At 36.4% G+C, this 144179-nt stretch overlaps 2 protein-coding genes and 2 non-coding genes across 6 annotated transcripts; 2 read left to right on the top strand and 2 right to left on the bottom strand.

Annotated features, from left to right (window-relative positions):
* Window positions 1–14414: 14414 nt before the first annotated feature.
* On the top strand, window positions 14415–25832 carry LOC124186809 (esterase FE4-like). 2 transcript variants are annotated; one of them, XM_046578833.1, is made up of 9 exons: window positions 14415–14615; window positions 15915–16197; window positions 16424–16609; window positions 16696–16895; window positions 17121–17277; window positions 18221–18535; window positions 19444–19582; window positions 19682–19842; window positions 25757–25832. In XM_046578833.1, the coding sequence occupies exons 1-9, from the start codon at window positions 14481–14483 to the stop codon at window positions 25786–25788; spliced, it is 1608 nt and encodes a 535-aa protein (XP_046434789.1). In that variant the 5' UTR covers window positions 14415–14480; the 3' UTR covers window positions 25789–25832. The 2 variants fall into 2 exon arrangements, with proteins under 2 accessions (XP_046434789.1, XP_046434790.1); XM_046578834.1 differs by lacking the exon at window positions 25757–25832 and having other exon boundaries at window positions 18221–18372; window positions 19682–19827.
* A 30528-nt stretch (window positions 25833–56360) lies between these two features.
* On the top strand, window positions 56361–113885 carry LOC124186447 (locomotion-related protein Hikaru genki). 2 transcript variants are annotated; one of them, XM_046578181.1, is made up of 9 exons: window positions 56361–56706; window positions 65451–65533; window positions 78617–78779; window positions 88345–88515; window positions 91807–91941; window positions 93138–93281; window positions 97752–97961; window positions 108316–108510; window positions 112857–113885. In XM_046578181.1, exons 1-9 carry the CDS (start codon window positions 56595–56597, stop codon window positions 113060–113062), a joined length of 1419 nt encoding a protein of 472 aa, XP_046434137.1. In that variant the 5' UTR covers window positions 56361–56594; the 3' UTR covers window positions 113063–113885. The 2 variants fall into 2 exon arrangements, with proteins under 2 accessions (XP_046434137.1, XP_046434138.1); XM_046578182.1 differs by lacking the exon at window positions 78617–78779.
* A 28267-nt stretch (window positions 113886–142152) lies between these two features.
* Window positions 142153–142271, bottom strand: LOC124187248. Its single transcript, XR_006871807.1, has one exon. It is a non-coding gene; the product is annotated as a 5S ribosomal RNA (ribosomal RNA).
* A 335-nt stretch (window positions 142272–142606) lies between these two features.
* On the bottom strand, window positions 142607–142725 carry LOC124187256. Its single transcript, XR_006871815.1, has one exon. It is a non-coding gene; the product is annotated as a 5S ribosomal RNA (ribosomal RNA).
* Window positions 142726–144179: the final 1454 nt, after the last annotated feature.

Raw genomic sequence — 144179 nt, 5'->3', positions numbered from 1 at the left:
GATCCGTGCGCCTGAATGAGGCAACCGGAGTTACAGCTTATGTGGGTATTTATGAATCAAATTCAGAAATTCGAGTCCGAGTCATTAGCGCTGAGTCACATGAATTTATTATCTTTGCAACATTTTTATTTGCATTTAAGCTATTGACACTAAGATTGTTAAAAAGTGAAACGGAAATATCGATGTAGAAAAAAAAACTTAGTCAATTTATTTCTCTAAAAGTCATTCCTTCACCTTGTGTCTTAGTCTGAGACCAATAATAAAAAAGCTGTTCATCTCAAATACAACAATATACTTATTGATTAAATATTGGAAAAATATTCGAAAATGAGTGTGAATTGTACGTCAAAGCTTTTATTGCATTACGACAAATACGTAAAACGTATAATCAATTTTAAATATATGTTCCACAAAATAAAATCATTCCCTCACCCTGTTACGAATATTCGATTTCTGATCGTATGGAACGAGGATTGTGAACGCAGCCTTAGATTTTTGTAACTTGGTAACACTCCTAAATACACATATATATATATATGTGACGGTGTTTTTTTAAACCTGAAATGAATTTGTGCAAAAAAGCATTTGGTTGAAGTAATTTACAAGCTACATTTTTCTTTATTATTACCTCAATGTACATATATAAAGGTAAATCAGTATATATGTTTTAACCTTTTTTTTATTGTGTTTTGGGGAGTAAAATGGATGACGATTGTATGAGGGAATGATCTATGCAATAACATATCTCAATAACTTTCGGTTCTGATGTGTCGTGAATAAATTGGCAATAAAAAAAAGTTTTCCCTCATTTTATAATTATTTTAAATTTATTTTTCAAAACAATATGGAGGACCATTACTTTTCAATAAACCTTATATAGTAAAACTTCGGATGTATGCCATAAAAAATGTTTTGCTCGGTACAAAAAATTTTGATAAAACCCTAACTGAAATTTTGGAATTTGATGAGACATACTCATGTTAAAAGCGTTGTCGAAACAATTAGTCGTAACTTTGGTTGCCTGACCAGGCGCACGGATCGTTCCGTGTTTAGGAAAACTTAGGGTATAATACGAGTAGGCGGAGAGGTGAAAAATAGGTGAATAAGAGGAAAGTTGTAAATCGACAATCAATTATTCAAAACTATGTGGATCGAGCTTCATTAGCAAATTTTTTCATTCGCATCAATTAATAGCAAGTATTGTTATTGACAATAACGTCACCTATTTTGATCTGAAACATGTTTTAACTTTCTTATGCTAACTCAAAAACGGCTACAAAAATTTACTTCAAATTAAAAGACAGCATTCTCCGATAAGTTTCGTCGGGGCCGTACAAACTGACTGATTGTGAGCTAACTCGTAACTGATTATTTATGTTCCCCCTGCCGAAAATGTTCATGTGATAAATTATAAGATGTTATGACCGAAATCAATATGTAATTTATTACACGATTTATCTTGAAAATCCGAGAAAAATTTATAAAAAATCACGTGATAAATTACAAAAAGCACGAATCATCAAATTTGCTAGATCAAGTTGACTACGTGATTTTTGACCTAGTATATTTAATGATCCGCATTTTTTAGATTCATTACGTGATTCTTGTATATATTTCTCTCGTATCTACAAGATAAATAATGTAATGAATTACATGTTGATTTCGGCTACAACATTATATGATTTAAGGCATAGTCATTTTCAGGAGGGACAGACTATACGGTGAGAATTGCCACTTTTTATATTTTGTCAATTTTTTACACCGAGAGTCTTGGAGTATGATAAGATTAGGATTTGATATTCATGTATACCTTTGAAACTTCTTATCGAAGATTATGAACTATTATCATACATATTTCAAGATCGATTTCAAATAATGAATTCTTATTAAACAAATGAATAACAATTAATAATATTCAATTACTAAAGAGTTTTATAAATAAAATTGCCAAATAAATAGCCAAACACATTATATCCAAAATCTAATAATTTTTATTTAAACGATCAAATATTCTTTTATATTTCTTTCATCTATAAGACATTGCATTTTGATCGTAAAAGTAAATTCCTAAAATTTTGTAACCCACGATTTATTGTTTAAGAAGGATTTGCTAAGACGCAGATTTTAAGAACAACGGGGCAAAAAACAATCTTTGTCTTAAAACCTCCTGAAAAATACTTATACATAAGTATGAGTAGAATTTGCCCGGGTATTCTGGTGAGAAAAGGAAGGAGCGCTCCATCAGTGGGCACTGAAGCGGAAAGTAAGCATCCCTAAAGCCTCTTATACGTTAGCCTCCGTCTGTGAGACTGACCTAACGACAAGTACCCGAGCTAGTAAAGTCAATTCACCTTTTCATGATCCCCTAAATTCCAGGTAGCCATTCGGCTATTTCCATGGGGCGAATTATGGGGGGATGGATGTGGTTAAGCTCCTAGATCCAAGTCAACCACTCTTTTACATCATTAACCCTGCAGGCAGTTCAGAATTTCTAATTACCGTCAAACTTTATATTGCCAGTTTGAAAAGCAAAGTGATTTCGGATATTTCCTCTACGATTACAATATCCTTCGAATTTACGATTTCATTGGTTTCGAAAGTTTCGATGCTAATTTTCACTTCGATTTCACTTTGCAAACTGATTTTATAGTCATCTTGAACCGTTGAACATGACGTATCTAATTTTCTCCAACGAATCTCTAAACGTTTCAGAGTTTCAAGTGACTTGAAATGATTTCAGAAATCTTCCCAATAATTCGATCCTCTCTAAACGGATTCGAGTGATTTTGAACAACTTTTTGTGACTTCAAGTAAATAGATTTCTGATCGAGTGTGTAGATCAGATTAAAAAATTGGTAAATCGTAAAATTGTAAGTATTAAACGGGCTACTTAACGATACTTTAAGGCATGTTGGAAAAGGTGAAGAGACAATCCATTCTTTGGGTACTCAACAAGCAATTGTACAGTTTCTCGTATTGCAGGTTGAAGAATGTAACATCGTATGGGGTTTGTAAGGAATTAGTAGAAAACTTAGTTGAGTATCTGTAGTGAGACGATGTGAATTTGACGAACCGAATTCCCTCTCAAATTTCCAAGTAGTCGCCACTGCTTTGAACCTCGACAGTTTTCTGTCTCTCTCGTTATCTGCCATCTCCATCAACTACGGACCGCGCAAAGCCGGCGACTCATTCCACGAGCGATTCCCTTCAAAGGACGACGTCATAGTACCGGTACCGGTGCAAATTGCGGGTATATACCTTCGATATCCGCTGTGCCTCTGTCCAACCCGTAAAGCGCTTAAGGTGATCCTATACTTGAGTAAATTACCACGGTTTTAGATTGCCGGATGAGGCCTTAACCCTTTCGTGCATACATTTTTCCTTACATGCGATTCACTTGAAATTTTGCATGCATGGGCTTTTGGGGACGCTTATTACGAATCTGGACTCAAAATTCGAAAATACAAAATGGCGGATCCAATATGGAAGACGTAAATTCAAAAAATTATTTGATTTTTTATAAAACTTAATGTTACGTGGTTTTTGGGGTCACTGATTACGAATCTGAACTCCAAATTCTACAATTCAATATGGTGGATCCAATATGGCGGACAAACAAAAACAACAAGAAGGAAAATTTGGAACAAATTCTGTAAAATATTTGGTGTGTCTTAAGTTTGTGTAAAAATTGGTATTCGGATTTTCATGGTAGATTAACAGAAAATGCTTTTTTCGTGAAAAAGTATCAGTTTTCGACCATTTGTTTATATGTGCTATTTTTGTATTAAAAATATATGAATAAATTTTCACATTTACGCTTTCAAAACACTGTACAAGCTATTGAAAAGGGGCAACGTAAGCTCCAAAACACTCCTCATAAAATCGACTATGTAAAGTAGGCCGGATATTCTAGTTTAAAATTGTTTTCAACAGTGGAAAAAAGGCAAAAGATTAATTCGTACACGTGATTTATTGGTTAGGATTTGCAAAATATAATTTTTTGAACCCCTTTACCGACAGAGCGTGAAAGTTTCTCAAATTTTGATCGATTTCTACCGCAAACGCCATTTCATCGATTGTGAATTCTTAACCCTTCGTACCAGGTGTCTTTCGTATGACAGTCGTGATCCTTGTGATGAGAGAAAATCTCACGCTATTGCGCAAGCGCCAAGAGCGAAATTTTGAATTTGCGCAGGCGCAAAGAGCGAAATTTTAAATTTGATAAACTAATGTGAAGTTATAATTCTAGTATATTTCATTGTAGTGTTTTATTTTTCTTAAAGAAGATATTGTCACTCAAAATCAATTTATAACAATACTTAGTTATCACATTTTTTTAATTTTAAAATAATAAAACAATAACTACAACAGCATAGAAAACACGGAGTGACATGGAATACTTATATTCCTATATATAATTTCAAATATGGCGACTGGAAACTACGGAAATAACCGAAGTATAACGAAGCCATCCGAATTGAGGTTTTTCTTATCAACGACTTGACTGAAGTGATGAGAGAAATTCTCACAGCTGTCAATAAATATTTTTTTTTGCTTTATACTTTTGAGTTTTTAAAAAAGTTTTATTGACTATCATGTAAAGCATAAAATTCAGTGAAGGTAAAAAAATTTTCAATGGTCATTCCATTTGAAATTATAAAGAAAAAAAAGTTTTAAAATGAGCGTGAGAGATTCTCTCTACGCGACGGGTACGAAGGGTTAAGCCACTGAAAGAAAATTGAATTTTTTCATCACTCCGTTCAAGTATTATAATAAAACTTGCATCACGCCATTCGTGCAGACGGAATAACAGAGTATCACTAGACGGGAGCCTTTCGCAACTTGGTACAGCCTCGTCGCGTGACGCGTGTCACGTGCAATTGAAGTAAGCTCTGCCGGTACGGGAATATCCGAGCCCGAGATCGGATCACGTGACCGCGTCGCGAATCATAAGAAGGATTCGGAGGATCATCCCCACCTCGTTGTGCTCGGCTGCATGTAGCATCTAGTGATTATACCGCGGCGCTGTCAGCCGAATAGACCCTTCAGCACGCTTCACACTCGAGTCTTCGAGCTCTTGCGAGGGCTATAAAAGAGGCGCGGGACCTATTCTTGACCGTCTTTTCGCCGTGCCTTATCAGGTTCGGTTGAGATTTGAAAAAAATTACAAGCTTTTGAAGAGCCCTTCAAGCTGCCGTTAATAATTTTGCTCTTTTTTTTCAAGTCTTAGAACTGGTGAGAATTCACTTTTCATATTCTTAACTTCAGTAATATCTCTTGGCGATTTTCTGCATGCTCAAATATCCCTGTGAATTAGAGACGAACGTTTTTTATATTTCATTTAGCTTGACGAGGATAATTGTATCAGGGTGACGTTGTGGGAAGGTTTTGGGAAAAACAAAACCACTTTTAAATTGCTCTCCGGATACCATAATTTGCATTTGATGGTATTAGCCTGCATATAAAGTTGAAAATCGATATCCAGTTTAGTATATAACAAGTAAAGAGATTGATGCAATTCATTGAGAACTCAAATACTTCATAATCTTTCAGTAACTTGTTTTTTCATACAGGGACGTGTCTTCTGAATATAATTGAAATTAAGTTGGAAGAATTAAGTTATTCAGCTGACAATTTTACGAAGTGAATGTTAAAAAGTAACTAATCTTATAAGAAACAACTGAAAGTGAAAAACATGCCAACTTTACGTTAGTCTGTATCCTGGATATTCAAATGAAGCTTCCAAACATATTGGAATATTCACATATTCACTGTTCGATCAATTGCAGAAATAATCTAGAAACATTTCATTGCATCAAGTTCTGTATCTTCTTCAATACATAGGTATATGTATGTATAGTGCAACGCAATGATCTATGGCTGTGTGACGTAAAAGCACCGTAGACGAGGACACATTGTTTCTGATTCTAAAATTAACCCTGGTGGATTTTGTCTGACTGACGTTGACCTAAAGTTATATTTTGATTTCGTTTCAATTACACTTAGATTTCACGCACTAGCGAAACAAAATTTACCCTGTATTTCCACTTTAAGTGCATTGGAAGCATATCAAAGTTATACCAAAATATCGCTGAAATAAAAATTCTCGATAATTGATAATAAAATTTCGTTTATAAATTTTAAGGAAAAAGAAATTATTCTTACAAAATATCCAAAAGTGCGTAATTTGTTGAATAATTGTAATTTATAAAAGTAGGAGCAACTTATTTTATATAGAAAGTGTTGAACATTGAAAATTCAACATCCGCATCCATACCCAGTCGTGATGTTATTACGGCCTATTTCGGGATCGTAATCCGTCGACTACGCGTCCGTGCGAAGTATCAGAGGAAATGAGAGGAACTTGTATTGAGTACTTGAATGTTTGAGCATGTAATTTATTCGTTGTCAAAGATATGGATAGTACAGTGAGGCGATGTGGAGGAGAAACAAAGGGAAGAGAGGTGAATTTAGATTATGGCCGAAAGGAAGATGACTTGAGAGAGTGAATATATGGGGAAAAGAATGCAAAGGACTGGATAGTTGCAGTGCAGGAGTAGAGGGAGCATTTTGCTGATGCGGTATGGGAACCGATGCAGTGAGGTGATTACAAGCAAACGATGCAGGGTAAAAGCTATAGGAGTGTGAGAAAAGAATCTAAGCTCTGAAGAACGTAACAAGTCTATGAATAAGATCCTAAAAACTTGAATCTGAAAAATTTATACAATTTTTAGAAATATCTTTTTCTCGTGAGAAATTATTTGACGGGACTTATTGTTAGTCAAATCCGTCAGTATAGGACTTATGATTTGTCCAGTGGATGAGAATAGTGAAACCGCAGTTGTGAGAGTCGAATAGTACCATGTCAAGCCGGACTCGGCGTTTAAGACAAGGATACTCATATATGTTTTGAAAAAAGAATGAACTTTGAAACGTAACAGCTTGCCGAATAATATAACTAATTTACGAAAACAAACAACTCACGTGAAGAACGGTCTGACGAGACGCATATCAAAAAACTATTATTGGAATTTACGTCGATAACGGAACCTGTTGGGTCAAACTACAAAGATATGTTGAAAAACTGTTTATGACGACTAGAATTTGACAACCAAATTAAATGTAAAAAAAAAAAAAAAACTGATACAAAGGAAGTAATTAACTAAAAGGGAGTATTTTACTTGATACAAGAATCTTAAATGTATGAATGAGTTGAATGAATGGACATTTTAAATAATCTTGACTTTTCATTAAATGATGGCTATAAGACAACATGTTTATGAGAATATAATAAGATGAACTGATAGAATTAACTCCAATATAAAGTGAAGAATATTCCAACATGTTTTATTTGTTTTTCCCTTGTTTAGATTAATTTCATATAAGTGAGCAATTAATAGCAAAAATAATCTCGTCACACAGTGAAAAAATTTCAAAACTACACCGAAATTGAGTGGAATTGGAGTATTACCTGAAAAATCACTTTGATGTCACTGATCCAAGATTCACTGGAAAAACACTTTAATAATACGGTGGAACCGAATCTGGCAGATATTAGACCCCAGGAACGCAGGAAAAACATAAAAGAAGCGTGGGACCAACAGCAGGAAGTACGAAGAATATCTTTCGTTTTTTAGCCGTAACTCTCGGCCCGTTGCTCGCAGCGTATTCGGACTGCGCGCAATCGATTCCTCTCGTAAAATTACGTCGATACAGTGCACCAAGAAACTGATTCCAACGGTATATTCGAAATCGTCCAAATTTTCACCAAAAATGCAAAGGGCTTACTTTTTTTGTGATATTAGAAGCAAAAAATTTTTCGTTTCAGAATCGATTTGTATGACCGTTTCTAGACTAATTGGACCCCGAGGAACGCAAAAAAGTCAACAAAGAGAACGTAGGACCAGCAGCAAAGAAATTACCAAGGATTGCAAAAAAGGCATTTGAAATGGTGTAAAATCCAACAGCCAAGCAAACACGAAGAGTAGGTATACGAGGAAGTTAAGGAATAAGTTGATTTCAATACAATGCGTGAAATAGTAACTATATAATATCACACACATCGTATCCTGCAGAGATAAATTGCATCCGTGTGCGGGACTGAACTTGAACTATACTTACAAACTACAAAAATAACTATCTTATATAACATTTTTCATCTTCTTCTTGAATTAATACACATTGCACTTCTCTTTTCTTAAATTTTTTGATCTACGACTTTATTACTATTTGGCGACTTGTTACAGCATAGTACAACACACTGACAGACCAGAACACTTGTACTAGAAATAAGGCTGACATTTATTTTAGGCTTTACTAACCTTCTGACTTCTAGTTAGACATAACTAAATCTGAAGATTCCAGCATAAAACTGCTCCTGGTATCCGGAGAACACCTGAGCGAAGGAAGTCGATCAGAGACAGAGGTTGATTGATACATTGATGCTACGTGCCTGAATGCATGCCTGCTTGCTTGAAAAGGCATACGACCCCTTGCTTATAGGCTACTCGTATTCAGAATTGGGAGAATGGGAGAAGTTTTAGCGTAAAACTGCTCCTGGTATCCGGAGAACATTTGAAACGAGGAGATCGCTCAAAAACAGAGATTGATTGATACATAGATACTGCGAGCCTAAATGCATGCCTGCTTGCTTGAGAGGACATACGATCCCTTGTTTATGTGCTACTCCTATTCAGAATTGGGCCAATGGGATAAATTTTAGTGGAAAACTGCTCTTGGTATCCGGGAAGCATTTGGACTGAGGAGGTCGCTCGAAAACAGGGATTAATGGATCGAATCATTGCGTTGTTGATGTTGGTGATGGTGTGTGTCCAAATGCATGGCCGTTTGTTTCAGACTCGTCACTATCTATAGGTACTGAGCTTTTCCTGATTCACAGGTTTGTACTTCTTTGGTCCCGTTGTGTTTTTATACATTCTACGCATGTGTAGTGAAAACTTCATAAAAATACTTTATCCTGTGGAATTCTTTTTTCGCATAAACTGATGAATATTGTAGAATACGAAATTTTTATAATTTCAAATTGACATAGACCACAGGTGACGGTCGTGTTTAAACCTATTTCCTTTTTGAGCAAAAAATCTTCCGTCTTTTGTCAGATTCTATTTGTATAACCCTCTCTTTACCAATTGGATCACCAGGAACGCAGAAAACGCACGAAGAAGGGCTTAGGACTAGCAGCACAGAAAATACGAAAAAAGTCTTTCGTTTTGCGACTGTAACTCTAGACCCGTTGCTCGCAGCATATTGTGACTACGCGCAATAAAGTTTTCTTGCACAACTACCTAAGGTTGGAGTACCTATAAACTTGTTCCAGGATGTTTTAAAAGCGTTCAAAAACAGACCGAAAAATTCACTGGGGTTAGCTCAATATTTCTGTTATTCTTGAAGTTACAACTTTGCCTCGTAGGTTCGAACCAAATGATCTTCTCTGGCATCATGCCGCATTACAAACCGTCACTAGCTCGACGCTGTCTTATACTTTAAGATTTGCGGAAAGCTGACTAGATAATCGGAGTCTGAAACTAACGTTTTGTAATTAGTATATTAGAACTTGAGGTAAATCTTGGGTCGTATTGTAACGAGCCTGCGGGATACCGGAAGTCGAGGGGCAAGTATGCTACCAATATTGTTATTCATTTTTATTCTGTACAGTTTCGTACTCTATTCAATCGATCATTGCTAGAACTTTGCACACGTGAAAGAGTAGTCTTGACTGCAAAAATTGATCAATTGATTGAAGGGTAAAAAAAATTATAAAAATTACGTCAACTAAACTTAATTTGCCACAAATAACTGCAAGTATGAAAAATCATCTCAACTGGTACATGGGCACATACTTTCCGGCACCGTAATTTTTTTCGAAATATGTAAGGTCTTGTTGAATAAAGTTATATTTAAATCCAGGGTCATAAACGACTTGTCAATAAAGTAATAGAATTGTTTATGGTAAACGTAACAAGACATCACAGAGTTCAAGAAGCATTCATAGAATGTTAAAAAATTATGAATCCATGCGTGAAATATTAACATCTTTTTCTGCAAGATGCAACTAACCCTTGACTATTTCACTGATTCTCTTGAACAACAACTCGACGTCTTCATCTGGATTCACTCCAACGCTGAGCTCCGTATCAATTTCTAGATAATTTTTCGCCACTGGCGTTACTGGTTCCCACTTAACGGTTATCAAATCATTGATCTCGGGTGTCGGGCTTCTGTTGGAAAGGTGATAATAAGAATACCTATTTATTAGACGAGTGTTCCTGCAATGTTGAAAGTCGTATACTATCGGAATGCCTACCCAGTATTCGCAAAGTCTGTCCACATTTTGACCATTCTTTGGGATACGGTTTGCCTGGTTGAATTTGGTGCGATTTTAAGTAGATCGGCATACCGCGCATGATAAAATATGTACGGGATTTCATCCTCGTGAGATGCACCTGCGGAGGATACGTTTGTTTAAACAGACGCCGTGGTGTGACGCAAGGGTGTAAACAATATTTACGTGGTGCAATAAATTAATTGATTCACTGAGAAATATTTAATTTGTTACAGTAACTAGAAAAATTCAGTAAAACAGGTATCGTTAGAAAAAACTGTTCGAATATTGTTGGAATTACGAAAAACGAGGTACGTGTAACCATTTTGCGCTATTGTCGATCCTTTTTTGGTAATTGCGACTACTACTTTTTTAGTTAAATAAGGCTTTGACACCAATTTATCATTGCACAAGCATTTAATTTTCGCAACAGTTACAAGAAAATATAGTAACTGTGATCGTGATCAGAAGAATAGTAGCAGATACTAGATTTTCCGGTTACAGCCACAAAACTAATTTTCATTTTGCACTTAGAACTATATTTTTCGATTGTGGTAAAACATGACCATAGTTAAGGAGTGAGCGGTAACTGGAACTACAAATTTCTCTCACTGTACCTGCAACTGAAGCTTATTGTTAGTTAAATAAACTTTTTTGAGTATTCACATTAGGTTCGTTGGTGAAACCTAGCCTATAATTAAATTAACACGATTGATCGAGTTATTATAGAATTCAACATCTTAGATTTATTTCTCAATGCTTCTGGAAAATGAATTTTTTGATGGGTATGTGATTTGCCGCTAGGTGGTGCTTTCCTAGCGTTCACCCTTGTCGGTAAAGGAGGCCATAGAAAGGTTTATTTCGACAGACTCGTGCGCATGCGTAACTTACACAAAAGTATACAGATCTCCCGAAGCTCAAAGTTTACCGCAAAAACTGACTGTTAGGCCCATTTTTGGTGATAAGCGGTTCTCATTGTCAGTTACGATCAGAACTTGGTGTACATACATGTTACGTTAAAGGTGCTCAGTTAGAAAGTCGATAATGTTTAGGAGAACCGCGTCGTAAAAATTTTACTAAAAATCATGAAAGCGCACTTAATAGTAAAATTAGAGTAAATTCTTTTTTTGTGATGGGAAGCCTGGTGCATGCGAAAAGAAACTGTACTCAAGGCATCGACATAGATGTAAATATTCTATTTGTTCAACAAGACATGACTTTCTCTGACGACGACGAACAGCGAACTAATTGTAGAGAAGAGAGGGTTGTACTACCTTATTCGAAATAAAAAGCGACATGATTAGAGTAGTATCATACTCAGAGTTTGAGGTTTTCGATAACATTTTTTCTATTAGGGTCGTTAGGGATATAGATTCTCCAAGATATTATTGTGGCCAATATAGGTGAGAAGAAGATATCTTCAACTATACGTGCTCAATTGTATTTCACGCGCGTTTTATATCCTGGGATGTTTCTGTACTGACGTACTAAACACGAGTGTAACCTACTAGAAAAGTACAATTGTTTTGGAAACGGTTACACTGACACTCGTTCGCCGGAGAGGTCGCGTAACCATGAGCTATGGTGACTTGGTTAGTCGACGACAGTGGAGAAGAGTGCCTCTGTTGTGCACATTACCCGAAATGCCAGCGATTTGTTTTCTTCTCCCTCCTCCAGCTCGCTCCCGGATGGTCGAAGATTTGTCACATTTCCTCGGAGCCCTGCGGTTCTTTCTTCTCTCTCTCTCCTTTTCTCTCCACTCCCTTACTCTTCGATGCCGGTGTCGAAGAAAAAGAAAGAATTGAGATACCGGTACATTTCGTGGGCTGGCAGACTTACGCCCCATGAATTACTCGTCAAACAAAAGTGTTTAATAATACTTCAAAAGCCATATTGTGTAACAAATGCTGACGAAGCTTCGAAGATAACCTTTGTTTTGATACGGTTATGTATCGTAATATTATGAAGTTGTGTGTCTCGGCGGATTGTACAGTACCTTGGCGATTGGATACCAACCAATTACCCACACTTTTAATTATAATTATAATTGCATTTCATCTTTACTTTTATTTTACATTGATTATATTCTTATCCACTTGTATTCGCAATGCTGTTTACGAAATGTTACACTGTTTGCCAACTGTTTTCACGATATATGTATGTTCTTTGTAGCCGGGTAGGGTTATACCCTGTGGCATAAGTAAGTGATGTACCTATCTATACCTAATTAGGATCTAAACTTGTCTTCGACGTAATTGGATGCTTAATTAAGGGCTGTGAATACGTATAACGATCGGATATCATCAAATATGATGAGATACAGGCAGTTAATTACGGGTCTAATTATTTTTAATTCTATAGACTGAATGGAATCAAATACGATATGATCGGAGTGCACAAGGATCAAATGTTGCGTAATTCTGAAACGGTATCAGAATGAAAACTGAGTCTAGAACCGGTCTTGCTCCGATAACGAATTGTTCACTGTACGTTGCAGCTCATTGTAGTCTTCGTGAAGGCAAGTAGATTCTAAAAATCATTCTCTCCGACTGCTATAAAGCAGTTTAGGTGTCAGCTGATACATTGAAAATTAGCTATTATACACAGAGGTTTGTCAAGGTTGTCAAGGCAATTAACAAATCCACCTAGATGCGTTTGAGCCTGATATGGAACAAGCTGAACAGTCGATTTGGCGAATCTCTGGAACACTACTGTTGAAAATGATGAACGAGCTTGTCCGTCGTAATTTGTCAAGTGAGATACAAATTTTCTCTGTATTCCAGTATCCGCAACGATTATTATTGCCCTCGAGTTAGAGCCCAGCCACATTTCACGTGCTTGCCCTCATCTGCCATCAGCCAGTAACCTAGTGACCTTTGCAGTGTGCGTGGGATTTGGATACCGTGGGTGCCACGTTCATTATCAATGAGTCGACAGGCAGACCAGAATGCACATCATTGAGCCGTTAACCCAGTCGTAACCTCCCATCACCCTCCAGGCTTCAGTGTAACATTTTTCGACCTTGATCGTAGCTTCCGGCTGATTGGTCAGAGAGAACGAATAACACCGTTCACATAGAAGTGGTAGCTTGTCGGTAAGAAATTAGAATGTCGAACATTGTTAAGTCAAAGTTTACGGCGTATTGCTTCACGAACTTTACAATTTTTCACCGACCTCGATTATCACCTTGAGTTGAACTTGATATCACATAATTGCTTATTTATCATGCACGGCCTTCTTTGATTACCCTGAAGTGTTTACTTTGGTTTTAGTTTACAACAGTGCATGGTGACGTAGAATAGTGGCTCATGATATCGTTGATGTCTACTTTTGACCGACTTCAAAAGAAGGAGGTTATCAATTCGTCTCGTATCTTTTTTCTTTTATGTCTGTTTGCGTATCATCTTCAAAGGATGATTATTTTTTTATCTGAAACTGCTCGCTCGAGTTGTGTTCCAATGAAATTTTTAAAATGATACTGGTGCACTGACGCGCGGATCAGAAAATCCAAATTTCCATCCGATCATAACTTGTCAGCGTTTATCGCTGTTTACGATCATTCATCGATTTGGATGATTAGCTTTGACGGGTCTCATTTTTCATCGGTTTGCCTGTATTGAAATACATATCTACAGATCTATAGACAAAAAAAAAAGTAACAAAAACTCATTGAATAAAAAGAAATTTCATAATAAAGTCGTTATCCTATATCGCAGTGCTAATGTCAAGCGGGCGTATAATTTTTTTTTCAACATCTATCTTGAAAATAAGTCTGCAAAACGATTGGCGATGAAAAATAGAATTCAGAAAATTATACGCGCTCTTGGTTTTAGATAGTTCTCTCTAAAAGAAATAAATGATTTCGTTGTTCGTAGAGCAAAGGTATATTGAGTAATTTTTTGGAAGTCGGTCATATCTTTTTATTAACGTTATTATGACATGATTTAAAAATGATAATCATGACATAGAAATAAACTGTGTGTGTAAGATTAATCTGAGATAACACAATCGTGCCAGGGAATTTCGATGCCTTGTTGATAAAGCATTGACGAAACTCGTTGTAGACTAGCTGTATGCAATGCCAGATGAACATAGACGGCGGTAGAATTGGGTGGTCTAATTGCTTTAATAGTCAAGCATGGGTGGGCCTATGGTGAATGTGAAACAAGGTTGGCTTCGCGGTACGATTGTGAAAAGTGTCGTTGGAGGATCCTACATCTCTTTTAAGGGAATTCCATTTGCAGCGCCTCCTCTAGGGGATCTGAGGTTTTCGGTACGTCTGCGTTTCGTGCAATGAGTAAACTACAAAACGTCGTTTTCGTTTTTATTATTATTATTATTATCATTAGGTATGAGCAGTGAGGTAGTTAAAATGGAACTAATCCTTCTTTATCGAATATCCTACAAAAAGAAACGGCATACTCGTGCACTACTAGTTAAGTGTGGCAGTGTCGATAGAGATTGCTTGAACGTTGACCCTTTGAGTCACACATTATTGTGCTGAGTCAAATTTTATAGTATTCTCAAATCCGGTCAAAATCTATATTCAGTGATTTTCGGGCTCGCTGATTGGATTCGTGATAATGAATTTTCGAAATCTGATTTCAGATTCGTAATCAGCGACCTCAAAAACCCTTGGACAGGGTTTTTTCTCCGAACTCGGTCGAATTTGAAATTTTTGTCCGCCATATTGGAAACTCCATTTTTAATTTCTAAAATCCGATTGCAGATTCGTAATCAGCAGCCCCAAAAACATCTAATTACTGTAAAACATGTATACGTGCAGGGGAGTAACTGCATCGTAAATGAGTCATAACTTCAATTTTCACCATTTTCTTCGATCAATCTGTTGCTTACAATGATAATTTACATTGTATCGCAATATTTATTCCTATGTATTGAAAATCTATTAGTACATGTACCATTAGAAACAGCAAAAAACCGCAAAGTAATATGTCGAAAATTTTTCTAGATATACAAAAAATGCATGTAAAATAGGTGGTTAGAATACTTACCACTATGATTCAAAGGGTTAACGGAAGTACCGGCTCACTCAATGTTGATACTGAGGTTCGCGTCACGTTGCTGGTGTAGTGAGGTCCAGTTCAATGACGGTGACCGATAAAATATTTCAGAAAGTCTAAAAACATGTCTGTTAATCTCTAACCACTAAATCACTACGCAACACTGATCGTATTGATGCAAGAAAAATTACAGGTGAAAAGTACTTGAATTCCCGGTACTTACTTGTCGTTTTTCACTTCACGCATATAAAATAATAGTAAAAAAATATGGCTGATATTTCAATAAACCGCCATCCGGATTGCTGGTGTCCTGGTAAAGTTTTTGCACAATGCCAAACTGATTGATCTATAATGCATACACAATTAAACACAAGGTAGCCTAGAATCTTCCTGAAAAACAACACAATTACCAGTAATTCCAAAGTTCGTTTGACATAATAAACGAAAATTTAGAAATTTCTTCATTTCCGTAATATCTTTGATTTCAACACAAACCATCAACAATGAAAACAGTTTTCATTGCCATTTGTCACAAATTTCTTTACCAGGATCCTCAACCCCCACGACCTTGGACTGGCGTCCGAGATGCTTCTAAAGAGGGGCCAAAGTGTATTCAAATAGACTACATAACATCGAACATGGTCGGCGATGAAGACTGTCTGTACCTCAATGTAGCAACCACATCTTTAAAAGGATCGCGGCCAGTGATGGTTTGGATTCACGGAGGAGCTTTTATAATGGGCGATGGAGGTGATGACATGTTTGGTCCAGATTACCTGATGAAGCAGGACATTTTAGTCGTCTCGATACAATACAGACTTGGTGTCTTCGGTGAGTCCATTCGATGTTCGTCTTACCATTTAAATCGCCCCTTGACATACCCAACTTTGGAGGTTGGTTTCACCTCCTTAAACTATCCAATGGTAGATAAAAAACACACGTGTCGCTTAGTTTTTAGTCCACTACAACATATTACGAAAGAAATCAAATCGATGACATCAACCTGGAACACCTTTCTCCTAAGGATTTGTAACACTAAAGTACAATAAAATTCAAGGTTTCCTGAAACTCGATCACGAGGTGGTGCCTGGTAATATGGGTCTGAAAGATCAAGTGGCAGCTCTGAAATGGGTTAAGGAAAACATCGCCCAGTTTGGTGGCGATCCAAACAATGTTACTCTCTTCGGAGAAAGTGCGGGCAGTTCCTCGGTGCATTATCAACTCGTATCGCCGATTTCTAAAGGTATACAAGATGCGTTTCGTCATCGATGTATTATCTCATCGTGCATTATTATGAGCAACTTTCTGAACAGTACCATTGACGTCTAGGTCTTTTCCACAAGGCCATTATGCAGAGCGGAACAATGCTGTTTCCTTGGATAGGGACTCCACTGTCAGTCGAAACTGCTCGACGCTATGTCGCTGTTCTTGGAAAAGAAATCACTGATCCTCACGAGATTGTTGAGTATCTGCGCACTGTTCCGGCTGCCAAGCTTATAGAAGCTCAAGAACAATTTCAGACTGATGAGGTAAGTATGTCGGTAGAATATTATTGAAAAAAAAACGTAAAAAATATATTCCGTGAGTTTGAATACATGCTCCGATGGTCTTGTAGTATTATTAACGTTATTATTACAAAAAGACTTATTTACACGATGACATCGCCGTGAAATCCTGTTTTCATTTTCTACAACACGTTATCAGTCCGAATGCTTGCGAATATAAGAGCTGTCATTTGTCTGTCTTTTCGTTAGGACAGGTTTAAATTCTTAACTCCATTTCGACCGAGCGTCGATGACAAAAGCAAAGAGCCGTTCATGCCGAAACCCCCTGAAGAACTTGCAGTGGAAGGTTTTGACGTGCCTGTGATCATTGGTTACAACAGTCATGAGGGAATTTTGTTCTTGTTGAGTAAGTTTAAAAAAATACAGTTTTTTGCACGTGTACATGACAACTATCTCGCTGTATCTGTATCGGTGGTATTATTATGGAGGAGAAAGAAAATATTTAGTAAGATAATCATTGAATAACACTGGCCTGCAAAATATAACTTTTAATTTCTCCCTCGAGAGAAAACTGTTTTTTTTTTTTGTTGTTTGTTTTTTTTTTTTTTTTTTGTTGAGATGTTTAGGTATTTTTAATTAAAATATAGCGCTAGTTTTTTTACAGCACATCGAGATTGTTATCTAGTCTCTTAAATCCTGTTTGGACCTAATGCTGTTCAATGCATATTTGAACACTCAGTTTTATATTCGTTTTATTTTTTTTTCCATAAAAATAAATTTCGATGTGCTGTAACAAAACTAACGCTATATTTCAATTCAACAAACCTAAAATACCGAAAAAAAGCATTGTTACTTGAGGGGGAAATTAAAAGTTATATTTCGTAGGCCTGTGTTATTACCGAAAAGGGTTACATGTCTAAATAAAAAATTAAACACGTCAATTATTTAGACACATTCAACATAATTTATCTGAACACACGTTGAATCAACACAATATATACCGTTTCTACAAATGGCGTTCCTTCAAGTTCGTTTCTCATGCATACATTTAACTCTCAATTCCGTAAATTTTGATTTAATTAAATTGCCGCTTGTACAAACGAACTTGTAGGAACGCCATTTGTCAAATGATGTGTGTTGAAATTTATAATGTAGACATTTTGTATTGATTTTGCGAATGTTATCATTCACTTGTGATATTTAGAGTTGATGCCATCGAAAACGGTCTTTTCGTTTGCACGTATTTGTCGTCTCTCAAGCATTGTCTTAACCTGAAAAATCGTTCAATTCTTTAGGTAAGAAATTGCTTCTCCTTCCGTGCAAACATTTTGTGTTTCAATTGTCCGTAGCACCTCATGATTGGATGTTTGAAGAACTCGATAAGAATTTCGAGCGTACGGTGCCTGCAGATTTGATTATGGAAAATCCATCAAAAGTATCTCAGGTTGCGGATGAGTTGAGAAAGTTTTACTTCAAGGATAAACCAATAACCACAGATGCAGTAAGTGACTTAGTCCGGTATTACGGAGATACGTATTTCCTCAACGGGACCCAAAAAGTGGTTGAATATCAGCAGAAGAAGAGGACGCCGACGTACTTTTACAAGTTTTCTTACGACAGTCCCAAGTCCTTGACAAAATTAGTTTACAAAAGCTCGATGAAAGGTATTTACGTACACTCATAAATATGATTGTTTGTATTGAATATATGGTGCATTCCGCGTCAGATTGCCAGTCCATATACCAACCTCATCCTCTTCGATTTTAATAATTTTTTAGTATGATATTCGTATCGACTCAAAAAGATCACGGAATTTTTATTCAGGTTTCTTTAACCGCCGGTGAAATTTAAAATAATCGAGAAACCAATTCCGACAACGCTATTTTTATAAATCTGAGTAAATTCACACAGATTCTATGATTTGAAATGTGATTCCAATATTTACTATTTCTTTCGCAATTATTAGTTTTTCCATGTGAGAATTGGAGTTTTTATTTTTATTTTTATTTTTTTTTTTTCTTCTATTCCACGATCTAAATAGATCACGGAATCATGAAAATAATGTGATTCTGTGATATATTTAGATCGAGGCATGTAAAAAATAAAAAAGTAAATACAATGCCGACATAGAAAAACTAAATATTTGTGAAAGAAATAATAAATATTGAAATTCCATTATCATGTGCTGCTCAAATCTCACATTTTGAATCAAAGAATCCGTGTGAATTTTTTAAGATTTTTAAAAATCGCGTTTTCGTAATTGGTTTCGCAATTTTGTTTAAATTTCAACAGTGGGTGAAGAAAATCTGAAAAAATTCCGGACACGCTTTAGGGTTGACATCATACCAAAGATTGATCTGAATCGAAGAGGATGAGATACATGGACAACTAATTTGACGTGGAATGTCTCATGTGTATCCATCGTGCATTGATTCCTGTCATCCGAGAATATGAATTTTTGGTAATCATTCGTGAGATGAAATATTTCGCTAAACTTACACACGAACTCATTGTGTGAGAAAAGTTTTGCTGAAGGTAGCACTGTCTCTGTGTAATCTACTATGTTTCGCAGGTACATCTCACGAGGATGAAGTCCCGTATCTATTTCATCCTTTGCGCTTTGCCGATCAACTTAAAATTGAACCAAACTCAATCGAGCAAACAGTGTCCGATAGGTTTGTCAAGATGTGGACAAACTTTGCAAAAACCGGGTGAGTGTCTTATTAATGAACAGCTTCGATCGTCGAAGTTGTATTTACACATTGTGAAGCCAACGTTCGAAAGCAGATAACAACGATATTTTTCAACAGAAATCCGACACCCCAGATCGATGATTTAATTACTGTGAAATGGGATCCAGTAACACGGACAACGAAAAATTACTTGGAAATTGGTTCGGAGCTTTCCGCTGGTGTAAATCCGGATGAAGAGGTCGAGTTGCTGTTCAAGAGAATCTCTGATATCGTTAAGAGTTAGTAACGTATCGCTTAACCAAGGTGTCTTGAATTTCACGCGAAGATTAATCAGTTTGTGAAACTTACACGAATCGCTGTCGCGTTCGCGTCAAGGATTATATTGTTTTTTTTTTCTGGTGAATAACTTCCAACAAACCTCAACCAAAATCTGAGTCTGACGGGAAACTCTGAAAGTTAATCATCGTATGAATCATATTCAACAAAGTTGAACGGCATTAACCGTTCGAACTTTTCTAGTTGACACTTGCAACTCCTGATTCCATTTTCATGATTTTAATCCTTCATCGAACCTAGTGCTTTATTTTTTAAGAAATTTCGAAGAAGTGGTTTCATTGTCGATTTTGGAAATATTTGTAGAGAAACTTTTTTCTACCTCGGTTAGGATGTGTGGAATGCGATGATTTCTAGATTGATTTTCAAGCCCTTGGCGAAATTGTTTTCTCGTCGTTGGAGTTGTCATATTTGCAATCGGAAGAAATGTGCTTGAAAATATTGCACCGGTTTTATGGTCGAGTGATCATAGCCTGAATATCTTTCATCTCAAATGGCGTGCAATCGCGATTATTTGATTTATCCTGGAGTCAGGATCGCGTCTCGAGTATTTGAATTTCTTATTCTCGTCGTTAATCATTTCTCGAAAAAGGTGAAAAATTGCCGGTATTTTTAGTGCCGTGAATGGCTTCGAAATTATTTCAAACCTTTCACTAGACTTGGGATTAAGATCATCGGCGTCTTACGGCCGAGATTGAAAAATTCGTTTACACAGCGATTATAAAGTAATCTTAATCTCTTTAAAATACTTTTGAAGAGTAAAAAAAAAGGACGTCAAGTAATTTGAACAGTGTCCTTTTGAAAAAAAACCTTCTCAGTATTATTGTAAGATGATATGTTGAAAAAAAAAAATCAATTCGATATGGATGTCTTCTTTTCTCTAATTCAAAGAGAAATTACGGCCCATGATATGTTAAATGTTTTTGGAAAGGAGAAAAACCGAATATTATAATTGCTGTAATCAAGCTTTGTCATTTAATGAACAATTACTGGCCCCGGTATATACTTGTCTTCTTTTTCTCAGAAGAAAAAATAAAAATATTTTATCCCTGACTCGACCATAAAGTTAGCTTTTTTGACCTCAATAACGGGACGGAAATGAGGTATTTTTCTTTAAAACGCATTTGCGGGAAATATGAGCCCGATTTAAAAGTCCCAATTTTCAAATAAAAATTGCGGCCAGAATAGAGTCGGAAATAAAGTCCCCTCCGAGAACAGTCCTAGTTACGCTTGATGATTATTTTTTTCCTGTTCAGTTTTGGATTTTTAATACTTTTTACTCGCGGTTGAAAAAGTTGCGAAGTCAGTGCAATATTTGAAGTTTCCGTTGTTTATCTTTTCATTTTTCTAAATAACACCGTGAACGTGTAGAATTCGCGTGTAGAATTCAAGAAATCTTCTTTTGTGTTCAATACATCGTTGAACGGATTTTTTTACTTGCTATCAACATTGTTATTTTGTGTTCGTGCATTTTTCATGAATTATACGGTCTATTGAAGAGAAAAACAGAGTAACTGAGTTTCCAAACAAATAATTGAAATTAACTTGAGTTTCTGTTAAAATTGCAGTGTTGATTGTGAAAATTTATAATTTATAACTAATAATAATCTAAGTTTTGCCGGTGAGCGACAGCCTGACTTTTCTGGCATTCTGCGACATAAATACTGCTTTCAAAAATATTTGTATATTTCTACAAAAGACAAGAAAAAGTAAGAAAGTTCTTCTTACATTCTTGAAATAAATGTCTGAGTGTGCCAGTCAGGCGGTGAACAGTCCGCGTTAGAATTCCTAGACTCAATCTTTTTCCATCTTGAAGAGAGATTACGTAAGTAATATTAAACTTGACTCGATTAGATTATTTCGATTTAATAATGTTAGCTATAACTCGACTTTACGCTTGGTGAATTTTTAAACACTGTATCTAGGTATATAAAAGTTTCAAAATATCACCGCACATAATACGTAGGTATTACACTCTAGCTGTGCGCTATGAAAATGCACTATCTTTTACCCCGTATAAATACGTGCAAATGCACAGGTAGTGTATTTATATAGAGCATTCCAGTTCAATTCATACGGGGTCTAACTCTCACCATCTTGGATTTGGTCCGTGATTTTTTATGTTTTTGTTTAACTTTAACAAGCGTTTCAATTTTTTTCTCACATGTTTATAATCACCCTCAACGTCTCTAGAGCTCCTTAATCGAATAGTGAATTCAACGAATTTTGAAAATTATCAAAAAAATCATGCAAGTCCTTCGTCTAAAACTAAAAATATACCAATCAAACTGAAGTGCGCAGCAGTGAATAAAAGAGATACGGTTATTTTTATTCATTTTTGAACCAACTAATTGTTTTTATTAATTATTTTTTGAATTTCCAGAATAGTTAAACTCGCATTTACTTGCTTTTCTCTTCGACGAATCGTGATGAAATTCGTATTGTTTATTGTTTTTTAATTTTTGATCCAGTCAAATCTCTCCTTAGTGAACTATACTGAAGTTTGTATTTTTTTTCATTTTGTATGCTTTTTGATACATTTTCCTTCACCAGTCTAACATTGATGTGCGAAAAGAGGCATAATTCTCAAACGGCGGTCGGGCCCCTTTTTGCGTGGTACGTAAAAAAAATTTTTTTTTCGATCAAAGAAAACGCAGAAATAGTTTCAAACTTATTGAGAACGTAGCTTCTGAAAAAAAATCGTTTTTTTGTCAGTTTTTCGTTGAAAACAATGACTTCAAATTTCCATAAAATTTCGAAAAAATAATTTTCCACCAACTCCAGTAAAAAAAAAAAAAAAAACACCATATTTTCCCCGGTACAATTTTTTTCCAACTGCACAATCTTCGAGTTGTAGAACATGAATTTTTCTAGTTATTATAACAAATGAAATTTTTCTCAGTGCGATGGGAGTTGGAGTGAAACGTTGTTCACCTTCCTTTGGACTGCCCCATATACACGTGGACCCGAGCTCGTGTATCATGTATGCAAATTGTAGATACATATACTGAGATTCCCATGCAGGCTATTAAACGAAGTACCGAGCGTCGGGACGCCGAGAGAGTAGGTATTATGAAATGGCCGAGAGTCGGTGCAGTGCGTCGTTAAATATCGCATCCAGAAGAACGTACGGTGCCGGTGGAAATTGAGCTTTCGTTGTGAAATCAGATTATTCAAACCAGTCGCACCTCGATAAGCTCGGAGATAGCACGCCGGTAAATTGGTTAAAACACAATGGGCACGTAGATTGAAGCGTGCACGAATATATAATACACACAATGCTCGGGTGCTAAAGAGCACGTATCGTCCCGGAATCCCATGAATTTTCAACAGGGAATTTCCCATTTTCATCAACTATGTATCAAACGAACAGATTTTTCGCCGTTCTATTTCGTTTTCCACGCCGTCGCTCCGCGCTTTGCGAAGCACTAAAGAACGGATCTTTACTCACTTCCTCCACCGTGGATACAAGCTTCGTGAATGTGTCAAAAGCACTCAATGCCGGAGCGAAGGAATTTTAATTGATTTGAAAAAATCTCTGCTTTTTCTTCGTAAATGATACCGAAAACTGGGAATAAGAAAATGTTGAAGAGATCGAATTTTTCAACAACAACATTTATGTTTGCACGAATCGAAAACCAAACAATTTTCACGTGTGATAAAGCCGAGGAACGCAAAACTAGCGTCGGTTTCGTCAAATTGTCGCAGTTTTTAATCTGTTGTATTTGCTTCAAGTTTTAGTTAATCGGAAAACGACAAAATATTTCCTAATTATTTTCGATTCCTTTACTTTGTGCTCATATGAATATTTTCCAGGCGCAAACCCGATCGGTCAAATTCTTGATTACTGAAAAACCGGAGCACAATTAAGCGTCAAAGCGATCTTAACAGCTAAGAGTGAATGTATCGAAAAAATACAATTTTAAACTGACGAAAAATTTGTTGACGATAAAAAAAAATTGACCAATCATCTTCTAGTGGCTTAATGAGCAAAATTCAGTGTCCGTCTTCTGTGCCTGATGTTATTACCGGTAACGATCACAGCGCTCGGAACGGTGAAAAAAATTTCTTTGAAATGTAACGCCGTCTGGCAACTTCGTTAGAAGAAAAGAGCCGGCGAATTTCAGGTGGCGAAATTATTATTTTTTTTTTTTTTTGCCCGGAAGTGCTTGCGGGTAAAAAAGTAAAGAAGGGAGGAGAAGGAGGAACGAAAGAAAGTGTGCACGTAAAAAGTAAAATGAATGAAAGAAGAAGAAGGGAAAAAAAAGAAACGAATCCTGAATGGCTCGTTGTGAAAGTTGGAATTATTTTTCCACTCCTGTTCCCTCACTTGCGGACATACGTGCGATATTGCGAAGTGCCGCTCTCTACGTGACTGCAGACCATTCTCGAATAAAAGGGGTTGCGAAAAATTTACTAATTTGTTTCCGTGACGGGGAAAGTATGAGTTGTGTGTCGAAAAATCGTTTCGTCCGTTCGCAAACTGATCTTTATTCGTTTGATAATTCGGATTCTTCATTCCTCACGCTGTAAGCTTCCTGTGTGTGATGCTGGTATCGCATCGGGGTCCTTGTGGACCCCACATCAAAAATCGTTGCGTAGAAACTGAGATATCGATTCAAATGAGTTGAAAAAATTCCGGGATACTTTTCAATCATTAAATATCAAGGTAAAATTAGTTATCCTCAGCAAAATGAAACTTTTAATGTGGAATAAAAATTCATAAATCTCAGATTATTATACTTGAAAAATTACAAGTCACTCAATTTTCAATATTTTGAGCTGAAAACTGACTGAGTAACTCTCAAGATACAGATATTTAAGAAAAAAAATATCTGGGCACTGCGTGATGGAAAAAAACCTTTATTCAAGAGTATGAATTTCAATTTTTGAAAAAAGTATTACTTAACGATTTTTATGGTATTTCATTTTTTATCTTGGATCAAATTAGATTATTTCCGATGTTTTCCGTATGGAATTTATGGCGATGATGCCGCGGTGTCATTTTGACCCCGGTGTGGAGTGTGAGGGTTAATAATTTAGATCCACATAATATCTTAAAAATAGTTAAAATTCTAGTAGATTTGTTATATTTCACGCTACGATTTCTTATTCTATTGACAAAACTATTTTCTACAAATTAACCGCAATACTTTTCTTCATTACGTTGTTTTCGTTAAACATTCAATTCTACAAAATTGCACCGATATTGATTGCGATCAATAAATTGTAACGTCGCATTGACGATAGAAAAAAATGAAATTTGTTTTGGGGACATTCGAGACATAATCCTCTGAATAAAATGAATAATCGTATAATGAATTCTAACAGATCTACTGGATTATTTTAACCAACAAATTTCTTGTCCCTGGAATTCACCAACTATGATAAATGGCTGAGATATGTGTGACGTGCGTACAAAAACGCGGTGAATAATGTATTTACAAACTGCTTTCGAGAAAGATGAAACGGTCGAAACTGACGGGCGTGTTAAAGACGCTGACCTGAAATCGAATGGCGGCTACCAGTTTCTTGGGAAACTTCAAAGTTCGGTACTCGTTGTAGAATCCTGAATAACTTTGCGAAGGTTCGAGTTTTCACTCAAAGGACAAGAGCGAGAGAAGCTTTTTTCGCAGTAAAGTTTTTTTCCCCAGAGTATCCAGATACTCCGTTCTCTCCTCATATTGTCTGGAAAAGAATTATTTATTAACCGCAATATCGGATATTGCGCATTAAAACTTTTTTAGTTTCCCACTGCGGTTCGGTGTTCCAGTACTTCGATCGTTGAATTATAGGACTACAAACTTTGTTTTTGTATAATCATCAGCGTTCTCACAAATGTGGTTTCTTTTTTTCTAGGTAACCTTTCACAAGGCGAAACAAATGATTGATCAAACAATTTGTTCCACGATAATTGTGAGAACGACGTTACGCAGGAATTCATTATTTTGGAGTGGATTCATCGATATAATCGTCGCGCACGTATGGAAATATTCAATGTTTGAATTAATTCTAAAAGCTGGGACTCGTGATTGGATGTCGATGAGTTTCAAAGGTTTCATCGATAACAATTGACGATTAACGTGGATTGCGAGTAACATCGATTAAAATGCTTTCGACAATAAGTGTACACTTTATAAATTCCTTTCTAGAATTTATCACATCTGTTGTTCCTCATGTGTTCAGAGATTGAACTCATACTCTGAAAGTGATAAAGGTAGGGGAAAATGGGATGCAGTTACTCTTTTTAGAGTAAGTATCGTTATTCGTTGGAAATCGTCGGAACTTTTCCAGTAAATGGTAATCATTATTCCGAATGTAAAACTGAAGGAATTCCATTACGCCCATCGAAAAAAGCAAGCATAAAGCCTCTCTAATAGGAGGGTGAAAACATTCTAATCACAATACCATGAATTTCAAATTACTTGATACGAATTGGACGCATCTGAAAATTATGCATCCCTTTTAGCCGTACAAAAAAGGGTGCAAGACCTGCTTTTGAGCTCAGTAAAAACATTATCATTGCGAAACTCTGAAGTCATCATCATTTGATGTGAGATAAATAAATTTGAAATTTCGATATCCCACTTTGTCTCGCCTTTCACTGCTCCGTGCTAGCGGCGGGGTTGAAATTTCGAATTTGAAAAGTTTCGAAAACGCCAAATCCCGAATTTTTTGTTGGTGAAACTTGAAGTGAAGAAATAAAACTTTGACAAAACGTGAAGGTTTCGAATTGTCCAAAACCCGACTCTCAAACTTCCGAGAGTGCAAAGTTCAGAGTGGGTAAAATTCCGTAATAAAAAAATACCGAAAGGGTGTAACTCCGACAAGTCAAAGTTCCGAAATTTGAAATATTGAAAATTTTCAGTTCTGTGAATTTCGAGCTGGGTGATTTTTCACGATTTCAATCTTTTTTCGTTTTTGGTTTTTGAAATTTTCAAGTCCGAAATCCTGGTAATTCTGATTTTAGATTTTTCTGAATTATTACATCCACTCGTTGAGTAAACTACGCTGCGTGAGTGTATTTTAATTTTCGAAATTTTACTCCACCGAAACTTATTTTTCAGAAACTTGCTCTATCGTGACTTGAATTTCGGAACTTTGAGCCGACGACGGGTTTCCGACCATTCGAAACCATGTTGTTTCGTAGAAATTTGATTTCCTTACTTCGAGTTTCGCCAAACCAAATAATTCGGAATTAAGCGTCTTCGGAACTTTCCGAATTCGGAATTTCGAACCCGCCCCGTATCGGTTCCTACAGAACCTTGAGAGGCTTGAGAAAAGCGACCCCCGTTGCATTTCCCTTTGATGACTGAAAGTTATTTCCAGCGGTTGGGTGTCATTATTTATGTACGGTGGATGGAAGCGGTTGTCTAGACGCCCAGTCAACACCGCCTCGAGCTTTATCTTGGCTTTTGGACGTCCAGTGGAGACAAGTGGGGTTCAAGAAAGGCCCAGCATGACCCGCGCGAAACAGAATCGCGCTCAGATTCCAGATAGAACGTTATCTTCATCGCCCATGCCGCAACTTCTTTGCGGTCACGGATCTGTATCGCTTTTTTTTTGGCTTTATAGCAACACGTTTGCTACACGCGGTGTAGAGAACATTTTCAGACGAATTTCGTACCAGTCAAATCTTTAGTGAAAACGTGAATCATATGAAAGCTTAGGATATTTATTTGACAAATTGTGGATGTAAAATATTACGATGCCAATCATTGACCGGAAAGTATCATGTTATACGTTCATTTCATTCGTGAGAATGAGTTTTTAAAAACTTCTCTTTTTTTTCCACAGCAAAAAACATTTCAGTCTGTTCTAGGTTTTTATGATGAATTTCATTGTCATTTTTCACAATCTATCAACATTTTTTTTTTTTATTCTACTTCTGTTTTGGTTAGTAAGATTCACTTTCAATTATCTTAAGGCACTTAATATAATTACATATAATTTTTAATTTGTATCTGTATTTTTCAGTCTATATTTATCTACGAACGATTTTTTTTCCATGCGATTGTTTACAGGAGTTTTACGATTCATTGAAGAACGAGGGGATTATCCTCGAAACTAAGGAATCGGACAATTATTGCAGAAGAATCGAAAATGAAGATCATCGTCAGAAAAAGTACGATAAAAATCCGCGAATATTAAAGACTCTTTTAAAATTTCTTGAAGTATATATGTAGAATTTTTTTTGAAGGATTTGAACTCAAATATTCTTTGACTCTGCAGTTCCTAATTTTGGGAATTCTAATGTTAGTTTGAAAAAAACGAAACTTCTCGTTGAAAATATTGACATTCAAAATGATGCTGAATTCATAAGACCCAAAAAATATATGATCCAAAGCATAAGTTGAGAGAAATTTTGTTGACTTGGTTCAATCGATAATGAAATTCCATTTTTTCTACGAAATACCGCGTTTGAGTTCGAGTAACGGTTCAAAGACTTAGCATTTCAGACGGTTAAAATCCATATCAAACAATATCCAAACTTGGAATCAGATTCGAAGGTAACCAAAGAACCATCGGAGAGTGGATGAGTAGAATAAAAAAGAAAATCTGAAGTTCCAAAACTCATTCTGTCTGTCGTTAGGAGAAGAAAGCGTAGTTCGTAGGAGGTAAATTCAGTAAGATCTCCTTCCACCTGGTAGAATATCCTCTGGGGGTTCACAAGCCCGGTGTATAATTAAACCGTAATTCTGTTTACCCCGTGTAAATTAATCCGTTGATGTAACTCGGATAACCGCGATAAAGCAGACATTGGTCGTCAAGTTTAGATCCGTTAAATTTTCATCAAAGAATTATGAAGATCAAAATACCTAGACAAAAGACAAAAAAGCACTTCCAAGAGCGCGCGCTTCTTCCAATCTGTTCAAGATCGACACACTTCAAAGGTCAGTTTTTAATTAAATCCGTACATTGAATGGAGCGGCGAATCAATACCAAGTACAGCTCTTAGTTTTGGACTTGGTTTTGAAGACTTTGATCGTCGAACGTAACGAAGCAAATTAGCGGTTGCACAAATCGAAGCTTCGGGAGAAGCGACTGATGCCTGAAAGAGTATCCAGTGATAAATCTTCGGAAATCCAACGGCTTATAGATTTTCGGAGTGGCTTTAAGGCCGTGTCTGAAGCGGTCGGGGATAGTTTCATATTAGCCGTGAACTAGCTTTCCAGTTTACGTTGCATCCTGCTGGTTGTTCGCTAACGCAACTCCGTTTGGAACTACGGTAAATTTCCCGCTTGGGACATCCTGTGGGCGACCAACTTACTACCGCCTACCATACCCACAGACTCCCTCCACTCGATGTTGTCAGTCCACGGTCACCGCAACACCGACTCTTGCAGGTACTGTGTTTTGGTCACGGAACCTCGTGCTTTCCACAGGTTGCAAGCTGAAGCTGTGATTCCATCACTGTGAGAAGTTTGGAATGCTCTATGGTAAAGGAATGTTTGATTGCGTGAAGACTTCGGTGAAATTCAAAAGTTTCGCATCGTTGAACGAATGCTTCTGAAATTTCGACCGTTCTTCCAGAACCCTCAAATGGGAATGCGTTCCAAATTTGAGCTTGATAAGTCAAGTGGTTTCGGAGATATTAATATTTTTCTCAAGTTTCTGTGAAACGTTCCTAATTGCGCATTAGTGTGCCTTTTCGGACACACAATTTTCAACTCGATATTTTGGCCTGAATTTTGTTACTTCGGGGTTTTTGGAGTCGCTGATCACGAATCTGATGTCAGAATTTCATAATTTCTAAATTCAAGATGGTGGAACCAATTTAGCGGATGCAAAATTGAAAAGAGCTATAAAACTTCCATGATTCTGGTCAAAACTTGTTGCTCAGGGTTTTTGGGGTTATAAAAAGTAACAAAGACCATTTGAAGTTGTAAATAAATTGTGATAAGGCTGGGACATGGAAATTTTTTAAGTAGGACGCTTAGCCCCACACTGTGGCTGAAAGGGTCAAATCGTTACAGAAGGCTGAAACATATTGTCGACACATTTACTACCATGAATTGAAAATTATTGCAACGAGTTTTTCAAGTCATTTGATTTATCACCCGACCCGACGAAATCATTTTCTTTCTTATACATACATATTATTTAACGAGAATTTCACCAATGTCTGCTTTTTAACGAGGTTGGTTGTAAAGATTATAGATTTTTTTTTTAATTAACCCCCCTCAGCGCGTTCACGAGCAAGCCAAATAGTGGTACAGACTTTGACGTTGTGATTCCAACACGTCAGTTTTCGTAACTCAAGAATCTGCTGTGCTACCTCGAAAATTAGTCAAGTCGTTCACTGAACGTAGACACGTAATTAACTTCATTTGCAGCCATGCAATTTTCACGCTTTCCGGTCGAAGAATTCCAGTCTAATCGTAATTTCAGTTTCGGTTTCCTGATTTTTGCTACCTAATACAAATTGCAGTACCGGATTTCGCAGTTAGAGAAATTTCCAAAAAACCCTGAACACATTGTGAACTTATATTTTGTGGCGATTCAGACAGGATGGAATCGTTCTTTTCCAAACGGAATGCGTGAAATTCGATTTTGCGGAATTTAATTGAAATATCTAGTTAGACTACAACAAAAGATATCGCAACCCAATTCCCGCACTAGTGCGGGAATGTACTATTTTGAGCACTTAGTCAGAAAAAATAGTCTTCCGTACTCGTTTCATTTGTTACCCTTGCAAACTCGACTCGTGCAGGAAACACCTATTTTGCGCACTAGTTGCGCAATCCACTATTTCCCCATTTTATACATTGATTCTCCAGCTTGACTTCATCGGAAGAGAAAATAATTCTGAAGAGGTTGTCGATCACAAGTGTCTGCGTGTCTTTAAAAAACCTTGAAACCGCCATTCGCGTGCGAATATACTCTGCAACACATTTTAACCCTCAACTCATTTGCAATAGTTTCACTCCAATAATTTTTGTCGAGTTATCCTTTCTCATCTCCAAGAACCGACTTTTGTCACAAGACTGAGACCCGCACGAGCTGCCGTTGGCCATTACACGGGCGTCCAGAAATGGCAAAAAATTTGACGGGATTATACAAGCGGCGGGCGTAACCTTATTTTTACCGTAAGCCACCGCAGGGCTCGGAAACTGGCGTCCGCAACACATGCGGTTTACGGAGTTGGGAATTTCGGGTGGAAGTTGCGGCGACGGGCGCATCCATTTGTCACAGTTTGTGGGCGCACCTCAATCGATCTCGGTGCCTTCGTTCCATCTAACGGGGGTGAGTTTTTCGATGTTAATGGTTTTATCATCAATGTCGGAGTTTTGCACCTAGTTTCTTTCGCGGTTAGCGCGTGCAGGAAAACGTCTAGAACCGATCTGATGAATTTCCGGCAATTTCATGTCGGAATTGTTCTTAATTATACGCTGGTCCTTTTCGCAGTTGATCCTTACGCGCCGTTAATCTGTCGGATGTTTTTCAATACTGACGTATGACGGAAACAAAGATTATAGATCAACCCTCGCGCACATAGATGAAACTTTTTGCATTTCTAAAAGTAATTGATTTGCAAATGTGTTTAGTGGAGCATTTCTTCGAGGAGACACAATTTTTCGTCCCAAAAAATAAATCGGTTCAATACTGATATTATCGAAATAATCAAACGGTTTTTTGCAGATTTAACTGAATTGTTCGATAAAGAATAATCTCATTTACCAAATCATGAGAGTTACTACTCAATTGGTTACCTCAATAAAATAATATGACATATCTCGAATCTACAAAACGTTTTGTTCGAGTGGTGAATTGCTCTTTGTAACGCGTCTAAAATCCTTTCTTACAGGGGATCTAGAATCAGCAGTTATTTATGGGATAGTCTTCGTACACTCATATAGTAAAATCATTACAACTAAAACATTCCTGGTCAAATAGGCACAATTGAATCAACGAACAATGGCGTATTTCTTTATTATTGTTTGATGTTTTATTCAATTCACGTATAAAGAGTGTGAGTAGTTAACGGTCGAATGGTCTAAAGCGCATGCGTGAAAAGTCTAGAGCAAAGGCAGTTGTTTTGTCAGGATGACCAACCGTCGTAAGTTCAGATGACAGGTCGCCGCGATGTGTACAATCAGAAAAATTTTCACAGCTGTCAGTCGCAGTTATTGACGATCGATTGGCCAGATGGCGAATATTTTTTCTGTAAAAATTATCAATCGGAGAACGACCGAAGTCGAGTACAACTGCTACCAGAATCTGTCAAAGTTTTTGAGGTTAGGTACATAATAAATCGCGGTGACCTGTCGTTCGAACTTATGACGGTTGGTCAACCTGACGAAACATCTGCTCTTGCTGTAGAATTTTAGCGCATGCACGTTGGCACCGTTCATCTATTAGCCAATCATAAGTTGCATTGAAACGATAATATTTTCGATTACAATGAACGAAAGATTTCAATCGATTTTAGAGGTTTTTTTAGAGATGATATCACTCTGTAAATCCGATCTCGTAATCGCAACAGAATTCTTCGGATTGTGATGACAAACCGTTTCGCAGAATTATTACGAAAATATTTATGTAAAATATTGTAAACAATGACTACGACTAGAAATTACTTTCGATACTCTGACCCGAATGAGGTTAGACTGATGATATGTGAACTCTGTTACATCTGTAAAAGACTCGAACGTTTTTGAACCGTGAATACGAAGTGATTGAAAGTCGGTAATTGAGTCAAAACATCGACAAGCTCCGACTCGAGGTCTCGGTAATTGAATTTGTACTTATCGTCAGCGGAGGGAACGAAGTTCGCGTTTCACCATATTTTTGGACGGTTTTTTTTTGAATGGGTTCAGATTCGGCAGAAAACAGTTGGCTAGCTTCGCGGGTATTCAAACAAGAATCTTGCTGATCGAAATTTACTCGAGCTTCCGAGATGAGGGGGCGACATGGACAACCGTGGAATACTGGAGGCTTAGCGAGGGAACTGATGGTATCTCTGCCCTCGGAATCTCTTGGAAGGGTTTCAACCTCCAGGAATATCCGTAAGCGTGGCACGCGTACAATGCCACGGTCCTCTGTAGGAATTTAATCGACCATCTTTCTCAGTCGGAGATGTTCAAACAAACGCGTAGGCGCAATTCCGTGGGAACTCGCAACCCCGAGTGTTTTTGATTTCTCCAGGGACACACGCTCGGTACCGTCACTGTCATCCGCGTGCCCTTTCAGCCTTCTTACCTTCTCGCCCGCTTTGCTAGCTCAGACTCGTTTCTGATTTTATATCTCAAATTCACTTATCTCCTCTCGCTTTATTTGACATTTCTTCCCCGCATTTCCATTAATATAGCAATATTTTATCGATTCCAAATGAAAAGATTAAAAAAAAAAAAAAAAAATTATACCGAAGTATAAAGTATCCGAAAAGATTGACGAAACTTCCGAAATGTGTCAACCCTTTCAGTCGCAGAAACCACTATAGTAGTGCCCATGTTTTTTTTCTTCTATTTTCCATGCAAAGTCGCATATTTTCAGGTAAGAAAATATTTGAACTTTAAAAATATGCAGACGAAACGTATTTTCGTGAATTTAATTCGTTGACGTATATATTAAAAACGCTTGAAATTTATTGGTTGACGAACAGAGATTTCAGAATGGGCATTAGATTTACCAAATTCAATGCATAGGGGCAGTTTTTAACCTCTTTAGGGGTGCATATAGATAGTATTGAGGGTTGTACCTATTCTCGGCTTAAAGTCGTACTGTCTCAAAATAAATATTCATATAAATCTCATTCAAGAATTCTGTCTGAAACAATGTTGATAATTCACCCCGTTTCAAGGGTTGATTTTAGTTTTATTGAATTTTCGACATTAGATTCGCCTTCAGCGTATAAATACATATTTCGATCTTCAAAAAATAAATCATAAAAAAAACAGATTTTATGTTATAGCGTGTGAGAATTGTAAAAATTCTTCTTATTTTTGTTATAAAATTTATAGCAATAGCCGAAAAAAACATGTTATTTATTTATTCGTTCATCCATTCAATCATTTATTCATACAAGCATAAATTATTAGTCATCGAGTGAAACAGATTAAAATTGTAAATATAAATCGTCTTTCTTTCACTAAAATTGTTCATCGAACTTATCTTTATTCCTTTTCAAATATTCTCTTTTTCTTCATTCATTTTCAGATGGTCTCTCACTTTGATTTGTATTTGTTTCAATGAAGTTTCGTCTTTGCGAATTTTTATATCTTGAATTGTTTTGCCAGCAATTATTCATTTATCTTTTATTATCAACAGAGTAGATCAATCAATGTTATCCATGACGGCGACAGGTTGCTTCAAGCGTGTATCTGTGTAATTATATTGTTGAAGTTACCTGATATAGTTGATGTTTTAAATATCTCTGGTTTGATTACGTGAAACGGAATCTTCAGATTAGAAAATTATTTTATTCGTTATCGAAGTTGAATTCTTCAAGAAGAAAAAGAAAATAAAAGACACATATTAGGAAAAACAATTTCACACGTGGTGTTCTGACGATGGTTTCGCAATTTCGGAGAGCCCATCTCCTAGAAGAAAGGTGTATGTTTATGAAGGCGGACACCACGTGATGGACATATAGAGTCAATTCCATTTGTAATATTTGTTTGGATTCGATGTGCGGATATTTGAATAGTTACAAGCGTTGAAAAATACATCCGAAACGTATAATTAAACTTCCGTGCCGGGAAAAAGCCGAATAGCGTGACTGAAGGGGTTAATTAGTTCGAACAGATATCTCTGTCCAATGTTTTTACTACTTTGTTGACTTTTCTCGGTTCGTAAATGAAAATTCCAGTTTTAAAAAGAATTTTAATTTATCTTTGAAGAGGTGTAATTCTGTTGAGTTCATCTGACAATGAGAAACGTAGTAAAACCAAGTTGAAGCATTGTGTGTGATATTTATTCAAATCGTATTATTATGCAGATGCAATATTCTTATCCCCATGACGTTGGGATTTAGAAGGTTCTTTAATCATCGCACTTATATTCCAGGCACCAACATCTTGAGCCGATTGCATTATATGGACGTGAAATGTATGCCTGGTGCATAAATATGACATGTATAGAATACATGAATTTTTTTTTAGTGTACATCAAGCTTTCGGATTATACGCACCGTGCTTGCGGTAGATACTCGGGGGTTGAGGCCGCGTTATATGGTCTGTAAAATCCCTCTATCCGAATTGATGTCACGAACGAGAAGAGCCACGAAGGATCTTTACAACTTCCTTAGAGAGATGCGTTTTCATCTCGTATCGACGAAAAGGTTGAGGGATAAGTAGTACCTCAGAGTTCCAGGCTTCTTTGACAGGCATTCGCGGCATCGATGCATATTATATAAATCGTGAAGTCCAACCGAGCTGTGAAATCTGAACTTGTCGATTAATTTCCTCGAATTTTCATGGCGATACAAAATTGAGTGATCACAAATTTGAACTACGAATAATTTTTCACGCTCGTCATTATCAAGGGGTTACGTATACGGGGTATTTCCACATCATCAAACGCACGGTTTCCCTAAACCATTTCAATCTGACAGTCAAAGTACACAGTGAAAGGATGAACTTTGATGTTTTTCAGTTTTTTTCAACACATAATTTCTTCATGACACCTCATCCATTAAATTGATTTCAACAATGTTTTGATTTTTCGCGTTTACGTAGCCTAAGCCCTGGTCGACATATGTAAAAAGTTCGTTCGGAAAAATTTTAACCCCTTGTAGCCCAAACCATAAATTTTAAAATTAATAGCATTTAAGGACTTGTCATTAATATCTTCCGTATGGATGTTGTTGGATCTTATTTAGTTTGTTACAGAAATGTCACAAGGGGCTACAAGGGGTTCAATTCTCTTGTGAACTTCTCGAGAGTATTTTTTTCCGATTTTTCATACCCCGTTTCAGTGTAGTTTTGATACAAAATGCGCCCAAATTACTTGTAACTGAAAAGTGCCCTAATCGAATGGGCTACACAGCGTGCCTTCGTCAATGCGATAGGTTGTCTGAAAACTTCATAGTGGGTGGTGCGGTGGTTGAGAAGACATATCAACAAATATTCAGACAGTGGCGAGAATTCAGTTCAAACTTCGCGGCGCGGCAAGCAATTTGCTTATCCTGCGCGTGGCGCTGCTGCGCACTCAAGCCCGATCTTCAATTGTTACGCGTGTTGTTTATAACCTCAGTTGACGACTTTTTCTAGAAGTGTATACTTCAGTCTCACATTTATCACGATTCCTGACACGGTATGTGAGTTGCGTCGTTGACTGAAGAATGGGTAAATTCTTGAAACCAGTTTTCGGCGGGCAAGTGGGCCCTGGTGGGCCTGGTAGCGTACGAGGGTTCTGCTCTTCAAAAATGATATAAATTTGGTGTGACAAGAATAAATAAAACATAATAAAATAATAATAAAAGAAAAACACAAAAAATAAAATTTGACGGTCAAATTGGTAAGTATGTAAAAAAAAGCGTATAATGTAACATTGTATAAATGTAAAAACCTGTTGCAGTGTACATATTTTGTATACTATAAAAGACAATAATCGACTCTACTCGGATGGGCTTGCACCGACAGTCGTAGCAGCCAAAGTAGTTTCGGTATGAAAGCTTGAAATTGAGTCAGTACAAAGTGAGTACGTAGGACTACTTGTCGACTGCGACTTAGAAATGTCGATTAGCTCGATCATCGCCGTGAGAAGACGTGTAACCGCGTCCACCGCCAACCGCCTCCGACGACCACCGCAACAACCTTCGAGCACCTCCAACCACCGTCTACTACCTCCTCCCACCGCCGACCACCTTCGTCATCCTCGTCCACTTCGACCCCATCCTCCACCTCATCGCCACACCTCATCAACCTCGTCGTCCTCGTCTTCCACGACCAGCCACGATCACTTCCAACCACCACCAAATACTTCCTACCACCTCCAACCACCTCCTGCCACCTCCTGCCACCTCCATCCACCTCCGACCACCTTCGTCCTCTTCGTTGCTCTGCTCCTCCATGTATTCCATGAGAATAATATTCATAATCATTCCAACAACTTTTCGTTTGCTCTCTCGATGTTGAATTTTCGTAGGCATAAAATCGAAACGCTGTTTCGGCTAGTCGCTAGTGAAGTATCTACGTTGGGTCGAGAAGCAGAATTGTTTTTCGAAAAGTGTTCGAACGGAAAAAAATTCAGAAAAACTGTAATACATCACGCTTGCGCTAATTTTGATCGAGATGAAATTGATGGTCCGTATATGAGACAGTATTTAACGAGGTGTCCTGATTTAAAGACCTAAACGGGTGATTGTCGGCGATTTTTTTTTTTTTTGATAGGAAGAGATGAAACGAAGCTTCTTATAACTTCAAGTGTATTTTAACACACATTTGAAAGGTACGAGCAAAAAGTTTTATCATCCAACTATCGCAGAACGGCAGCGTTATTAGCTGACCCATTAACTGAAGATTACATCTTGAGTCAACGGCTGACCCTCGAAGGGCCTAGCCGCTTGAGTCTGGATTCGGATAAAGTGCGTATTTCTTGTCTGAAATGTAGAAACTAAAATCATTGTACATTATATCATATCATCATACATCATACATCATACATCACACATCATACATAGTATTAAAGTTCCAAACCAAAGTTTGGACGTTCGGATGTTCAGAAAGTGACATCACCCAAAATTTTTTTTTTCTTGACGTCATCGATCTATGTAGACGAAAATTAGCTAGCCAAATTCCTCAGTCTAGAAACAACCGCACGATAGAGAGGACGTGTAAGAATCGCGCTCCGCAGATTTCAAGTATTAAGTTCTCAACCTCCTGGATCCTGCGCTCCGGGTCCACTACCTGGTGAAACTCGACTTCCAGGACACTATTTTGGGGCACTATTTTGTTACAGAAGATTTTCGACGATTTTTCATTTGAACCATACTTTAACGAGGCACGAGAAATCGTACAAAATTATTTTTAGAAATTTCCGAGAAAATTTTATACAAAGATGGGAAACTTTTTTATAGGAACTTTTTCCATATGTCATCGTAAATTCAAGCTGTGTTACTTTGAAAAAATGAGAAATCGTCAGAAACCGATTTTTCGGCTAGCTGTGGTAAGAAAATGCTTGGTCAGGAAAATCTGAACTAAATTCACATTTGATGCTTTCCACACGAACTTCAAGTGAGTAAAGAGGCGAAAACATTAAAAACGGTGAGGGACAAAATCTCGTTTTTTAGCTCGATTTGATGTGGAATCCCCCATACATATACATTAGGGTGGTCCTCATTTAGAATGTTGACGAATTCATTCCAGATCACCCCATCATATCAACTATAAATAATTGATAAACAATTCATAATTTTTTCAGATTTTTATATCAACTGTAACCCGTGTCTGTAAGAAGAAGGATTTCCCAGTTCAAAATACACGTGTTTCGGACACGTTCTTAGTATATATTTTACTGTAAGAGTAATAATGTTCGAAAAAATCGATAAATGTGAGGTTCTAGTGAGCATTAGTGCTACTATCTGAGAAAAAATTCACATCATCATACCGGGTAATACAGACAATTGCATTTCTTATAAATAAAAAGAAAAAGTCAAATTTCTAGGGTGTGCAATTCGTCGAGATTGGTTGGTATGATGATGTGAATTTTTTCTCATATAGTAGTACTAATACTCACTAAATGTTCGCAATTACAGATTGACTCAAACATCGTCACTCTTACAATAAATTATATGCTGAGAATGTATCTGAAACAGGTGTATTTTAAATGGTGATATCCATCCATTTACAGGCACGGGTTAGAATTGATATGAAAATCTGAAGGAATTAGGAAATTGTTTTTGAATTATTTATAATTGATTTGGAGGGTGGTCTGAAAAAAAATCATCAACACGCCAAGTAAGGATCACCCTAATATACATAAGTATAAAGTAAAAATTGGTGACCAGGATGGATTGATAGAGGTAAGTTTCGTCGAGTGTTGGTCAACATGACTATTTATTTGTTGATCGACCATCTTCAAGCTAAAACGATACATAAATGTTTAACACGACATTCATGCGTAACTTAAGAGACTAGTTTAAATTTGATAATGTATACATTTGTTTAATTTGACAATAATGTCACTTGTATAAATTTTCACCGAATAATATCGCAGCTAACTAAGCGACGTGTAAACATTTTACTCAAAACATGTAACAGCTCAAGGAAGTTATTTGCGTGGCGAAAAATATACGATTTAAGATTACTAATTATTGATTAAAATAGATCGACAAAATTACAATAATAAACCTCACAGACAGCGACGGCAAAAAACTCCTGATATGAGGTTAATTGTAGCGTTCCAAGTTAGTGATAGTTATCAGCGCAGGGTGCATTATTAAAAACGATAGTGAATTTAGTAAAAAATTACTGTACCAAATAGTTGTCAAATTTCTAAATCAGGCTGCAAATTTAAAAATTCGGTGTAGTGACGTAAATTACTATGTATTTGCCTTAAATTTACCGTAAAAATGTTTGATTCTATTAAAAGTTATAAGGAAAACAGAAAAAAAGTAACTTGAATTTAATAAATTGTTTAGTAAATTCATTGTAATTGTAAATTGAATAAACAGTGAACCATATTTCTTTGATTATTCATTAATTTCTAGTTTTATCTATCACGGTAAAACAATTCACAATAACGTACGGCATTTCATATGAGATAATTGGAGCTCTGAAAAACTGCACACGTGACCTAAAAGTTGCTCGTGTAATGTCACCGGTGCTATAAATCGTAGACTAACATTAATGAATACACTGCAAGGTGAAATCGATAGGGAAAACTATTTTTGTGTTTTTTTTAAATACATTTTATTTGACTGTCTGAATGTAACTCCGTTTTACACAGTATTAAACTCTTGACACTAAATTACCAAGTAATAATACGTGTCGCATGCTCAGGCCAAAATTGCAGGACCTTGAATTATATTATTTCGGAGAATTTGCGCGAATTTAAAATTAAAAGATGTAATAGATGAAGTTTTGCGTTGACTTTTCTGAAACAAGATTTGTTCGAGGTGTTACGGTTTGATTTTGGGCGTACGACGCGTTTTAATCAATGAATTCAAAGGAACGGTTAACAACTGTGACTGACGATAGATTGTTCGTGAGTTGTTTCTCAACGTTATCGATTTACGACGACGCTGCTAATGAAACAGAAATGTAGACGAATCGCTCCGAAAATTAAACAACGTAATTACAGATTTGAGAAAGCAAATAATGCAACGTAAGCATTTGTATTAACTGTGCTGAGTTTCTCTGAATTAATACTATTTTCGTATAATTAAATGAAGATTGCTGCTTCTTTTTTTTTCTCCAATTGAAAATTTTGCTAAGAAGTGCAATAACAAGTAACAGAAATTACATTTCTCAAGTAATGCACATTCGTTAGGAATTCGTAAATAGGTATTTTTTATTACATACGATAATCTCTCTTTTTTCCGAGCTAACAAATTGCCAACGTAGATGAAATTGAGGTTCATCTGTCATGCGTTCATTCATTCGTACAAACTTATTTAACGTAATACGCTGTTTACAATTCCGTGTTGCCGACTTTGGTCAGTTTTGTTTCTAATATTTTTGTCTCATTTTTGTACCAACAGGCTTCGTAAATTATATTGTTCCTTGATTTGCGGTTGGAAGTCGTTACATTATTTTCTACTACATTGAAGAATTGTAAATAACGAATCATTTACGTTCCGTTCGATAAAAGATAGTTTCCACGAAATTCTGACTTCCAAGCGACACGTCTTCATTGGAACAAATCAACGCCATTTCAATGATCTGATAGATAGCATGTTTCAACATCATGCCAAACGATTTAATCAGATTTTAAAAGATGTCAAGTAATTCAACATATTTCATAAGTCCTAAAAGATTTGATGACACTCTAAATCATTTCAGCATTTTCTGAATGATTTTAAAACATTCCAATATACTTAATTCAGAAGATTTTACCACTCTAGAAATAACATCGAGCGATTTCAAATGATTTATACGACTCTTTTTTTACCACGATTTCATACAATTCAAATGTATTGAAGCATTTCTAAGATCTCAAACGATTGTACAAGTTTACAAATGATTTGAAACATTTCAAGAAAATTTATTTCAAACACAGAGGATATTAGTGGATTCTAAATTAATTGACAAGATTTTACAGATTTCAAGCGATTCGAGGAATAACATAAGATTTCGAATCATTCAAACCATTTCGTATTTCATTTATTTGGTTTAGTCTTGCGGTGAAAGGTATTGCTTTTTATTGGTTTGTGTAGCATAATTGAGCGTTTCATTTTGCAATGCAATACTAGTGCCTCGACAGTCAAAGCAGATAGACAAACTTAAGAAATTTTATCGCAAAAGAGTTCAAAAGCTCGCGACAAAGTTCACAAATTTTCAGTTGGGCGTTCATCAGATTTGACGAGTGATTAACCCCTTGGTTCAAAGCATCCAGCAGGCTCACATTCTGAATTCAACTGTCGTTAAGACTGAGCATAATTTCTGTCAATGGATTCATAATAAGAACTAGTCACGCGTTTGAACTATAATTGAATGGTTATGGAGTCTATTTTACGTGATTACAGGCGATTTGGTAATAGTATTTTGCGCATTACATCCCGTTTAATGAGAGGTATAGTGACTATATCAGTCATGTTGATAGAAAGTCAGTGGCGCTGATGGGTAAGAAGTTGAAGCTAGTGGTTGGTAGTCTGGTGGAAGTTGGTTCATTCCAATGAGATGTGTAGTTTGGCATATTTGCGAGCCACCTTTTGTTTTGGGACGTCGTCTTACCAAATTGTACAATGACAAAAATTTCATTTCTTACAGTAACTAGAAAAATTGAGTACAACAGGTATCGTTAAAAAAAAAACTGTGAATATTGTTGGAATTACGAAAGACGAGTATAGTATCAGTGATCATAATGAGAAAGAATAGTAAGAGATACTAGACTTTCTGGTAACAGCTACAAAACTAATTTTCATTCTGTATCTAGAACTATATTTTTCTATTGTGGTAAAAAATGAAAATAGTTAAGGACTGAGCGGTAATTAGAACTAAAAATTTCTCTTAGTGTAACGTTTGTCTGTTCCAACTGATCGATAATGGATATAAGGAATGAACCAAGTGATTGTGAAACATTAAAAATAACAAACAATCAAAGAAGAGGTTCCACTGTATCATTACTAATTTTCCCAGCATGTGTCTCGTGAATAAAGAGAACGTAACAGATATGGAATATCGTTACGTATCATGTCAACTGTGAGGTTCGGAGAAATTGACAGACTTTGATTTTGGTTACGTCGTTCGTTATCAGTTCAAAGCGTTTGACCAGTTTATAGGTTCGACAATTGAAAAATATTCCAAGTGATCGTAAAAAACATACAATTCAAAAAAAAAAAGGAGTCATGTATTTAGTGGAAATAAAAAGGTTGAGGCTGATCTGTTCATCACGTTATGCGAATGAATGTTACATAGTAAGAATCAACCAGTGCGTAACTTACCGTCCAATTTGAGGCTTCATGAGTATTCTTCCACTAGCTCTGGTTAGCATTGTTTTGCGAGATTTATGAAGCGTAAACAACCTTCTTCCGGGACGGTCCTTGCTAGCCATTTGTGCGTACCTCAAATGTTGCTGATTGATATTCAAGCTGATTTTCAAATTTGTATCTAGACCATAAAATACCGCACATTTGTTGGCTTCACTCTCTATTTACATCCAGCTCAGAGGATCTATTTCGTACAATTACAAGAGGCCGGAACGCAGATTTCAGGGATAATTATATCAATTGGTATGAAACATTGTTTAACTTATTCACTTACAATTAGACAAGTTTGTCGGCATGACCGATTTTCCCCAATTTCAGAAATTAATTCCAAGAATGGATAACGTATAATAATAATAGGATAATAGTAATTATAATGACATAATAATAATCGCTTTTTTTCAAAATTTGTGATTGTTCGAAATTGAGTTTATGATTACAGAGTCGTTTCCGCAATTCCGTATAGGCAGGTACCAGTACGATTTAATAATTTGGTTTGCCTAGAAAGTCAAATAGGTTAGGTTCGCAATTAGCAAAGTCGTTGATTGATCGGCGAGAATTGAGATCTCGAGATTACCTGATTCTTCACGTCGTGATTTAACATAAATATTCAATTCGCGATCATCAGCGCCATCAGACGGCCATCTTGTTTACCGACGCGTCATAACATTCACTTCGTGACTTTGTCATGACATACGGGCGGAATCCAGTTTTAGATTCATACTAAAAATAATAGGGGACGAGATTTCGATGGCACATATTCACGATCTAAACTTGAAGTCGATTGCTATACGCGTTCGATAGACATCGTGGTCACCAGGTGTTGTGGAGTGGAGCGAAAGAAAAAAACAAAAAAAAAAATTTGAAAACATCATCTTTGAAAACTAATGTCTGTAAAACTACTCCACCAATTTTGATCAAATTTAAGGGGGCAGACCCGTGTGACGCGTTGAAAAAAGGTGATTCTCAGGAATATTTCTCAAGAAATCGTATAATTGATCCTATGAAAATTTTTAGGGTATTTTATTGTAAGTTTGAGCGAACAAAATTAAATTTTTTTGTTATCAAAAAAAGATTGGAGGATAATCGTTCGCGCAATGATTTGTCGTGGAAGGTAACTCAAGAAATAATAATCTGATCGACTTCTTTTGGCGCGCGCTGCATTAATACTGGTTACATTACTGTAATTGCATGACGTTAATTATACAATTACATTAATGTGACCAGACAAATTACAAATCTTGGTTCAAATCACGAGAAAAGATTTATTGCAGACACACGTCAAAGGAAAAGTCAATTAGATTAGTACTTCTTGAGTTATTTTGCACAAAAAATCATCGCGCGAACGGTTTCGCTCCAAACAAACCAATTCTTAACTACTATGATAACCTGTTTTTGATTCCAAAAAACTTTGATCTGGTTCGCTTAAACTCACAATAAAATACCTACTCTAGTAATTTTGAAAAAATCAATTGTACGGTATTTTCAGAAAAATTCCTACAAATTCCCCCCCCCCCCCCCCCCCCTTAAAAAAATATTCCCACGTTCCTGTGATATGACGTCATGCTAACATACGGGAAGATCGGGAATTAGTTAGGTCGGGCAAGTGATTCTCGGCTAGCTTTTTCCTGCCTTTATAGGCACTTGACGGCGATTTATTGCCGCGATTCTTCAATCAAAATATCGTCCAAGCTTCCTCCGAATTCGAATACCGAATATGCGAAGAAGAGATCGCGTCTCATCGGTGAGGCATAAAGTCGGCAATATCGATTCCTGTTTCTGTAATTCTCCGAATTCTCGGGTCCAGGCGATAGGGATTACAAGGCGGAGCTATCGCGAAGCGACGAAAGTTTCGAGGGTCCCATGTAGCTTTTGATGGAGTCGAAGCCTGGCCAACTTTTCCTATATATCACTGTCAGTCTGGTCCTTGGCCGTTGCTCCATAGACAAGGGAAGGACTGACGGGACAAGGATCTCGGTGAAATCTTGAACACGTCGTGTTTGGACAAGGATCTGCAGGTTGTAGGGCGAAACACGTTACTGCAGGAGCAGTAATACAGAAATTTTCGCCATAAAGTCAGGCGCCGTATTTCTCGGATCTTAAATATAACAGCTGCGAAGAATAATTAAAGAAAACACCACAGGGGAATAAAGGAGGTGAGTAAGCGCTGAAAGCGGAGGAAAAAATATTACGACGAGAGAAAAGGATGCGGACAACGTTATGCGGGAACCGTAATAAACTGCTGACTCGTTCGTTATTGTTGTACTTTCTTCGAATAGTTCTTCTCCGATGTTTCCCGCCTTCACGGAAGACTGCTTCTATAAACCATACTTATTTAATAAGCAGTTTTCACAGCGCCACAAGCTGAGCTGCTTCGAGTTATCGCGATTCAAGGAAATGCACAATTGTCACGATGGTAAATTTACCGGAGTTGTATTGTAAAAAACGATATCAGACAATATTTTCATTCTTATCTGCGTACTAAGGGTTAAGGTGATGTAGTACTCCTACTCTTACCGACCGAGCAAACTCACCCTTTCTCTTCCTATATTAAATAAACAAACGAACGGAAATGGCTCGAATTTTGACGGTGCATCGCTCTTTTGTAGTCTTTTCCGTTCCTTCGTTCATTTAATATCGTAAGAAGAAGGGTGAGCCTGCTCGATCGGTAAAGGTAGGAGTACTATCGGACCGTAAGACTTCGAATCGACGAAGCTTGTTTTCGAGTTGTGAATTTCCTGAAATACACCATGCACAGTTTTCGAAGTTTAAAACAGCGTGCGATGACATCTCATTACAATTTGTAATTAGGATGAAATAAATTACAGATTACTCTGGCATTTTGTAACTAGGAAAAAAAAAAAAATTAAATGTAAATCACAATTTGTATTCAGAGTATAATGAAATACAAAAGTATATTCGTAATCGGTAAACGATTATCGTTCGATTACAACTCGTGGATACCTTTGAAATTTCAGCAAATCTTAACATTTCTACAAATATAATCTATAAATTTGTATCGAATTTCTTTCTTATTGAAAAATGCGAATGTGAATTGTTTCCTGTTCCGTTCTAATTACAAAGTAGGACGTTGTTTGTATTTCTTGTACCATCGCTTCTGAATTCCAAATTTATGTTCAATAGCTAATTTGAGTCTCAATTTCTGCAAGTAATTTATTTCCAATTCATCATTTGTATTTGATCAGTTTCAGTTTTTGGTACCAACACTAGTTTGAAATTTGTAAACCGAACTGACAACCGATTTTTTTAAAATTTCTGAAATTTCTACCTTAACATTTCATCGTTCAAACTGTACCAGCAGACAAATCTTTTTTCCTTTTTTTAAACAATCATTCCGAACCTCCCTGAATGACTCCTAATAATCGGTGTGAATTTTACACAGGTATTAGATAAACGGTGTTATATTATTTTAGGTTAGGCTTGTGTGTGCATGACGTGTACGCTAAAGGGCGCGCGTCAGCTTCATAATGTGTTCAGAGATTATCAAGCTAATGTCCGGGAGTCAGTGATGACCTCACGAAATGGACTGAACCCATTTAAAAGACCGCAGCGCACCCTAAATGCAATATACATGTTGGCTACACGGCGTATATTATACGCTCGCTGCGGCATAAATACGAAGCTGTCTAAAAAGAGGCAGGTACGATAGAAAAAAAAAAAAAAAAAGAAAAAAAAAAGATATGCGGAAGGAAAAATGAGCATGTAACGTTATATATTCCTCTGCAGCGAATACAAGCCCTAAAAGAGAAATAACATTTGCACGTACCACGCGCCCCGTTTCAAAAAGAAAAACGACTCCGAAGATTAGTCTATCGGGGCAAAAATACGCATACTGATACATGCCAAGGCTACCCGTGAAAAAAGGGACCTCGCAATTCGAGCTGCGTACCCTTGCCTCATCTCGGAAGTCAAAGTACGACTGCGGCGTGTAAACGATATTTCATAATGGAATGATGTTGTTTTAGCAATTCATAAGAAGACTGGGAATTTTTTCTTCTTCGATGAATGAGCGAAATTTTTTTTTTTTTTTTCTTTTTTTTTTCTCTCTTTTATGAAAACGCGTTGTATCGTATCGGTAGATTGTTTTATTTTTATTTTTTGTTGCTTACGGAACGCACATCGCACGTTTGAAAAAGATACCGGATTGTCTGAAATATTTTTTACTACACCGTTAAAAAAATAAGACTCATGTGATTTCATCGCATACAGAAATCAACTTGTCAATTTTTTTTTTTGTTTAAGGTGCTGTCCATAAGCCACGTAGCTAAATTAGAGGGGCCGGGGAGGGGGGAGGGTCTTAGTCCGCGATACGTGGTTTTACAATTGATGCATTCTGATTAAGTTTTCAGCTTGCAATATTGTCTCTTTTGCATCACGGTTTTCAATTACGTTCCTTCGTACTTATCAAGTACACTTGAAACTCAGCTTTGTCAACATGAAAAAGCTGAGAACAATTCTATGCCTGTTGATAATGATTTGCACGCGCGGCTAGTCTCGTCATTTGTTCCTTCGAACGTCTTAGAATAATAAAAAAAAATGTTTAATTTATTAATGTGTAACTTTTTCTTTGTTTCTTAAACCACGTGCCTTTCTAGGGAGTCCGAGATAGACGACATGGGGGGGGGGGGGGGGGGGGGGACTCAGAAGTGTCCGAAATAGAACTACGTAATTTATGGACACCTCGTAAAAAACTTTCAACAGGTATATATTATTCCACTTCACAATTGTGACAAAGGCTGAATGATGGCCGTGATCAGGTCGGCTTCTTTAGATTATTGCTTCGCCATTTTTTATCAGAGTCATTCTTCTTTCGTATAAGACTTTTTTCTGTATTGTGGACATAGGGGTTGAATTTCAACCACCGAAAAGGAGGATGGAGGATTATTTTACAGAGCTTATTACACCCCTTCGGAGAAATAGGTTATGTTTCAGGAACCCGTGGGTATTGGATTCCGTACTCGAAGTTTTCAAACTTTTGTAAGCCATTATTTAAACTGATCACTGCAGGGATATGGAAGGCACTAATCGTGCTGAACCTTCCTCACAAGTCATATCCTTTGATAATAAGAGAACGGTGAAATTTAATCTTTGAATTATCTCAGAAGATCGCAATGATGATTGAAGAGCTTGCGGCAAGAACATGAGAACTATTACGAGCGTGCCGGAATAAAAAGGCTTCTGCTCACGTTGGTTGTACGCGGTAGTAAAAGCATGATTAATTACGTGGGAAAGAAAGCAAAAAGTTGTTATAAAACGTACAATGCGATCTTTGGTGTACGAAAAAACCAACTTGACGATTAGTCCATAATTCAGCGTTGCCTCGCAGTTGTTCTGAAACTAGAGACACAGCTGGTTTGGAACAAGTTGGGTGAATTAGGGAAGGTTGATCTATTGGATTATACATAATGTGGATAATTCTTGTTCAAATCGAAAGCGTTCTGAATTTTAAATATCAGATCTTTCTGGATTTATCTGTCGAATTCTTCTTTTTTAACGCAAGATTAGATCCTTTACTATACCATTTTTTATTTCAACTATTGATTTTGACTAGTGTGTAATTGATCGAAAATTTCGAAGAACTACCGGTTTTTAACTTGTAACGTTTCTTTTCTTGAAGACAACTCGTTTCAAGAAAAATACTACAAATGTCATTTGAACATCTGTCGTCATCGGAAACGGTATATTTTCGAATTCAAACACGGAATTTGTAATTTTGCATAATTAAATACATCATTTTTGATTTTGATGTTCGTTTTTTAAACCAAACCGAAAATGAGAGTTGTCTGATTGATTAGTTGTTGATTTTTCGATTAGAATCTTGTGATATGAAACTGGCTGTTGCATAAAAATTTTTTAAATATGACAGTGTAATTCGTTTTCGTCGATTCTAAATGTATTTGTTTCTACCAAATTCGAATAAAAATTACGAAACGGTAGAAATTAATAAAGACAAAACCAAATTAAAACAATTTTGACTTTTTCAAAAAGTTCCATTTCCTTTCTTCACCTTACAATTAGCTCTGTAAAGATATACCTAGACTAAAGAATGCAATGATGCCTATATCTTCAGGAACTCCGTTTCAACTTGGATAAGTTTTACTTTAAATGATCAAGTATACCACAGATTAAGATAAATCACTAGAGTCACTTGGAATACTTGTAAGGATTCAAAATTACTTCATGAATTTTCAATTGCGGCCAAAAACCTTGAAGCAATTACTCAACGCGCCGTTTTCGTGAGCATCGAATGGAATTGAATTACAAAATTCAACCTATAACTTCACATGAGTTTGACAATTACTCTTTGAGTCATAGTTTTAATAGTATTCTTATCACCGATTTTATATCCATTTTTCGTATACATCTACAGAACTGTTCAACATACTTCTGTACGGTTTTTTGCTATTTCTAATAGTACAGGTACTAATTTTCAATACTCGAGGGTAAATATTGCGATACAATGTAAATTATTACTGTTAGAAACAGATTGATCGAAAAAATGGCGAAAATTGAAGGAATAATTCATTTACAAGAAAGTTACTCCTCTGCACGTATACATGTTTTACATTGATTACATGTTTTTGGGGTTGCTGATTACGAATCTGAAATCGGTTTTAAAAAATTCAAGATGGAGGTTCCAATATGTTGGACAAAAATTTCAAATTCGACTGAATCCGAAAAAAAACTCTGTCCATAGGTTTTTGGGGTGGTTGATTACGAATCTGAAATCAGATTTTGAAAATTCAATATGGCGAATCCGATCAGCGACTCCGAAAACCACTGAAAAGTTTTTGACCGGATTTGGATTAAATGTGAAATTTTCATCCGCCATATTGAAGTTTTGAATCTGATTTCAGGTTCGCGATCAGCGATCGCAAAAACCACAGAATACTCTAAGATTTGACTCAGGCAATAATGTGTGACTCAAATCGTAACACGGGATTGAATGTTCAGTAGGACGATCAGAAGGTGATCTCTATTTGGCAAAATTTAGTTTCAACGAACCATTTTCTCGTTTTTTTCCAGTCCTCGCAACGCATGCGAACGGTGTGAAAAATTGGGTGTCGTAAAAATTAAAGTCAATTCGACCCCTGTTTTCTGGCATGATTTGCTAAACGCGAACCGGTGTTGCGGACCGAGCGTAGGTATAGTTTGCGTGTCTGGTAAAGTTTCATCTCGAGGCTTACGCGGCCAACTGATTTATAACACGTCCGGGTGGCTGTTCCGAGCATACATTACCCGGTTAGAAGTCCGGGGTGGGTGAGAGGCAGAAATGTCATCCAGCCTCCGGCAGCGTATTACGACAGCTACGACAGCTGCGATGCCCCGTTCGTTTATTTATTTATTTGTAAAAAATATGGAAAGTAGATTCAGGGGGGAAGGAGGACCATCCCGCCGCACATTTCGTGCATTCATTCGGATATTGCATTATTCGGAAAATAAGACAGCGCATTGAACAAGCATGCGTATAACGTGTATTCAAAGGAAAATAAGGAAAAAAACGACAGTCTAATTCCCCACGGAGACCAAAAGGGTATCCAATAACCAATACAGTTTTACGTTGTCTGCACTGAGAAAAATTTCATTTGTTATAGTCACTAGAAAAATTCAGTAAAACAGGTATCGTTAAAAAAAAAAAAAAATGGTTTGAATATTGTTGGAATTGCGAAAAACGAGGTACGCGTAATCATTTTCCGCTATTCTCGATCCTTTTTTTGGTAATTGCAACGTAAAGTCAGTTTGTAAGGTTTACTCTACTTTTATAGTTAAACAAGGCCTTAACGTCAATTTATTGTTGCACAAGGATTAAATTTTCGCAACAGTTGCAAGAAAATATAGTAACAGTGATCGTAATGAGAAAGAATAGTAACTGATACTAGAATTTCTGGTAACAGCTAGTAAACTAATTTTCATTTTGTACCTGGAACTATATTTTTCGTTTGTGCTAAAAAATGAAAATAGTTAAGGACTGAGCGGTAACCGGAACTAAAAATTTTCCTCAGTGTGGATAATTTTTTCTGAGATAAACATTCTGGGCACCTACATATTGCCTGGTGAAAAAAAATTCCCACGGCAAACTGCTTTAAAGTCCTGTTTATTGAAAATTGCATTTTGTGTAAAATAAAAATTGTATTTAGCATAAAAAAATTACAGATTTCCACGAAAAATTACAAAAATGTACAATTTTCTGTGAAAGCCATTTACAATTTCGGATCTAAACAACATAATCTTTTTTTTTTCGTGGTATTCTTAAAATTTCCTGGACAAGTATAACTTTTTATAAACTCTATTAATCCTCATGAAAGAGTACGAAATTCTATGACAAATTACGACGATCGGCATTTTTGGAATTCGATTTAGATCGACAAGATTACGAATATACGAGAAAGTATGAAATACTACTTTTGAACCACCGCTAGATGTCGCATCTCTCTCACAAAGAAAACTTATTGCTGACAATTTGAGTATCTGGCAGAATTTTGGTCCACATTCGCAAAATGATTTTATAATTTACTGAATAAGGTTTTGACGGATTTAGAAACCTTGTTGTATATTTTAAAACTCGCTTTATCCCAATAGGTAAGTGTTATGAAAAATCTAACGTTTGTTATTGCTTTGAACCAGTAATTCGATCAGATCGATCTCCATAATCCGATTTTATTCTACAATTATCTCTAAAATACGACGATAATTTGATAAAAATTTTGTCTCAAAACTACAAAAGTATCCGATTTCTTCTACTTTATCGTTGAATCAAATTCTTAGTAAGTCGTAGAAATTATTTCCACCAGGGTTCACCCAACCTTTTATCTGATACAGATAACTTTATGGTTTATTTTCAGCATTTATCTTTGTCTAGATATATCTGCTCCTCATATTCATCTTTTTTCATTATATGACGATATAAAAATTAACGTAGGCGTCGTCATTCGGAGTGACAATTTTAATGCAATTTTTCGAAAATTAACAATTCAATGAAAACGTCTTACTAAAAAAAACTTTTCGTAATCTATGTTGCGCTGAAAAAAAAGGATTATTCGAGCAAAAAAAAAAAATTTATTTTTTGAATAAAATTTCACTCATCCAATCAAATCTTTCGCAATGTTAATAAAAAACAATGATCCCCAGCCACAAAATTATATTTTTTTCGCTACTCGCAATGAAATATTTTGCCAAGTTGATGATTCTTTTTTCTCAGTATTTTTATCGTCGTCCATTTGATTATCAAGATGAAAATAAAGTTGATCGTATATTTTACAGAGATAATTGCGTGAGAAACGATCTTTTATCTTATCGAGATGAATTTGCACATGTATATACACGAATAATATTATCTTTACCTAAACAATGAGACTCGTTATTTTATGCAATATTGTCGATCAAATTTTTCTTGATCTAGTTCACTGAAAGTGCTCCATCGGTTTTCACCGAACAAACCCTGCATGATGTTCGATTTTCAGTTCAGATGGAGCATCAATACGCGTGCAAGAAGTAATTATTAGACTAATTGCAACATGAACCGTATGATTCGATACCAAAATTCAATCCACCATTAAACGAATGAGATCTGAGTTAAAGTGGGTTTGGTTACATGGAAATTCCACGGATTTCTTTTGCAGGAATGACCCCCAGAGATTTCAAGGTCATTGTGATTTTCTTATTTCATATTGGAACATCACTTTTTATTCGGTACTACGTAGTATCGGTCGCACGTGTTGAAAGAAATTCAATAATCTATTATTCAAGATCGTTCGCGGTCCAATATCCTTCGGGAAATCGAAAAACAAAACATTATAGCGTAAGCCGAAGAGTTTTTGCTATTTCGAAGGCATCACTTCAAACATCATCTTATATAGAGTGGAAATATCGAAGGCTGGGAAATAGAGATAATACTTTTACGATATTCTTTCGCATCTTGCGTTTCTTTTCTTATCCTTCATCTCGGGTTATTCAACCTTAAATGACCTTGAATAGTGGGGTGTTAGAATCGTCTTTTTCATCAATTTTTCAAGTACAGATATTCATTATTTTATGTCAGTGAAGCACGACGGCTTCTCGCAAGTGTTTCACAATATAGCTAGTATTATTATACAGATAAAAAATAATATTATTTATCTACAAATTCATTTGAATAAGGTAGAAAGATAAGGTTAACCCCATTTTCATCTGGTTAGTCATAAAAGTAACAATAAAAACTAGAGATTCTTAATACACTGAGAAAAAAAAGACTTGTTGGTTTGATAAAATAAATATTCGTGGTTGACGAGATATCAAAAAATAAAAAAATCTGTTGTTGCTATGATTAATGTTTCATCGAGGCAATGCAAAAAATTTTGTGGGTTCAATTGAACAGTGGAGATTTTTTGAAACGAAAAAAAGATCTGGCGTTGTAAAGTAAAATTCAGTTCAAGTTCGCGCGAGAATTTTTTTTTCCCCATTGTTAAAAAAAAAAAGAAAACAAACATTTGGCCCAGGCAATTTTTATTTTTCCGGTTTAAATATGGCGTAAGAAATCTGTAACAAATTCAACGACATTTTCAGGTTATTCAAGGTCATTAGAAATCGAATATTTCCAGGAGACAAGAAAAATTCAAGGATAGTTTCAAGGACTTTTCAAGGACAAGCAAAATTCAATGAAATTTCCAAGATCACTGGACACCGTGCTAAAAAAGAATAAGAAAAACAAAAGAAATTCGATAGAAAATTTGTGTGAATTAAAATGAAAAATGACCTTGACGCACTTTGACCTTCTTTCTATGAGATAAGAGGATATGGTGAATTTTTTTTAAACGATCGTGTCGTGTCAGATAAAATCATCCAGCAACTGCAACTGGTATTCATGGAATAACAAGATAATCTGCACGTTTTTGAAACAGCACCTTTATTCCAGCGATCGAAGCGAAGACCGAATATTTCCAGGCGTATGTGTGACTTGGTCCAGAACCGAGTTTCGTTCCGAGATGTGTTATAGATTTCTCAGCTTCACCTGGAAGCTGGTTCCGTAGTGGAAAATTTCGCTCCGGTGAACATCGCTTTGGCACGAGACGTTCGCAGGGAACGACGTGGAAGTGCCTGCAGGGTACCGTTTTAGCTTATATGCTGTAGGATTTCTTGCATTTTCTCGAGGAATTCTTTTTTCTCGGCACAGGGTAATTTGATATTTTATTTTTCACACGGAGGTATCAAAGAACGTTCCCAATTCCAAACCGACTAACTCAAACTCTCCGACGTGTGATTTTGGTAAGAATTTGGTTCTTCGAAGGTCAAGTTCGAGATGATGCTGAACGGCATTGAAACTCTCAATCGATGTAGAAAAATTAATCTCTGATGATCCTGCCACGATGATTGCGGCAATCGATTCGTTAAAGATATGTCAGCAAAGTTGCATTTATGTTGACGATAGAAATGGAAACGAAACGGTAATATTGCACTCACGTGTAAATTTAATCAATTCGAATGCTGATAAGTAAATTCCGTACAATAAGTTTAAATAATTACGGGGTGTAAATCATGCTGAAGATGTTCAATAAAAGAATTCGAATTAAGCTGCTATGCACCAAAACGGTTGAGTTCTTTTTTTTGGGGGGGTTATTCGCTATTGATCGCATAAGTTATTGTATAGCATACGCATTATTTATCAATACATGTGTGTGCAATCAACAACAAATAATCCTTTTCAACGACAAATTACTTCATTTTTGTTGAAAGTACAAATTTCCGATGTCACAGGCGATTGAATTTCAGCATTTCCGCTATATATCTACTGACGATGTGTTCCATTCAAAATAAATAGTCACGACGGAAGGTTTGACAGTGAGCGGATCAGTGCTGTAGTAGGTAAACAACACTCGAAGGAGAAGGAGACGGTCTAATTTAAATCTGTGCGAGGCTGTGAATTCCGAGAGTGTAATTTAATAAGAAATTACCGATCAGGTAATTAATGAACAACTTATTCAGTTCGACGTTTAACAAAAAAAAAAAAAAGGAAAGAGAATGGAAAATCATTTTAATCAGTCGACGTTATTGAAACTCTACACTGAGAGAAATTTTTAGTTCCGGTTACCGCTCAGTTCTTAAATATTTTCATTTTTTACCACAATCGAAAAATATAGTTCTAGGTAGAAAATAAAGATTACTATTCTTTCTCATTCCGATCACTGTTACTAATATTTTCTTGTAACTGTTGAGAAAATTTAATACTTGTGCAATAATAAATTTACGTTAAAGTCTTGTTTAACTAAAAAAATAGAGTAAACCGAAGAAACTGATTTTGCGTTGCAATAACCAAAAAAGGATCGACAATAGCGCAAAATGGTTACGCGTACCTCGTTTTTCGTAATTCCAACAATATTCAAACAGTTTTTTTTAACGATATCTGTTTTACTGAATTTTTCCAGTTACCGTAACAAATGACATTTTTCTCAGTGTACTCTTTAATATATATTCCAATCGTCATTGTTTTTTTCCATATCTTTTACAATATTTGTCGGGTTTTGTTGAAATCAAATTATACTTTTATTTATACACTCCGTGCTGTCTATTTATATTTAATATTCAGAACTATCAAGTCAAGTTTGTCGGCCTACGACGAGTAGAAAGCTTTTATTTTAGGTTATACGATGAACTTGATGGCATGACTTGTTAATAACCAGCCAAATACGTAAATGATCCGTTTTTCTTGACACTATCTTGACCGATCTAGTGAATTATTCTTATCGGTCTCTTTTACTTCACGACGTCACTAATCGTCGTTAAAACTATACAACCTCGGCGTGAGTGGCATCGTAACTTTCTTATTTTCAATCCATCGTATTAATTGTAATTTTTCGTGCAATTGGAAAACAGAAGACACTATCATCTAATTATATTTTCGTCAAATACTCGAATACGTTCCAAGTAAATTATAAAAATACGGGAATAGGCCCAATTATTTGTGTTTATTCGTACAAGAATAATTGTTGGCGGATCGACTGCGCGGTTAAAAAACGCGTTCCCTTCATTTTTCACACCTTCTTCACTTCCCCTAGAATATGTGTGTACGAAATGTAATTTAATGTGCAATTGAAAAAAGAAAAAACTATGACCTAATTATACTCTGGTGAAATATTCGAATTTGTAATAAGTAAATTACAAAAAAAAAAAAAAAAAAAAACAGGATTCGGCCTAATTGTCACTAATTCATGCAACAACGAATTGTTGGCAGATCGACTGCGCGGTTAAAAAACGCGTTCCCTTTACTTTTCACCCTTTCTTCCCTCCCCCTGTAACATCTATGCATGAACTGTAATTTATTGTGCAATTGGGAAAAAGAAGAAACTATGACCTGATTATACTTTGGTTAAATATTCGAATTTGTAATAAGTAAATTACAAAAAAAAAAAAACAGTATTCGGCCCAATTGTCACTAATTCATGCAACAACGAATTGTTGGCGGATCGACTGCGCGGTTAAAAAACGCGTTCCCTTTACTTTTCACCCTTTCTTCCCTCCCCCTGTAACATCTATGCATGAACTGTAATTTATTGTGCAATTGGGAAAAAGAAGAAACTATGACCTGATTATACTTTGGTTAAATATTCGAATTTGTAATAAGTAAATTACAAAAAAAAAAAAAAAAAAAAAAACAGGATTCGGCCCAATTGTCACTAATTCATGCAACAACGAATTGTTGGCGGATCGACTGCGCGGTTAAAAAACGCGTTCCTTTATTTCTCACCCCTTCTTCCCTCCCCCCGAATCAGCTCGCAAGCACCCCTCAGGGTGGCGTCGAGGACTCGAAGGCGCGCTTGCGCCCTCCGAGGCTGCAAGCTCCGTCGGCCGCCAGTCGACGGAAAGAATCGGTCGGTCTCTGGGCGGCAGTTCTGCGTCGCCTCCCCACGAGGTCAGTCAGACCCACGCGCGAGAAGCTCGGCGACCGGAAGCCGGCTGACATGTAGTGCCAAAATCGGGAGTCTCGCGAATCAGCCAAAGCCTCCCGCCATGTCGCGAATTATCTGAGGTGAAGAGAAAGAAAAAAAAAAATAACAAAAAAAAATCAAAAAACAAACCGCCGTTACGTTGTTCCGATAACGAAAATCCCGAGGCATGCGAGTGATCGTTGTTAAGCGCGAGATGCTTTTTATGCTGCTCGATGGACTTTGGACAGTGTTTCTACTGCACCTACTAACGACCGTCGATTGTCTCGCTGAGAAGCAAGGTGCGTAAAATTGTCATAACACCGTGCTGAAAAATTTCATCCAGACGTTTGGATTCTCGCAAATTTCATTCCATTTAGGAATTCGATTCTGCTTCGTTTCGTGCATCGAATTCGCGTACCTATGTCGAGTACCCGATTTCGAGAGTTGGAAAATCAAATTATCAACGTCTGTCGCACAGCTCCAACTTTCTCGATCGTCGCAAGCTTGGACTCGAAAGCTTCGGATAATGACGCGGGTGATTCGATACGCGGTTTTGAAACCTTTAAAAAGTCTTGCTGTTATTTTGGACATTCAAAACACTCGTAAAATTTTCAAATAATTCAGGCAAGTTCTTTTAGGCGTCTGGTTGAAGTTTGTTCACCTGATTGTTTAGAAGGGAGAAAGCCGCGTGAGCTTTTGTTTGAAAAATATACAGGTGAAAATAAATCACGCGAGCATGAAAAACTCTATGTTACAATGGAGATGAAGTTGGTAACGTTGGTACTGTAACGATTCACGTTTCGGAAATAATCGTTGTTTCCCAATTTTAGGAAAATCTGACGATGCGGTAAATTATAATAAGGAACAATATGTTCATATATTTAAAACTCGAATACCTCAGTTACTGTAAAATTACGAAACAGGGGTTAACGTTACTAAATTCAGCCACTATGTTTCACTAGAAAGATTGAACTCGATATTTCATCAATCACTACCACGGAAGTATAATACAGACGTGTTATTGCGCGGTTATGACTTGTGAGCTTTAGTGCTTTGCACGCGGAGCGGATTAACGCATTCATCATGCAGGTGTCAAAAAGCACGAGGGATCGTGCTTGGCCGGAAATCGTCGTTCGATTCTATCAACGAAGCTTTCGTCATGTTTCATGCTCGTTAAAGTCCATAAGCGACATTGAAAAATTCATTACCGATGAACTTCGAGAGCTTCTGTAAATTGCTGAACATTTCTGAAAGATGGCATCGAAATGACGAAACGTTGAAATAAAAAGCACTTGTTTGGGACTTTAAAATTATATAACTTTGAAGGAATGTCGATTTTCCAAAATATGAGTAGAAATTTCAGGTAACTGGAGTTTTTTCTAGAAATACATTGCTAAGTTGACGCTACAAACTTCAAACTCCTTTATTGAAAACACGTAGTCCATGTGAAATGAATTTCCAATAATTACAGTCGTTTCCACATCGCGATTTTCAGCTTTGTTGTACGTTGCCAGCCATGAATGGTATTTAAGCACATCCATCGATCAATTTATTGTCAAAAACATTTCGAAATTCGTTACTTTTCCATTTCTATCGATGCTCGAATCACAAAACCTCATCTTAATAGGAGTTTAAATTCTGGTAATCACTAAGCTTGAAGCTTCACAGGATCGTTTAATTCTAAGATAACTACAGTAATAGCTATTACCATAAATTTCTGCACAGTGATAGGGTTTTATCTATCGCTATAGAAAAAAAAAAACAACTGGCAAATAGTCTGTTTTTTACGAATCAAATGTAACGTTTTTTCAATTATAAGGTAACGCGCGTTTGTTACAATATTGCCCGGATCGATTTTCATTCGAATAGAAAAAAGAGCTACTCATTGTAAAAACACTGATTAACGTAGTTGCAAACAATTTTTTGGGAGAATATTTGTACTTTTTTGTACACGTTACAAAGTCCGGTTGATTCGCTTTATTAATTCGCACAATGCCAATTTGTACAGAAAATTTTCAAAAGTATTATTTACTTCAAGGTTTTGAGTTATTTTTGCGGTGAGATTCGACTGAGAAAAGCGGGAAAAAGAAGCGAAAAGAAAAGTTTTCTAACAATTTCATAGCAACATTCCTGCGGACGAATTCTTCCGCGTTTTATCTCGTCAGAAACAATCATAAATTTTTTTTATTCATCGCCATCGGGATGAACCTTCCTCTGTGAGGTTTGCGATGAAAGTATTTCATATCGGTTGAAATTCCAGCGAAATTTGAAACCGCCGTAAAGTATACTTCGGTTCTAAAGCGTAATCCTGCGACTAAAAGCTGCACGGAAGTAATAAAAAATTTGGGCCGATGGAGTGTTTGAATTTTCGTGAGATAATCAATTCGAATGATATGAGTAATATGAGCAAATCACCTGCGGGGTGACAGTACACTGAGAGAAATTTTAGTTCCGGTTACCGCTTTTTCATTTTTTACCACAATCGAAAAATATAGTTCTAGGTAGAAAATGAAAATTAGTTTTCTAGCTGTTATCGGAAAGTCTGGTATCCGTTACTATTCTTTCTCATTACGATCACTGTTACTAGATTTTCTTGCAACTGTTACGAAAATTGAATGCTTCTGCAAGAATAAATTGACGTTAAAGCCTTGTTTAACTAAAAAAGTAGAGTAAACCGAAGAAACTGATTTTGCGTTGAAATTATCAAAAAAGGATCGACAATATCGCAAAATGGTTAATTCCAACAATATTCAAACAGTTTTTTTTTACCGATACCTGTTTTACCGAATTTTTCTAGCTATTGTAACAAATGAAATTTATCTGAGTGTAATAATTAAAAAAGAACTCCTTTCACATCCTCATTAATATTTATATCATTTTATTCTCTTTTACATTCACCTAATACGACATGTTTCAGATGTTTTTCGGAAATTATTCGAGGTTTTTTATCGTGTGAATAAAACAAAAATATTAATTCTTCCGGGTCCAAGCTTTTGATAATTATATTTTAGTACAATGGAAGGTTTTTCGGAACTTTATTATACACGTGGAGAAAAAAAAAGGAAATATTCAAATTAAGGAATTGAAATACAGGCTTATACATGTTATTGATGTACTCGGGTCACTTTCTGTTCACGACATGTTGAAATTAAATTTTGCTGATCGATAAATTCCGCGGTGTTGGATGAATTGATATTATTTTTAAGGAATTATCTAACACTCAAGAATTCGGTTTTTTGCACAATACCGTAAAGTCCTTGTCGGATTTAATTACAGCTGTATCACCAGAACGAACGTTACACGAAGAGAAGTAGACATAAAATTATATATATACATATATATATATTTATATGCATAGACATGTATTACGTACAGTACACTCGGCTAGTTTGCGAACAAGGAGTTGAATTCCGGTATTGAATTCTGGCCATTGAAACCGGAAGTTTCTATTCGCTGCTTTGTAGGTACGTAAATTATACAATCTAGAGTCGGAACTGTTTTTATTAACCTGTAGTTTACCGATTACCACTAGTTTCTAAATGAAGAAAGGAACCCATTCGAGGGTTCTTGTAGTTTTACAGTAGAAGCAATTTCTCGAAGCAAAAGAAGTTATTTTATTACAAGCCCTAGCCATCTTTCTCATTCGTTTTATGAAGAACGCAACGCATTTTTTTATTTTACGGATCAAAGATATCTTGAAATAAAATAGTTTTTTTTTTTTTATACTTTTCTTGAAAAGAATAGAAGTTGTAATTTTTTTACTGCGGAAAGCAGTATTTGCAGGTTGAATAGAGATTTTTGTAACACAGCCCAACTCGCTCTCTTTAAAGTTACAATTTTTACAACCTGTAATTATAAACGCTAGAGAAACTCTCAAACAATGCAACAGCTTGGACTTTTTTTCTTAAAAAGTAATAGTAATAATAGCCAACACTGTAAAACGACTTTTTTTGCCTTCAAAAAGAAAAAAATCAATCAGATTAGACTGGTTAAAAAACAGGTTTATTTGAATCCAATAAATTAATTTGGGTAAAGAAATTTCAAGTTTCAACTAAACAATTATTCGCTTCGACAAACTAAATAACTGTGCCAAAAACTAGTAAAATAACACGAACTTTTATCATAAAATGAATTTTTTTTCATCAGTCCATCGAATGTTTAATAGAATTCAAGAATATTTGCGAAGCTGGAAAAATTATTGGTGGTGAAAAAAATGATCTATTTCAATAATCTATTAATGGTTATTAAGTTTATGGAAATCATTTTTCCATGAAAGAAAAAATGCAGAATTTCAATATGTACAGCTGAATTTGATGTATTCGAATCAACTGGACTTGAACCAAATACGAATTCTCAGTGAATTTTTGGATCTAGTCGAGGAGACTGGGCAGCGAAAAATTAATACTCGTTGTGAAATTAATAACAATTCAGCCGAACCAACTTCCTTGAAGAGATCACGTCTCATTAGCAATTTTCTCTCGTGTAAAAATGTTCTTTCGCGTGTTTCAGCGACGTTGATTCTGTCATCGACAGCTCAAATTTTCCATCGACCAATCGCGGTATAAATCAACCTCCAGTCGATTCTGTTCGTGTATGGACGAATCAGAATGTGCGAGAAAGCGGCTTCGTTCACCCCTGAGTGAATTCGCACAATCAGACGGTATGAAAGCAATCGACGCACAAAGGGTTTCCTGTTTTGCTGAAAGAAGTAAAGAAAGAAAGAAAGAAACGGAGCAAAAAAATATAACGGTGGAAAAAAATGCGGTCGTATCATGGAAAAATCAACGGAAAATTGATGCCTACACGCATGATTGTCATTTTATTGTGGTAATGCGGTAAAATTGCCAATTTCATGAAAAAAAAAAAAGAACCGAGCGCGAATAATCATGGTGGTAAAAACTTCGTCTCGCTTATTCGAATTCCGCAAGGCTAAATTATCACGACCCAGAGAGAATTGTTCTTTTCATTCGCACATTGTTGTCTCAAGTCAATTTTTATAACAAGATAGTATTTTACGGTTTTTGGGGTCATTGATAACAAATTTGAAATCAGATTTCAAAAATTCTAAATAGCGGATCCAATTCGGCAGACTAAAATTTCAAACATAATAAAGTACGGTCAATGAACTTTATCCAGTGGCCTTCGGGGTCGCAAATTACAAATCTGAAATAGAGTTTCAAAAATTCATGATGGCAAATCCAATGTGGCGGAACTAATAGAGAGAATGAAAAATTCAAATTTGATCGAATCCGATCATACAATTTTATGCAACGTTTTTCGGAATCGCTGAGATGAGATTTTGCAAATTCAAGATGATGGATCAAATATGGTGAAGGAAAATTTCAGATTTGATCGAATACGGTCAAAAAACTCAATGCAGGGGTCGTGGACTGGATTCGCTATACTAAATTTTTAAAATCTGATTTCAGATTCGCAATCAGTGACCCCAAAGATCACTGGACCAATTTTTTTCTCCAAATTTGATCGAATTTAAAAGTTTCACCCGCCATATTGGATCCGTCATTTTGAATTTTTTAAATGCAATTCCAGATTCGTAATCACCGAGCCCAAAAACTTATAATTTATGTAAAACATGTACACGTGTAGAGGGGTAACTTTCTTAGATATGAATTATTCTTTCAAGTGTCATCATATTTTTCAACCAATTTGTTTCTAACAATAATAACTCACGTTACATCGCAACAAGTATTCTCTCGTATTGAAAATCTATCAGTATACTGTCAGAGCTACCAAAAAACTGCATAGAAATATCTTGAAAAGTTCTTTAAACATACAAAAAATGAATGTAAAACATGTGGTAAGAATACTATTAAAACTACGAGTCAAAGCTTTAAACGGCACGACGAGATCCACGATCATACGTTACAACGTTGAAACTAGAATGTTGAGGACCCCCATTTCGCTCGTATCATCCCGACTATTGTTGATTCAGGTCAGCAGTAATGGGTGTGCGAAAATTACACGGGATGACGTCGGATCTGATTTTGAGGCCCGTTATGGTTGAAATGAGTTTCGAGCTTTCACCGAGAAAGCTCTGGAGCCGTCGGATTAAGGATTACGTGCTTTACATTTGGGTCATTCGGTATTCCGTCAGAGGTGGATCAGTCAAGTCGGGGATTTTAATGCTCCTCTGATATCCGAGAGCAGGGAAAGAACTTGAATTTTTGTCGATCGTTTTTCTTCCTATCAAACTCACTTTGCAATATCGCTATTCGCCGCTGAATTTTCGACAGAAAATTGTTATTCTGTTGAAACGAACGATCGCATTTTTTTTTTTTTCCTTGTAAAACGGGGTACGTCAAGGTTTTCGATTATCGATCGCAGGAAGTCGATTTCGTTGTATTAATTATCACGAAATTAATTTATATTCCCATTTACGTTTTCGATCTGTATGATCCTCAAATGAAAGCTTTATTACAAAAATCATGACCCATGTTCTTTAAAGCTTTGTAACTTCAAAGAATGATTGAAAATAAACAATATTTCGAAGCATTTTGAATCCCAACAAAAATGAAACATAGAATTTTTGGGTAGGTCCGTAGATTTGATTAATCAAACACAAGAGAATGGAAAATATACATTAAAATTGTCAAACTAGAAAGAAAAGTGAATGGACAAATGGTCTGGTAAGAATGACCGTCGAATTTCATTGAAGATCGCGAGTCGCTTCTTCTTAGCTGAAATATCCGCAGTTGCGCAAGTTCATCTATCTAAATTTAATCTCTTTATTAATGATGTACGAAAATCGCTGTCTCTCGTGAATTTGGGAAATAAAGCTTGACCTCGTTTCGAGCCAAGCTCGCTTTCGCCTCTGATGACGAGGCGTCGGCGTTTTTCATTTAAATTTAATTTAATTCTCGCTGCAATTAAGATTAGTATTTTTATGCGATCTAAATTCCCGAGCAGCTGTATCCTCGTCTTCAATGAAACCTGCCTGCGTGTTTAGTTCAAATTGCGTACTAAAAACGTTTATCGTCAGATATAATTATTACCTGACTTGTCATTGTCCTTGATTATTTATATTGCAAATTATTTCACCATTAGATTAAATTCTCGCCCGTCGGAAAAAGATTCTCATTATTCAGTGTTGATGAAAAAATTCATAAATGAATTATCTGTTGATAATAACATACTTGAAATTCTCTCAAAGTGCATATTGTTATATTTTTCAAACTACTCTCATTTCTCTGCTTTCTACGGACACGCAGATCTTGAAAAAAAAAAAAAAAAATTCAGTCCGTACGGATCTAATTCAATTTTGGACTGAATTCGGTGCCCGAAACGACGATTCTCTAAATTTCAAAAATACAATTCGTCCAATATTTTGCAAACCCGAAGTTACGACGAACATTCGTGAGGGTTGTTTATAATGTTGTCTACGCGTTTCAGAGGCAATCGCGCCGAGTGAAAAGAATTACTCGTAAAAGTAATTTGCCGCGCAATAAAGAGCTAGAATACCATTTTCCCTGCACTGTATAGTAACACAAGTTCGAAATAACGAGATTCTAGTTGGCTGAATCTAATGCGATGGAAATGATTTGAAGTCTGATTTCAACTCGCGAATTCCTCTTCGGGAATACGTTGAATGAAATAGAAGCTGTAGAAAATTGCTGTAATACAATCAGCCGATTGGCAAACTAAATCGTTACTCGCTTGTAACTTTTTTTTTTCTTTTTCGGCTAAACTGCGAATAGAAATCAAAGCCAGAAAATACCGGGAGAGTAAAAATTTTCACAGTAACTGGTATTGTTATTATTATTGTTATTAGTGATTTCAGCTTTTCTCAGGCGAATCGATTTAAAAATTTTTAACTATTTCCTCGTCAATATTACACGTCTAATTATAATCCCGAGTGGTTCACCGGGTTACAATCATTCCCGGCTATGGGGGAAACGATCCTAGTTTCCGGTGTAATTCAAACACGAAATCCTATTGATGGTAAACATCGGATCAAACCTCCAGTTGTTTAATTGGTAACTCGAGACTGTTCTGCAATTCCTTCTCGACCCTTTGAGATCCCGGATATTCTGCGTATGAGAAGGGTTCGAAACCCTAAACACGTGCGTGTAAAGTCGACGATAATCAATTGCGTGTATAGAAACTAGGGTTTCATTACAGTTATAATAAGAGAGGAACGCTGAATAACGATTAGCTTATTTCATTAAAAAAATTCCGGTAAAACATCCGAATTACACAATTCGCGCATAATATCCAAGATCCATATTTAGTATCCGTTTCGAAAACCAGCGATGTATCAATCTCCGAAGAAATTGAGCTACAAAAAATAATAACTCAAGTTGTGTTTTTGTTCTACCGATTCGAATTCTGCAAATTTTTTTCACCCGAATAATCGTAAGTTCAAAAATAGTTACTTGATGCGAATGTGAATAGTGAATTATACTCATTGAAATCTGAAATTCAACAGCTGAACAGATTAGGTTTAACAGCCACCGGTCACGCTTCGTTAAGGACCTCTGTCGTAATTCTCTTCAGATTCATTCGCTTCAGTCTGTATCCAATATTCATCATCTAATTCAATCTGTACAACACGCAGCTCTAGTCGTAAGATTCCAACGATTTTTTGCGTATTCTTTACCGATGCTGAAGGTTAAAAAACATTTTTGTCAGCCATGATGTCGGGGGAAAATAGTATTTTCAACTTTTCGAGATTAAAAACTAATGTGACAAATAATATTAAAAACTTCCACAGTGATACACTGAGAAAAATTTCATTTGTTATGTATCGTTAAAAAGACTGCTCGAATATTGTTGGAACTCACAAAGTTTTTGGTACATAACATACCGATGAGTGTTCCGATAAACTATACTTCACTGGTGAAACAAAAAATTCCCTGACAGACCAAACATTCTCTGAGATCTCTATTTCTATCCGTAAAGTGAAAGAAATCTGTGTAACCAAGGTTTCAGACACACCGCAGGTACAAGAATAATTCTTGATGAAATTGACTTTTCGATTTTGTGACGTTTCATTCACTAGCGAAGAATCTCGTTTATGTTACAGGAAATGAGAATCACCACCAAGGATGCAAGCTCGAAGGAATGCACCCGCTGCTCATCGTCACCTACAAGAACCTCACGATATCGGTAAGATTTATCTCCGTAAGAATAGTAGTAAACGTGCAACGCCTGCAAGCTGCATAAACTCGTGAACGTATCAATTCTCGGGGATGCTAAAACGCTCGGGACGTCAGTTTAAAATTGAGACGACGCGACCCTTATTCGCATAAAACCTCGAGTGTATTGTCAATTTGCAAACGGAGTATGGAAAATCGGGTAACTCGTGTACCTATCACGGATGCTGCACCCGTAATATGCCAATATTTGTTGGCGCTGCTGATGATGCAGCCGGGAAGTTTGAAGCAGGTTCGAGAGCGCGTTTGCATTATGCGCAAATGGTTGACAACGGCGTGCCGGGGTTAAATAATAATCAAATTACGTACCCGGCGACGTATAATTTACGCAGACTAAAAGGGAGCTTGAAGCTTTTGCTTCTCTTGTACCAAATATCGTGCAAATAAATGTCACGATGAGGAAATGTTGTTAATTGATTGAGAAAATTTGTGCGAAATCCGAAGAACAGGATTGGGAAAGAACGCTTCGGTTCTGTCCACTTTAATCGCGCAACCTATTTCCGAACTAACGAATCAATCGATCGATATTACGGATAATTGACGCACTGGGACGCTACGTGATTAAATTGTTGAATCAATAGAGAGGCGACTAATTGAAATTGTCGAGATCATGTAATTGAGTCGGTAAATTTATCAACCCTATATAAATTATATCAATATAACAATGGAATTGGATGTTACACATTTTTCAACCGAAGTTTTACGTAGTAGGGATTCTGATGATCTCTGACATAGTTTTTGAATGCTCTAGTTACTGCAGATACTTTGAGAATTATTAAAATTTGTGATTTTTTAAACATTAACGAAATATGGTTAACTCTAAATTTGTTGTTTTTTCAAATTCAGGTGTTACTGTTTTATTCCGGAATACCTGAAAGCAAAATTTTTAACAAGTATCATCAAAAGTTGTAGGAAAATCTTCGATTTGAACTTCTGAAGATGAACATGACGAGGATTGATCTCATAAGTGATTACATCAGGTTACAAAATCCTTGTAAATTTTCCTTCTGAATGTTCAGGTATTTCATTTACCGTCGATCTAATTTCTTGGAGTACTGTGAATTGGATACTCTAGAGATAGTTTAGAGGATAACTGCAAAGAAGAAGAAAGGATCGGTTGATTTCAACGAATCCTAATTACAAATATTTGTAATTACGTACGTCGATACTCTTTCGCAATTCTTACAGACTTGTAGATGAGAGTTTTTGACAAGTTGAAAGAAAATGCAACAGACGAAAGTAATTAGTCTTTTCTGAGCAGATTAGTGTAGAAACTCTTAAGATTAATCATCATTTCTGAAGATCAATCTTATCGATTGTGTGTTTTTCGTTCAAATCGTTTGGTAAATTATTGAGATAAGAAACCTGCGAGATGATCGTCCAATAAACGAAGTATACAAATTTATTGAAGATATTTTAACAATAGGAACTAAATTACGAACAGATGCTAGAAATTAGAGAAATTTCATTCACAGAAAAAACTGCAATACCAATTGACTGGCGAAAAATATCCTCGGTATGATCGCGAGATATTCATAAATCATCCTACAGTGAACGAGATGGATTGGTTCTACGTCTAAGCTTGATTAGAAACAGCTTCTTTACCGATTCGCGAATTGCAATCCTAGATTTGAGCAAAAACTCTTAAGATTGATTATTATTCCTAAAGATCAATCTTATCGATCGAGTAATTTGCGTTCGTCTCGGTCGGTAAATCAGTGAGATTAGGAACCTGCGAGTTGATCGTCCGATAAAACGCGGCATAAAAATTTTGCGGATAGATTTTAATGATAGGAAAATAGTAACGAATAAATACTAGACATTGGGAAAGTCTCGTTCGCAGAAAACACTGAAATACCATTTGACTGTCGAAAAATATCCTCGGCATGATCGCGAGATATTCATAAATCATCCTACAGTGAACGAGATGGATTGGTTCTGCGTCTAAGCTTGATTAGATACAGCTTCTTTACCGATTCGCCAATTGGAATCCTAGATCTGTGCAAAAACTCTTAAGATTGATTATTATTCCTAAAGATCAATCTTATCGATCGAGTAATTTGCGTTCGTCTCGGTCGGTAAATCAGTGAGATAAGGAACCTGCAAGTTGATCGTCCGATAAAACGCGGCATAAAAATTTTGCGGATAGATTTTAATGATAGGAAAATAGTAACGAACAAATACTAGAAATTAGGAAAGTCTCGTTCACAGAAAACACTGAAATACCAATTGACTGTCGAAAAATATCCTCGGAATGATCGCGAGATATTCATAAATCATCCTACAGTGAACGAGATGGATTGGTTCTGCGTCTAAGCTTGATTAGATACAGCTTCTTTACCGATTCGCCAATACCCTCAGACCGTCTTTATCCGTTCTATTTTCGCAGATATAAGAGTAGGTATTCATAGTTTCAAGATTGCCTGTAGTGGGTTATGGAGATGGCGGAGGGATCTGGAGCGATAGGATGGGCGAGGCGAGACGAAGTGCGAGGGAAAACGGAGAGCTTCCGCATCCTTATTTTCTTGCATTTTTCCATTATCCGTCCTCCCTTTGTGTATTCACTGGGATCAATATCCTGTTCTTGTAATAACCGTCGGTTGGGTTTTATTCCCTGATTGATAACGAACTTGAGCGAAACGCCGTATGTATCCTCAATTTATCCATCGTTCGCAAAGAATTTTCATCTTTGTAATAAGTATAACAGTAACCGATATATTAAAGCGTCAATAAACTCCCAGTCCGGAGATTAAAACAGGAACCGTGAAATCAATTTTGACGTATCTTCGAAGGATCGATGCTATCTTTTCTAAATTAATTTTCATCCGTTAACAGTGATATGATATATGATGGAAAATATTTCAACACCCTGACGTGGCGTTATCATTTCGTTCAAAGTTCGGGGAAATAAAATCTGTTTCCAAAAACTTTCCAAGTTTCGACTCGGTATTATATTATACATATACATAACATTCCCGAAAAATATTACAGTGGAATCGCGCGTAATAAATGGACACATTAATTATAACTTATGCGAATTTACATTGCAGATTCAAATCTGTATCAGGTACAGTTGAATATGAAAATTACTTTTCAGCTTCGAAATTCGTACAAGCCTTTAAGTAAAATTAACATCACCGAAACGAACGTAATTAAATGTGACGCGTGAGCGTGGATTATAACGGTTGTTGGATTTTATCAGTTTTCAAGTGGTTTTTGCACAACGTCAAGAGACCTCTGATAACTTAAGGTGAATTAAAAAAAAAAAATCGAACCTAGAAAACTCAAAATCCAAAACGTGGAAGATTGTAAAATCTTTTAATTTTCTGTTTTCGGCCATTCCCCAACTTGGATGAAAGAAAAGTTTTTAGCTAACAAAAGGAGACGTCAATATCCTCATCGATCTTATTATTGAGGATAAATCGGTCGCACCAACGAAATCGAAAGTTAGAAAAAGAGGAATGATCGTTTCAAAAATCTCCAGCCGTCTGCAGTCAGCTTATATGTGGTAATTAGTGGTTGTGAATTTGAATGAAACAACATAAGCTACGATGAGATGTAAACAATTTTGACAAGGGTTTTATAGCCAGAACCTTAAAAATTATAGAACACTCTGGTGTTTCTGAATCGATTTTGAGGATTTTGGGTTCCTTAGTTTGAAAATCGATTTAGAGTGATTGCATGAAATTTTTCCTTGCAAATAGTTACTCATCTGTACCTACAGGAAATGAAAATTGATTCTTGCAAGTTAGGTGCAACAGATTTCCGTCAACGATTACATTCCCACGCGTCAAAACTGAACTATGTCCGAGCTGTCCGGAATTTTTTTCAAAGAACGTGTGGAAATGTGATCATGCTCGAAAAATTAGCTCGACAAGATTGGATTTGGAAGAAAAACATCAGAGTTTAATAATTTCAAACGTTCTGATCGTAAAACTTTTTTTTTTTTTTTGTGTAATTCGAATCATTTGCGTAAACAACGTTCGGTGAAAATTTTTCGCACGGATTTTTCTTCTTTCCCAACTTTTACCCGGAATTGAATCTACAGCAAGAAAATGCAAAAAACGGAATGTTATAGAGGGGAAACGGTAAAGAGGGAAAAACGGAATAGAGCGGGTTAACGGCACTGGAAGGACGGGCGAAAGGCGGTGGGAGGTGGAAACGGGGGTGGAGGGTGGGGGTGGAAAGGTACAAAAGTAATCTAGTCCATGATCCGTGAGCAGTAACCTGGCAAGAAACTCGGAACCCTTACGGTGCTCAAATCGTTGCGATAAAGTGAATTGCGTCTGGATTGGATTAAAATTTGTTCGTAAAGGAAAAAGGATACGCGGACCTCGTCTTCGTTTCAATTCTTGCACGCCGCGAAAGCTCGAATGGCTCGAAAGTTCACAAAGGTATGAGATAAGACTTCATCCTCTGTTATTAAGGGCCTCGATACAGGCAAATGCGGTTCATTGGTAACCCTTGGGGCAAAACCGACCAATTTGTAACCAAATAAGGCGACCCCCATCTGACTACCTCTCAATCCATTAGGCAGGGTGCGTAACGCCGCCTGCCCACCGCAGGTACTTACCATTTCAATCCCATATTCCGCTTTTACTTTACATTCCTGCGTATAGGGGATTTTGTCCCGAATTTTATCCCGGGTAGAACGTCTCACGTAGCAAAAATAAATTGCTTTTATACAAGTAGTAGCAGCCCGTTACGGCTCAGGCCCGCTAATATTTCCTAAATGGTTATTATTCGAAAACTGTTAGACATGGCCATATGTTATTTGGAACTTTTTTATGCACTTCATTGGGATTTTGAAAATAGTTGATGGTAACTTTTCTCTATGTCTGAGAGTTTAGTCAGCAGTCACATATGATTTTGTACAAATGTCGTTTTATCTCAGAAACTATTCATTTGATTATAACGAAACATAGCCTAAAATCTGACCAAACATTGTGGCTTTTCACAGAAAAAAAAAGAATCAAAATCGGTTCGGTAGTTCTGGAATTACAAGCGAACATAGATTTGGGCAGATATAGACAAAAGCAATAAGCTTTACGCAGATGTTTCCAAGTGAACACCAAAGTACATCGGGTTGCCTATCACGAAGGGGTACAAATATCGGTAAAACAGACCTACCGAGTTATAATCACCTTGGTTAATTCAATTCGTGTAATCCCTTTAACGTGACTTCCGGAGTTTCGATTTGAATTATGAATGTAGTTTTATTTCGATAACTATTTATCTGGTTGTATATACAAAATATAGGCTCAAATTTGGGTAAGCGTTGTAGCTGTTCGGAAAATGAAGTTTTAAAATCGGTTCAGAAGTTTTGGAGTTATAAGCGAGCATACGGACAGACAGACAGAGATGCTTTGAGTTTTATATATTTAGCGAAAAAAAGAGAGGAATATAAATAATATACTTATTTGTTCTCCCCGATTCATCTTCTTCGTTTGATGATTTTCTTTTCACTCGCATAAGACGTACTAAAGTCAGGTGAATTTAGCAAGATTAACGCAATCTTCTTAATTATTAATCCAAGCCTTCTTTTATCGCAGCAAGTAAATATTGGTTGAGGAGTAGTCAAATAATTTGAAGCGTTTCGAATGTCCAAAATAATTACTTGATTCTAATAAAATTCACCCAAATACAATTTTTTTTTTATCCAACTTCAATAAACATTTAGAGGATTCAGAACGCCTTGACTATTCAAATATTCTTCATCAAATATTCACTTGTTGTCAAATAAGAAAATGTGAATCGAACAACCATTGTATTGATTACAGTAAATTAATTGGATTCTAATACGTCGTATTGGAATTATTGATTGAATTAAAAAAAACCTGTGAGAGCAACAAATAAAACCAAATCTAGGTGAACAAAACCAGACATGTTGTTTATGTATATAAACAAAAAAACAGTATACTTTTGTTGAAAATACATTGTATTATTATGTCCAATGATTTGGATCACGTAGCATTCAAATCAGGTAGTTACCAACTTATCAATATTTCAAATTCCATTATTTTTTGTATTTGTAGCATGAAACGAAAGTTCATTTATTCTCAGTGTCAGAACGTGAGTGACAATTTTCGTTCTATTTGTAATTACAAAAATGGCTTCCACTATTTATTTCCTTAAGCATATCAGATAATTGATACGGTAAGGTGATTTCTAAGAGCTATATAAAAAAAAGTCCAGGTGACATGTACTGGATATTTTTTTTCGGAAACCGCATCAAATTTGCAATCATTGAATCTGACGCAAAGAATTCCTCTAACTCGCCTCGTAGCAATTTTTTTTGTAAACTAAAAAGAAGCCTAAAAATGTGGGCAAACGCACGATAATCGAGACTCGACTGTTAACCTAAACAATAATATCACACACACGGCTAAGCTTTTACCAAACTTCCCGATACAGACGACGAACATGCCTACTCTGGTTGAGTAAAACTCAAAATCACGAGTGTAGAATTTGGGTACCGAAATTGAACAAACGTTACATGCATTAACATTTAGTAAATACTCTGCTTTCTTCCATCGATAAAGTTAATATTTCACAATAATTATATAACTAAAATTGGCTTAGGACGAAATTAAATTTTCGTCTGCCGCAAATTTAATTCAATCTCGCGTACGCGTCGCATCATCGTGGCTAAAAACTGGAAAATGTTCACCAAGAATTTTTGGGCACGGAGAAAAAGTTAATTCCTGCCCCTCTTGCAACGCGTGGAAAATTACATGAAAGCTCGGGAATGTGTGTTATAAATATCAATCAGCTTCCAAAACTTGTATACAACCATGTACTATATTACATGTACGCTGCGAGGTGTTTTACTTTTGAGGAAAGGGAGACGAAACAAAAAAAAAAAAAAAAAAACAAAAAAAAAAGTTCAAAAAATAAAAGAAAATAAAATAAACGTGAAATAACTCTGGAAAGCAGCAAAGTTCGGATTCGCGGCTGATGGAGCGGCGCGAGTTTTACGCTTTTCCACCGTTCGTCGCCTCGGGCTTGGCTTAGGGATGAATGGGCGTTCACAGTCTGGATCAGAAGTTAGGAAAAGTGAAAAGACTGCTCGAAAAATATACCGAAATTTTATCTGATACAGTTACGGTGAAGACGAATAAAATAATATCTGTTCTATGCGATGGAAATGAATCTGAGCAACTTCGGATGTGACAAAAACTGAGATATCGACGGTCTTGAAAAAAATCTGTCGTAATTGAAAAGTTCAAGACGATTAAGCTCTGGTATTTTTATCCAATTTTGATAAACTTTGTAAATAAAAGTATCAGAGTCTGATGAAAAACAGCAAAGTCTAGTCGTTCCAAATTTTCCAATCATAAAACCTGTTCTCAAATTATTCATGTCTTAGCTTGTGTTTTTCCATTTTGCTGAGAATCATTCCTTTCATATAGTAAGAATATTGTTTATGACTTTTAGCGTAGATAACATTAGTGGTTAGATTTTCTCGAGATTCCTGTATTCAGAATGAAACTGTGGGACCCATTCGTCCTTAAATTATTTATGGCAGGCTACACTTGCTCGTGTACCGTAATTTTGGAGAAAACCGTGAACTCTGTCTGGTGCCACTTTCGGCTTTGGCCGTAATTTTGGGTGAATTCCAATCGAAGCAACAAGATAGTCTCGACAGTTTTCTCCACATGCAAGTTCATCCCTTTCATCCCGGTGTCTCTAACAATCTATTGAAGCCGCCCTTCGAGCTGTAGTTGCCCAAAATTTTCACCTTTGAAGTATCGAAGCCTCTGCAGTGAAACGGAAGCGACATCGCCGGGTTTCGAAGTACGGAATTCTGGTCAACTGGGAATTTCGTTGTATCTTATTGCCAGGTTTCATCCCAGCTTTGCAGGGAGTTTGGTGATCTGGAAGAAGTACATTCGGAGAAAGAGGTTGCATGGCTATATAACAATACGGTCTTTTTCAAATCCGTTTGTTTAATCTGAAGCAAAAACGGATTTAATGTAATCAAAGTAGTATTTTTGAAATGAAAAACCGATTTACTTGAGTAAGATATTAATAGTGAATTACACGTTTTGGTTTAATTGTAAATCGCAGTGCAAAAATTTTTTGTAGGTACTCAAAAATCTTTTATCGACTTCAAATAAACTTTTCTCCGAATGTCGAAGCACGGTTCAATTCAACAGTTGGCTCACCTTAGTCAAAACTACCTGTGAAATTCCAACCGGCTTATTCGTCTCGTTCCAAAATGACAAGATCGTAAAAAAGATTCTTGAATTTAACGTACCAATTATATGTGGAATATGCCAGTTTTCGAAAAAATCTCTGCACAGTTGGGAATTATACAATCAGCATTTTCAATCCTCCGATGCATGAATTTTTCTTACATTTAATTATTTTCAAAAACTTCTTGTGGACTTTGATGCACGTCACTGATAGCAGAACTGGGGCAACATTCGGAATTTTTTATATTTTTGTCTTCTGACTCCAGATTTGGTATCAAAGTCTCAAATCGTATTCAAGTACTAAATTTTGCCCGAAACGAAATAATTTTCCAATTTTCAATTACAGCGGTTTCAACCGCTATTTTGTGTTTTTGAAACTTTACCATAAATTTTGTAATCACTACCCGAAAATTTTTTCGAATTTGAAGCGTAGTATACATTTAACTCTTTTGACAATTTTGCTTACCCTTGTTGAGTTTTGAGAATTCCCAAGTTTTGACTTTAACCAATTTTAGGTTACCAAGTTTGATTATATTATTTATTTCAATTTTGCTGTCGATTGTCGCATGCTATTAAAACGTGCTGCAAAAAATATTCATTACTGATCAGAAATTGGTGGCTCAAAAGGCGACTACACTAGAATTGCAGTTTCGTAGGAATTGAATTCGATGTATACATATAGACAATACGCGTTTTTACACTTACATAAGAGTTGTGACGTGGTTTCGAAGTTTTCAATTAGTTCCTCTCAACAATTATCGACAAACGAATTTTTAGTATTCACTACGATGCTGAAATCCTGCAAGTTTCCGACCGTTAGTTCTCACGGTTTTACAGAAATACATTGAATAATTTTTTAATAGTGAATACATTGATTTTCATGTTGAAAATTTCGTCGTATCCGTATCGTGGAAAAAATATAAGATCCAAACTGTTTCTGTATAATAGTTAGTGAACGTAAATAAAAAATTCTTTCGCCAGGAAACGCGTTTTTTTTTTCGTCTTATTATTTGTGAGGGTTATGAAAACACGTATTGTAAATTTTTTTTTGCAATATAAAAAATATGCTAAAAATTTGAGTATGAAAGTCGGTGTGTTAACTGTTGAAAAATCGATCAACATACTTCTCCGATACCGACAGAGTTAGAGATCTGAAACTTGCAGGAATTTCGCATCTTATGTTAGTAATAATACAAAAATATAAAATTTAACCTCGGATCGGGGTTGGCTCATACGTTTCGATTGACATCCTAAAAATTCTCCATTCTGAGTATTTAAATTTTCCGCACCATGCAGGAAAACGCTCCGGTCATTTTAATTACGATTAAACGTTTTGCGAAGCTTCTCTCTGTTGACTTTGAAGACCTCTTTACTCGTCAAGTCTGAAGCGGATGTCGTGGTTCTGTTGGACGGTGAATCTATCAATCTATGGAACGCGAGATTGGTTTGGCACACTTTTTGGAGAGTAGAGGAGGAGGTTGGTTGGCGAATAATCAATTCTCTTTCATTATTTTATTTTAGTATGGTGGTACATTGTGTGTTCGTTACATTATTATATTTGTAAAGTACGCAGATCTCTTTGAAAATTCAAAAATAGGAAATATTGGAATTGCAAACAATAGCTTAGATATCGTTGCTTTGTGGCAAAATTGTGTAAAATCTAGTAGATTTCTCTACTTCACCTCAGGTTGGCTCATTTTGTTGAAACAAAAAAATTTTCACTTATTCACGATAACACGTTTTCTCTTATGTTAGCATTATCATATATTTACTTTCTCAACGTTTCACCAATATTGATCCACAAATGACAATCTCAAATTGACTAATAACAAAAGGAACGTTTTCCTGTCGATTCGTGGAAAATAGTCGTTATAATGACATGATTTATCGACGAGTGAAAACGAATGAATTTACTAAATTTCCGACTATTTTTAAGCCATTTTCAATTAAGCATCGATATTTAAGCTTTTTTTCATAATTCTAGTATTTTCTTCATTTGTATTATTGAAGAGATTATCGTAGTTTACAAATACATTTATTCGATAAATACTTACTGTACTACTATCTCGTTATAAAATTAATAAAACGCATCGTTTTTTGATAAACCACTCGCCTCAACACGAAGCTTTCATTCAGACGGCGCTGATTTTTCACCCAGTCCAGTTTCTTGGTGTTCTTTAATCTGAACCTCAGGCCGTAACGAAAACTTTTAGTTAGAAACTTTTTGGAAAATTATTCAAACTTGCATTACCTTTGGTTGAAGTTCTTTATAAGTTTCCTTTATGGGTTTGATTGTTGAGTAACAGCAGTGAAATGTAGGAAAGCAAACTGTCGAAACATTTTATACTCAACATTTGCATTAATCTCAAAGCACTTAGTATTATTTTTACGAATTGAAACAAATGAACGAAATCTTCACTAGGCAGGAATATTTCCTTCTAGTTCTTATTACTTAAATTAGGGCTGAAAAGGATCGGGTGAAATAATTAATCAAAAAAAGGTATATTGAATTTTGACTGAAAAATATGCCATCTCAAGTATGCGTTTATTTTCCTCAAATTTCGAAAAATCGAAAAACTCATTTGAGAGTACATCTAATTTAAAATCCATTAATCCGAAGTCGAAAAAGTGCCTCCCACGCAAGAATAAAAAACCGCAGCATTTTAAAAGTTTTACAACTTTTTTGAAAAACATCTTATACCAATTTCATGAAACTCATTAGACTTGCTTTGATTTGATTCGGTATCCTTGGTTGTTGAAGACATCTCTAGTGTGTTGAGATTAAATTTTCCTTTCAAATTGACTAAATTGCAACACAAAATTGGGTTTATTTTACGACTTTATAACTCCCATCAAAAACCGGGATATACAGTATATAGCTCCGATGATTTCAGCCTACGATAATTCGAATTTCTTACCGGGTCAAGTTTTCTTTTTTTGTTCTGGTTGCATTTGCGTACTTGTGATTTTGGAAATATTTAATAGTTACTTCTGATAATAAAGCATGGCGATCGAAAATCATTTTTTGATTCATCAGAATCTCAGTTTAGTAAATCGTTACTGCATTTTCTTTATAGAATGACATTATCTTGTCAAAGAAATGTAGACGATTGTTGCGAAAAGTATTAAACTGTTTTAATTCCAACGTCAAAAATGATGAATTCATCCGTGCTCGTTTCAATTTTTCTTCTCATTTAATTTATCGATTATATATTTTCCAACCGTATTTTGAGCAGCAATATACATATATGTTATTCCAACGAAACGTCGATGGAAAAATCTCAAGTACGTTACCAATCGAACTGGGAACTTGTAACTGACCCATTCAAAGTTTTTTAGTGATTATTTTGTAACTTACTACTCTTGTATGTGGTTTTTACTTTGAGCATACTTCTTAACTATTTTTTTTCTCTTTCTGCCAAAAAAGAAAATTTTTGAAAGCGAAGGGAACGGTAGGCGAAAGACTGACCCCACTCAGAGGTTATGAATTATGCAGTCACTCCCTCAACTGCCTCATTTTCATGCTTCGCAAGTTTAGATAGAATCCCCACTCTGTACGGCTCGTCTAGGTCTACATATTATACATCCCCTTGATTTGGCCAAAAAAATCTCCATTGAATGATACAAAAAATGATATTTAATCAAATTTTCAGTGTGAGGAATTGAAATTCGAAATAACTTTTTTATAACTATTCTTACCGCGCGCACCGCAAGACATTTCAACTATTAACACCATGTTATGACGATAAATTAACCTGTTCAGTATCAAGTTCAATGCTTGTTTGTGTTAATAGGAAAAAAAAATGTACCTGAGTAAATTCAAATAATAACGAACTTCGTTAAATTTGATAATAATCATTTAGGGTAAACTTATTCTCATATTATAGAATTAAAGAAGTGCTAAACTTCAACTGCATTCATGGCAGTATGGGTTTAGATTTGGGTAACAAATTCTGGTGTTGATTGTTGCACATAATATTACAGAGCTGCAAGAGAACAGAGTTTTCGCACCACTTTCAAGTTACTCGACAGCAAAGCAAATGAAACTCACACAGAGAGAAATTGCTAGTTGTGGTTTACTGGTTGTGGTAGTACAGTGCCGTAACATTCTTCATTTCTTATCGTAACCGGAAACTACAACGTGCGTCCAAGTAAACAACGCGGTATGTTGGATTGCCTACCACTGGGGGGAAAAGATGTCGGTAAAACAAACCTACCGAGGCCTATACTCACTTTAGTCAAGTCAAGTCATGTAATCGCTTTAACGTGACTCCGGAACACGATCACTGAACGTTTCAGCGTAGGTTATAAACAACGAATCAACTGCTTAGCCAAATTCATATAACTTGGCAAACACCGTCAGTTTTAACTCACTCACGAGGACTTTGGAAGCGCCACTTACCGATAACTGTGTAGGTCTGTAATACCGATATTTTTTTCCCTCAGCGATAGGCAACCCAAAATACTGCGGTGTTTAGTTGGAAACACGTTGTATAGTTAACGGTGAAGAATGAAATTCAGTTTTCTAGCTGAGACAACGTCACTCTTGCCATGTTTAGTTGTAACTGTTGCCATAATTTGATGATGAGGCCTGATTTGACAGAAAAAATGTAGTAATTTAACCAAACAGATTTAAGGTTGCAATAACTAGAAAGTATTGTGGTATTGTAACCAGTAGAATTGTTAACTTTTATCAAACTGACTAGTTTATTCTATAGGTAATTCGAACAATATTCAAACCATTCGCGTAGCGATTCTACTAGTATTTTCTAGTGACTGCGGTAAATTATATTTTTCTCAATCTGGGAAGGGATGTTGAAAACGAGGCGCTTTTCCAGGCTGACAAGATCACGCTGCCTCATGGATCCCGGGTCTCAGTTCGCTGCCGGGAACTCGGCAGGTACAAGCTCATGGGGGATCCCTTGCTGCAGTGTCGGAACGGAACATGGAACGGAAAGCTGCCTTCTTGCGTTCCTACAACGGCCATCTCTAATTATACCGGTGAGTGTTTTCAACCCAATTTGCCCGGCCTGCGACTCCTGGATTTGCTCATAGACGCCACACCGCAGCTTTAACGAATATACGAAACTCTTGAAAATTTTCCTCCAGATTTTATGTAATTCAAAGTCGTGCAAATTGTAATTACGAGCTTAAAAAGAGTTGACATGAATTTCATTCAGAATAAGTAAGTTTGCTCGAAGTCTAATTTGATTTAGTGTAAATTTCGATTAAGAAAATTAACCTCATTTTCACTAAAGTGAGTAAAATTTCATACAAATATTACTCTGAATTTTCAACAGTGCAGGTCACGATTTTTCCTATTTTCGAGTTTATTCTCCTCTTGGGAGCCATTCAATTTTTGATTCCCCGGTATTTTATTGACAAATTGAAACATTTTAACCGATGCGAGATCAAAGCAACTGAATGCGCGATGGTTTTTTCCACAAATTTTTCCAAATTTTCACCGCAGCTTGCTATTGCCAAGCGCTGTAGATAAAGATGAGCGCTGTCAGTGCAATAGAGCGTGACGTACGTATCTTCTCGCTCCCCTGTCCAGGTCGTCGCAATGCAACTTATCCCCTCCCCTCGCTCTGAGAGCGTGACCTAATCTGTGAACAGCCCCTTAGGTCCCTTAGGAAGACAGGATCAGCTGGGGGCTGAATCATTGATTCTGCTAAAGCTCTGGGGTCGTTTTTATTTGAACTCAAAAATGGAGCACGTGATATCTAGTTCCACGCGATAGCCCTTTTTTCACTCCGGTTACAGTTACCTAATTAAAATTCATAATTTACTTGTCGAAGTCGAAGTTATTATTGCTAGCAGTGACTTTGCTGATCGATTGGACGACTAACAGATGAAAAATTCTTTTGAATATCTAAAATTTCACGTATCGTATTTTTCATCGCATTGCAGACGAAGCACGAAGCCAGAAATGCGATTAAAATTGTTAGGGGTGTAGACAGGTCAAGATGGTCTGGAATTCCCCGTACACGTCTCTGTGTTACACTCCGACATGCAAAATGCGAGGAAAGAGCCCTTGTTGTACACTTTAGCTTCCACTCAAAACGAGGCAAAAATGCCACGATTTTACGATCCCTGAAGAGGTTGGGAAATTCTGCTTGCCCGTTCTTAAGCCTGACAATGAGACCCTGAGCGGAAATCAAGCGTGAGGTCAGCCCTAAGGTTCCGGAATTGTTCGTTGTATTCTGACCTCTTCATGTCCCCTCAAATTATAAAACTGACTTTCTCTTCAGTGGCAAAATTTTCGAAATTTTATTCGGCCTTGATGTTGAGGTTATTTCGAAAAGAATTTATTGTTCAAACTGTTCTAGTTTTCGAAAGTTTCTTATTACCTAAACTTTAAGGTATTATAATTAATTGTGAAAATTACTTTCGTCGTTTTTTTTTTCTTTTCTTTTCTTAAGGTAATACCAAGCAATGAAACAAACACCGATTATTATAGTTTGAAAATCAAATGTCGTGAAGCTGGATTATTTCGTAAACATTGCAATGAAGGCATCATATCAACGGTTCTTGCAGATATCGAGAATTTATAAAGAAGCAATTCACCATTAATGTGGACATCGTGTTTCGAAATATAAAATAAACTTTATGAAATAATAAGGAAACCAAACAAGTTTGACATATTATCATCAAACGTGCGAAAATCGATGCTAAACAAACAAATATGTACCTAATTTTTGTTTCGAAAGTTTCATCGCGAACACCAGATTTTGCATTTTGTATCACTGACGCCTGCTAACGATCCGGATCGGTAAAACAGGGCGACGGGGAACTTGACTGCACAGCAGTGGTGCTCAGTTGGAAACCGCATTGTAAATAACGAAACTTTTCGATTAAAATATGCGCTCCACATCCGTCAACTGGATGGGTCAACAGCTGAGGCGGAATGGCGTCAAGACGGCGTGAAACGGGTCGGATTTTCATCGAAGCTTGAAGTTTCTCCGCAGAGTTTATTGGGCTGAAAAAAATACCCACTGACGTTATACTCACCCATGATAGTGAACACAAAAGAAATAACATAGTTTATTTTGATAGAAATGAATCGGGCACCAGTTCAAACAACAATAAAATTAAGATAGCAAAGATTTTAGAAGAGGTATCATGGTGAAAATGTTCAAAATTATTAAACTCTGGTGTTGCTCATTCAGTTTTGATGATTTTGGGATGATTTTGTGCAACATATTAATTTCCAGGTCTCACTTAATTTCTTTTTTTCTTGAGAAATATATTTAAGATGTTCTAGCATTAGAACTGTCTTATAATGTGAGATTTCTTGAATATATTTGAAAAAATTTGTAGAAATATTAGTCAACGAGTAATATGGGCTCAAATACATTATATTCGGACCAAGAATACCAAAGTTGAATCATTTTGCACCTTTTAACTGTCAATTGTTTTTTTTTTCAAATTTCTATGGACTCATTTGTATGACAGAGTAAAAATTTTGTTTGAATCGTCGTCAGTTATGTCATTGATATTGTCAGCGACATTGCTGGAAATTCGTCAAACGAGCTTTGTTTCTTTTTCTAACTTTTGATTTAGGCGGTCAGATTTTCGGGGTTCTTCACTCGTTGAAATAGCAAAATGCTTAAAATCGTTTGAAATGACTTGGAAGCTGCTTAAAATCGGTTTGAAACCATTCAGAATCGCGTGAAAACACTTTGAGGTTGTTTGAAACTCTTGGAAATCAGTTTAAAACTTGAAATTGGTTTGAAACCGTCGAAAATCATTACTTACCGGTTTGAAAACGGCTGTCATTTGATCCATGAGTAAACAGTTAGGTTCAAATTCGTTTAAAATTACTTTGAAATCACTTGAAATCGGTTTAAAACCATTTAGTATCGGTTGAAATCACTTTGAGGTTGGTTGAAACTCTTGGAAATCAATTTAAAACTGTTTGAAATTGCTTGAAACTAATGTCAAGTCGTTTTAAGCATCTTGAAATTAGTTTGAAACTGTCGAAAATCATTACTTACCCGTTTGAAAACGTCTGTCATTTGATCCATGAGTAAACAGTTGGATTCAAATTCGTTTGAAATTACTTTGAAATCACTTGAAATCGGTTTGAAACTCTTGGAAATTAGTTTGAAACTGTTTATAATTACTTGAAGTTAATTTCGAGTCATTCTAAGTGTCTCGAAACTGGGTTGAAATTGCCCAAAATCATTACTTACCCGTTAGGAAAAGTCTGTTATTTGATCCCTGAGTGAATAGTCCTTTAGTTTTATACGTGCTTAAAAGTTCACTATGTTGATTTGGCGAGAATGTCATGAAGTCATATCACCTTTCATTTCGTGTGTTACACTTGTTTAAATCGCAGTAGTTGATAACTCCACTGCACGTATCCAGCGCAAATCCTTTTTGCGCAAGTCCCATTGCTATGTCGAAGCTCAAAACCGCGAAAATCGCTAGCGTATAAATATTGAACGTCATTTCTGCCTAATTCAGAGCCGTCGACTCACGAGCAAGTCAACAAGCTGAATTATTGCTGACTTCACGTTTTGGCATAAACTTTCATGTAGCTTAAGAACTTTCTCGTCCTCTTAAAACTTTACGTTGTTACTGTGCGTTCGTATAATCATCCTTACTCGGTAAGAAGCCAAGCCTCCATTGTGCACTTAAAACATTGTCGAGCGTTAATATCTTACGACAAGCGCGATGCGTTCCTCCGGCCTTTAACCCTGCGGATCAATTAATAAAATATTCATCCAGGATTCCGAAAGTTACACCCTCCATTTCTCCGCTCTTACTTCACCCCGCGAAAAATTTCTTTTGCCAATTATGCCATTACCACAGTGTTCAACTTTTTTTATGGACATCGTCGAGGGTGAACTTTGAAATTTTGGCGATTCGCTACTTTTTGGTCTGTTAAGGAAAAAAAAAAAAAGAACAGAAGCATTACGTGAATGACTTTCGTCCCTGCGATGAAACGGAGAGAAAGAATTTCGCAGTATTCTAGTACAGATTACTTTTTGAACTCAAATAATTCGTTTCTGTGGAATTTTTATTATTTTTATTTGTAATATACAATAATAAAACGAGATGAGCCGTGAAACTTGTTGTATGATGATTTTGATCTGTTTAATATTGGATGGAAAATGAGTTCGATGTCCGTTAATTTCTGTAATCAGTGTCTGAAAACGGAGTAAAATTAATGAATCCTGGGGTTCGAGAAGAATTAATAAAGCGGCCCTGTATTAATGATCCCGAAGCTGATTTATACATCCACTTAATTTCTGTTTTCTTTTTTACAACCTCGCGATTCCATCTATACGATCCGTCTGTTCGATCATAAGGAAGACAAAAAATGTTGTTTAATTTTTTATTTAATATATATTCCAAAAGCGAATATTTTTGCCACACGTTTAAGGACAATGGTCCTTCTCTGAATAATTTTCTCAGTCAGTCCGATGAATGAAAAGATGCGATAAGGAGAAAAGCCTTCGATCAATTTTTTTCATACACACGGAAAATGGAAAGAGGGAGAAAGATATCGAGCAACTTCCAGAACAACTGGTATAAAAGTCAAGAGCATTGCTCCGAGGACGGTTTTGAGGTTATGTTACGGTTCGCGCGGGTGAAAAACGTCTCGGGGGATTCTTCGGCGGGGTAAAATCATATCTATAAGTATAGCGACCGGCTGGATGGCCATAAGATTCCCTAATCCCCCAACGTATTGCTGTGGACTCACCGCAGGGCTTTTCCACCCTAACCTTATCGAGAATGGATACTCCGATGGGTATTCAATGTTGTATTTTTTGAAGGGGCTACCGATATACCTTTCTCGGATGAAAATTCCTCTTCGAAAAAATTTTACACTATTACGTACGAGAATAGGGCGCAGGATTTTCGAATTATGGCAAACCAGAGACGAAATATCGAATTAAGTTACGATCAGGACAAGTTTACTAATTGTAAGACTTTTAGTGAACCTACGGCTAGTTTTCATCGTGTACTATAACCCCGAATGATTTCTCTTCGTCGATCGTTCTGATCGTTATTAAAATTCCACAGTAGGATACAATATTGACAACAGATTTGTCTTGAAATAAATAGGTTTAGGCTAACCATGAGCCAGCCTTCGAATTTCCATTTTCAAACTGATCAGTTCAGTATTTTTGCAATTATTTGAATAACAAATGTCCAAAAAATGATGATATCTTGAGAATGGATCAGCGGATTGAATGAAAGTTGGTACCGTGAGGTTTTTTGGGTCACTAATCACAAATCTTAGGTCAGATTTGCAAAATTTACATTTGGTGTATTCAATACGCTGGAAAAAAATGAAAAGGTTTGGATTTGTATGAAAATTGCTACTCGTCGGTTTGTTGGGTGTCTTGTCACGAATCTCAAGTCAGATTGCGAAATCCAAAACGGCGATTCAATATGGTGGAAAAAAATCTAAAAATATTACAATTTTGGTACAAATTGGTAGATGAAGGTTTTTTGGGTCACTGATAACGAATCCAGGGTCAGGGTTCCAAAATTTCTAACGGTAGATCCATTATATATATTCAAAATAAAAAAATCGTCGTATTTTCATGTAACCTGGTATCCGAGAACTTTAAAATCGTTGATCACGAATCAAAATTCTTGGTTTGAAATTCGAATTCGATGTTATTATTTTTTTTTTCTCTATGAACTTGGAACCTGCAGTGTGAGAACTGGAAGTTCGAGTGCTGGCTGATGGCCAGTCGAAATAAGCTTTTTTAACACGGAAGCGGGAAGTTAAAAAAGTTTTCGATGTTTCTCCGCATAAAAATGTTCATCGGTTTTGCGGTATATACGACATGTCGCGAATACGCACGTTTTGACGCCCCTCTAAAACGGGTAACAAAGCATAAAATTACCTTGCAAAAGTGTTACTGAGCACCTGGCAACTCGAGAGGAAAAAAGAAGAAGGGAAACGGAGAGGGGGAAAAAAAAAGAGAAAAAAAGAATCGCGTAAGCTAGAGTGAAGAGGAAGTAGAAAGGAAGAAGAAACGGGGCTGCTGGGCTACGTGTTTGGAAAGGCAATCCGAAGACGTGGTTTTGCTCCGTGGCAGCAACGCTTGTCTGGCTCGTCTAACAATCGCTATGCCTCTTTCAAACCGCGGAGTTGTTTGGACATTTTTTTAATTACTCCGAATGTAAACCCCGCTCTTCTTTAAGTCCGTCTTTCACGGTTTCTAAAGTAAACTCACCCAGACTTCATCATTCCTCGCATGTCACTTCGTTACTTCCTGCTCAATAAAGATTTACGGGTATCTTGTTGCTTTCGTTTCTTATTACACTCGAGTGATTTCATCGGTCAGAATTTCGTGAAGTTTAATTGAAATTCACGGTAGTAATTAAAATTAAGAATTTATTGATCAAATCTTTTTTTTCACTCTCTCTCTCTCTATGTTTTTTAAACCAATAACATATGAAATAAACGATGTAGATCAAAATTGTCTAAATCTATATCCTCTCTTTCTACACTGAGAAAAAATTAATCAGATTCAACGAAGTTGATTGGTCAAGATTCGGCTTTTTTTTATGTACCATTTATTATGTACACTCAGTATCTCATTTGATTCACAGAAATTAACTAATTACTCACTGCAGCCAAAGGAATATTATTCGGACTAGATATCGTATAGTTAAAAATCTAGTGGAACTGCAAGAAACTTTTTTTGAAGGGAAGAAATTCATTTGAAGAAACCAACAATGATTGAAGACAAACAAATGTCATGTAAACTTGGTGAATATTACTACGTAAAATAATTTAAATACTCGATTGACAGTTGTTAATGAATTCATATCTCGATTCAACCCAATGACTGTACATTTCGTAGTTATAGGTAAAAAAATTTCTCCCCTGAAATAAAACTTGGTGTAAATTGTTCGTTTCGTTAAATTAAATGAATCATGCTAGTGAAATAAAATTTTTACCCTGTGTAGAAAACAATCCCAGTCTATTAACAAATTTCCACTGATTTTTGGATCCCGGTAAACAGTCAAAACTAATTTTCAATGTGAAATAAGATTGTCAATCTCGCTGCATGCTTTTATCTGATTTTCCTATAATAATTTGTGAAACGAGTTGCGTGGTAAAAGTTGTTCCATATCAACCCTCAACTCTGCCCCGAAAGGGTTGACACCCATTCATACCAATGTTTTCGAAAATAATGCGGGGAGCATCGTGATAAATGAGCAAAAAGGGAAAGTTTTGCGTAGTCACGTCTTAATGTTGGCAGTGATTTGACGCTTTTCATTTGTCTGCCATTCGTTATACTGAAGCGAAACGCGAACGGAATACACATTATAAGTTGCATTTTAAGAGCAATCGGGTGAATAGTGAATTCAGCTAGTTATTTTCCTATTCCAGAATTTTACGCATGGATTTCAGGTCAATTTTACGCATAAGAGAGGTGAATTTTTCGATCGGCATTTTATTAAGCCGAATCGAATGGTTTGATTCTCGATTAATTAAGCCTGAATGAGACCCATTGGTCGCTTCATTTTCTCAGAATTTAAATTATCGATGAAGACTGAAATATTTTTAACTCTAAAAGGCAGTTGGTAAAATTCCAAGGAATGGAGAATTCAAATTATCCAGGGTCACCATAAAACTTGAGGGGATTGGTTAACTGAGAATTTATACTTTCACTAATTTTATTACGAGGTAATCGAGTATCGAATATTTATCACATTACTGTAATCGTAAGCTACGAAGATCTATTGACGAACAAAGAAATGGAAAATACTAGAATTATAAAGAAAAGCTTATATCTTGACGATGCACTTCAAATCGCTTTAAACTGGATTTCACTCTACGATGGCTCCTTGTGTTAAAAAAACTTACAAAAAACTTTCCTACGAACTAGCTGAAATACTTTTCCAGATCATGTCAGCAAAGTTAATTATTCAATCTTACATCATTGCATGAACAATGATCATGATCAACAAACCGTAATAATACATTGATTACTGCAAAAAAAAAAGAAATGTCTGTTTCAGTGAAGTTCGTACTGAATTTATAAGTCTTGTTATTTAAAATGAGCTTTCGTGAAGAAAAAATTATCGAATTCGCTAGAGTTTCAACCATTTTAAAGTTGTTCGAAATGAAGTATCAATACTATAAGCCCTTGTTCGTATTCTCGGTTACATCTTCTATTTTTTAAATCTAAAATATATCGTCTTGGAAATTTAACGAATGTAATAATTAGATAAATATACTTGAAGAGCGACTATTTTTTATCAAGACTAACAAATAATACTGAACTTCAACTCAACAAACTCCTTATTAAGGAGACACGTCAGTGAGAAACTACAAGTTTTTGATTCGTTTGAAATTTCAACTCATAATAAATCTTCACGAATCACGTTTTCATCTGGTTTTAATCGGTTATGTTTCATATATTTATAATTTCCTTTTTTTTGACACGCTTTATTGCGAGTTCAAATTTCAAGCAAATCGAAAAATTATAGAGTTTCATTGATGTGTCCGCTTAAGGAGGGAACCCTTGTAGGAAGCAAAAAAAAAGTGGCTTTCAGGAATCTTTTTGGACTGGGGAGAATTGAATGAATATTTTGTGAAGTCTGAGGACCTTTTATCACTAGTTCAAACTACATCTAGTGATTTTTTCAGATTATTTGAACCGTAATTGATCGTGTAATTAACTACGTCCCACAGCGGATTTTTATTCGCGTAGACAATTTAATGCGTACACTCGGGAGATCGCAATTTCTATTTGAAACCAACGAGACTGAAATTTTTTCATTGATCAGATTATTTCTAAGAACATGAACCTATCATTTAGGTAATTTCGTTGTTTAAAGTTCCCCTTTCTGATTGCAAAAAGCTGTGAAAAGCGACACCTTCTTTTTGAAACAAGTGTAAAACATTAAATTTTCGACTATAATGGATGGATTTACGTTTACGTTCTTAAAAATAATCGAAACAATGAAAAAATTTCAGTTTCGTTGGTTTCAGTTTAAAATTGCGATCTCCAGGTGCACGGAAATCGTTAACCTGCTGTGGGACGTAGTTAATAACTCTATCAATTACGGTTCAAATTATTTGAAAAAATCACCAGATGTATTTCAAACTAGTGATAAAGATATTCAGAGTCAATAAAACATCAATTCAATTCTTCCCTGTCAAAAAAATTCCCTGAAAACTTACATTTCGGTCTCTTAAGTTAGGTTCCGCCTTAAACAACAGCTTTAAAAAGTGATCTGTAATTCGAACAGTCATCCCATTTGGCTGATTGTCGGATCAAACGATGTCACGAATTGTTAACTCCTAAGAAATTCTAATAGATCAATTTTCATAGTTATGCTCAAATCGAAATTAAGCAATTTTTCGCGAACAATTGAACCTCCTGAAAATAGTCGATTTCAGAGGCCAATTCAAGGAGGGCAATCATGCGCGGTGAAAAGACTAATTCGGCGGTTCCCCGCGCAGAGACTTTTGGTCACATAATACTGCAGCGGTCGAAGGGCTGGAAGTCCTTTGATGATCTCTGCCCCTCGCGATCGCTTGACCCATGAGCATTGAAAATATTTACCTTTTCAGAGGACGTTCCACCGACAATTCTGTTTGGCTTACCGGCCGGTTCGGCGGCTGTTGAACCATCCGGTACTCTCGCCGTTTTTCCCGGCAGCATCCTGCATCTCGAGTGTCTCTTTGCCCGACGTCTCGGAAATCCTGAATGGACATGGACGTCGAACAGACAATATCTCACCGGTAAGTTTGGGAAACTTTTTTACGCCAGATTTCACTTGTACAACTCTCCTCTCGCTCTTACATTCGCGTTGGAAAATTTTCTCATGACGTCAGAGCTTTATCGTCGGCGCCATTTTGTCACCGCATAACCTAAGTTTTTAATTTTAATGAGAGGAAATTGTAATTTTTCGGGTTTCAGATTACTCGTGTGACATAAATTAATTAAACTTAATAAAATAATAAACTTAAAAAAACACCGTCAACGATCAGCTGTCAGCTTGTTTGCATTAGTTTGAGTTTTTCCCACCAGATGGCGCATTGAAAAGTGACAGTCCCAATAGTTGAAACAAACGTTTGTATGATATCGTTATATTTTTAATATGACTTTGAATATACCTGCGGCAACAGTTTTCAAGTTCTTTACAATTATTGAAACGTAGAACGGATACGAATTTTGAAAACTGATAGTGTCGGCGGTTCGAAACATTTGATCAAAATCGAGTTTTCGAGTTCATTTTGGACGCTGGAAATCGACAACAGTCAATTCTCAGAAAAAAAAAAAAAATTGAACGTGACAAATTATTAATGGAGTCGCAAATATTCAGTTTTACAAACAAAAATGAGAATAAGAAAAATAAAATTGGTGCAAGGATACAATCAACGGGAGACAGCCGTGTAATTCCAAATTTTCAACCGAAATTACCGAATGCCTCGTAATTCGTTGCGGTGAAAATTCGCGCTAGACTGGATACGGTAATATATATGTATAGGTATGCACGTCGAAATGAACAACACCTATTACCAAGGCATCAGTGATATATTGGATTGTCCGTGAAGCCGGAGTGTTCTCATTACGTAAATTATCACGAGTACGTTTAGCGAAAATAATTGCTTGAAGCAAATATGAAACGCTGTATAAGCTCTTATAAATCCGGGATGATTTAATACGAGCTTTCGGAACCACCGAATATTGTGTGATTTTTTATTTGCAATGGATGAATTTTGTAATATCCGAAGACCAAGTAATGAAGAATCGAAACGGCGTTCTTATCGTTTGGAAATCGTAATGAAAGTGAAAATTACTAGATTTTAACTAGAAGAGTTAATTTGCATAATTCAAAGTTCGGGAAACGTTAGAATTACCGTCCGCCATTTCAAAACCGAAAGTAGGTATGGATTAAAAAGATTGTTGAAGTGGATCGCGTCGATGAGAACGATATTCTATCCGAATTTCAGTCGAATCGGTTCAGCCGTTTATTTGGAATGCTATCAGCAAGAAACTTGCGTGATTGAAAATTTTGGTGCAATTAGTTAGAATGCATTTCAATGGCATAAAATTGTACATCGAAATTCGGTCATCAATTATTTTTCAAAATATATGAGTCACGAAGATTCTTAAAATTTAAACCTTTGCCATTTCGAAACCTAGTGTGAGAAAATGTCGACAAATTTACTGAAACATCGTCAAGATGCAGACAAATTCCTTTCCGAATTTCAGGCAATTTACTCGGATACACTTCCATTGGTATCGTGTTTATATGAATCTATTCTTTGAGAATACCTGCAAACGATTTTCTAAGTTACCAAAATTATGGTTTTCATCGTGGTTACATAATTATTTTGTGAATCTGACGTTATTTTTGCAAAGGCAAACGCAAACTGAGAAAAATTTCAATTCATTGATGACACCATAAAAAAATTCTATTCAATTAGGCATTAATTGCTACGATAATGATTCAAATGTTATATGAAATTCTGATAGGAAATTCGACACAAGTAACTGTCGTTTCGTGTGGTTATGGCTATGAATATAACATGTTTTCTAGTTGGTGAAAAAATAATTATGTGAACTCTAACCGCAATTTCGAAGGCTTTTAGGTGATGTAATGAATTCCGGAATATTCTTATCGGACTTTTTCAGTCCGTAAGAACATTGTTTATTTTCTTTTATTCCTTCGAATCGACCAATTCACGATTTTTATTTACATGCTAGTCCATGTTGCAACAAAACCATAAGCAATAGGCATCTATTGCCACAAACGTAGAAAAGGAAAAAAATTCATTAGATTAGGGTTGCTTGTTTAAGTCTATAATAACTCCTGGTAAAATATTAACCTTATTCGCTAATGCCCAGGTGCAAATTTTTCGTACATTTGTTCAGAAACTGGTGAAATTACGCGTATATACAATAAGAAGTTTCATTTTGTATCCAGAAGTATGTATTTTTCGGTCACGCAAGTAAAAGAAGAAAGTAGTCAAGAAATGTGAGTAGTAACCAAAATTGCAAGAAATTGTTTTCGGTGTACAAAGCGTTTCGTATACGAATGTTTGTGCCCAAAAATGAGCGCGATTCCAGATGCCAGATGCCGGACGTCGGGGACAAATAAATAAATGCTACAGGGTGATCGAACTTCTTTGGCAGGGTGAAAAGCCTACACGAAGTTTGCCCAAGGTGCCTGCAGGCACCTGGCTCTATAATCCAGCCTCGTATGGTCTGATCAGCTTCCCGAAAGCAACCGATAACAAAAGTAACCGCGGCCCTGTGCTTGTATAGGACTAGCAGTCCGTTACGGCTCCGTGTTCAAATATTTCCAAAACCATTGGAAATGGTTTTATGCTCTCGATAAATTTTAGTAGAGCTTGCCTAGACCTTAGAAATTTTTGAACCTAACCTAACCTTCATCTGTAAGGGTTTAGTCAGCGTTCGCATAAGCTTCTGATCGCGTTCCGACTTGGCATACAAACGTCGTTTTCTCTCAAAAACTATTTATTTGGTTGTAACTTAAATACAGCATAAAATATGGCCAGTCATTGTAGCTATTCACAAAAAAAAAAAAAAGAATCAAAATCGGTTCGATACTTCTAGAGTTATAAACGAATAAACAGGTAGAGCAGACAGACACAAAGGCAATAAGTTTGACGCAGATGTTTCCAAGTGAACACTAAGGTACGTCGGGTTGCCTACCACTAAGGGACACAAATATCGGTAAAACAGACCTGCCGAGTCATAATCACTTTAGTCAATTCGAGTCGTATAACTCCTTTGACGTGACTACAAAGTGCGATCATTGAACGCTTCAGCATAGGTTACAAGCACGAAAGAACTGCTTAGCCAAATCCATACAACTTGGCAACACGGGCAGTTCCAGCTCACGTGAGAAGACTTTAAACGCGTACCAACCGATAACTTGTTAGGTATGTTTTACCGATATTTGTTCCCCTCAGTGGTAGGCAACCCAACATCGGCCTTTGCTTGGAAATTTTATTTTTTCCGCTTTTATAAGGCATTCAACACTGTTTTCTGTTTCTCAGGCTGGGCTATCGCATCCACGGAGAGGGACTGGAAGTATAGACTCTCTATATACTACGCCAAGTCTCAGGACTCTGGGAATTACGTGTGCTCCACGCCCCGAGGCTTGGCCAACTCCATTCGCGTCCACGTGGTCGGTAAGTCCAGAAAAATTGAGCTTTACCCAACTATTTAAACTTAATGACTCTCTTCGAAAGTGAATTTCCTCAAATTTAAATAGTCAGTTTACAATAAAACTTGTACCAATATTAACTTATCGCTATAGTTACGAGAAAATCTTATACGAGTAATTATGACCCAAATGAGTAGTGAGGCAAATAAAATTTTCCGATCACAGCTAGAAAACTCATTTCTGTTTTGTATCTTGAACCATGTTTGTCGATTACATTTGCGAAGAAAATGAAAATAATTGATGACTGTACAGTGGTAAATGGTAAGTTTTTTTCAATGTAGCTGAGTCGATAAAAAAGAAACTGCTAATTCAGAATCTTGGCTGCCAAATAAAGAATTAGGGTATCAACACAAAAATTAATTTATTTTCTGTGTATAATGTTCCAGAATTAATAACTCACGATAAGGTTATAACTGACCAAATACTATACATTCATAATTGTGAATATTTATCAGTCATGTGAAATAATTTCAGTATTATACGTTTACAATTCCATTCAGCAGTTACAACGAGAGAAATTTCTAGTTACGATCACTACACAGTTATAAACGTTTATCAATTTTTACCATAGCTGAAAAATAGAGTTCTCATAATAAAATAACAACGAGTTTCGTAGGTGAAACCAGAAAATAGAGCTTGCGTTACTATTAATTTTTATTACATTCACTGGCTCCATATTTTCTAGTAACTGTTGCAATAGTTTATTGTTACTGCAAGAAAAAATTGATGCTTTGACTTTATCCAACTGACGATGAAAAAATATAGTGAACTGATGTAAACAAATAGATTTAGTATTACAATAACCACAGAACGTACTTTTGTCAACTATAATCACACTAAATAGTTACTTTTACAACATTGCGTTGTAATTTCATGAATATTCGAAACAGTCATAGTCCAGTAACTGTAAAAAAAATGAAAACTTTCTCTGTGCGACTCAAAAATATACCGTAAAAAAATAATCATTGACAATTAAACGAACTGTTTTGAATGGTTTTTTTTTCATAAAAATATCTGTGCAAGAAATCTTGGAACGAAGATTAATTCAAAAGTGACAAAAGGCGTTCAGGAAAATATTCAAGCCTACGTTGCAACGAGGGGAAAATCTGTCTTGGAAAAAACGCAGGGATGTGATTCTGGAAATTTGCTTACGCGTTGCAGACATCCATTGTCCCACGATTGAACAACCGGTCGCACCGTTGAGTGGTAAAATCGAGGGTGCCAGGATGGGACAGAGCGCGACGTTCAAGTGTCCAGAGGGATATAGGCTGCAGGGTGCGCCGAACATAACCTGCCAGTATAACGGTGAGTCAGTGCTTTTTTCTTTCCCTTCTCCTCTTCTCATCTTCTTTATTGTCCCCTTCGCGTTTCGAATCAACAGCGTGTCACATCTCGTATGAAATTCTCTAGAAATGTTTCGGGATTCCTCTTATATGAGAAATACGGACCTGATACCACCGTTGGCATGTGAATTGTGAACAAATGTCAGTCGTGTTGTAACCTGAATCACGAATGCAAATTTACTAGTTAGACTGAGGTCCGATGAACAAGTTAGACGCATATATGCGTACGGAACGTCCTCTCTAGATGACAAACTTTCTATGACCGACGCCAACTTGTGCGTCAGTTTGCGATGAGACGCTTGATGTAAGGAAATGTAAAATAGTCTACCATTCGTTAATAAACGTTATTCTTTATGCTTGGGCCAGATAGGCGAATAACCTCTTAAGCGATACGACGGTCTCATATGCTAATTGCAATAATTTCCTGCTTAGCAAGGTCAATGTTGACTGGTAGACAAATAGTCGGTTAAATGAATGTAAAGATAGTTGGATAATTTAATCTAGGATTTTTTTTTTTTTGTGGCAATTATTACGTAATAATTCGACTTGATAGACAAATTTTGGCAGTTTTCTTGAGCGCAGTTTTTATTTAATGTAACTGTCATACATAGACTGAGAATTCAAAAATTTTAAGTACTAAATCGATCTCGTTAAAAGACTCAGATCCTGATTTCGGAAAGGCTGAAATGTAGAATCGCAGATCATGATGTCGAATTTTTCCAATTTCACGTGGCAGATTCATCAAGGATTTGATTATAAGACTTACGAGTCGGAAGAGTCAAAATATAGAAGTATGAAAACAGAAGTACAAGAGTGAATCACTATTTTACACTTTTCTAGTTTGTAGATTCTTGTGATTCTATATATTTTGACTTTCCTGTGTCTTGACACCTTTCAAAATAAAAATATTCGCATTTTGATCTACAATTATATATTTTGATACGTACTATTTTTTCAACACCCACATTCCACCTATAAAAAATTCTTATATCTCAAACTCCGATTCGTTTAATTTTTCTAAAATTCTATTTCCGACAGTATCAACTTCGTGCGTTATTGTCATCTAGATTCTGCTGAAGTCAAAACACTTTCAATAACCATTTTGGACAATAACTTTCAGCCAAAATAGTTTTACCAATTTTTCCCTTTCAGGCAGAATCAAAGTTATTGATACAACAATTGTCACTGAAATGCCATTTTATTAAATCAGCATGTTTATAATCCCTTTCACTTTAAAAAATTTTACTCTTCGACCCGGGTTTCAAAATTTTTCTTGAAAACATTTTCTCTGCTATTCCGTGTTTGCGTAGTTACATGGAAATGCAGGCAGCTTAAATTGAAGCTGCTCCAATTCGGAAAAATAATCAATGCCTTTTGTTAGCTCCTAATTCAACGACCGTCTTTATTCTTGTATTACCTTTTTGAGAGAACAATTGTGTTGAACAATTCTTTGACAGTCGTAAAAGTAAATAACCTCCTTATCTCGATTACTTTCCATTCTTTTCGAAGGGACAATATCATTTTCCTCTGCTTGTTTCGCCCCCACGGGTCGTTTGAACGCCGGATAACCCGAAAGTTTTGGCTCGTCTGAGTTTTTTGTGGAAAAGTGTTACCTGAGATCTGAATATTGAGAAATTTTTTCTTTTTCTCAAAATCGGATAACGAGCTGTTTTAATTTGTCCGCAAAGTTTTAAAAATCAAATGATCTCTTGAATAAAATTTTTTTCTACCTGACGGAGAGTTAATAAGTTTTTGGATAGAAAATTGACCTATGGCAGTGAAAAAACACCAGAAAACTGGCAACGATCGGTAAAAAATTGAAAAAAAAAATCGCCATTCCTTTAGAAGCACTTCTAATCAAAAGGCAATTTTTTTATTTATCGAACTTATCAACTCGCCACTAGGGAAATAATTTTCTTCAAAAGATTAGTCAATTTTCAAAATTTCGTGCGCAAATTAAAATATCTCGTTATCCGATTTCAAATATAAAAAAAATTTCTCAACATTTAGAGCTCGGAGAACACTTTTGCACTAGAAACTAGAAGTTCCAGAATTTTCGAGTCAACCCACGTTCAAACGGCCCGTGCCCCATTCTTTAAACAATTTCCATCTTGCTTCCACTTTTTGCAGTGCCACGTTTATCCAACCCTCGACGATACAATGAAGATAGAATTGGGTGGGGATAAAAAAGTAAAAAGATTACAGAATAAGGGTCACTACTTCAATTCCGACGACAATTCTCCGCCTGTTGGTTTCCGAGTTTTCTATAACTTTGGGAATATGTTTGAATCGGTAAAAAAAAGTTGTTCAAATTTTCGTTCAGAAAATTCGTTCAGAAAATTTCGTTCAAATTTCGAAATTAATGAAATCCGAGAATTTTGCATCGTATTTTCGCTACATTTTCCTTTTCATTTTGTTGGTTTTTTTTTTTTTTCACCTTCACTAGGTGTTTGAAAACAGACTTCTTTCGACACATCATTTTTATGTGAAAATCTCACCGCTTTTTGGAAAAAAAAATAACATCTTTGTTGTGATAAAATAATCGTAAAACAGTATTAAATACGATTGTAAAGAAAAATTTTGTTTTTAATCGTGAATAGTCATTTAATTTACAAACTAATATTCTTTTACGCAAATTATAAGGTGACAACGATAATTTTAGAGCCTAGATCTTAGCAAATCTTATCTGTCCAGGCATACACACATATACAAGGCTTTTTTATAATTCATGTGAAATGACTAAACATACTATTTCAACATGTATGTACGCTATCTTGTTGTTTCTTAACATCGTGGAAATAATAGATCCCATTGAGATCCTACTCTGAAAATTTCAGGTTCACAGGATAGTGATTTGCTTTACATTAGAAAGAGACTTTGATAAGCAAAATAAGATTTACGCCTAAAAATGAGTTTTCTCTTCAAGTCGTATTTTTCACTGTTGTACGATGATTTGATCACGATGAGAAAATTGCTGTCGAAAAGTTGGATTCTTTCACATCCATTTCTATAGTTAAACAAAAATCAATAACTATCCAGCCGGAAGCTACCTTTGAAGCTATGAAATAATGACTCGTAGTACTATAAAAATGTACAGAATTTTTGAAATCGCGAAAATTTGTTTCGTAGAATCTCAGTAAGTAGAAAAACGAAGTATACGATAATACTCCACCCGAATTTTCTATACTTCAACCGTTTCACATTTTGACTCTTCCATACTTCGTTTTTTTCCATTTTGTAATTCTGTGAAAAAAGAAAAAAAAAATACACTCTCACGATTTCAAAAATAATCTTTGACCCGTCTATTTTCTCATCACAATACATTTTCAACCCCCCCCCCCCCCCCCCCCCCCCCACGCGATAAAAACCGGACACCTTTGATGGTTCTTTCGTTTCGCTGATGACGTTGATTTACAGACAAGCTTTCAGCACGTGTTTGAAAATCAGGAGGAAAGCTCGTCAGGAGATAACCAGCCGGCCTCGGGGGGAACCGGATTATAAAAATCCTGCGCCTCGCGGTATCGGGAGATCATAAAATTTGGATACTGTTGCGAACTTATCGTCGCTAACCCGGAGGCTTCACACTGCTGGGGATAGGAACCAAAAAAATGTACGTTTACGTCTACCTCTCGACGTCGTCGGTAAACTCCCTTGGGCATATTCACGACGCTGTTGCTCGCGCGTCGCCGCCTTTCACGTTTTCTCCTGAACGGGTGAATTTCGGATCGGGTGAAGATACAGCCGGGCATTGCTTCATTCATCTCAACTTGTCAGCATCTTCTTCATATCGGCGCATTCCATCAGCGCTTGTACCACGTGTATGTGCATCTTGCGTCCTCAAACCCAATCGATCGTTCGAAATCGATAAGTCGATGAATTCGCACGAACACTTTCAAAATATGAATAGCGTAATTTAATTTAAAAATTTCTTGTATTATCTTGTTCGCACCGTTATTGACCTTGAATTCGACAGTTGGTGAAAAACTTAGCTTTCCAACTATTTTTCCACTCCTCTTCTCCAACATGATTTAAACATGTGACAATTTTGAAACGTTGAAATAAATATTATTAATTTAATGACCATCTCCAACGAAATTTCTTTATCGAATATGAATACCTGCAACATTCTTTTAGGGCAAATCCCGTATCCAAATCTTATTGGAAAGCGCTGCAAATTCGTTTCGAGTAAGAAGAGAAAAAAGGTGATAAGGTATTCGGAAGAATTTCGAGATCAAATAGTGTTTAAAAAATTTCGGTCCTCGAAAGGAGCGATCTTTGTGAAACTTTGCCTTTTCGACAAGATTTTCGTAATATTTATAAATTTACAAATATTTCTCACAGCTTCCAGTTTTTGGGGAATTTTCACTAGGGACACAAAAGAGTCGCAGTCGGAGTGCGGCTTTGATTAAGGACTCGTATTCGTTTGTTCCAGGTTTATGGTCAGCTGCGGTACCTCGCTGCGAGCCGATCCTTTGTCCTGAGCTTGTACCAACGAACGCAAAGCTGCAGCTCTTGGAGCGCAACAACAGCCATGGAGGTCGGGTAGTTTTCACCTGTATGTGGGGATACAGATTATCGGGTCCTCAGAGTATTCAATGCGAGGGCGAGGGTGTCTGGACAAACAGCATGCCCACCTGCGAAGGTAAGACTCGATAGCTTTCGAAGGTTCTTCGTTGAAGTTCCGAATTTGTAAAGTTCCGAAATCGCCTTATTCCGAATTATTTGGTGGCGAAACTTGGAGTAAATAAATCAAACTTTTACGAAATAGCAGAGTTTCGAACGGTCAGAAACCCGATGGCTCAAAGTTCCGAAATCCAAGATTATAAAAATTCAAGTTAGGATAGAGCAAAGTTTCGATATAGTGATATACCAAAAATTAATTAAACTTAAAATTACTCACGTAGCGTAGTTTACTCAACGAGTGAGTGTAAATATTCAGAAATACCAAAAATTAGAATGACCAGGATTCCGAACGTAAAAATATCGAAAATCCAAAACAAGGAAAGATCAAAGTGGTGAAATTTCACCAAGCCAGAAACTCACGGTGTAGAAAATCTTCGATCATTCGGAATTTCTATGTTTTAGATGTTAAAATTTTCTCATTTTCGCCATTTCGGAACTTTTCAAATTCGGAATTCAAACCCTCCCCCTAAATGGGACACACAGTTTGTGAAGGAAAAGTTAGGGAAAGGGAACAAAACGTTTCAAAAATCTCCAGCAATATTATTTGTGCCAATGACAGTAAAGCTGAATGTAAAAATATTGTTACTATACGATAAAAACAAGTTGGAACAAGTTCGAATAACGGTACGCTGAAACATTATCGATTTGAGAAAAGATTTTATGATTGGAACGTTCATCCGATTGAACTCTTGGATTTTTGATTCAATTCTAATCTTTTGGGGATATTCTGTTCATTGTAGACATCTCGAGAGATCGCTTAGAAGCAATTTAACAAATGACGTTCAGAGTGAATAAAAATGGATTTTGTAACACGGATACAACAGGTCAATAATCGGCAAGAATCACAATTCGAGGATGAGGAAGAAAAATGAGCTGATGAGACATTAAAATCGAATCACAAGACCAGAGTTAAAGCATTTCGAACGTTCTGACGACAAAACCTTTTCGCAAATTGTTGATGAGTTAGCTTACGTTATCCGAATTTTCTCGGATTCATTTCTGTTGCAAAGTGAGAGTGTTGAGAAATGCAAATAAAATTGTTGGCCACTTGTTAAACTGTTTTTCCCTGTTCATTCTAACCTTCGATTCATACTACGAGTCCCATCCATTCTCAGCACTTATCTAAAAACATTCTCTCCGAAGGCTTTTAGCGCGAAATTCCCGTCGATTCGAATTCATGCATTTCCAACAATCAAACACGATTCGGCTTTATCCGACATCCGGCACCAAAAATCGGGGTGCGTTTAGGGCGAGACGATCTTGAGGCTTATAAATAATTATGATGTGAAAAACCGATCGAAGATTAAGTCTCAAAGCTTGTACTTGAGTAAAATTATTCCGATGCATGAAAGATCGAGCAATGTATAATGTATAAATCTGTAGACATGAGAATAAACTTTGGACAGAGGTTAGCAGTCGCATCACGACCAGATCCAACTTTTCCATCAATCTGTTAAACGGATCGTCGAATAGTGAAACTGAATTCCCCTTTATTGCAGTGATTGATTTGTGCGAGAGAGATTCGCAGAGGGATGAATTGGGGCGAACTATTTTCCGCGTGTATGTGCGGCGTATAAAGATCTTGGCCAAGTCAAACTGTACTAGGCATAAACTGAACTGAGCTGAACTAAACTGGAGCTAAACTGTATAAACTGAACTACTAAACTTTGCCGAAGCTGCAGCTGCTGTCACTGGAGTTGGACAACTTGGAAACTCTAATGAACTCAATTTGACGAGTTGATCGTAAGAAGTGCGCAAGTGCGTTTATATCGACGGATTTATGCAACGTTAGAATTTACGGTAGCGTCGGAAATCTGGATTGGCATGTTAAATCTCAACGCTCACCTTTATTTCTTTTATTCACTCTCATTCCATTACGAAACAAGCGGCTTCGGACACTGCAGGTTCCAAGTTCATAAAGAAAAAAAAATAACAATACCCAATTCGAATTTCGATTATAAATTTAGATTCGTGATTAACGATTTTAAAGTCCTCGGATACAATAATCCATGAAAATATGACGATTTTTTTTTTAAATTTCAAACAACTATAATGGGTCAATTGTCACAAATTTTTGAACTTTGACCTTGGATTCGTTATCGGCGACCCAAAAAACCTCTGCCTACCAATTTATACCAAAATCGAAATATTTTTAGATTTTTTTCCACCATATTGGATCGTGATTTTGGATTTCGCAATATAAGTTCAGATTTGTGATCAGCTATCCAACAAATCGACGAGTACCAATTTTCGTCAAAATCCAAATGTTTTTAGTTTTTTTTTCAGCTCATTGAATACGCCAAATTTAAATATAGGAAATCCGACTCAAAAAAACTCACAACACCAATTTTTATTCAAATCTATTAATCTATTCTCAAGATATCGTCATTTTATTTGATTTTTTGAAATTTTGTCATTGAAATAATTGAAAAAGTTCTGAACCAATCGAAACTAAAATATAATCAGTTCTAAGTTTCGACAAGCCGCTTCGAATGTGACCAAAATCATTGAAATCCGGTAACCCGTTCTCGAAATATCGTCCAACAAAAAAATTAATCACATACGTGATGCGTACACACACACAGACTTCCATTTGAAGATGATTGGTGGCGATTTTCTAAACTTCCAAACGTGGAGATCGAGCGAAAACTCAACTTTTCATTTCCAGGGTGATTACAGTAACTTCTTTTTTTCTGTTAAAGCAGAGAAACGCAGAGAAAGTTAAAAAGGAAGCGTAGATACGAAAAAGTTGTCGGGTCCAACTTAAATAATCGCGATCCCTGATTTCAACTGTGAAAGCACAAAGTTTGTCAGTTTTTGAGAGATGAGATAGTCTTACGATTAGAAAAACGAAAAACTACGATTGGGTAAAATCGTTACATTTTACCTACAATTCAACTAGTATTTTCATTGCGAAATACGGTAAACTATAATTTTCTGTTGGCACGTGAAAATTACAGAACGGTATGATTTTAATTCAAAGTAATTACAAAATTAACTTGTTTACATCAATGTCAACGGCTTTTCTTTCGTTTCTTTTTACATTAAAACAATATTGTTTCAATAAAATTCACAATTTTTATCACGTTGAAATTTTTCACTCATTGACAGATGGCACTCGAATTGGGCAAAAAAATTTAATCTAAAATTATATTGAAATTTTGCAAGTTGTTTAAAATACTTGAAAAACTGAAAATGGCGGATTAGACAGCTATGCACTACGTTTTGAGCAATCTTCTCCCCTCAGCTGGGATAAGAAATAAAAAAAATTCCGGATTTCTTTGTCCTTGGTTGACGAGGACGAAAATCTCATGTCTCATATGTCAACCGTCTACTTTCATTGGAGTAAAATCAGACCAGACTGCTTACTTCTGTAAGTGACTATACAATGCCAGGATGCAGTAAAAGCTGGGTGGAAGCCGACTATCATCGCTTAACATCGCGTAACCGGGGAGTTTTTGAAATTTTTTTTTTTTACTTTTTGCTCTCCTCTTTCCCTTCTTTCATTCCACTCGCCTCCCTTTTGCTTTTCCTATCTCCGGTTCTTCTTGAACACCGAAATGCTGAGGTAATCCGGAAAGCGAGAACGGGATCCGGACTGTCGTACACTTGAGCAAACCGGAGCAAAAGGGTGGAGAAAAGGGGGGAAAAGGGAAAGAGAGAGGAGACTGCTGAAAGTTTTCAGCGCTTATTTCTACCGGTTGTAAAGGATTCCCCGACTCGTGTAACTCGGATGTATTCTCCTATGTTAAGGGGGTGTATAATACGAGTAGAAGGCTGACAAGGTAAATGAATTTTCAGAATTTATTTCTCGACAATCAGTTATTCAATTCAATTGGGGTTTATTTTGTTCAAAAGTATGCAGATCAAGATTCATTTGCACGTTTTTAACTTTCCGTTTCTCTCTTTTCAGAGAAAAAAGGAACTTACTTTAATCACCCCGAAAACGAAAAGTTGTGTTTTCAATTGATCTCCACGTTTCAAGGTCTGGAGAATCACCTCCGACCATTTTCGCACGGACATTTGGCCGAAGTTTTTTTGTCCGACGATATCTCGAGAACGAGTTACCGGATTTCAATGATTTTCTTCTCAGACGAAGCTACTTCTCCAAACTTAGAACTGATTAGATTTTGTCTTTGATCGGTGCAGAACTTTTTCAATTATTTGAATAACAAAATTTCAAAAAATCAAATAAAATGACGATATCTTGAGAACGGATTAATGGATTTGAATAAAAATTGGTGTTGTGAGTTTTTTTGAGTCAGATTTTCTATATTTAAATTTGGCGTATTCGATAAGCTGAAAAAAGATGACTAAAAATATTTTGATATTGATGAAAATTGGTACTCGTCGGTTTGTTGGGCGGCTGATTACGAATCTGAAGTTAGATTGCGAAATCCAAAACGACGATCCAATATGATGGAAAAATATCTAAAAATATTTTGATTTTGGTAGAAATTGGTAGGCAGAGGTTTTCTGGATCACCGATGACGAATCCAAGGTCAGAGTTCCAAAATTTGAAATGTTGGATCCATTATAGTGGTTCAAAATAAAAAATATCATCATATTTCCATGTAATATAGTATTCGAGGGCTTCAAAATCGTTAATCACATATTTGAATTTGTATTTCAAAATTCGAAATGGTTTTTTTTTTCTTTGTGAACTTGGAACCTGCAGTGTGAGTATGGGAAGTTCGAGTGCTAGCTCGTAGTCAGTCTAAAATCGCTTGTTTTGATCAGCATCAATGAATCGGAAATGTCGTTATTCAAACTCGTCGTTCGTATGAGAAAACTGTCGTCAAATTCGAAATTGAGTTTATATAGGTTCCGTTCTTGAGCCAGTGTCTAGCTGCTGTCTGTATTATTATATGCGATTCTGTAGGCGAGACCTGAAACATGAAGTTCTCATTCATTTCCGGCAAATTTGATTACTGCGAAGCACTGTCAAGCCATCGCATTGCTTGTATCGAGTATCTTTTACAAGTTTCCAAAAAGCTTGCCAACACCTTCATGCGAACTACTCTCGACTAAGTAGGGAAACTTCATCCAATTATGTAAATTTCTATTCGATTAATGTACACACATCTACACACAAGAATTATTTTTGCATTTCTCAAGATATTGATATTGAGTTTATGTAGTAAATCCTGAAATTATAATACTTCACACAATATTTCATGTGATGGATTCGTATCACTCAAACAGAAACAGTGCAAAATTTAAAGTTGACATATCGTTTTCGATGAATCCAAAAGATTTATCTAAGACGTACTTTTTGTGAATACAAGTCATAAAAAATCACGAACTATTTAAAACGACATTTACATGTAATTCTGGTAAATTTTTTTTCCAAGAACAGATATTTTTTCATTCTTAGATTTTTTCAATTCCATTATTTGTAAGTTGTGGGAGATTTACTTGTTTGGATTCTCCTGCTGATATGAACTATCACGATATGACATTCCGATATAAATTCTTTGCTCACATCCAGAGAAAAGATCTGTTAGTATACGAACCTATGACGATAGAATTTATTTGTTCCAAACAAAGATTTATTGGGCTGAGATAAATTTTAATCGAATAAAACAAAGTTTTCTCGCTCACACCTGGTGAATTATTTCATAGGCTGACATTCAAATCAAATTTTTTTTTTTACATCATTCCAAAATAATATTATCATTGCATCGCTTCTGCTTTCAATTTGATATTTTAGGAAGATGACTAAGACATGCGAAGGGAAAATTGCGAACAAAATTCTCTGGTATCATCACAATACGTAATCAGATATTGAATTTTTTCCATCAAGACAATTTGAAGTACCGGATCTATCAATTAATGGAATTTGGGACCAAAATCGAGCTTCATTCTTTAAAAGAAGGAAAAAAAAAGAAACATTGATTTGGACGATTTATCAAATTTCGGTGGGGACGCCAAATTCCATATCATTTTGAACCTATAATTCCCATCGTAAAAGACGAACGTTTTGTCGAATTAGCAAATTATCTGGACTCAGCAATTCCGTTTTTCAACACGGCCAAATATGAAATGTGTGGGAATTGGTAAGAAGTATAAGCTGAAGTGCATCGTTAAAAATATCCTTTCAATTGCATCTCCAATTCGAGTAAAAAAACACCAACAGCCTGCCTCGGTGGGTAATTCAGTTTCCCATGAATCAGGACTGCAAAGTCAACCTCATCTGGAAATACGAAGCCTTATACACTCAAAAAGCACGAATGAACTATGTCACTGAAAAATTGGAAGAATACCTCCTCAAAGATTCCATCACGTCGCAGTTATTTTTTGACAAAATTTAACTTCAATTTGTACTTCTAATCACTTACCGTGTTTCTTTTTATTCTTTTTCTCAAAAACTAGTCACCATGGGGCATAAATTATCTACATATTCTGGAGATTTATGAAGAGTAACTCATACAGCTGCCCGCTCAACTGTGAAAGAAGAAACTTTTCCTCACGAGACGTATTCGCAACTTCGTTATATACTTCACACTTTCAGTGCATCCATAAAGCTGGAACTGTGCACTTTGCAAGCTGTACCTTCACAGTTGAAAGCTGCGCACTTATACGTCTAATGAAATTAAGGTGAAAAAATTCTGGAATTTTAGATTTTATGGTTCACGTAAAATCTCGACGTACATACTATTAAAAAATTTTATTTGGTATGAAGTCTTTACCCTCGTTCATTGCACAAAAGAGAAAATTCGAAAAGCTGGCGAGAATAAATTTACCTCATCGCGCTCTGATTAAGCGGGACGAAATTTTAGAAGAGAAACAATATTTGAACGAAATCACATCGAACTTTGCACAAAATTTGATACATAAGTATGAGAATACTACGTAGAGAGAGAAACGGGCGATGTATTAGATTTAGAGCGAGTACTTACCGACGGTAAGTAAGTTACCGATCGTACGAGTTCTGAATAATGAGCAAGTTTAAGAGTTACGGGAGTATTATTAATCATGACGGTTTCAGAATGATGGAATTAGCGCACGTCTCCTTTAATGTTGTTCTGAGGGACTAATGCGGGATTACTTCGTAAAGGGCCTGCAGCTCTCGCATCTCGACCGACTCTATCTCGATTTCACAACGTAAATTATTAGCTTCCAGCGTGTTTGCTGACGCCTGCAAGCTCGCGAAAGGTTGATGAATTAAGCTGCGCTGCTTTATCATATGTGCTATACGTATTATATTTATTCACCGAAAATTTGTCTGTCGAGTTATTTATCGTGGCAGTGATTTTTATGCATGCGAGTCACAACCCTCTGAGAATTTTTTCAAGCTGCCACTATTTCAACTGTCAAAATATCAAATCAAATTGTCACCCGCATGGACATTCAGAACAAAAAATTCACCTTATTCGGGATCAGGTTAAAAATGAAAATGATTATGCGTTGAAATAATCTGAATCTAAGGAAATAGGAGATCAACCTGTGATTCGGTATTAAAAAATACTAAATAGTAAATGTTGATCAAATACGTATAATAAAGTATATTTCAACATGTGTATTCATGAATAAGATGAATATTTATTTCAAGGTATTTTAAAGTCAGCAAGGTCAATACTTGTAATAAAGCAGACTTGGAGTTTTAAGATAAAGGAAATATAAATAATGAAATTGCAGTGAAACAATGTTTAAAAAAAGAATGAAGAATGAATAAAGATGTGAACGAAGAAACTTATTCCACGATTATTCATCCGGTAGTAAAATCGTATAACCTGCAATTTGTGGAAATAATATGTACAAGAAAACCCTTGCGGTACAATTCAACCGTCTGATTGTATAAAATTTCAATAATCCGAGGATTATTCCACGTCGCTTTTGCCCGATCGATTACAAAACAACCTCTCCAATTAGGGCGAGCTGCGCTTGAAGCTTTTTTGTTACTGCATTGGTGAGTTCTTTCCCTCTCAAATCATGGTCATCGTTTGTACATTTTATATTTGTTAAAAAAGATTATACTTTCATGCGCAGAACGCTCTCAATCAGTAAAATCGCAACGTCAAAGGAGCTTTTGCCTGTCGAGTATTTTCTCTTTTTCTTTTTCAATTTCGCTCCCCTTGTAAACTAACCCTAATCATGTACAGAGAGTTTCCAAGCAAACGCCGCAGTATGTCGGGTTGCCTACTACCAAAGTAAACAAATATCGGTAATGCAGACCTAACGAGTTATCGGTAAGTAGTTCATTCAAAGTCCTCGTGAGTGAGCTGGACGTGACCGTGTTGCTAAGTTGTGTGGATTTGGTCGAGCAATTATTTCGCTGTTTATAACCTATGTTGAAGCGTTCAGTGATCGTGTTCCGGAGTCACGTTAAAATGATCGTACAACTGTACTCGACTAAAGTGATAATGACTCGGTAGGTCTGTTTTACCGATATTTGTTCCTCTTAGCGGTAGGCAACCCGACATACTGTGCGGTTTACTTGGAAAGAACTGTGATTCGGTACGTCGGCGTGTGTACGTTGTATTGGGATGGTCCTTAATAGTGTTGTTTTTGAATATTTATGGTCCCAGGGGGCTTAAACGCTTTAAAATTGCTTAGAAGAATTCCCTCAAAGTTATTGCTCTCCATATTAAATCTAAGATAGTACGCTTTGTGGTCGAAGTATTTTATGAAAAGAACAAGATTTTTTTCTTTAACTCAGAATATACTTTATTGTAGGAGTAATGATGTTCCAAATAAACTGCAACTGCGAAGTTTTATTATACATTAGCACTGCTGTCTGAAAAAAATGCTCATCATTATACCAGGCAATCTAAACGAATTGCTCTTCCTCTAAATAACAAGAAAGTCAGACTTCGAGGGTGTGCGCTGCAATTCGTCGATATTACATGGTATGATGACGTCTATTTTTTTTCATATAATAGCATTAATGATCACTAAGACCTCGCTGTTACAGATTTTTTTGAACATCATTATTCTCACAATAAAATCTATACTGTGAATGTGTCCGAAACACGTTTATTTTAAATAAGGAAAATCATTCTGTTGGCAAAAGGGTTTAGAGTTGAGTTAAAAAATCTGACAAAATTAGGCGATTGTTTTCGAATTATTTAAAATTGATTTGGGATGTGGTGTGGAAAAAATTCGTCAAAACCCTGTATAAGGACCACCTCAATGTTGCATATAGCGGGAAAGTTCGGTGCGTCAAAAGCTCCCGTCGTCGGCTCAATCTTAATCGTACTAAATCCAGTCGTCGAAGCTTATCTTTGTGTTAAACGGAATCCAGTACATTTAACACGGCGCTGCTGAGCTTCGCCTCCAACATTTTCATCCCTGAATGTAAGATCCTTTATCTACTTCCGCCTCTGAAACTATGGAGATTTTCTACGTGTTGAATGTAGCTCGTGGATGAGTGTAAACTTTATGTGATTTAAGCTTTTTTCGGAGGGGAATTAACAGCTTGAAATTTTTAAGTCCCTGCAAGCGTCCAATTCGTTTCAATTTTTGTTTTGAGAGAAAAATTAGAAAAAATCGTTAAATCACATAAAACTCCATAAAATGTAGTATAAAATCAAGTCGAATCCGAATTCTTCGACGCTTCATTGAATATCCAAACTTCTTTGATTGACGTGAAATTTTATCGATCAATTATGTTTTATAAAATAAGTATCTTGCCTGTTTGAATCGTTTAGTCGCTCAATCCATTCCTAGATATTCATTCAAATAACATATGAAGCTAGTGTTATTGAAAAAGCTCCTGGCTAAATACTTTTTCTCATCGAAAGTCGAAATAAAATCCACCACTTTCCTAGTACTTCGAAAGAAGAAAAATTGCTGTTCAATTTGCGATCCACGATTGATATTTAATCATGCCACTGTTAATATTAACTTAAAATTTCAGCTAAAAGGTATTTTATGATGAGGAGAAATTCGATATAGAAAATATTTTGATAATAAATTTCATCATACACATTTTAACGATCAAATCGCAAAGTGGCAAAGCAACGTTTTTTTATTCTATAAAACAAATTACGATATTGTTTTAAATTGTTCCGAAAAAAATGTTTGAAAAACAGTAATTTTTGAAGTTATTTGAATCGACGCATACAATTAGTCTAAACGAACCGGAAAATATTTGTTTCGTTAAAATTTATAAATGCTTTTAAATCTGTATATCCAAGTCAACATGTTAAACGCGATGGGGAAAAATTGTCAAATGTCAAGAATATTTATGCGATATTCAAAAATCTGCATAAACAAAACGTTTTCAAATCGCACAAAAACAAATTTTTCTGCGTTTCTAAGGCCTGAGACTTCGTTATAAAACTGTTTGTGCTCCTTTTTGTTTACAGAAATCACCTGCCCAATACCAACGTCCCCAAAAAGTGGACATATAGTCGAACACAAGCGGAGTACGAAAAAGCGAAATCTTCGATACAAAGTTGGCGCCCTGGTCCAGTTCGCTTGTCAGCCTGGTCATCAGCTGGTCGGTGAATCTTCCGCGATCTGCACCGAAGGTGGAAGCTGGTCGCACCCAACGCCGATATGTAAGAAATTTTGCTGTCATTTTTAACGTGGCATATTTTCGGGTTTCAGTTTTTTTTTTTTCTTATTTTGCGGACTTTCAAAAGATTGGTGAGTTGGTAAAAACGAGCCGTGATCGAATCGAATCAAACAGTGAAATTTGATTCAAATATTTCAAATTATTCTAGTGTTTTGAATAGTTTGAATTATACCGATCAGTGACTCAAATAGTTTAAATTATTCAAGTTATTCGGTTTAAATTCCAGAATCTAAATTTTCTTGAGTTTTTTTTCAAAATACTTGCAACTAAAAATTCAATTGAAGACAGAAACTTGAATGGAAATTGTAAAAATTAACAGGTAAATTTTAAGTAAAGAGATAAGAAAATTCGAACGACTGATAAATTTCGGAAATATGAGAATCTGCAAAATAAGAATCAACAAACAAGTAAATACAGCGTGGATGAATAACTGCATATTTGAGGTTTCGTTTGAATTATTCAGATATATTGTCACAGGTATGTAAATTTTCTTTTAAAGAGAAATCAAAGGTACGAAGATTATGCAACCGAATAATTCGGGCAATATGAAATTATGCGAACTCGAATCGGTCCGCTAAAAAAATTTAAACTATTCGAAGAGCCGAATCGCTCGAAAAAATTTAATTGTTCGAAGAATAATTATTCCTGATTTTGAATTACTTGCACACCCGAAGACCAAAAAATACCTATCACAAGTCATATTTTTCTCCTGTTTATCTTGTGGGCGAAAGAGAAAAATAGAGAACGATAAGGAAAGAGTACGAATTTTCCGTGAAAAATATTCCTCGCTGCGAATCTGACGGCCGGCATGAAACGCCCGATATTTCAAGACTTCTTGTTCCGGAAACAGCATTTCCGCTGCAGAACAACGGAGCTGTAAGCGAACTGTGGTCGGTCGTAACGTGATTTTAAAAGTTTCGCTTTCCGATCCTTGTATGGAATGTTTATATTACAGTGGCTGGTGATCGAGGAACTGTTGGAGGGTGAATGAAAAGCGAGCGTGTACATTTCTCCTTTATTTTTCGCGAGAAGTTTGACGTTGTTGCTTTTTTCTTTTTTTACAACTTTCGTGGTTTTTTTTTTTTTTTCAAACGCTGCACAGTGCTCTTTTCATCCCTGTCTAAAAACACGCCGCATGGAAAACTTCCAACTGCGAAATGCAAATTACTCACCGGCCGGAGTATCGGCGTAACCAAAAACTTTTTATTATCGCTCTTTACTTTATTCTACGGCTCTTTTTTCCTTCCCGATTGGCGAACCACGTTTAACGACTGCAGGAGCCGTCAATCTTTGTTCGAATTTATGATGAAAAATAATTTTTTTGAATTCACAAATCCCGTGCGAAGAATGCGAAGGACGGTTGAAATTAACGTGGCAATCAAAAATGGCATGGTCCTTGTTTTCGTTGGAAATGTGCATTCGATGCAATTCTAATAATAATAGTCGATACTCCGCGACTTTGATAACTGCTTCTAACAACAGCCATTTAAACAAAAAAAAGTTCATATCACGAAATTTTACGCAAGAGCTGTTGAATTGTCTGGGAAATGGCTTGAAATATATTTCTCCGAAAATATGTTTCTTCTTCGTTTGAATTTTCACTTGTCTAACAATTAGTATGTACCTGAATGTATGGGCCGTGGCTTTTTTCAATTTGTGGTCATTTTTATTCAACGCTAAATATTTTGCAACTTGCAGCTGTCGCAACGTTGTTTGGCATTGCAAATGTGTTATAACTTCGACCGAAGCAACTTTGCCCTATTTTCTCGAGTAAACGCATGCAGTGCCACTTTTTAGATCAAATTTTTCAATCATTTTCATAAGTCCTTTCTCACATCCGAGGATCCAGTAAATCTACATAAATTTAACGTAGTTGTTTTATTACAATCGAACCTACGGCTCATTTTTGTTTTTCAACTACTGACAGTAAATATGACTTTATTGTATCTATGATCGTGCCATGTTGTATTATTGAGCATAAGTTTGAGGCAAATGAAGAAGTTCAATCATGGATTGAACTGAATCAATCTGATGCAGTATTCAGCATCGTCTTATTACAGTCTTTAATTTTGGGTGAAATGAAATACAAAGTGCATTTGTATTGTATTTGAGGATTTTCTGTACCACAAGTTTCAAGAATACCATTTCATTTTCTAATATCTTTCCAACAAAATTTAGTTCCACATTTGCGCACGCCTTTCGTAGATGTGCATTTGCTTGCACAGATTGGTTGGACTCCTAGACATTTAGAAAAAAATCTATAGTTGTACCAAGTTCCTCTAATAGAGCTTTTTCATAAAAGTACAGCTATGACTCCGAATTTTTTATTTCGTCCCTAAATCTTTATTTTTTGTGTTCATTCTTTATTTTTGCGAAAAAATTCAGTACTTGGCCGTAAGGATTGATTTCAATATTTTCTGTAGGTGATGGTATTTCTGTTGGTATTTATTAAGGTGTTATTATTTGAATGGCTTCTAAGCTGCAGAGTAAAGTTTTTTTCATCGGTTTCCACTTTAATGTACCTCGTGCGATATTTTTCCACTCGAGGTGCCTTTGGGGGATTTCATTAGTTTTTGCAGACTTTAATAACTTCGATATGCAGAGAATTTTTTCGTGAAAAAATAACGGTGACCTTGTGATGATTTCATCTCAGCATCTAGTTTAGGTAGACTAACCCTCGAATTAGTTCGTGACGATGAACGTCGTTCTCCTGCACTATCTTACACAAATTAAATAAGTAATTTAATAAGTTGCTCACTTTGCATGTTCAAAGATTTGCGTGCCTTGTGTCTCGAAAGATTCTCTTCGCAAGTTCGACCTTATTTTTCGAATGAGGGTAGTTTTGTTACCACTTACTGGAAGCATTTAAGTTCAGAATGAACTACTCTTTATATTGCATGGAAAATAATAATTTGACTGCACAAACCTCTGAATTTACAATATAAATTCTATTACGCGTGCCTGAAAATTATCAATTCACATACTGCTACAATTTTTGTATTTCAAGTCCTGTAATTGTCCCATTACGTAGTAATTAGTAAGTGAAAAATAAAAATATATTTCGAAAAGCAAACTGTTCTGCATTACACACATTGTCTTACGTCGAAATAGAAATATTCACCAGTCGGTTATACTTGTATTACGGACAAACTAAAAATGAAATGAATTTTCTAATCCTGTCTGATGAGTAAATCTTTTCTCACGTAAGGTCAACGTGATAAATTTCTCACATGCACGTTTTAGATCGTGCTTTTGTTTCATTACAACGATTAATTCAACAACTTAGCTCTCGTAGCCTTAAATGTGCGAGCATCGTTGTTTAAGAAAGCGAAACTACTCGTTAGACGAAAATTCTAAAGTGAACTGACCATTTCGACGAGATCCGGAATTAATAAATTATATACATCTCGACTCTCCTTTTACTAATTACAAATAAAAGCTTTTCGAATCTGCATTCTAGATACAATGCTCGAATATCGCAGTTGATCGTAAAAAGGGAGAAAATTCTCACCATATGTTTCATTCGCGACAAAGAGACTACGTTGGCTTCTTTTTTTCTCTCTCTCTTTTTATTAATCTACCTAGTGCGAGACTTTATTGACAATGAGTCTCTTGATACGACTAATCGCAATTTTACTAATCAATAATTCGAGTTCAGTTATAATTATATGAAGTGACGTGAGGCCATTTCAGTTCGTTGCAAGTCATTCGGTCACCTATATTAACGGGTTATACCCAATCAGAGAACCGAAAAAAGCGTTTTTTTCAAGGATTCTTCACGAAGAGACATTTAAATTTATTAATATACAAATTTATATACACATTGGGGTAACATTGAACTTTATTCTGATATTTATTATTCATAAAAATAATGATTTCTAAAGCTGCTATGGCCGATCTCCGGGAACACCTCTAAAAAATTTCGCCTTAAATTGTTTATGAAATAAAAAATATTTATCGATGAGAAAAAACCTTACGTTAAGGACGAAAAAATGTATTCACAAAGCTTGTGCAAAAATTTGAGACCGATCGGTTCAGCCGTTTCCGAGAAATCTTGCTCACCGACTTTGGAAATATAGTTTTAAGACCAATGCGTTCAAAGTTTCAAAAGCAAAATTTTAATACGCTGCGGGGCGTCTTTGCTAATGTTCGCGTAACTTCGAGAATATTTGTCGGATCGATGTGAAATTTTCTGCGTATATACTTGGCTGTATGCACGTTACGAAAATGAAGTTAAAAAAAATAAAAAAAAATAAATAAAAAACAAGTTCAAATAATCCTGGACCGATCGAACTTGCAAAGTCAAAACCTTGATGTCGGATGTTTCAGGCAAGGTGAGATGTCCGTATCCTGGGGATCCACCGCACGGCAGAATCGCTCCATTGAAGTTCTGGTACGAGCCTGGCGACAATATCCAGGTGACGTGTTCACCGGGCTACGTAACACCTTTGGAACCAGTGAAGAGGCCCACATGCCGAGAGAACGGCATTTGGAGTGGTCCCCCGCCCCCGTGTCGATCCTACAAAGACGTTTAAAAATTAAAGCTCGACTCGAGTCCGATGACGTTCCAAAATTGCGTTGCCTCACCTTGTCTCGTTCCATCGCGTCTCCTGTTTCTGAGAGGCGAGGCACGCGAGGTTTGAGTACACGTTACAACACACGCGCATACGTGAATACATACATAAATACATACATGCTAGTCGTGAGGAAATCGGTTTGATTTCAGGTTTCGCGCGACCTTTAAGCCCCCGAATACCGCCCAACAACAGTCCAAAAGCATTCCTCGCAGGGAACATCTACCTATATGTATATATATATATACACACACATACATATATATGTACATGCGATTCGAACTTCGAAACGTTCGTGGGTCCCCTACCACGTGTTTCTCTCTGTAAGGCGATTCCGTTCTCTGGCCGAAAAAAAAAAGGAAAAAGAAAAAGAAAAATGCAAGAAAAGAAAAAGACAAAAAGAAAATGAAACTAACAAAACATCGACGACATTTTATACATACCTAGACACATATACCGAGTAAGCTTATTTTATTTTTTATACATCGTGTAATGTATTGTAAATTTATCTCCGGAGAATTGAGACGAGAGTGGATCATCCCCGTCATCAATGAGACTAATTTGTCACGCGCGATTTATGAGATTCATTCAACGGTAAGGCCGAAATACGAGGGAATTAAAACGCACGAACACGATATGATTACCCATCGTTGGGTATACTATACATATAAATAGTATGTGAGGTATTCCATGCCAACTGAGAGGAAATTTTCCCTGACCCCCGCCAACTTGCTTCATTATTTTTTATATGATTCTACAACCTAAAAAAAGCGCACACCATTTTTTTCAGATTTTTCGTCCCAACCATTCTTTTTAAAAAAATGTTACAAACCCTTTTATGGTCCTAAAAAAAACTCCATTTTTTATTTTTTTACAAAAATTAAAATAATTTCTAGGTCCCAAAACAAACATTTTGAGCCATAGTTCAGAGGGGTGAATCGATTTTTTGTATTTTATAAATATTTTTTTTTAGGAATAATTTTTCTTATTTTGTAAGTATACAAAACATATGTTATGTTTCTAACATTTTTTAAAAAAGAATGGTTGGGACGAAAAATCTGAAAAAAATGGCGACCGCTTTTTGTAGGTCGTAGAATCATATAAAAAATAGTGAAGCAAATTGGCGGGGGTCAGGGAAAATGCCCTCTCAGTTGGCATGGAATACCTCATATATTATAGTGGTTCTGAGCAACAACAATCATATAAACAATTAGACGTGCGAAGATATTTGTTGGGAGGTGAGCTACACGCACCGCGACAGTATCGGGTGACTTGAAACCGAACTGCGCATGCGCCAAATCACGTGATTCGATCGGTAGATTTCTCATAAACTCGTCAAATTGCCCAACTTACTCAGTCGCAACGAGACGCTAGCCGTCAAAATTCCCAGGCAACTCGAGGTTTATGTTGCGTCGCGAATTTTAGACGGCCAGAATGTAACGGGCTACGTTTGAGTCAACATAACCTCGGCGTCCAGCGTTGCCAACTTATCGGACAAGTATTTCTTTAAATGGCGTGAAAACAATTCTTTACATTGCACTGCAATAATTCTTGATATAAGTATCTTATATTCTGCATTGTAAGTATAAAAGTGTATTTGGAACTTTTGTTTCTGTAAAATATTTTTATTTTTAATATTTACAAACCATTAACTTGTCAAGAAGTGCGCTCGCAAATCATTTTTTCTCACGAATCCCACAATTGATTGATTTTAGTCTGTTGTTTCGACCAGTTTTACAGATTTCGCTGTCAGTCTTGAAATTTCGTCTGAGATCATTGGAATTTCTTCAGATTTCGGCCTTAAAAGACATGTTTTTTTCAGAAGAAAGGAACTTTTTTTTTGTTTTTTGTTTGAACGGACTAAAATTTCTATAGACTTGGCAACGCTGCCTCGGTCCGTTTACGCCTATTAATAATTCGCGTGAAGTTACTCGTTGTCTCATAGTTGGTCAGACTGTCTAAACAAACGAAAACATTGCGCATGCGCAATTGGATGTCAATTTTCCTGCGGCTGTCGCGTTACGTAAAATTGGGTGAAAGACTCGACGTATCGCAATTTTATATCGTACACGGAGAAATTTCATATAATTGTGAAGCATTCAAGCTAGAACGCGTAAAATCCAACTGTAGGAAAGTGGAGCGGAGACGGTGAGTCGCGTGAGTTGCGCCGTGTTTGCAGGGAAATATTAATTAAGCAACCCTGTAGCCATAGCTCGCATGTGTAAATATAATTCCAGTGTGGTGTTATAGTTGTATAAATAAGGGTTAGTCCTATAAGTCCAGCCTTTACTACAGGCCTATATATATATATATAATGATATATATAGTTTACACCCCGTCGTTGTTAATCATACATATATGCCATGCGGTACCCGTTAGAATCCCTTCAATAACGGGTAGTTATATGACGCGGCAGTGTATGGTATATCGAATCAACGACGCGGAATACCCTTAGATCGTTTCTTTTCACATTGATGTATAATAAAGCTAACGTTTATTCTTTAACAATGCGTTATTGTGTTTCTTGTGTCTCAGGAATATACCCTTGCAGAAAAGTACACTGTAAAAAAAAAAAAAAAAAAAAAAAATGCGATGCGGACTTCCATGGAATATCCTTTAGTGTCAATCCAACGATACGTGGTGCCCATCTAATACTAATTATCCTAAATCTAACACTATCTGACGTTCAAGTTCTGAATTGACCTAATTTTAACACCGTCAATTTTTTACACTATAAACTCGTATAAGTGAAGTATACACTTCGCGAAGTATAACAATTGGTAAGAATACAACGAGGTTCTTGCGTTAGCTTTAGAATATTCAAGTGAGGCGTTATTGTCAAAAGTTATTTTCTTTCATAGAGGTATGAACAATATTTCAACGTTATACAAAAGTACGAAATGAGGATGAAGTTAGTTAACGTTGTCGTAACAATGCGTGCTTAGGAAATATCGTTACCTCGCACTTTTGTGTACGTCTGAAATTTAGTAAACCGTGATAAATAAAATATACTCATATTTTGCAAAACCAACTCGAAAGTCAGTCCAAAACGGCCCAATAGTAACGTTACCGCAACGATGCATGTTCGAGATAAATCGCTACTTCGCATCGTTAGGAACGTTCGAGATTTAGTAAACCATTATAAAAAAAAAATATACTTTAATTTTGAAACGCCAACTCCTTAAACGTCATTTTTTAATTGCCCAATAACGATGATATTTTATCCTCAGGTTTCGTTACTGTAACTTTATTAACTTCAGCCTGATTACATTACCCGATGTTTCGTTGAGTTAACGTTACCAACTTCGGCTAACTTCAGCCTCACAGTACGAAAGAAAACATTCGAGTGGTCAACTGATTGATCAGTGCTCACATCAACAGCCTACCGGAAAAGTATCGCGAACGTAAGTATAGCGTGGTGTGTATCGTGGGGCAAGGTGTTATTATGACCATCTGATAATTGTGTTAAGTAGTTAATGCCATTGCTGAACGAAGAGCCAGCCGGAGCTATTTCATTGGACAAGTGAGTGGAAGTTGAGCGGGCTGGATCGTAATCCTTCGGTTGAAGTTCCACTTCAGCAACGCCAGGCAATAATAGTCTGCTCGTGGCTAATCAAATAGAAAACTTTCTCGGTATGGCTCCATCGGCGAAGCCACGTAAGCTTGTTCTCTCCAACTCTCTCCCTTTCTCTGTTATTATTATTTGTCCTGAAAACAGACAATCTTCGCACCCTCTTCAAACACTCTTTCCGTCGATTCAGCCGCAGCTGCAATACCTCGGCACGCTATCACCTACAAAATGTGGTTCGCTTTCCTTATTTTCCTCCATCGGAAAATACTTCGGTCTCCGAGTGTTATGAAAACACGCATTTAAAGTCTTTCAACGCGGATAACACATGCACTTTGAATTTTGTGTTAGAAAAGATGAGAAAAGTATTCAGTGACTTGGTTTTTCCTTGGAAAATCGTATGATTTTAAACTAGTTCTACAGATATCAGGAAGACGTGAATTTGTTCATTGATTCTTGATGTTATCAATACCAAATATACGAGAATATAATAAAATTTTCTTATTGACTAATCCACCAAATTTTGGCCAGCTTTTTAAGGTAAAAATTTCTATCTGGCTCCAATTTTGAAAACATACCGATCATTTTTATTAATTTTCCGAATTCGTTCGAATTTTTCGAACCTCTTGTCGTCGGATAAAAAATATGATTTTCTTTCATTTTGTTATAAAAAATCCTATATTTGCGAATATTGAATTCATTTTGAGATAGATCTTCGGGAATCGCTATAGAAGACCACGTTTTTCGACATTTGGAGTCCGGTAGTGGCATCGTTATTATTTATAGGATATTATTATGGGCCCATTTTTCGGTCAAGTAAAAAAGTTTTCTATTCAGAGAAAATTCACAAAAAGTTTCAAATTTTCGAGAACGTAGCTTATAGACGTTTTTTGTCAAAAGCGATGACTTTACGATTTCCAGAAAATTCTGAAAAATTAATTTTCGGTCATTCAAAAGAAACTTTTTACCCTTCGCAATTTACCTTCCAAATGCACAGTTTTCGATTTACTGAAGTTGAGATCTAAAACACCTACTCTCAAACGCTAGGTGGAAGAAATCTGAGAAAATCATAAAACATATGTTTGGTTGAGTAGAAGTAGGAAATGAATCGGTGACCAATTCGAGGGAGATCGGGGTCAAATCTTGTTCACGTTCATTTGGACTACCCCATATCTATGCACCATGGCAGGTTGGTGAGACATTTGAATCTTCATTCCGACAGCGGGAAGAGACGGAAATGAGAGACGAAATGTTAAATGGGAAAAGGAAGAAACAACAACTCAGGAACAGATGTCTTGCGCGTTGGGCAAGTCGTTTGTATTTGTAGGCTTGGCTGTTGTTCTCCATAATGAAAGCTGCAGGGCTCCCCAGAGAATACAACAGTCTAGACAGCCGTGCATAGAGAAAGACAAAGCGAACTCTACAGAGGCAATGGGAACGGGGTTAAAAGTCGCCAAGTCCATTAACAGTCAAGTCATATATTGCACCGTACATACTATATACATTACACCGGGACAACCTTTTGAAAATTGAAAATCAACCGCGCATGCGCGAGTTTTATCGGTTGTTCGCACAGGCTGGCCATCCCGAGTTTCAGCTGTCAAATTGTTTCTGGGTGCGATGTAGTTGATACGAATTTTCGAGGTTAGAATCTCAAATAATTGAGGTAGCGACTCGGAAAGGTTTGAGAAGCATTTGTCGTTGAGTCGGAAAGTTGATTCTTCGAAGAACGGTCGGAATTTAATGCTTATGCTCTTTGAAAAGTCAAACGTACACATTTTGTGTACGTTGGCATGCCTGAGTCGCAGACAAGAATATCGCTGCGGGAAGATTTCGCCGACCAATGAGATTGAATTATTTGGCACATGCGCGGTTGATTTTCAAATTTCAAGAGATCGTCCCGGTACATCATAAAGCCCCGTGATCAAAGTGCGGGATGGGTTTACAATTACCTTTCCACTCTCGTTGTCTTATTTCCATTTTTTATTTGCCGCAACATTTTCATTCCCATTCCCAGTCTCGTTCTCGCTTTCGCTCTCATTTTCATTTTCGTTTTCATTTTCATTTTCATTCTCTCGTCTTGTCAGTTTAATAATGGAGTCTGGTACCTGTGCGCTTCGAACACTTTCGCGTCTCGTCTCCCTATCGCCATTCCTCTCATTGTAATCATTCAACAGAGCAGAAAGAAGCACGTGAACGTTGCCTGGAAAATCCAAGCGTGGCGAGTCCGGCCAAAACTTTCATTTTTCGTGCTCACGTGAAGCGAGGGTGAAATGTCATGCGCACTCTCAAACGAAGTTGATGAGAATCGTTATACACACGGGGCTTTTACGATAATGCCGAAACACTGCGCGAATATTTTTGTTTCATACTGCAGATTCGCTCTTTTAACGTTGCAGGTAAAGGTTGAGGTGTAAGTGCAATCTAGGTAAACAAGAGAAATTAATGTCGCAGTTACGAAAACACATTTATGACAGTTTTGGTACTATGTTCTTCCAACGTAACGCAAATGTGACCCTCATAAATTATTGAATCTCCTGCATTTGAAGCAATTTCGGTAGTTGCGTAACAGTTAGATACCGATGAAAATTCTCTCTCAGTTGTCGCAACGAATAAATTCAAGTCTGTAAGCCCCAATAATCCAACATTTTCATACACGAATCTTTTGTTAGTGAGATTGAATAGCGAGTAAAAAAATGTGTCTTGAAAAACAATACATATATAAGTTACAAAGTGTACAGATAATCCTATGAACTTTTGAGAGACAAGTTTATTCAGGACAATTTAAGGAAAATTCTATTCTGCAATATTAACAAAACCAAGTTGAAAATTTACGAGACACGAAATCCAAGAATTGACGAGTTTCTTTCTCCCCATAATAAGCAAATAATGTTATATTTTTTTTTTTTTATCTGTTGTAAGTACGGTCAGATTTTCCTCTCTTAGCAAATGGAATTGATTAATAATCATCCACTTTATTATGTCATTATTATTTTAGATAATATAAAGATCAAAAATCATGTAAAGACGTCATCATTGCATGGAAATATGCCATGTATTAGACTGGTTTAAATCTTGTCTAACAATGAAACCTGCACTCCTTTGTTCTATATATACATATTATCTGGTTGTTTGATACGATACACTAAACTCTACATATAAGGTATTCCATGCCAACTCGATCAATGACTTTCCCTCTCAATTTTTTATTTCGTTCACAATTTTTGTATACGATTGTTCTGACTCTAAATAGTGTTTCTAAATTATTAAAAATTGTTTTCTCAAACAGTGTTTTTTTTTTGTATAAATTTTCTACCTCAAAATAGAAATACATTTTTGATTTTCTCGAAAAAATTCTCATATATAATTCTCCTACCAAAGACGATTATTTTAGGCCATATCCGGACGTGGAAACTATTTTTCTTGTATTCATTTGACTGATTAAAAGTCATATCTTTTTCGTAATTTTTTTCAAGTTATGATATTTATTGCCAATTATTATTTTTTTTTCATTCAGAAAGCGGTTCTGAAATTATAAATATATCGATGTGGGCATACGTCTATATTAATTTACGTCGAGATATTAATATATCTATCGCAATATACATACAACTATGAATACATCAATATATATTCGCATGCCAAAAAAGCTGTAACATATGGCCAAATGTTCTCTAATTAATTCATATTAAAATCAAATTATACATGGCACTGCATAAGTTTTTATGGCAGTTTCACGAAACGAGATTTTTTGAATTATTACAGTTCGGTATTGGGCGTCCGATATGCATAACTTCACATCTGCTTGGAGTTTGAAAATAAGTAATTATCAAGAAAAATACCAAATGAAACAAATTGATGAAAAAAAAAAACAAAAATCGTCAAATCAGTAAAATAAATAAAAGAGGAATAGTCTCCACTTCTGGATACAGCCTAAAATGATCGTCTTTGATCAAGAAATTTTTGAGAATTTTCTGAAGTAGATGAAAAAAAATTTTCTCTCTTGTGCAGGTTTTTGAGTTCATAGGAAAATAACCGCTGGAGAAAAAAAACCAGACATAATTATAAAGTGACCTTTCGAGTTAGGAGAATCGTATCAAAGATCATCAACGAAATAAAAATGGTGATGGAAAATCAATGGCCGAGTTTGCATGAAATACCTCATATAGACGTAAACCTTCGTTTATTGATGCATCCAGCGGTCAATCAAGGCTTTAGTAGCCTATGGAATCTAAAATAATCCAGCCAAGCCTCGTGGTTAAAGTGGGGGTAATGTAAACAGATCTGGACACTCGTGTGATTGGGAAAAATATCCGTTATCGCAAGTTCTTCAGTTCAGCCGAGGCTCTCTAAGGAAGCGGTGAAAGAGCTCAGTTCCGTAATTTGTAGTTTGTCGAATTGATTTGAAGGTGCGTGTCGACTGTGAGAAAAAGTCCAGTGCCGTTTAGTGTTTTGTAATCAAAGAGTTCCGATGTTCACAAATCGTCGGTATCGAAATGTTCCGCAACCGATGTGCAACTAACGACAAGATGGCGGCCAAATGCTTGACAGAGCTAATTTAAACACAGGTATTTACTTTCCACTTTCGCTTTCAAAGTCAGAGACAAACTTCAATACGTAACTTGTTGTGCACGCATGTCGAAAGGTTGATATAACAGCGAAGATAATAACTCGTCGGTTTGTGTTCTTAAAAATGTTCACTCAAGCTGAAAATGAACACGCAACAATGCGACCGTAAACCCATTTCAGAAGTGGTTCTTGCGTTTTATACGACGATGCTTTAACGGTCAATCAGAGTGCCAAGTCAGCTCTTAAACCAACACTGGGTGTAAATTTCTCGTGGAAAATTATACGTTTAATGAACGCTCAGTGTAATTAATTGCACCGTGTCTCAAGTCATCGGCAAATTCCAAATGCGCCGTTTGTGCGATGTCAAAAAACCTGTTGACAGAAAATAGACCTGGAGATTATCGTCAGTTTACTCATAGATGCCTGTTACAGGTTTCACTCGTGAAATGAATGAGGCTGAAGTTAGTAACGTCAACGTAACGATACGTCAGGAGAAAAAAAATCAATACCGGGCAATTTTAGGATGACTTTCATTTAATTGGCTTTTCAGAATAAGTGTATATTTTTTTTTATAGTCGTTTGCTAAATCTCGGAATGTCATAAAAGTACGAATTACAGATTTCTTACAAACATGACAGAAAAGTCACGTATTTTGGATACGTTTTCTTAAAAGCGTTCTATATCACAATTAAGAAGTTTCCGGGATATTTATCGAAGAGTTTCGTAGACAGAAATTTCGTTAAAAGTCCACGTGTATTTAGAAAAATCAAGGAATTCATTTAACTCAACAAAAAAAAAAAAAAATAAGAAAGAATATTCCTAGAAAATTTATTAAACAATGTTCTGATAACTTCAGGGCATTATTATTATTCAAATTTAAGGTTCTCATCACCTTTATTGTGGTTAATTTTTTCTCCATTTTTATCTTATCACAAAGTGTTTAATATTGTCGAAGAGACTCACTTTTGGTTGAGAATCTATGCGACAAATACATCCTCAAAGACGATTCGGCACGTCGTACTTGAAACAGAGCTTAGCAGAGAGAGAAAGCTTATTTCCAAGAAGAAAGCTGTGAGTCGACAAAGGCGGACACCACGTGACAGACAAACGTAGTCAATTCCATTTGTACCTAGTACTGGTTTTTTTTTTTTTTTTCGATTTTTGATTTTTTTTTTAGACGGGCATATTTGCATCGTTACAACGCTAATAATTTTCTATTACCAATCGGTAAAAAACTGTCCCGTCGAGCGAGCTCTGCATGTCGTTGGAGATTATTGAACTCGTGTCTCCCCGGCGAGTCGGCTCGTCGAATTAAAAAAAAAAAGAATCAAAAAAAAAAAAAAAAACCGTGCTCACGTCTGAGTCGCCGCGATAAAAATAAAACCGCGACTGCGATACGAGCCTCTCGAGGATAGTTCTCGATGTCTGGTTCTGGTGCGGCACCGCGGTTGGAATGATATAACCGTCATACCCTTGTGAAGGGGGGCAAAAGATATTATTAAGGCGGGGGGTGGGGGAGTAAATATATTTGAATACATTTGTCGGAAGATGATGAGCTGGTTGAGATGCATGAGCGAGTCCTTCACGGTTCCCTCGGGACAACGATGTCGGTGGGGGGGGGGGAGGGGAGGAGGAACGGGGATGAAGCCTCGTCACCGTGCGACAACCCCTGCAGCCACTTCACACACTCGATGGAACATCCATTCGTTACCCTCGAATTCCCCTGCAGGTCCGCGCCTCTTCGCAACTTCGATAACCTTCGTGTCTCTATTAACAGTTTCCAATATTTCCATCCACCCTTGATCCGCGTGTATAGAAATTCCCCCTCGTAGACTTAATCAGTCGCAATTCTCGCAGTATGGTCGGAAATACTCGGGATTGTTCGTAATTACCGTGACAGAATACGCAGATTCTCAGATGAATTTAGTTTATTGGATAACCAACGAAAATACGTACGTGTGCAATAATGGTACACGGTGCATAGGTATACGTTGTACAGGGTGTCCCATTTTAACTTTCGAAAGAAAATTTATGGAACTTCGTCGGGGCTGGCTAAAAATGTTTCGTACGATGGGAGAAATTTTTAGTTCCGGTTACCGTTCGTTAATTAACTATTTACATTTTTTTACCACAATCGAAAAATATTGTTCTAGGCAGAAAATGAAAATTAGTTTTCTCGCCGTTACCGGAAAGTCTAGTATCTGTTTACTATTCTTTCTCATTACGATCACTGTTACTAGATTTTCTTGCAACTGTTGCGAAAATTTCATGCTTGTGCAACAATTTTTAAGTTCAACTTTTGATTTGTAAATGGGAACGCCTATTTTTGACCCCGGATCCGGAAAGAGCGAAAAATTCTAGGGTCACGCGAGGTTTCACGAATAAAGCCAGCTCAACCTTTTCAGTTCATTTATGAGTAAAAATAATTGTTTCAATAAAAACTGTCTATTTCTTGACCTTAGATTTGGAGAAGATGAAAAATTTTTCGTTGGAACAAAAATTTTTATTGGAATAAATTGCTTTCGACTCTCAGCTGTTGAACGAAAAATTTGTCGCCCTCTCCAAATCCGGGGTCAAAAATAGAAATTTTTATCGAAACAAATGCTTTGACTCACAAATGAACTAAAAAGGCTGACTTGGCTTTATACGTGAAACCTCGTACGAACGTAGAATTTTTCGTTTTTTTCGAATTCTTGGACAAAAATAGGGGTTCCCATTTACAAAATAAAAGTTGGTCATCATAGCACGTCCGCTCAGATTCCAATAAATTTTGTATGAAACATATTTTGCTAGCCCTAACGATTTTCGATAAATTTTGCTGCGAAAGTTAAAATGTGACACCCTGACGAAGGTACGGTAAGAAAAGAAAAGCAGTCGCGTTTAGGAGTGGACTTGAAAACCGGCCATCACATAACATTTACCCAACACTGAACACTAAAGAAACACATTTCCAATATCATTCAACCTTTTATCTTTTCGCGAATAACAAAACTGATTTGTATACCTTCCGAAACTGATTCAATAGTTCGTTTCTAACAATGTTTTCGCTCCAACTACACTTACTTTATTCGAAGCAATGTTTTACAACCCATTCTTCTAGTTTTTCCTTGATAGTACGCAATTTCTTACTTTTGAGTATCCGAAATTTCTCCTCCTTCCCCGTCACCAAATTAAAAACTTATCGGTAGCGAATTTTTTCTGGTAAGTGAGATTCTGTTTTTTCATCTCTTGCGTGTGAATTTTCACAAACTTGGAATTGCATGTTTCGCTGTGTATCGTTAAAATCTGCACGTCATTTTCCACGTAATTTTCACGAAGCGAGGAAGATTTATTTGCAAGGAGTTGGAACATGTCTCGAGGGCATTTTGATTCATCACGAAGTCTTATTATACCTATATATGGTAATAATATACATATATAATCTTCTTCTGAAGTATATAATCAGTTCAAAGTTAGATCAGCGAAATGAAGGTGAGCGCATAGCCTAGAGGCAGTCTAACAATAAGGGCACAGACATGCACTGTGTACGGTTAATGCGAAAGCTTTGAAGTTCGACGGGGATATTGTAAAATGACGCCCCACGTGAGGTTCCTCACTGAATTTCGATCGAAAGTTTCTCCTGAAATTTTCTTCAAACTATGCGAATTTGCCTAAGGCCAAACAGCCGGTGTCCGATAGAGTTCAAAGACATTTCGAGAATCCAACAAAGAAAAGCACCCAATGACGCGTACCTCGCCGATTTTCTTCATTCCTCGTAAATCCCGAAAGTCCCAAAGGGTGTGAAAAAAGAAAAGAGAACAGAAGCAATCGCACAGTGTTGTATAAAACGTCATAGAACAACGTGTGGAACAATTTGGATTTTATGGAAGCTCTTAGATGTTTTACCGAACCTTTGACGATATGCGATTTTCCGATCACTTCACTGGAGAATTCAGTTGTAAAATCCGTTACACGCGTTGACTGATGTTCACAAACTCAATTTGCATTCGCAAGATCGGCAAAGTACGAGTATTGATTTGAGGATTGCGAAGAGCAAAAGCTCGTGGAACATTCTAGGGATACCGAAGAACATCGATCTATACTTGGATATGAAACCGAATACAGTTCGGTTTTGTATTATTCGAATAAAATTTCAGCTATTCACGAAACGAGCTTGAATGTAATTAAGCTTCGTCGTTAATAAATCATCCACTTTGAACCAGGCAATCGACTAGGAAGGCACCAGCAATAGTCAAGGAAGCCCGCAGACCTACGGAGTGCGGATCAGCTTAAACTTTTCCTCGCAAAGGTCGACGGGTCAAGTGAGTACTTGAAGAAAGCAATTATCCCGTAAGCGGGGTATCGGGATGGGATTAATATTGAAGCTCGAGCCGCCATAGATACAGCTGAAATATCATCGACAGCGCCAGCGCTAAGCCGCGGTCGACAAAAAGGATTTTATGCTTTATTAGGTCCTTCGTTGGTACTTCAGAAAGCACCTCCCCGTTATACTCCATTGTGTAGGTTCAATTTCCACCCTTACATTTGGAGAAAAATGTATTTGTGCAAATGATCGTTTGAAACAAAGAGTATAAGAGTATAAGAAGTGAAACGTCACTTTGAAAATTTTAGCATTGCTTCTTGTGAGAATTATAGCGAACAAGAATGAATAGATAACCGCTGGTACGATGCTTGGGAAATGAATCTCGGTAAAATTGAATGACAGAAGCTGAAATATCAACAATTTCGTAAGCGGTTTCGTAATTAGAACTTTCAAGATAATCGGATTCCGGTATTTTTCACGCAATCGATTAATAACGTCCCTTCAAAATATTAGACTCGGATAAAAATCACCAGAGTTTGATAGTGCTGAACGTCCTAATTATAATGTTCTCTGTCAAATTGTTGACATCTTAGCTTAAGTTTTTGGAATTTGATGAGATTGATTTACGTTACACAGTAAGTATATTATTTTATTCGAGTTGACTGGCACTGACTCTAAAGAGTACTGATAGAGATTTTTTTAAACGTTCGTTGTGATCTGTCATTGATCGAATCACATATCGACAGAATGGATCGCGAACAATTGTTATTTTTTAAATACCATCAGGTTTGATTGATCAGCTCAACTACAAATTCATCTGTTATACGATTCAATAATATTGTCAGCTTGAATTTGAACTATCGAACACATCCTTTGCTTCGTTCGTATCTTTAGGGAGGGTCTGAAATCTTGCCAATTTTTACGAGGCTTGTTTCAAAGAAAATGAAAACACTTGGAGAGATTTAAGTTCGAGGGCTTCATCACATACACTTTCGATGAAATTTCAGAAATTTTTCTATTAAAATTAGCAACAAAATGGTGGCACGGCGCATATAAGTAGAGAACATCTTCTGACATCACTCTCCGACTTGTAAAATACAGAAAATATTTTGTTGAGTAAAAAAAAAATGGTTTCGGGTCCGAGCTCGTACCCCAAACGTTAGGAAATTTTTTTCTCATCTAAATATACACGATAATGAACAAAAAATTTCATTTTTCGACCGAGAAGTTGTTGGAAAAATTTGTATCAAAAAATGTTGGGATTGATATTCAAAAATCTGGACACGAGCTCGAATCGATAAACAAGTTTTCACGATTGCGTCAAGATTTCAAGTCGATCGGGTAAAAATTGATCGAGGAATCTGCGCCACCGGATTTAAAACGTTGTCGTTCGCTAATTAAATGCGTCATGCCACGAATTAATTTCAATGAAAAAAATTGTCAAATGTTCTTGAAAGTATAAACAATAAAGTCCTCAAACTCAAATTGCTCCGAGTGTCTTCATTTTGTGGAAATAAAAATAAAAAAAAAAATAAAAATGAAATGAAGAAAATAAAAATAATACCCACCCTCAACGCATTTTGTGCACCCTCTTCACTCCATAAACGTACTTCAGCCACCAAGAAGTCTAGCAGAGTCTCGGAAGAAGATAAAACGCGGGTATGATTGACGTTAGAATATTCCTGGCAAGATAATCCGCTTCTCATGCAGATTATCGGAATGGGTTTATAATTAGGTTTGCGACAAAGAATGCGCGGGGCGCTTCGGGCGGCTTGCAAGCTCCGGCGGACCGGCGAAACTTTCGCTCAAAGGTTAGGTGAAACAATTAACGGTCCCCCATCCGCGGCGTTGCTTCGCCGCCTTGTCTGGGCTAATATATCGCCCAAAAAACTTGGGACAGCTTGCGCCGGCTGCGCTGCTGCCCCGAAAGGGAAGAACTGAAAAGGCGGGGCGAAACGGCGGGGAAAAGGGGTCCGGAATTGCGTCTGCGAAGATAGCTGCCAGAGTGAGTTGCAAAAAGTAGCAGAAGGTGCCGCAAGAGAAATAACAATTTCCGTTTTTTCTCACCTTTTTCTCACCGCCCTCAGGATCTCTTTCCCTTATTTTCCCTCTCATGCTTCTCTCTCTCTCTCTTCTCAACCTACAGCCCCAGTTTTTCCCGAGAACCACACAAAAACAAATGGCCTCTGCCAATTAGTTTTTATTCGAGCAGGTCATCTTTTCCCTCGCTATTTCGCAGACGGGAAACAAAGACCAGTATTTCAAATGAATTTCGTGGGAGCTCGGATATCTTTCAGCCCAAATGATTATATCCGTTAACCGCGTTCTCTTGTTAACTCAAAATTGTCTTTTCATCGCTGCTTAGTTTGGATCATGCATGTAATAATACCGGTCACAAGTGTTCGTCAAATTATTGTATCAAGGTGAATGTACCAGTTATTGAACCTGACTCCCAATTATTGACCTCTTTTCGTTGTATTTGTTTGATTTTTGGTCGTAAAATTACCGAAAATAAATTTGTAATGTCTAACCCTCTGTCAATTTGTTCGAGTCGTCGACAAATTCACAACTTGTGCTGTCAATTTTTTAATTTTAAATTAAATGTGTCAAGAACGAGGATCTTTTCAAAAATACAAAAATCAGAAGTATTGAAATACTTGTTGCAAATATCCTTAAAATTAATAGAAATTTACCAGATTTTTTCCCTTTCACCTTGCGATCGCTCATTTTATTCGAAGTATGTACTGTTTTTTACAAATTCAAATCACTGAAACGAATTTCTTCTTTCATAGATGATCATCGATATCGCCATTTATTCAACCTTATCAATATTGCTGCAATGTTGTGAAATTAAACGTTCTACGACGCCAACATGACAAGAAATATCATTTCACTGAGCCTTGTTTAGAATAGTCTAATTATGAATGAAAAGAGCCATCGTTTAGTCGAATCGAACGAATCTTCTACATTTTTAATCACTCTTTGAAGCGATTTGGAACGAAGTATCGATATCTCAGCTTTTGTTTATAATTCCAGTATTCTCTATCCTTGTATTTTAGAAGAGATTTTTTCAGCTCGCGAATATATTAATTCGATAAAAATACTCAATGTACGATTATCTTCTAATAAAATAAACAGAAAATATTAACTTCCGGTAAACCAATCACATCAAAAGTGTCGAAAGCATGGCTGTAAGAATCCAAATCCACCGACACACCCCAATTTTTGAAACTTGGTCGTTTAAAGAAAAGCAAGGGACTTTGTCAGGTGGTAAACTTTCGAATTATGTACTCGTAAATACGTTGACTTCGTGATTTCATTTCTCTCATTTATTTCCATAGAATTATATTATGCTTTGCATTATGAAGTGGAGAAAAATCGACAGTACGAATAACCCATTCAGCTACGAATATATTTTTCTCAACGAGCTTCTTGAGCTTTTCTAGTGGCTTGCTTAATTACCGTAATTACCAACATCAATGAGTCTAATTATCGGCATCCATCTTGATATTTTTAAACAAACTAGCAACAATGCACACGCCTTTCGTCCTTTAGATTCTACGTTTATTCAAAAAACAGTGCATACGAACATATGTATGTTTGAAATAAAGTCATCTGTTTTATAATCAATTTACATTTAAACTGTTTCAGGCAACAAAACATTGATTTTTCTCTTGCTCTCGTACATTATTTTATGCAATCCAAAGGATTGATTGAAAAAAAAAGAAATTAGCCCATCGAACCGATAATAATCTACGATACCAAAAAAATCAATTTCTATTTCTAACTAATTATTCGAGAAATATTTGTAACTGACAACATTGTTTTCTTTTTAAATTTTTGTTTTGCGTGCTCAGTTTCGAACTTCAAATTTTTCTTTTTATTAATCTCAGTCTATTATCTTTCTATTATCTACTACCTTTTTATTATGTGATATTGAATAACAATTTTCATTTTTGAATGTATCTATTATACCTGTGTCTATTCATTAATAAAACCTTTCGGCGTTGGTTTCATTCAAATCCACCAAGTGCATCAATAAATCACCCCGTTGGGTGCCCATCTTTAGGGGTCGTTTTCACCCCTCTAAACCGTTTATTATCAGATAAAGAAATATACGTGTCTCTTGGTTTTCGACTTACCTAGGGTACCTTGTTAGTACAGTAGACCGCAAAAGTATTTTGATAAAGGTAATAATTGCAGGGTTAAACACAAACAAATATAAAATACAAAAATCAATAATATTTATTAGTGAAAAAAGCTCGATGTTCTACATGATCCTATAAAATCATCTCTCGTTTGTTGGAAATTAAAGTTAAAATAGAAAAAAATCATAAATCGAAATAACAACAAATTTCATATTGTCAAATTATCATTCAGCGCAATCTACTGTATCACGTGAAACATATCGAGTCCAAAACGTTGAGTGGTCAACGCTTTTTCGGCAGGGATGTGAATTTCCGCTTGCGAATCTCAGTAACGACGGTCTGCCGAAAAATGCGATACTGTCGGTAAAACAGAGGCCACGCTTGAAAACGCTTATGACTGGTAAGAAAGTGGGTACTAAAACTTGTAGAAATAGCCAGCAAGGCTGGTGGTCCCGTGAAATGGCGACGGTTTGAAACAAAGAAGGGGTGGGGGTTAAAAGTCCAACTGCAAACATCCGGTGATAATCCTTTTTCTCCGCACACATCTGCAGCCCCGGTTGCACAGCGTATAAACACCATAAATTTCAGCAAACCGAGCTGCAAATACACCCTGCCGGTAAAAACGTTTCGTTGAAAAGTTTTGCCCTAAAAAGTTCTTTTCGCAAATTTTCAGAGATTAGTAGACGTAGAACATTACAGAAATATCAGAACTATACACTGAGAGTAAACAAAAAAAAAAAATTTGCCAATGAGAAAGAATAGTAACGGATACTAGACTTTCCGGTAAAAGCTAGAAAACTAATTTTCATCTTCCACCTAGAACTATATTTTTCGATTGTGATAAAAAATGAAATTAGGTAAGGACTTAGCGGTAACCGGAACTAAAAATTTCTCTCAGTGTAGGAAGTCGTTATAATTTTTTCGGATTAAATGCTTAGATACTTTCTTGGCGCATATTTTTCCAAAGTTTTTCACGTTGATTCGATTTCGAAAATTTTTAGTCGATGAAAGATTCTAATTTCAGCACGAAAATATGAATTTTGTCAGATAAGTCTGCAATGTTGCGAAAATTCTCTGAATTATACCGGTAAACACGAATTTTGAGTTCGGGTTCTAAATGTCAAATTTTGATTTCTTCTACGTAACTGATAAAAGAAAAGAATTCGTTGGATGAAGTTTGCTTTATTAGAAACCAGAACAATATTTCGGATTTTGAGAAAAGTTACCCTTTTTCTCACACATTTATTCTAAACAACAATGGAAAAAACTTTAGTTTCACATTTAAATCACGTTTATTTGAAAATGATAATTAATAACAAACTACAAACGTAAAAAAATTGCTAAACAAAGTTCAAAAATGAATATTTCTCGTACTTCTTTGTTTGCATAGACTCTGTCGTGTCAAACCCTAAACCCTAATCTCCAATCATATTCTCATTGCACTGCTCCTGATAACGTTAATGACGATAAAGTTCATCATCCCTTGGTGACGTTTTTTTTTTTTTTTTGTCAACGTAAAAAGGACAAAAGCAAACCTTATGAATAATAAAAGAAGATTTTGGTTATTACTCGATGTATAGAATCCAAATTTAATAAACATGAGCTCGAATAAACAAAAAAAAAAAAATAAATAAAAATTTAAAACAAAATTCTTTTCACGTCGACCTGCGTTATTTGTTCAATGTTTCGCGTTTGAATTTCACGGTGAATGTGAGAATGGCGACGTAAATTTTGGGAAAAAATTTACAGTGGAGCGGTCATGTTTCAGGGGTCCATTGAACCCTCCCTTTCCGAATTCGTTCCTCCGCAGGCGTTGCGTCGTTCCATCGGGCGCCGGGCGAACCCTCGAAACGTTCGCCATAAAATATGTCGCCGGCTAAACTACTTGATTAGTGTCTTAATTAATTTGGGTAATAGGTAATACGCCGACTACAATCAGCCTGTTTTATAGGCTCGCCATCTGTCGACACACGCACGTATAAAAATAACCCTTAGCCTTAGCATCCGCGTCGCGGGGGTTACGCTTGTACCTTTCGTTGGGTCTCTGAGCGAGCCAATCTGTTGCGAATGCGTTGGCCTATCGCCTAAGCCTAATACCTATAAGGCCTTTCGCGATAATTGAGACACCCTTTTCACATATAATATAACGCCTTGCACACTCAGCTGTTGCAATTGGTAAAAATTTATAGGAGTGCTTTTTCCTTGGATAAACGAATCGATTCGCAAGGTAAATCAGTCGTGTAATAGATCTTCGTTCGATTGTTATCAATGTTCAAATTTTCGGAATGAAACCATTTCTCAAAATCCACAATTATGCATGCTTCAATCGAATAAGACGAAATATTGTTTTCACTCGCAGTCAGGCATAACAGATAATTACGTTATATTTCTCAGTCTGAGATAGTGAATGAATACGTATTAGCCTAAAGCATTCGAAATTTCAACCACATCATTTCTTTCAAATGCAAGAAATACCTTATCGAGAACTATATGTTCTTAAAAATTCTAAAACGTTTGATTGTAAAATAATTTTTCTACATTCTCGGAAAAATTTCAATTCCGTGACATAAACAATTTTCTCAATTGTTTATTTCTCGTATTATATGATGGTAAATGTTATAACTTTATTGATTAAATTTTAAACAACTCAAACGGTTTTGTAATTTTACATCTCTATGTTAATATCAAAATTGTCGGTACAGATGTCAGAGGTTGAACCCTAGAGTATTATAAAATGCCTCCAAATACAATATCAATTTCACAATGATTTAGCCAAGCATATTTCGACGTTTCCCATCAACTGTTGGAGTTTTATTTTTCTCTCCTTAGTCCGAGTAGATTTTCGGTCCATATATATATATACATATATATTTGGTAAGTTGTTTGACATTTATTTGAATGGAAAACCTATGAGGTTTTTAAAAAAAATTTACGATACCGATGAAACGTTTTTGAGAAAAAAAAACCGAGAAACCCCATAGAACTCCCATAAAAATTCTCGAAACACCATAAAAATTCTTCAATCCCCATAAAATACCCATAGGAATTTCCCATAAGAATTTTTTACACTCTTGAACTTCCTACTGAAATATCTTTTGAAATTTTCTTTAAATCAGTACGAAACTGTTGTAAACCCCATGCTAACTTTGAGCCCTTGGACATCTCTTTAACGTAATGAAATAATAAGCTTGTTCGGAAGAAAACTTTTCATTGTCTATAGAATTTCCCAATCAGACTTCAGTTTTGTCGTCATCGCAAATATACGCCGGATGAATCGTCATATTCACGTTGCACTTGTTACGAGTTGTGAGGAAAAAAGCGAAAGGAAAATATGAAACAGCTAAACGCTGCAAATAATAGATACTCTCGCACTGGGGGCGTCCAGTTGCGCACACGAGCGTGAAAATGTTGCAAAATCCAATATTCGTCGGTGGTTTTTGACGAGTAGGTTCGGACAACGGCAAACACGTTTTAATTCACCGCAAACAGCGCGTGCTCAGCGCATTTCGACATTGATGCAGCTGTACCGGAGCTGCCCGTTCGGTATACATATGGAATTAATCGAGGCCTCCGTAGGCCGGTAATAAAAGGGAGGCTTAATATTTGGATTTATATTAATAGCGGCCCGCGTCCCCCAGTCTCGTTTGTTCATTCCGCGAATTATTGCGAACGTAATTCCGGCAGCTATGTTCGTCCGTGAACTATGATACATCAACTATTCAACCACGTCTGAGGGTTCGAATAGAACCAAGCTTTCGGAGTTATAACACGGTCGCCATTTTACACCTACGTGTAAACCATTCTGAAGCTTACATGCAAGCTTACCATTTCATTACGTTAAAGGGATTTCTCAGGGGTCAGAGTTTACATGGGGTTTTCGAAAAGTTTCGTTCTCATTTCGAAAATATCGAAACACATTTCTGGGGAAAGTTCACGAGTTTTCACCATTTTTATGAAGAATTTCTATGGGTATTTTATGGGGATTGAAGAATTTTTATGGTGTTTCAAGAATTTCCATGGGGGTTGTATGGGGTTTCTCAGGATTTTTGTAGAAAATGTTTTATCGACGTAGTAAATTACTTTTTTCTTAAAACAAACCTCATAGATTTCCCATGAAAATAAATATCAACATATGTGATCTACATACATGAATGAATTAAGCATTTGCAACTTCAGTACTAAATTTTAAGATTCTTCGTAATCAATGTCAATTTATGCGGTCCTACTTGTATAGCTCCATTTTTTTTCAGACGGTCAAAACTCGCACTATTAACTTTTTACTCCTAGTTTTTCCTTTCATCGAGATGAAAAAGTGCTGCTTTAACCTCAAACTTCTACTTTATTATGTGATAGTTTACTTGAAGTATCCGACTTTACGCTGGAATAAGGTGTCGCATATCGTTCGGTCGTAAAATCTGGATTATTGGATTGAGCTTCACCGGCTTCAGATCAAGCCACATCTCAGTACAATGTTGTGATGTCTGGTTAAAGCTTGTGTGAAATAACGAGCATCATTTACTGTCGTTCTGAAAAGCACAGTAAGTGTGAGTGTGTTTAGATGTGAGTGAAATTTGGCAGAAAAAAAGCCAAAACGAATAAACAAACATTACTTAAAATACTAGTGTAGAAAAATCGAGTCTTATTCATCGAATCAAACTTTACGAGAAAAAACGTTCTTTCAATACCAGAGAGAAAAAGATTAAATATTTAATTAATTACTCCGACATTGGCATTTTAACACAGAGGAAAAAAATTACGAACTACAGATTTATTTTATTCGACCCCGGTCCGTTAATAAAGAAAATAAAAAGTTCACATTGCAGTTGTTGACCCTTCGAACTCCGAAAAGAGTTCCATTTCATGAAGTTTGAAGGATACCTCAGTGAATGATTAAAATTGAATGGAAATTAAATGACTTCATAAACACCATACGAGCATGCATTTTTTTTTTTTTTTTTGTTTTTTTACATATTTCATACACATCGAGGATGAAGAACCAGGAAAGTTCAATCTACAAACGAATTAAAATAGAAACTCAGGCCTTTCTATGGCTGTGAGGAGGTGATCAAAATTCGAAAAATGTTTACCTGTTATTTGCCAGAAAAGCGCAACTCTCGTGTTTTTGTATTTTTGCGGGCTGCGCCCTTCTGTCAGTGTTGTGACAAAAATGATTATGTCTTACGCCTTTCTGGCCGAAGGCTCATTGATTTTCCTTCTACTGAACTTCCATGTTACAGTTGAGGATACGCCCTTAGGTCAATAAGATCACCGAAAGCTAACGTAATAAAACAGCGAGCTTCGCCCTTCTGGTCCTTAGCTTTCGACATAGATTTTGTGTCCATCCATGTTTTCTCATTACTGTTCTACGATTTTCTGAATCTGTAATTTTTCATATGCAATCGTAGCACGTTCAACGATCCCATATTTGCGTGGAAAAAATAGGAAAAAAATTCAGCGTTATTATACGTGCAGGTTGAACGCAGTTCAGCCGTCCGACTAGCCTGCGCATCACGTAGATAAGCTATGGATGTGTTATACACGATGCGGCAAACGTGCAACGGTGTAATATTAATGACATGTGACAAGGGCGAAGAGCTCAGGAACGTGCCATTAGGCTACATGATTGAAGAGCGTGGATCACGAGTCGCCAGCTGAAATATATGGCTTGCGGCGATATATCACGCCGCGTGTAGTTTCAATGCGTTTTATGAAACATGAATTTTTACTCTCCTCTTTCAACCTCGCACTAGCGGAATTCTCGTTAAACTAATTGCGTGCTCTGTTATTTTTTCAAAACGTAATAAAAAAATTGTCGCCTTTTTTTCCTGATGATATTTGCACGCTGATATCAACGATATATCTCAGCGTTTCGAATAATTTTTCAAACGGACGCTTCAAAGTATTTGCAAATTGCGTAAACCGATATCGAAGGTAGTGAAAGTTGGATTGGGAATTTTATATTCCACATTTTTGTTCATACTTTTAAACTGCACTATCACATTCTAAGATGGTGGCAGTATAGTCTTGATTTTTTTTTTTTTTATTTTGGTTAATCGTACGCGTAGATTAGAAACGCTAACACATCAAAAATGGGACAGGGTCATTTTGACCCAGAGTGTTCTCGATGATCGAAAAAATAGTTGTGTTGTCGAAGGATTGAGGTTGCAATTACTGGAAAATTCGGTATAATTGACAACTATTATAACACTAAATAGTTGCTTATTCAAGCCGTTTTTGTGTAGATATCCGTTTTACCAAAATTTCATGATTATTGGAAGAAAGAAAATTTTCCTCAATACACGATCCTTTGTGAAAAATATTTGGTGAATTATTTGGTGCCGAAACTTTAATTAAAGAAATCGAACTTTTACGAAACAACAAAGTTTCGAATGGTTGAAACCTCGACGACTCAGTTTCGAAATGCAAGATTCGGAAAATTTAAGTTACGATAGAGCAAAGTTCGGAATCGTAGTTTCGCTACAGAAAAATTTCTAAAATTAAAATATACTCACACAGCGTAGTTAACTCGACGAGTGGGTGTAAAAAATTAGAAAAACTGAAAATCAGAATTAACAGAATTTCGAATACATGAATATCAAAAATCCGAAACAAAAAAAGATCAAAGTGGTGAAATTACCGAGACAAAATTCACGAACTGAAAATCTTCGGTCATTTGGAACTTCGATATTTCAGATTTTTAAATTTCCTTATTTTCTTCCTTTAGAAATTTTGGCCTTTCGGAACTTGGAGCGTCGTTTTTCGGAACATTCAAAAATTCGACGTTTGATCAAAGTTTGATTTTTTTACTTCAAGTTTCGCCAACAAAACATTCAAGACAAGAAATTGTAACCCTGCCTCAAAAATAGGTGTAACATAACAGACGAACTGTGCAATACGGAGTGTTCAAGGGGTATCCATGAGGACGATTCCCCTCATCAAGTAAACTCGAAATTAACCAAGTTAGGTGTATAATAAAGTGGAAACGGCTTATAACGGTATATCCGGGGAAACAGGTCGATGCGTTAGTGGAGACACATTGTTAGGAAAAGCCAGGCGGCGACCTCCGTAAAATTAATTGCTACCTTAGTCGGGAAGCTCATTCAGGGTTTCGGCATATTAACAGTCCTCCGTAAAATTGGGGCGAAAGCAAGGGGTGAACGCGGGCGAAAATTAGCCTCTCTAATTCTCAGGCTTGAGGAGCGCCGACAGGGCGAGAGGGGGATGCAGAGGTGAGTCCGAAGCCTCCCCTCGGCCGCGAGAACGATTCCAGGGGGCATTCTTGAGGGAGACACTTGCTTTGAGTTTGCCATAGAGACGCCGGGGTCACCCGGCACTAAGGATGCGTTTATTACCGCCGGGCGCCGGCCTACTTGTAAACAACTCGAGGCGCCGTCATCCCTTAATTATATTAAATGGATCATGCCTCGTCCCGAGAATCGCGTTACCCTTGGAATGGCTTACGCTGAGCCGGGGGAAAACCCGCCCGCAACTTTGGGACACTTCTACGATATAATACGGAATATGCGTACACGCAGCCCTGAGGACGAATCGGTGGGCTGTATGAAAAGAGGAAAAACCGTTTAAGGGGGGAGCCTGCTTTGGAGGCTTCAAAAAATCGGTTTTTTCGACGATTTTTTTCGGAAGGAAAGAAATATACGATTAAAACGGAACTTTCAGGGTTTATTGTTATGTATTTCAACAGTCTTCTCGAATTTTTTCATTAGGATACGTGTCATATTATGCCTGGTACAAGCATTTCACCGAGGCGTCTCGAGTATGCATTTGTCGTGCGGCGGGAAAGGTGCAGGTTGCAATTTCCGTCTGAAACAAAGAAATCAAAAAAATTTTTACTTCTCAATAGTATAGCTTCTAGTTAAAGCAAGAAAATTCCGCAAAAAGTGAAAAATTCAACAATTTTTCGCAAATTAAAAAAAAAAAATTCATCTTTGTTGGAAAAAGAATTCACTTTAGATTGTTTAAAAAGTGGGTTAACTTTCTTAAGGTTTTTTAGATTCAACTATAAGACAATTTCATCCCGAGTACAATGAAATTTGTCTCGTTTCGATAGGACGTTTAGTTTTTTCCCTATCTTTCCCGCCAATTAGGAAAAAGCGTAAAAATGAAAAACCGAGAAATCGTGCGTCAAAGTTTTCGTATATAAAAAATCGTAATTTTCTTGAACTTACCGCATTAATATGCTAATCAGCGATTTCTGGTCCATAGAGTTGCCCTTCAGACTCTTCAAAAAACTGGTTCAAAACTTCAAAAATCTGATTCAAACTCTTCAAAAAGCTGGTTGAAAATTTCAAAAAACCGCTCCTATACCTGCTCGACGCTTGCTCACTATTTCTTCTGTAACTCCAAAAATATGTCGAATTTGCGTCTGAAATTTTAGGGACGCATTCTTGGATAGTTTGGGAAGAGATTTATGCAAAAAAAAAAAATCGATTTTTTGAAGCCTCTAAAGCAGGCTCCCCCCTTAACCCATTCGGTCACAGTGGGATGCTCAGCCTCCCACCTCAAAAATTTCCATTTCCTAGCCTTATCGCAGCTTATTTACAACTTCGAACGATTTTTTTCATTTCGCATAACCTAAAAAACCTTTGAGTAACAAGTTTCAGCCAGAATTATCGAACTTCGGTAGTTTTTTTCGTTTCCATGTCCACCATATTATATCCACCATATTGGATTCAGAAATGATCACATTCTGACGTCAGATTCGTGATCAGCGACCCCAAAAACCCGTCAGTAGCAAGTTTCGGCCAGAATCATCGAACTTCGGTAGTTTTTTTCGTTTCCATGTCCACCATATTATATCCACCAAATTGGATTCAGAAATGATCACATTCTGACGTCAGATTCGTGATCAGCGACCCCAAAAACCCTTCAGTAGCAAGTTTCGGCCAGAATCATCGAATTTTTTTTGGATTCAGAAATCATTAAATTTTCACTTGAGATTCATGACCAGCGACCCTAAAAATTCCCAGCAATAAGTTTCGGTCAGGATCATCGAGTTTTTATAGTTTTATCGATTTTACGTCCGCCATTTTGGATACAGAAATTATCAAATTTTGACCTCAGATTCATAATCAATGACCCTAAAAATCCCTGGCTACAAACAAGTTTCAGCCAGAATAATCGATTTTACGTCCGCCATATCGAATCCGCCATCTTGGATTTAGAAATTATCAAATTCCGACTTCAGATTTGTGATGAATAAGAAAATTCAAGCCAAAATATTGAATTGAAAAATGTGACTGAAAGAGTTATCCCTTAACATGCATTGCGTGATCCGAAAGAGCCCAAAGAAACTCAGTGTTGGTTTAGCCTAACCAGCAACGCGAAAATAAAACTGACCTCGGAAATTCAGCATATATTTTATAAAAATCGTTTGTTTATTTTTCCCTTGCACAATTCTTCATTTCAGTTCTCGGAATAAGTATCCTTTTTTGGAACGCCTATCTTTTTTTTTTTAAAGTATCATATCTCGAGAGTGTTGGGTTTAATTTTCAATTCAGAATATCCAAGCTGCATGAGTTATGATTTTTCAAGAGAAAAAAGACATTTCTTAAGTTTTAATTGCTTAGAGAATTTTTTTCTATATTCAATATGAAGTTGATCTCTAAAAAGCCAATCGTGTTACGAAGAACGATGTTTTAGAGCTATTCTATAATTTTTTCGAATCGAAAATTCGAACAGCTTCATTGCAATAAGCAATTTAATATTGGATGCAATGGGTATGAAACAACTTCAGCATGTTCGTTATGTAATTCTGCTGAAATACCCACGTTTAACGTTGAATAATAACTAATCCGCAGCAGAACTGAAACCAAATGAACCAGAGATGGGTGCGGATGAAAAATCAGAAAAACCAGAACTCAGAATGGTCAGAATTCCGAACATAAATATATCGAAAACTCACAATCACGAAAGAACAAGGTGGTGAATCTTCATTGAGCCAGAAATAATGGAAATAGAATATTAAAATATCAAAGTTTGAAGTTATAGAATTTAGAATACCCAACCGGTGAAAATTCCGAAAAGCCATTGGTGGAACGAGGCAAATGCGATTGCTGACAAACACAAATTTAAATAATCTTCGGATGGATCATAAAGTAGAATTTTCATCTATTCGAATTCATAAATGCGAAGGATCAAGAATCAGAACGGTTAGAACTCCGAGTAGTGATCTCATAGATGGCTCGGAATATGGAATTGCAGTGTATCAGAATCGTTAGAATAAAGAATCGCAATATATCAGAAGAGTCAATAACTCATATTTAGTATTAGAAGCCAAGAAATATAAGTTTGTCATATCAAAAGTCGTATTCAATCTTTTAGTGAGATAAAAATATTGCAGAATTTGTTTGATTCTGTATAAAAAACGTTTTACAAGTCGAAATAGATTAGTTAGATAGACTCGGAATGTGAAATTCTGGTGGAAAGCCATCTATACGGTTAATTTCGGAATTCTGATCTTTTTGAATTTTACGATTCTGAATAATGACCCTTCTACAGTCTGGATATCTGTTTTCCGCCGTTTCTAGATGATCAAGTTCCAACTTTTATGTTCATAATATTTAGATATTTCAGAATATGAAACTTTCTACAAATTCATTCCCTAGAATATTGACTCAATACATTATTAAATTCTGCATCTCTGAATTCTTGGATTAACGTTTTTCTGAAGTAAGTGGGTTCGGATAATAGAGCCCTCTATTATCTACATTTTATGTAAACTGCAGCTTTTTATTTGGCACCATTCGGGACTTAAAATATCTGATAGTATCCGTTCTCTCATATTTGTTATTCGAGTTTATTAAATGATTTTCGGTTTTTCTGATTTCTTACTCCCACCCATGAACCTCTAGTGTTTTTGATCCAATTCCAATGTTTTTGGGTTCATTTACTAAGATTTCCCAAAGTTGAGAAGAAGACTGAATATTGCAAGTCTGCAAACATGTGAAATATTATTATATCCGAGGAATTTTCACGAAAATGGATGAAGGTAAAGAATTTCAGTCGAGATGTGGTTAAGGCAACGATACCCAGAGGCTGGAAGCTTTCGAGCAAACCTGGAAGCTGGATCAGCAACCGGCCATCTGGCCAGGCGCTAGGCGGCAGCTACTAATGCCTCCACAAATCTTGTGCAGCATGAAAACACACGCCGAATTTCGTCTTGGACTCTAACGTGTTGTGTAGCAAAGCCGTTTCCGTCCGCCTGCACATGCAGTTTTCCGTTTTTCCCGTACCTTTTTCCACCCATGTTTCGCGGCTTTGCATTGCTGTTGGAATTCTCTAAGCTGAAAGTTATTTCGACTTTGTGTAACTTGTGGACGTGGGACTTCCGGAGCTCTGTGAAATTTCCACAAATTTGCTGCCAACTTACGTCTTTGATATTTTTTTTCCTTCTCTTTCCTTTTCTCTCTTCTATTATTATTACAGTGATCGAGTGAATAATATAAATCGCTAATGTAAATGATTGCCGAGTTAATCGGGGCTAATTAGACTGTTATCGGTGTTGACTTGACAGTGTTCGAAAGACGATCAGAAAATTCGTGGTATGATTGCTTGAACAATGATAAGCTAAAAACATACAAGGCGAAATTTGATGGGAACTCGGGAATTCAATTTAGAATACAGAATGAAAATATCACACATAATTTACACTGTGTTTAACTTTCATTTTTGTTTCGCTTTGCATTTAGTGTCAATGAATCGTATGGGTAGTTAATCCTGTGGAACCGAAGGATAAGTTCTAACTCTAATTCGTCCTAGAATAAGTCGGAGAATGTAGTTCTTTTTTTTTGTAGATTAACAGTATATATATATGAATTTACATGGATTCAACTGATTGGATTTCAACTGCAGCAATGAAATTTGATAACTTCGGGTATAAGTCGTGTAAATTTCAGGCGCAGTTCACGATTCTAGTCGCACTTTTATAGAGACATTAGCACCGTGATGAAAATGATAAGCTACGTCTAAAAGAATGTAATCATGAATGATAAAACAGTTAAAGGAACAAAAAAATGCTAACAGTATTCCCAGGCAATCAACCGCCCAAATACTAACCGCACCCAATATTGCTTCTATCATTGATTGGTCGAGAGCAGGTGTGTTCTGGGCGGTATGGCCGCTGCCAACCGAGATGAAATTTACTGAATTGAACAAATCTGTAGAATTTGCGAATGTTATGTCGTGACAAAACATTCCACTTCTCTGAAATGGGAGACTTTTTCGAATAAAGTGATACAGTAAGTACTGATGGAAAAGATCATACGCAAAAAGATGACGTTGGTCAGGAAGCAATAAATGTCTAGAATTTTCCTGTTATTTGTCTTTCAATAATTATATACATGTGCTTGGAAACACGACACAAAATTGAGACCTTGCGATGCTAGCAAAAAAATAAAAATAAAGACATCGGTTCATTTTTAGAGAACCTTATCAGAAAAAAAGATGCCAACGGCACGCGGTGTTCCCAAGCGGTCACCCATCCAAGTACTGACCGCGCCCAACGTTGCTTAACTTCGGTGATCGGACGAGAACCGGTGCTTTCAACGTGGTATGGCCGTTGCCGAAGGTCATGAAACCTTGCCTGTTCATCCCAGAAACTAGTTGAAACTGCAGAGCTTGCGAATGTCGTTTAAAGAATTCCACTTCTCGGAATCGAGAGACTTTTTCGAGTCAAGTGACGCAGTAAGTACTGTCGGTATAAATCATAGACCAACCGATGACGTTTGGAAAGAACCAACGAATGCTTGGAATTATCCGGTCTTTCATCATTTATGGATGAAGATTGGTTTGGCGTATAAGTTTGGAAAACTGTACAAAATTGAGACTGTGCGATGCTAGCAAAAAAATGAAAATAAAGAAATCAGCTCGTTTTTGGAGAACCTTGTGAGAAAAAAAGATGCCAACGGCACGCGGTGTTCCCAAGCGGTCACCCATCCAAGTACTGACCGCGCCCAACGTTGCTTAACTTCGGTGATCGGACGAGAACCGGTGCTTTCAACGTGGTATGGCCGTTGCCGAAAGCCATGAAACCTTGCCTGTTCATGTCAGAAGCCAATTGAAACTGCAGAGCCTGCGAATGTCGTTTAAAAAATTCCACTTCTCGGAATCGAGAGACTTTTTTGAATCAAGTGACGCAGTAGGTACTGTCGGTATAAATCATAGACCAACCGATGACGATGAGAAGGAACCAACGAATGCTTGGAATTATCCAGTCTTCCATCATTCAGGGGTAAAGATTGATTTGGCGTATAGGCTTGGAAAACCGCACAAAATTGAGACTTTGTGATGCTAGCACAAAAATGAAAATAGAGAAATCAGCTCGTTTTCGGAGAACCTTTTGAGAGCAAAAAGATGCCAACGGCATGCGGTGTTCCCAAGCGGTCACCCATCCAAGTACTGACCGCGCCCAACGTTGCTTAACTTCGGTGATCGGACGAGAACCGGTGCTTTGCTTTGAAAATAAGTTTATTTTAGCCACAAGAAAAAATACAGTGTTACATTAGGAATAAACAAGGAGAAACTTACAAAACCTGTTAGCATTAATCATATAACTAGTGCGTTATGGCCCTCGATGCGAGCACTACACGCCTGCAACAGTCTCTCACAGTGGCTTGGCCGAGACATTCAGCGTTGATACGTTTCGTACAATAAATCGGTAAAAATTAAAATACCCTCAGGGGTTGCGGTTTATAGTGCGTAGACTGTAAATGATCAGAAAAGAGGCATAAAAAAACTGATCCTCAGGTTACTTAACTTGTAATGCTTACACTAATTACATACAGACGAGAAACAGGAAATAAATACAAAGAAGGGGTGGGAAAGTAACAGGGACGAAAGCTTATCCTACGTAAGAAACACTTAAAACTAGATAAAAAAAATATATACAGGACTAGAGGTACTCCAAATGATAAATACAGCCATAATATTTGCAACGTTTCTGAAGCTGCATTTTTTGCGAAAGACAAGTTTGACTGCTATTGCTGACGGTCGAGCCACCAATACTTGTCACTATTCTGTCGATGTTTGTCCGATAAATCTTTGGCTGGTAGAGCCGTGTTAAATCTCATTAGTGCGATGTTGACATTTGGATCAGGAGCGTACAAAATTTGTTTTTGTTGGGTGCCTCTCATTACATGGTAGATAATAGGGATATTGGTTGCGTCTTGGATGTATCCGTTCGCGTCCAGATAAGTAAAGGCCTCTGGCGGGATAAATCCCGATAACAAAGTCCTCGCAAAATATAACGGGTTCGGGAAAAATGGACCACGGATGAGACCATTCTCTGTGATTTTTACTACATTCGCGCAGTGATTCCTTATTAGCCTCAGTATAAAGCAATCAATCCTATGTATGTTCGCTTCATTATAGATTTCCGCGTTACTAATGAATCGAACATAGTGCGTCGACGCCGACCTGTACTTGCCCAGACAGGCACGGATACATTTTCTCTCGAAAACTCGTATTTTTTCC

Source organism: Neodiprion fabricii, chromosome 7, assembly GCF_021155785.1.
Source record: "Neodiprion fabricii isolate iyNeoFabr1 chromosome 7, iyNeoFabr1.1, whole genome shotgun sequence".
NCBI lineage: Eukaryota > Metazoa > Arthropoda > Insecta > Hymenoptera > Diprionidae > Neodiprion > Neodiprion fabricii.
This window is presented reverse-complemented; position numbering and strand designations above follow the sequence as displayed.

Coding starts and splice junctions, on each gene's coding strand:
- LOC124186447 (XM_046578181.1), top strand. CDS start 56,595: ATGCGAGTGATCGTTGTTAAGCGCGAGATGCTTTTTATGCTGCTCGAT. Junction 65,534..78,616: donor ACAAGAACCTCACGATATCG/GTAAGATTTATC, acceptor GCGCTTTTCCAG/GCTGACAAGATCACGCTGCC. Junction 93,282..97,751: donor CATAACCTGCCAGTATAACG/GTGAGTCAGTGC, acceptor CGTTTGTTCCAG/GTTTATGGTCAGCTGCGGTA.
- LOC124186809 (XM_046578833.1), top strand. CDS start 14,481: ATGGGTGGGCCTATGGTGAATGTGAAACAAGGTTGGCTTCGCGGTACG. Junction 14,616..15,914: donor TAGGGGATCTGAGGTTTTCG/GTACGTCTGCGT, acceptor TTTCTTTACCAG/GATCCTCAACCCCCACGACC. Junction 19,843..25,756: donor AATCTCTGATATCGTTAAGA/GTTAGTAACGTA, acceptor CTTTTTTTCTAG/GTAACCTTTCACAAGGCGAA.